This window comes from Stenella coeruleoalba (assembly GCF_951394435.1).
Source record: "Stenella coeruleoalba genome assembly, chromosome: 13".
Lineage (NCBI taxonomy): Eukaryota > Metazoa > Chordata > Mammalia > Artiodactyla > Delphinidae > Stenella > Stenella coeruleoalba.
The window spans coordinates 33,506,203-33,628,098 of record NC_137159.1 but is presented as its reverse complement, the minus strand read 5'-3'; the positions used below and the strand labels follow the sequence as shown (position 1 = coordinate 33,628,098).

Genomic DNA, 121,896 nt, shown 5'->3' with positions numbered 1-121,896 from the left:
TTTCATTTTTTTATCTGAAAAAATACTTGACACTTGCCCTAGATAAACTACACAACCAAGATGAAAGTATTTTTTAGAACAACTATCCAAGGAAATGTAAGGTTCTATCTAGAGAAGAGAGATGCTTACCCCAGGCTTTGGTGGGGCTACCAGACAATGGTCTTCTTCTTAGACTTTAAGATCCCTAAAGGGGGACTAAAAATCTATGTCATGTTAAATTCATAGGTGTGTATGTCTGTGTGTACACACGCATGTTATGCCACACTCACAAATGTACACGCACAGACCAAACACTGTAAGTTCCTTTCAATTTTCCTTATGAAGCCTCATTTGAAGTCAAACATTAAAAAAAAGAAAAAGGCAAGGTTGACCTCTATTTGTTGTAGTCTATGATATATTGACAAGCCCTCTCTGCTCTTTTCCATAATCCCCTAAATGTCATATCCTAAAACAGTAAGGTGCGTCATTCCATCCAGAATGTATTTATCGGGTTAACAGGCCTCTGTAAAATATATTGTCAATTGCATTGGAGGGAGTGGTGCAGGGAGGAGAGGAAATGACTTTCGCTTACCTCCCCTCCTATCTCTGTCTTCTTGGTTAGAGTCGTGTTGATGCATTTTTAATTCCAAGAGAGATTGTAGCATTTTTCCAGGCTGACTTTTTTCATTGGAAAAATAGAAACAGGCTTAGAGGGTGAAGGGTAAAAATCACCACGTTTATAATCACTTAGAAGTAAAAACTTCTGGGACAGAAGAGTCTTCTTTTAAACCCATGATGGAGTCCCTAACCAGTGACAAATCTTAATAAATGTTCATCAGTTCAGAGAAGACCAAGATTTAGAAGAATTGAATCTAATAAAGTTTTACACGTAACCAACACACACACAAAGTTCCTCATAGTTCCTCATGTTGTTTATGTGAACATTTTCCTTGCAAGACACATGTATGTGACAGTGGCAGGACACCCAGCCAGGGCCAGGAGGCCTAATCACTGCCACGAACCAGCTGTGAGATTCCAAGTGCCCGTTTCATTTGGGCTTTAGATGATTCACTTGTAAAATGAACGAATTGAGCTACATAACTTCAAGTTCTTTTCTACATATAATTATTTGATTTTCTGATTTGCATCGGAAAGTTGTATTTTCAGAAGGACCCACTTTGTTTTCAGAAAGGGGTCAGGGGTAGTTGGAAGCCAGTGTCAAATTTTGCCTCCCCAAATAAGAAAGGTTGTATCCTTTTTAATCACATGCAGTCAGTGTGGAGTGTGTAATATATTGTAAATATCACAGAAAGGACCCATTCCCCCCGAGTGCTTCCCACTGTCCCCAGTGGAACGACAATGCTGGATCCAGTACCCATTGCTTATGTAAATGCCTGAACTTGACATGCTTCACAGACCCACAGTTCAATCCTATCTTTAGGATAAGCTAAGCTGAAATTGTATGGATGGAAGTTAATATACAACAAAGAGTAAATTAATCCCGGGTCTGCTCTTTTTAAATACAAGCAACACCACCATTCTAATAATTTTAAAGTTTTTCAGTTGAACTGAAATTATTTCTTTCATGAGAAAGCTTGAATGAGAAAGAAAGAAAAATCCAGGAGCTTAAAGCTATGTTTTCCATTTGGTTCATACCATGGCACACACAGAAAATGGTTAGAAGCTAAAGTCTAGCCACTGAAAGAGACACCATTATTTTAGACACCACTAAAAATGAAAAAACAATCTCTCCCACCTGTCATTGTCTAGCTTGGCTTCTGATGGGCTACGTCTATTGGCGAGCATCTTCCTTTCCTCAGACTCAGAAAGCATTGATGGTTCATCGCTCCCATGACATATTTTGCTTCATCCACATTTACATCTACTTTTCTATTTCCATGCCTTTCTGTGCACACAACAGCTTTTTCACTCCCAGGCTGAATCAATGTATTTTATTGAAGACCCTTTAAGGGAAACCTCAACCCAGTGCAAGCGGTACAAAAATGTACATCGCTCAATGGAAATTAGGACAATATGAACAGCTGCTACCAGGTTTAGTCAGACCATGACAACTACCTCATCACAGTCATCGGGCCAAAAGCATTTGTGAAATATTGGTGTGGAAACACATTCAGATTTCAGCCATGTTAAATTGAGATGGAAAATGTCCATCACTGTATCTATGGAATAAGGATAAACGGATAAGCCTTCTCTTATCCAGGGCAATCAGTCTGAGGGTCTCAGCAACCCCAGCCCAACCAGGTCCCCCAAAGAAGAAGAAGAACAAAGCTTGAGCACATTTATAATTTATTCTCAGCCTGACACATTGATAAGAAGAGCCAACTTAGAGGTCTACGGAGAGAATTTCCAGACACTATTTCTCTAAATATGACTCTGTAGTATTGTGACTAGTTGATATGTAACAGATTAAAATCCATCTGACCAAAGTCACTGCTTGCCTTTGGCTTTACAGCCAAAGCTGAGGCAAGAACTGTCTTCTCATTCATTTTTACTCTTTCAGAGAATCTGGATCCTTTCTCTTTTATCTAGTATTTGTGTTTTTGTGTTTTGGTTTGGTTTTGCAGCAGAAAGCCATTGCGGATTCTCCAGGGAGCTGTGACATGATGAAAGTGGTGTTTGGGAAGGTTCCTTTGGTGGCAGAGTGCAGACACATGGCAGAGAGTGTGGCTTACGTAGGGAGGCAGGGTCTTAGCTGCAAGCTGGCCTGGGTATTTTGAATAGTTATAACTGGTTGAGGCTATCGCTAGGGGGTGGAATGTCACAACATTTCCTCACACCCATCTCCGCCTTTCCTTGTTTTGTCAATCTGCCTTTAGAGTAGTACCACCCCTTCTGTCCATCATCCTACGTCTAGGACAAAAGGGAAGAATTTACAGTCCTCTCCCGTTGTTCCCACTACGTAAGGTAATGACTTTGGTCAGCATCACAGCCGCCAACCACTTCCGGAGGAATGGAAACTGGCTTCCTCGGTTTTGCTGTTGACTTTGCGTGAGTGAACCAAATAACAGACTCTGGGGATAAGTCCCAGAGCTTGGCTTCTGTCAGCCTCCAAACCTCCCTATCTGATTGGTCTTTCTCCTGAAAGCTTATTGAAAGCCTCCTCCCAATTGTTTAGTCTTCTAGACCTTGACAGTCCATCCTAGTGAAACACAATCTGTTCCTAGAGTCACATCCAAATTTAATAAGCTATTTCTTAAAAAATAAATAAATAGGCATATGTAAAACCGAGTACCAGACAAACTTGGGCACTTTGCCTGCAGACACATCTTCACCTCCAGGACTCAGATTGTAAATGCACAATTCTGTTTGGTTTGGTTTTGTTTATTTTCCTGTGAAACATGCAGGCTGTGCTCAGGCCTCCATCTAACAGTCTGCCGGACTATAAATAGACTGGGCTGAACATTAGGCATGAGTGAGTACTCCTAATTCATCCATCCGTTCATTCATTTACCCATTCATTCACTCATTTAATAAGTGTCTGTTTTGTGTCAGGCATTATGTTCGGAATGAAAATACAAAAATAAATAAAACTTAAGCTTTGTTCTCTAGGAATTCACAGTCCAGTGGGGGACAAGTCACACACAAATAGATAATTATAGCATAATGTGATGAGCACACTGTCAAAACTAGGCTCTGAGAATTAGGGAAGCAGAAAGTCAGGCGTGCCCTGACTCCCTGAGGTTCAGAAGTTAGACTCCCCTCTAGCACATTTCCATCATCACGTGTGAGATCCTGGCTGAGTACTGAGAAGAGATGGTGTTCGAGCAGAAGAATAGGGAACTAGAGAACAGAAGGCTTTGTGTACATTCCAGGTAAGGAAATGGAGGGTTAAAAAAAGTAATCTCACCAACGCAAAAAGAGGAGGAAGATAGCAAAGTATCAGGAATGCAGCTGGATGAATAATTGATGAGCCGGTGGCCTAACAGAGAGTCTCATTAATATGATCCTGCAGGTTCATTAAGTACTGTTCCAGGCTTGTCTAGGAGGGGGCCTCCTGAGTCTTGATTAGGATGATGTGGCTTTCACTTTGACATCAGAATTTTGGATCTTGGGTGTTGAGGACTGCTTCCTAAGCTCCTACCCTTTTACCCCCCGGCACATTTGAGAAGTTCTTCTGGATCCCCCTCTCACTAATCACGGGCCCCTAACCATGACAGTCAGTCCTAGTAAATAATATATCAAGATAAATGATAATCGTTCTGTTTTAAGTGTCTCCTAATGAGCATCGTAAATTAAAAATTAATATTGCAAAGACTGTATGAATAGCATCAAATCCATAAACAAAGCAGCGGGTATCACGTTGGCAAATGAAAGCTAAACACCTCTCGTGTCCTCTTTTCCCTTCCCCACCTCTTTCTACCCTCCCCCGATTCCTTCCCCACCTCCAACCTCGTTCTATGGATCTGAGATTCAAGCTACCAAGAGTCACATCACAGATAACAATACCAGCATTTTTTCCCCCACAGATCACTTCTGGCCTGCTCGTGACTTAGCTGGCTTCGTGTTATTTGAAGACCTGATCCAGAGATTTTATTTCCCATTATTTCTTTTCAGGAGCCAGAGATGGAGAAGGCACAATTGAATTATGAATAACTTTTCTGTGGGGCAGACGAACTAGGTCAGGGTCCAAACAAAGGGTGAATATAGAGTCATTTTTACTGGCATCGAATTAGTTCCGCCCTTCCATTTTAAAGAATTATATTTCAAACGGAGCCACCTTTTAAGGAAGATGATATACCAGAATATCAACAAAAGGTTTTTTGTCTGTGTAGATTGTACTTACTATTTTAGCTTTTTTGCTGCATTCCAGAATTTTCTAAATTTCTATAATTTCTGCCAATTTCCACAGTCATTATTGTCACCTGTGTCATAGAAGAAAGAAAGAAAATATCATTCAAAAGGGAAGAAGAGTACTTAGACGCAAAAGCCCTGGCACAAAGGTTAAAATAACTATCATTTTATTAATGTTTTTATAAGGCACCAGATGCTGTGCTAGGTGTGTATAATCTCTGTCCTTCACAGCAACATTGAAAGATAGATGGTACTCTTCCCGCATCCAATTGCTGTTTAGAAGAAAGCAGGCTTAGCCAACAGGCTAGGAGCATTTCAATTCCTCTTTCTGAGGTGGACACACAGACTGCCTCCGGACCTATGGCATTAAATACTCCACTCATGTAACCTTGTTGGCATTCCAGCATCACCCAGCAACCTGCTAGCTATCATTTGGGTTCTCCTGCAGGCTGCTACTGGTGAGAGTACACACAGATCACGTTCACATAAATATTCCAGACCATATGGCACTGTAAATGAATACATTGGCTTTATTCTCTATAAAATCGATTTGACGAAAAACTTCAGTTCAGTTGCTTTTGGACTGAGAGGATAAAGATTTCCTAAACCCTCTCTGACTGCTGAACTCTCTATACCAAATCCATATGAGCTCCGTAAATGCTATCTCTCTGTTGATTCCCTTATTTTACTAATCTGAGCACTCATAGGTTCACAGAGCCATATATGGAGAAAATGTAAAAAGAGTTCACCTTTTTGGCAATTGAGCTACATAACCAATAAAGGTAGCTTCACTTCAGGCCATTACCCAGATCACTCTTACTAAACTTAGCTGAAATACCATCCCATGCCTCTAAAGAATGCATACAATATGCATCGAAGATGGCAAAACTGCCACTGCTACTCCATCGCACAACTAGAGACACGGTAGCCGTACCATGACAGTAAAAAACTGGACCTCTCTCTCCCTGGGATGCCCTAAAGCCAGCAATGTTTAAGCCTCCCCAAAACCAGAGTGCACGTAAGTACCCAGTGCTTTCACTAATTAAATCCACTGTAGAACCAGACGAATTCCAAGAACAGCAGTAACACATTTTTATTTTATAAAAATGCCCCCATTGAAACAACAGATCTGAATGCAAATGTAAAACTAAGCCTTCGATAATGCTCTCTTCACATCTGTCAACATTTTAGAGAAACTTCAACTGGAATGCATTTGTGGTTCTAGAAATTCTTACTTTATGCCTAGAATACATTTGAGGTGACTTTGTTTTCACTGGTATCCAGGTTTCAAATGAAAAATATCGTGGAATTACAGACCTTTGAAGTTGGAAGGGATCAGGAGAGTCATGTAGACCTACCCCCTCATTTAACATATGTGATGAAAGTTCAGAGAGGTTGAGGCAAGGCTCAAGGTTGCTCACAGGATTAGATTTCAGGAACTCTAAAAGCTAAAGAGAAATTGGGGGCAGATTTCCCACTGTACCCTTAGCATTTGAATGGCAAATGACTCCATCTGAGATCAAGGGCCGAGCCAGACAAAATTCACCAGCCACCTGACCTTTTCGTATTTTTAGAAGCAAAATTAAATTGGGAATTGAAACATTTGCCCAAATTGCTTTGGTTAATTTATTGAGCTTTGTTCAGCACTTTAAAAAATTTTTAAAAGAAAGAAAAAGAAATAGGGGAGAATAGGCTGTGTGACACGTCTTGTAGTATTTAAATATTAATAAAGTCACATTTGTTGTTTCTATTATGTCATGCATGGGTATTATTTCAAGAAACTTTTCACGTTTCAAATAGATATATATGTGTATATACAGATACACATATGCTAGGCTATAATGTATTTCTTACTGTGGGTCATACTAAAAAGATGGAAATTCACTTCAGTAGGAGTTTCACTTTGGGCCCCGCTCAACCTTCTTTAAAACAAACAAAACAACACCATGAAATACAAAATAGCACCTTCTCATAAAAATTTGGGGAACTTTTCATTACATATTCACTTTTTTAAATCACTGCAACCGAAAATGCTCTTTCTAGCCTAGGCTTAGAATCATGTTCTATAGATTACTAATGTGGAAAAATTCAACGTAAGAAGCCAGGGAAAAGAACAGATACGTTACAGGTGAAAAAGGAGAGAGAACTTCCTTTACAGTTTTAAGATACAGTTTTTTTCTTTCCTAAAATCAAAGTTTGAAGTAAATAACAAATTTAATTTACTCAGTTCCTGGTCCAGAGTAAATGTTTAATAATATGTGTTGAATGAATGCTGAAGAGAGAAGGGCAGGCTTTAATTCAGCTATTAACTTGCTGTGCAAAGCTAGACAAAGGTCTTAACTTCTCTGAGCTTCAACTTTCTCAACAGTAAAAAGAGACAACTGAGCAAGTGTAGTGTTTCCTTCAGGGACATCTGCAGTGCCCTTTCCATGGAATGTTAATAGCTGGCCCATGAAAATCATCTATAACTGACAGGTCAACGGGTGGTCCCTTTACCAGATTTCTATGTCCTCCATCCTCATCTATGTATCTATGATCATCCAACGAATCTTGCTTTCCTGGCTCTGAAACTCTAAAGAAGAAGAAAAAACAATTTCGAAGAAGAAAAAACAATTTCGAAGAAGATAAAATATCGCTCCTTATTTCCTTAATAGAAAAAATAATGTATGGCCAACTATATAGATTCCATTACGTCCCTCCAACTAAGGAACGATAGATTGGGCTGTGAATTTAGTGACCTCTCGTTTTATTCTCCATACGTCCTTTATTTTCATCCATCTGACTTTTCACAGAAAGAAGGCATTTTTTGGTTCAAATCAATATCTTGACCAAAAGACAGCACAGCAGCAGGCGTTGTGCATCCTTCCCTCAGGAGTGGTTCTGTAGCATCAGCATCTACTTAGAGGTCTGGAATTAGCACAAGCCCTACCCACCTGTGTCTGTGACTTTGGGATAAAAAGGGAGCCAGATGAGGGCCAGTTCTGGAGTTGTACCTGCCATCACCTACAGCTGCAACACTGGCCTGATAACACCAAAGTCGGAAAACAAAGCTGACCCTTTCTGTAAAGGGATTCTGAGTGTGGGTAGCCAGAGAGCATGGTTTATCTGGAGAAGTATAGCATAACAGTTAAACGTGTAAAGTTAAATTAACAAATCACTGGGAACTCTAAGTGTCAATTTCCTTAATGCAAAATGGGAATAAAACTGGAACTTGCTTCATGCGTTGCAGAAAGAATTAAATAAGACATATATTTGGATATATTTAGATATATATCAGGTATTGGACTTGACCCAATATCTGATGTATAATAACTGCTCAATAAATGGTATCTATTTTTATGATATAACTAAATTCAGACCATGATTAAGAGATCAAGGATAAGGAAATTTTAAATGATACATTAGCATAGACACATTTACACATGTAAAATGCATGAGAAAGACACTGGAGATGGACACACATTGAATTGGAAGCTTGTGCTGCCTTCATGGCCCACTATGTTCATTCTACTCTAGCAAATAGCTTGGAAGAGTTGGATAAAGCCAACTGGTCACCCCTAGATGATTAGCAGATCTTACACTTAATGGGTTAAATGGGTAGTGAGAGAATCATCCATTTTTCAGGAGGCATCCTCTTGCCATAGACTTCCATTCTTTGTTTAAAATTGCAACACACTTTGGACCACAGATCTCTGTATTTTGCAGCCCTTCTGTCATCCTGAGGCTTGTATTTGTCAACAAACACTCCTAGTTATCATTATTAAGCACTGATATTTCCCACTGTGGTCTCTTCTCATCTATATGTGGTCCAAGATGGCCTCCATTCCCCTGGTGGGTATTAGTGCCAGTCTTTTATCTCAGGGAAGTGGAGACAGAAACGTGGAGAGAAGCAGCAGCTTGTCCAAAGGGCCCACAGTTTGCAGAAGTTACTGGACCAGCAGAGCCTTAAATGTGATGATCAGCCAGATGGCCATGCCGGCCCCTCAACCGTCCCACCCAGCAAATAAATACAAATCAGGTTCACACTCACTCATCTTCCTGAGCCACTCTAGCCGTGAGTGCAAGCCTCAATTCTTGCAGGTGTCTGTACTGCAGAAATGGTTGACAGGCTGACGCAGGGTATATCTGGGGAGGAAAATAAGAGCAAAGACTTAATTAAAGGATATTCTGAAGAAGGCAAAAGAAATTACCCAACCTATCTGCAAACCACACACAGGAAATGAATGGGTTCTTTAGTGTTTGGGACATTTTAGTGTTATAAAAATGTAGACCATAGAGCTATTATATCAAGTAATTTATGGGATGAATATTGTAATTCATTGAATGTCACGACTTATCTTTTATTCATATAGTTACTATTCCATTACCAGCGAGGGAGGTTTGTCAAAGGTTAATTATTTTAAATTGCTCCGGCAAATTTATTTTGATTTGTACAATTTTTTTTGAATAATCATAAGTCTATATATTCATACATCTTTATGAGGCTTCTTTTTAAAAAATAATGTTCTTTGATGAGGTTGTTAAAGTTAGATAAATGCTTTAGTGATGTCTTTAAAATACATTCCCTTTAACTCTGGATGTAGATCTACAAAGAATTATTATATTATTATTATCAGTCTTTTTTAGAACTTTCTACTTTTCCAAGAAAAATTCCGACATAAAATGGCCAGGAAATTGAACTTTGACTTCCTCAAGGGGTTGGTCATGGTTCCTAGTACCTTTTAACTCGGGGTCATTCTTTGGAATGCCCTTCTGAATGGTGGATGAGGAAAGCTGTTGACATCTGTTCTCTGTTGTGTACCCAACTCTGTTTCACGTGAGGCTGCCCCGTGGCCAGGGGTACACCTCCTCAGGCATGAAAACTGGTCCTTGTGGAACAAAAAATGATAGAATGTAGGTATAAATTATCTTCCGAGTTGGAAAAATTATCTTGAATTATTAAATCTAAATCAGAAAGGGAGCCAGAAGCCAAAGGGGGTTAGGAAGGCTACAATGCACACAATATATACAATACATGCTTTAACCCAGTTCCATCTCCTTCAAAACTTATTGCCTCTCTCAGGAAGCCTTTCTGATTATGCTTGTTTTCTTTATTTTTCTCAGATGCTTATTATCAAGTCTATATTTCATTAATACAGTCTTCTTGCATAGCTTTTTATATTCATAAATCATTTGAGAGTCAGAGAGATACAGTGGGAAAATGTTCAATTTGGAGGCAGGAGACCTAGTCTCACTTTCAAGCTCTGCAGTATATGGTCTGTGTGGGTTTAGGTGGGTTGGCCTATTTCTCCGAGACTCAGTTTCCTTGATGTCAAAGAAGAATAGGAAAACCTACCTATGTGCTTGGTGGAGGTGGCAATATGTCACCTAATAATTGCACCCTACTTCAGGTTTACAAAATCTTGCATATGTATCTTGTTTAATCCCCAAACAACAGTATAGATGAGCACTATTACCAATCCTCTTTTATGTGAATTACAAGAAAATACTGTTTTTAACACCGTAAGTTATTATTATTTTCAGTTTGTAGATTTTATACCATCAAGTTAATATTAACAGCCCTAGGATCCAGCCCATATCTATCTTTTATTTCTTTTTTATTTTATTCTTCCCTCATATTCATTTCGTTTAAGTGACTTGATGAACAGATTCAGAAGATATATTTTTCCAGTACAGATAACAAAGTGCTTTGCAAAATAAATGCTTAGTAAGGTGCTGTCTGTATCTTGCCAGAGTAACTGATTAATTTCACTTGATGTCAAGAAGAAAATAATCATCTACCATCTGATCAATATTTTTACTTTGTAAACATTTGTACTCCTCTTGTGCATATGGTAAAATGTTCTCGGAGAGCATAGCAGCTCTGGAAGCACAGAAATAGAACATACATCTGTTCTATAATGCTGCTGCTAAAACAAAAGCCTCAGTACATGATTCTGGAAAGCATAAACGGTAGCTCATGTACAGAGACTGCAAGGTATTTCATAATTTACCTTACGAGAAGGCAGACTCCATCCAAGAGAGGCCCTTGTCTGTCTTATTCGCACTCAGTATTTTGGGTGCCTGGTTTGTAGTTGGTGCACAATAAGTATTAGCTAAGCATAAAGTCTCTCATTACAAATCAGACCTTTAGAAGACTATGAAATTTTGCAGTTAAAGAACTTGGAATTTTGAAACGGATTCAGAAAAGAGAAACATTGTTGGAGATGAGACTCATAAAAGAAAGTTAAAGAATCTTTAAAAATGATACAAATGAACATATTTACAAAACAGAAATAGACTCACAGACATAGAAAACAAACTTATGGTTACCAAAGGGGAAAGGTGGTGGGAGGAGGGATAAATTAGGAGTTTCAATTAGCAGATACACACTACTATGTACAGAATAGATAATCAACCTACTGTGTAGCACAGGGAACTATGTACACTTGTAATAATCTGTAATGGAAAAGAATCTGAAAAATACATGTATGTATAACTGAATCACTTTGCTGTACAGCTGAAACTAACACAACACTGTAAATCAACTATGCTTCAATTAAAAACAGAATTTACTACTCAAAAAGAAAGAAAAGGGGAGATTTTGAGCATCATATAAGGTATCTATAATGGAACAGAATATGTTGGCAAGGGGTTTCCAACCTCTGCTGTGAACAGAAGCAGGGGAAATATGTTCATCTGTGGTACAAAAGATGTGCGTTAGTAAAAGTAAATAAATATGCAGACACATACATGTGAACACACATAAAATAAATCCTCATTGAGAAGTGGTAGAAAGTGAATAGGAAAATTACAGCATTAGCTCGCCATTGCTGAGTTTTGCTGTTTCAGGACCGTATGCTGTGTGTCTAAGTACTGGACTTACATTATCTCATTAAACAAGTTCTCTGTGGTCAATGTTACCATAGATGAGGAAATAGAGTCTAGGAGTACCTAAATGACTTGTCCAAAGTCACATGCTAGTTGTCAGCAGAGCCTAGAATTAATGCACATCTGGGCCTTTTGGATCGAAGTGGTCATTTGAGACACCCACCACATTCAACCTCAACACTGACCAGCTCTACAGGTTTTTCCTCCATGGAGCCTAGAGGAGCCTACAACTGGCCTCCATGTTTACTTAATAGACTTCATGAGAGTGAAAGCTGATTGATGGCTGTGATCATGCAAAACCTATACTAATGCTGCTACAGAGCTATTTGTTTAAAAAAGATATAATACCTACGCCAATATTTTACTCTTACTAAATCTTCCTTACCCAGATTTCATAGTAAAATTAGATCTCGGTAGGATAGAATCACTGAATCCGCAAACAGAGAGATTTCACTCTCAAAGCAGAATCTGTGGCCCTAAACAATGTGATTTTCCTGTCATGTAGCTACACATCAAAAGAGGGCCTTTTCAAGGAATTATTCTGGACTGTTGTGTAAACGCAATCAATTAGGTACATAGTCATCAAACATCCGCTTACTTTTGAATTATCAAACCTATCGTCTCAGGTAGAATTTATGTGTGCGGAGATACTGGGCCATGGTATGAGTAGCACTGGCAGCAATTTTGTGACTGTAACTGCCCAAGGTATTGCTGGAAATCATCAAGATGGCAGAGTGAAAAGCAGGCCCCAGAGAATGTCATGGCAACACTGAGCCCACCTGCTTCCCAGTTCTATCAAGCACCATCCGAGAAAAGTGTTCTGCATCCAGTGCCTTATACCAGAACAATCTGATTCCTGTGGACTGGAATATTTCTATTTTTAATTCTCCTTAACAAAGGCCTCTAAGTCCAGAAGCTTCCCAACAGGACTGTGAAGCGCTATTCTGATCACCCCTTCATGTTTCCAAGCTGCTCTGGGATAATGTTTGGGAGGGAAGGCCCCCAGGGGAACAGCTGATTGGATTCTGGCAGGAAGGACCAAACATCTGCTTCAAACAAAAGACATCTGCATATTTCACATTTATTTTTCATAATTTACAGATGTGACCTGCCAAAATTCAGCAAGGGAGAATCCACTAGCACGTAATTAGCTTAAAGTCTGCTTGCTTTAGAAGTGTGAGCATGAAGCCCAGGAGCTCACCTGGGAGGACAAGGAACAGTGAAACTTCAATTTGATTTCTGGAAATTCAGTTTTAGACCTCCTACGCCAGGGCAGAAGACCCAGTCCCGCTAGGCTTGGAAGGGAGAAGTAAATGTGCCAGAGGTGACGCTAGGATGTTCTTTCGTCCTCACGTCAAATAAAAAGCCTTCCCACCAAAGGGGTGGCCTAAGGTGTCATCATTTATTAAATAAGATTTGATTAGGCAGAAGGTGTTTGCTTCTACCCCCTAGCACTGCAGGACCCAGCTTAGATAATGGTGCAATGCTCCATGACTTATAACTTAAAATGCATATAGAAAAATACACAAAATAGCATGGTGAGAAATCACGTGTGGGGTGTTACATTATTTTTCAAAGCATCTGAAAGTTGTTACTTACCAAAAAATAGTATGTTTGGAATATGTGATGAAAACATAAAGAGAACAAGATAATGGGTGATACGATCAGTCTTAATACATCTTGGTTGGAATGGATACAACAAATGATTTGCCTTCTATGAGCTACATCTTCCCAGTTGAATTTCAAACTTCACAAGGTTATTATTGTATAAAATAACTAAAAATTGCTTAATAGAGAATAGAAGTGGAAGAAGGATTTTTATGAGGAAGAGAGAGAAAGAAGATTTCTTTTCCTTTCCAGCAAAAGAATTTCAACCTCATGTCAAAAACACTAGTTCTGATACCCGGGGGTATTTCCCCTGCTCTTAACTCCAGGGAGAAAGAATACTTAAAGTTAAGTCTGCAAAGTATCAGGTGCTGTTGTTTTAAATATTTAAAACACAGGCCCCTGGTGGGAAGGCGGAGTAGTATTTTGGTTTTGCTGACTGTCTATTATCTTCCAGTCTTAGTCACTGCTTTATAGAAACAATTGTGTTCCTGATTTAGTTGTACAAATCTCTATACAAATCTCTACAGTAATAGCATAGCAGGTCCAAAGAATTTAGCATCTTAAGATATGTGTACACTGTAGAAGCAAGGTGTGCAATCCAGGCACAAATTCCTTGGTGACTCCTAGCTAGTTCTAAGGAGTGACTTGGTTGTGGTCATTCCAAGTATCACCCACTGTGCGGTTTTGATATCTGATTTAGCACTTTATGACATGTACATGCCAAACTCGTTTGAAACGTGAAATCTCAATTCAAAGAGCAGCACACTTGAAAACAATGATTTGTAATTATGTACCCACCTACTGTTCGAGATTTGCTAGTTATTTTTTTTTTTTTTTGCGGTACGCGGGCCTCTCACTGTTGCGGCCTCTCCCGTTGCGGAGCACAGGTTCCGGACGCGCAGGCTCAGCGGCCATGGCTCACGGGCCCAGCCGCTCCGCGGCATGTAGTATCTTCCCGGACCGGGGCACGAACCCGTGTCCCCGGCATCGGCAGGCGGACTCTCAACCACTGCGCCACCAGGGAAGCCCGCTAGTTATTCTTAAATACACACTTTTAAAAAAATTTCATTGTACTTAAATTTCAAACCAGTATGTTATACACATGAATCTTTCCTGTAATTATAAATTCTCTTCTCCCCTTTGCAGTGGGCTCACCACAGAGGAACAGCTTGTTATAAATAGACAGACGCTAGTCTTGATTTGAATTAGATCTAGATTTCAGTCCTGTTGCAACCATCTACAAGCTGGGTGACCTTGGGAAAATTATTTAAACTCACTGGGTCTCAATTTTCTTTCCTGTCTACTAGGGTTGGTATTTCCTGTACAAGTTAAATGAGGTAGCCTGTGTAATCTGCACCTAAACTGGCACTCTGATTTGCCAAAGATTTGAACTTGCTTGAACTTAGATGTCTTACCTACCATAGAGCTTGTTGAAAGGAAACTGTCATCCCAGAAGAAGAGGGGGTCAGGCAAGAAGAAAAATTTTGAAAACATACCTTGAAGTTAATTGAGAGGAATAATGCTAACATATCGGTGTTTGTCATTCTATGATCTTAAGTGAGAGCTACAAATAACTAAAAGTAAAAATCAAAGGGCTGTTTCTCTAAAATTTCTACAACATGCTGGGGCACAATTTGTACTTTTTGGAGATCTGTTTTCCTCAATTCCAGAGTGGCACTGTGGGGAAGTGTCAGTAGCAGTGGCCTTGCCTGGTGGAAGCCCTGGCTTATGGTGAGAGTTGTCAGCGGTCCCCGGAAGAAGCAGTGGTGTAGGAGAATGGGATGTCCCCAGTGGAGGTAGGGGCCATCCTCGGAGAAAGAGCATTCCCCCAAAAATACCCAGTGGGAGAAGCGGGAACCAGCAAATGTGCCCAGGAAACACCAACTTGGGCTGCACTGTCCAATATGGTACCGATAGCCGTGCGTGGCTATTTAAATCAAAATGAATTAAAATTGAAAATTTAGTTCCTCAGTCTCCGTAACAGATCCCTCATTGTAGACAATTCTGTTGAACAACACTTGACTAGCAGATCACCAGTTTTTTCCCAAAGCACATGTGAAAGATTTCCTAGAAATCTCCGAAGTACTTGAAGACTGAAGCAGTGGGGGAGGGGAAGGGATGAGGTCCTGAAACAGCGGTTAGGCATAAGAGTTGGCAACATAGGAGCTATTCTCCTTAACATGATTTCTTTTTACCCAAAGGCCAAAGGTGGGGAAATGCAATGTATGTACAAAAAAACACCCAGCACATTGCGTTGAACACAATAGGCTTCAGCAAGTATAAACCCCCTTCTGCTTAAGATCCTTGTGCTGGTGTTAGTAATTTCTAATATAGCTGTCATTCTGTTGCTAGAATGATCTTCCTACCACCTATACGAGATCATTAACCTCTTCAAAAGCTGCCAAAGACTCTACATCGAATAAAGACCATGGTACAAAGTCCCAAGACTCACATCTTGCCAGTGTGAGCACAGACACTGGAGCTGGAAAGCCTGAGTGTGAAGCCCAGCTCTGGCACTTGCTGGCTGTGGACCTCACCTCATGAGTTAACCTCTCTCTGAGCCTCAGATTTCTCATCTGTAAAATGAGGATCATATTAGCTCGGACTCCATTAAGTTGTTATGAGTGCCTGGCACGTCATCAGCCTGAGGAAAGTGTGTGTTAAGTGAATTTTGTATTCTTCAACAATCTGCTCCCTAATCACATTTCAAGTCGGTTTTCCACTATGACCCCTTCCCCTCTCTACATTTCAAATGTGCCATAGTCCCCCAACTTGACTTACATACCTTTCCCTCTTTTTATATATATTGAAATCCTACATATACGTCCTTCGAAATGCATCTTTCTAGAAGAAGTTTTCCTAGATTAGTCCTATGTCAACATGTCCATACCTTATTCAATAACTTTTATTTCATTCCATCCTGCCTTGTTCTTTATAGCTTGGCCTTTACTTGTCTGGACTCACCCTGGACCGTAAATTTCCCCCTCCCAAATTATTCATGCTTGGAGTCCCCCAAACACATGCCTAAATTAAGGGCTCAACAAACGCTCATAAGAGGGTGAGAGGAGGGGAGGGTGGGTGTGCCTTTCAGACCAATTCTGTGAAATACCCACTTTGAGTGCCGCATTTTAGAATCTGTGCATAAGTGGCTTTTCAAGTTGTCTAAACACAATATCAGACACGATATCCTTTGGATGATGAGTGCAAAAATTTGTAAATTTCCATTACGTGTTCTGTTTCATGCCAGATAGCTAGGTTTTTTAGAACATGGCAGCATGAAAGGACAACCACAACCTGAGAGGACTGAAGTCCGTGACACTAGATCCAAACACACAGTGAAGCCAGTCCATTTCGCTTCTTGATAGTTTCCTGTGCAAATTAATTCTGAAGCACCCTCTGGATGCATCCCAAGGACTGCCCACCAAGGAGAGTCAGCCCCAAGCCCAAATGCTCCTCTGTGGATACTGCACTAGCTGCAAAATGACAGACTCAGAGTAGCTCTGTTTGTGGCTAAGTGGACCTGTTTTTTTTTTTTTTTTTTGCGGTACGCGGGTCTCACACTGTTGTGGCCTCTCCCGCTGCGGAGCACAGGCTCCGGACGCGCAGGCTCAGCGGCCATGGCTCACGGGCCCAGCCGCTCCGCGGCATGTGGGTTCTTCCCGGACCGGGGCACGAACCCGTGTCCCCTGTATCGGCAGGCGGACTCTCAACCACTGCGTCACCAGGGAAGCCCGGACCTGTTTTTTTAATAGGCTGTTGAGTTCTAAGAATTAAAATTAAAATTGACTTTATTTATACAGAAATAATGGCATCACATAGGAAAATGATGAAATGCTTGATCGTGAACAGATATTTTCTAAACGGTCTCCCAAAGTAAATCTTTGACCAGAAAGGATGATGTGCAATACAACAGTACATCTTGGTTGTGTCCCAGGAAAACATATCACGGAACAAAAGAAGAACCAGTGAGATGCACAGAATGGGTACACCTGGACCATCCATACATTGGATATCACACCGTATGCATATATCTTGTCCAGGGCTGTTGGGGTCCGTGAGGTGAAATCCCTCCTCAGAGCCCCTCACTATCCTTATATTTATATATAACTCTTAATAAGCAAAAAAGACCCCACCTCTTCTTAGCCTCCAAACTTTCCCGGATAATTTTATTTCTTTGTTAGAAATATAAAATGTAGCTTTATGAGTCTTTAAAAGTCTAAAGAAAATAGCTTCTAATGTTATCTTTTTATTGCCCACAATTCATCCTGCTGAAAAAGGCAGTTATGTTCTTAGAGTTGATTACTGCTCAGTCTTAAATTTTCTAATTGTTTTAGATTTTTAACTTATTTTAGACATTTTCACTTTGCCCCCTAGAGTAAATTAAGATGAAAGGTAAATTAAAATAGAGGAATTCAACATAAAAAGAATAAATAAATAAAACACAGATTGCAAAGCAGGAATGAAAACAAGGTCTCCCAACCCAATCTGTTAAAGGAATGCTACAAATGTGAAGTGTTTACTATTTTAAACATTAATCATGTACTCACTCTGTTTATTTAGCTATCAATGTTTTTCCTGTAACTCTGACTTGAAAATGTGTAAGCTGTTTAGAATTAGGGCTCACACCGAAGCCAAATGATATTTTGATTATTTATATTGCATAGTTTGTCTTGAAACTTCAGAGCTGCAGCCTTTTCATTTCAATTCACACCTTTTTAAAAAGTCATTATTATTTTGTATAATGTGACATCTCGAATAACTTTTACTGCCACCCACTACCATACACCCAAGTCACAGCCATTAAAGAAAGGGAGCCTGAGTCCTCCATCAAAGGGCCTATTCAGAAGATCTCAGCCATCTTGCTTTTACCTAGAAACTATGCAGCAACCCAAAAACACTGCATTAGAGGACTGCTTAGTAATCAGAATTAGGAGTCCCAAAGAACTGTAAGTGTCTCAAGTTTCTGGCAGTGTTTTCTTGAGAGGTAGTCATTATTTTAATAAAATTTAACAATTTGGATCTGATAATGAGATATAGCCACGAAAGCTACCTTATACTCATCATGAACAAGAGCTTCTCATCTGATCTTATAAAATTACAACTCCTGAGGAAGACGGAACCTGATCACATTAGTTGGATTTATTATTTCTGCCCATTAAGAAGGGTAAGCTGGGATGAAGTGAGAGAGTGGCATGGACATATATACACTACCAAACGTAAAATAGATAGCTAGTGGGAAGCAGCCACATAGCCCAGGGAGATCAGCTCGGTGCTTTGTGACCACCTAGAGGGGTGGGATAGGGAGGGTGGGAGGGAGGGAGATGCAAGAGGGAGGAGATATGAGGATATATGTATATGTATAGCTGATTCACTTTGTTATACAGCAGAAACTAACACACCATTGTAAAGTGTACTTATACTCCAATAAGGATGTTAAATTAATTAATTATTTTTTTAATAAAAGAAAGATAGGAAAGCATAATAATTTTCTCCTAGAATAAAGATATGGAAAAATCCTCCCCATTAGAACCCCCAGACGAGGGCATGAACAAGCTCCCTCAAAATAGATATTTTCTTTGAAAATTGTTGTAGCGGTCGTAAAATTATTCAGGTGTTCTGGAAAATTGTAACATCTTTATTTTCTACAGCTGACCTAAACTTCCTCCACTGCCCCACCCCAGTTCTTCAAACGTGAACAGTTCAACCTCCTGTGACTGCTGTTTCTTCCCACGCCTATCCCCCTCCCTACCTGGTGTGGGAGTGTAGTCCCTCGTGGTGGCTCTCCATCTGGCCCTTGGTCTGCTGTCTGCTACAGGGTCTCGTTCGGCGCTTGGTGGGTGCTGGCTGATTCTAACATATTTCATATTCAATGTTCTAAGGATACCCATCCTCTCATGCTGGCAAGCCAGCTGGTGCCCTACCTGGCACTCTGCCCCAGCCTTCTTTAGGAAACTCAGACTAGCCCCTACCAACCTCTGTCCTCTCCACAGTCTCTGAGAACCAGAGGGGCTTCCCTCCTGCTCTATCTCATCATCCTTCCAAGAGTGCTATTTGCCTTCCCCTTTTCTCTATGGCTATGATAACAGACTAGCTGTTGAGGGTAGGACATACTTTATGTGAGGAAATATGAAAGCTTCATCAATTTCATAGTGTCTAATTTGCATCCCATTAGCGTCAGGTAGAGGGCCCACTTGGGGGATGGCAGGTCCTGCACGCTTTCAGTCTCTCCTTTTTGTGTCCTTTACCACCCACCATCCTTCGATGGTAATTCTACCCCTGCCCTCTAGGTGCCCGGTGCCCTCACAAGCTACTCACATCCTTCAAACAAAACATTTCTAACAAACTGGCTCACAGACACTCAATGTCTGATGTGACTTCAGATATCACCTCTCTTAGAAGAATTCCAGAGGACTAACACAAGCCAGATGCATCACCACAAATGGAATTCTGGGCATTAGCGGTTGAAGAAGACCATTAAAGGCAGAAAAGAAGTCTGCCAGATTCCACCGAAATAATACCTTGTAGATGAGATGACTTCTTGGTAATTTTCTACTTATATGTTCAACCAGAGACGTACACACATGCACATATGCACACACACACAAACACACTTCAAACTGAAATATCAAAACATGTCAACAGGAGATTGACAAATATGAAAGAACCTTGAAAACTAATAAATCTATTATAAATATATGGTGCTAATGTGTGTCAACGCATTGGACACAGACCTCGTTACATAAAGAAATAAAGCATCACAGAAAAAAGAATTACATAATGACGTAAACTAGCCCAGGTGAATCCCAAATAACTCAGTTGGCTCCAGAATCACCCAAAGAGCTTTTAACATAGTGGTTTTAACCTAACGACAGAAACGGCCACAGGCATCTTGCTGTGACCAATCATTGACAACGGTATGAACTGTCCTGTTTGGTAAAGCGTGTAATTTCAGGCAAACCTAAGCACGTTTACAAATGCTGATTCTTGGGTTTTTTTTAAATTTTGTTTTACATTCATAGGCAATAGGAGTCTGAATTAGTGGTGTTTTTAGTTACTGCAGCAAAATTAATTTCCAGTATTTTTAATACACAATGATTCTTAGAGACTATTTTCTTTTCTTTTATAATGGTATTTTTTTTTTATCATTTTGCTACTTTCCTGGAATTTCTGACAAGAGACAACTGTTTGCAACATTTGGCGACGTGCCTCACCTTGACTTGGCAGCTCTGTTTATGATAACATTTTGAAGAATAAATCTGAATTTGCCTGGGTATCTCTTCATGAGCTTTGTTTCTGGACACATCTAAACAAACTTCAGAGATGGTTTCATTACATTTGTTGCTTCCTGGAAGGACCAATTATCTTTTCAAAATTCGGTTTGAAACTTCAGCCAAATCCCTTGTCTCCATCGCTAAAATGTTCACAAGTGTCCATGAGAGAGTGTGGCAACCATGTTGCTCTGAAGTGAAAAAGCTTCCAGCCTTGGGTGGTGGTTGGCTTTCCTGGGGAGATTTTCACCTTTAGGAAGGATCATTACCACATTGCTACTCAACTTTCCTTTCTTCATAGCCCTAAGTGTACGTGTTCATTATGGCACTAACATTGCGGGAGGTTACTGCATATCAGGGATGCCTAAGGACGTGGCCATGTTTGCAGTGCATCTGCCCCCATGCTTTCAAGGCAATAGAGCATCTACACTTCACTTAAGTCTCTGGTTGAAAAAATAATGGCAATGTAGGAACCTACCTCCCACCGTGAGGAACAGCATCTCCTCCCACGGAAATGTGACTGTCTACTACTGCAGAAATCGTTTATTATTTCCTGAGTTCAATTTGGGTAGTCACTCAACAGCCAATACTTTAAAATTAAGTTCCTATATTATCATAATAGTTACTCCATTTGGGGTGCCTATTATCTGCTTGATTCTGCTGTTTTGTGTTTTAGTTAAATTATCTCCAAACTTCAATCATCCTTAGTTTTTGAGGAAACGTAAGCTCAGAGAAGGAATTTGTCCAAGTTCACGCAGTCAGTAATGGAGCAGAGTGGGATTACAAACCCAATAATTCTGAGTCTCTGCCTGGTGTTGGATTTTATACTTAACAATTTGGGGTACCACCCTCTACGCTTTCAGCATGTCCTTTACCTCAGCCACAGGGGTGGCAGCCACTCTTACACAGGGATAAAATGCAGTGTCTCCCTCAGCTGTGTGGCATATACCCTAGAGGTCCTCTGACACTGTGACACTAGGTTGACACACATGCAAATATCCTCTATGGGCCTTGGAAGTGTCAGAAATGGCTAAAGGCTTTCCCCTTTCATTCCTTGGGACAATCCTGGAACATGTCTGCACAGCTCCTTAGACTGTGCCAGCAGGATCAAACTTGTTAACTACGCTGGTGGCTTGCTCGGTCATGCACCCTTGAATTATTTTACCCTCACAGTCCTATTTCTTGTTCCTTGGAACCACTTCCAAAAACAAAAGTCTGTCTCAGGCTCTATTCTCCAGAAGAAACCCAGGGTAAAACAAGGACATTTTGGCACACTCTAAAAGTACCAGCAAAATACATCAAACAGGGGAATAATTTGCTTTTATCTGGGAAAACTCTTTAATGGGCTCTTTCGGTTTTCAAAGGCAAGGCTTAAAGCCTAGTCTAGAAGTAAAGCCATCAGCAATGGGACGTAGCAAACAGTGTAAAGGGAAAGTAGTCCAGGCTGTGGGGAGGAGCTAAGCGTATAGACAAGAAAAGAGAGAAAAGGGGAAAGGAGACTCTGGCACGGTGAGAGCATGAGTCCCAGATACGGGACAGAAGACCTAGGTCTAAGCAGAGAAACGGCCAACAGGAGATCATCTGTGATGGCTCGTGACCAGGACCAGCAGTGTTTGTTCCAGAGCTGTCTGTGTTGTGTGTCTCTTGTGACATCTCCAAATCGTCAGCAAAGTTGCTTAACCGTGGCAACCTAATGTGACTCTTCTGCAGTATGGGGACTAGAGATAGAGGCTGTGTCTACACTCAGGGAGGAGAGAGGAAGGACAAAGGCCATAGCCTCAACTGGCGCTGTCTGGGGAGCAAGTGGCAACAACAGAGCAGTTTTGGGGTAGCAGCCCAAGACGGGGAGTGACAGCCGATGAATGGGGACATCTAAGCACCTACCAAGAATTAGCAAAGTAATTCAGGGGCAGGGTTTCCTACAGTTACATGGAAAATAAGTTTGTTTTATTTAGTTTTATTTAGTTATTTAAGATAAAAACAGAACTTGGGAATGTTTGGGCAACATACACAAATATGGAGTTAAAGAAATATGTAAAAAGCACGTTGTTCATACATTTCATAGAAGACCCTGAATATTCATTGGTTCCTTGAATATTATATGCCAGGTACTGATCTAGACACAGTGGGGGAGGAAGGGGGGAGGTAGTGAACAAAATAAAAAAAAATAATTATATTCTACTGGAGTGGGATAGACAAAAATAGTAAAAATACAGTCTTTTGGACAAGAATACGTTCTATAAAGAAAATTTTAAAAGAAGGGGGAATGGAAATGTTTGGAAAGTAGAGCAATAGGAAATTTTGGCACTATTTTTATGTTTCTTGCAAAAGAGCAAGTTTTGGGGAGTAAGGCCTCCCAGGCCATGTATCTAGGCCTAATCAAGCACTTATTTAATGAATGTCCAATGTTTTTTGATCGCTTACTATGGGCAAGGTGCTGAGCTGGGAAACATGGTGAAGGCAAAGGTGAGCAAGAAATGTTTTCAAGGATCTTTCAGGCTTACAAAGCAGCCTCTCACCATCGAGTTCCCACAAGAGAATTAAGGCCTAATGCCTCATGCATCCATTTTAAGTAATAAATTCCCCTCTCCCCTTTGCATCCAGAATGTTATTAGCTATGAACCATCCTTGGGATAACTGAGAAAATAGTTACTCAAATCATTTTCTGTTTTCTACGGTAGAGATGAGGAGCCCCAGTTGAGAAAAGGCAGAGGGAGGATGGATAAAAAACAGATCCTCACTCTATTTTGCTTTGTTTTATTTTTGGTGGTAGCTGTTTACTTTTGAAGACATTCAAACCACCTATATTGGTGGCTGCTGTTATGAGATAAATATGCTAAGAAACGACAAGACAATTTGGCCTCTACAGTTTGTTTGGTTTTAACTAAATATTTACCCTCAAAGCATTATGTGTGCAACATTCATAAAAATAAATAGAGCAGTCGCCTTGTTACTTTCCTTGGAGTTTACTTGAGGTTTGAATGAGACTGAAACTACCAGGATATCAATAGAAGAAACAGGAAGAAGCGTAAAGATGAAGGCCATTCTGTACTTGAGCCTTTATTTTGACTTATTTTATTTTTTTATTTAGTTATTATTGAGGCTTTGGCTTACCCACCAGACTGGAGATTTTCTTATTGTTTAGCACTGGTAAACATGTTTGTAAAATATACTTGAGGATGTTGAAAATATTTTACAAGCTTGTCCATTTGAATTATTTTATTCAGTTGCTGTGTACTGTTCTACTGTCCCTGTCTGGGGCCCTCGGTTATTTCTCAGGGGTGGTGATCCACCTTACTTTCTCCTTTTAGCTGGAAAAGTCTCATTCAAAAAGATTTTTGTACTCCCTAAGGAAATAAAGGATCAAGGTTTGCCAAGCAGAAATAGAGACACAGATGTAGAGAAATATGTGTGGATACCAAGAGGGAAAGGGGTGGGGTGGGAGGAAATGGGAATTTGGGATTAACATATATACACTCTTGATACTATGTATAAAATAGACAACTGATGGGAACATACTGTATAGCACAAGGAACTCTACTTAATGCACTGTGGTGACCTGAATGGGAGGGAAATCCAAAAGGGAGGGGATATCTGTACAGGCATGGCTGATTCATTTTGCTGTGCAGTAGAAGCTAACACAACATTGTAAAGCAACTATACTCCAATAAAAATTTTAAACAAAACAACACGTAGCCTTCATCCATTGCTGCCAAAAGCATTTGGTAAAATGTTAATGGGAAATATTATAATGGATGGGTCAGGCTGATGTTACCTGGTAGACACTGATTGATCAACCAGATATTATATGCTTACGGATATGATGCAATAAGAATGACACAGCAATGCCTATGAATTCTTTCTGACCACAAATTTGATTCATAATCTAATCTAATGTCTAGATCTCATTAGTGTACAGGAAATACAAGTAATAGAGAAACCAGTTAAATGACACCATGAGGAAGCAATCAATCAAATCCATTCCTCTGAATAAAAAATAACTAGTTACTCAGGTTAAAAGTGGGGGAGGGGAGATATTATAGAATAAAAGAAAATTAAGACAAACAATCAAATACAATCGTGCTGCAGGTTCCACCCAAAGTGAACATGTCAGACATTGCAGTGGCCACAAATCTGTATGCCTTCCCAAGCAAAGCTTCTTAGCACATTTTCTTCACCAGGAGACATGTCTTATCTAGTTCTGTTTAGAATTCTTCTGCTTGTTCTCCTCTTGATTTCTCTTAGCTAAGACTCTGATTGTCATTGGCTGACGACTTAATCTTTGTTATTAAAACAGCTTCTTGTGACTAATAAAATAAGCATGGACAATAGCATATTTCAACGCTTCAAACCTGGAGAAAATGCTGTAGAACTTGCCTGATAACACAGTTTCCAAGAAAACCCCAAAATGCCTCAAAGCATTTTTAAACCTTGGCAACTAGATTAGGACTTTAGAGATTTTAATCACAGAACCCACATCCCAACTCATTCCAGCTCCCACGTCCAGAAGCTTAGCTTGGGGTTGGCATTGGAAACTTGACTTGCTGCCTAACCATGCCAAGATCGTCCACGTTAGGGAATAGTAATTAGCCACTGGACTTCGAGGGGCAGCATTTTGACTTTCTACATATGGATTTGATCATTCCCTTCCAAACCCAAGAAACTTGAAATATTAGTGGTATTTCACAAAAAATTATACTCTGGACATGGCTGCTTTCAGCCTACAATTTGTGCTAGGTTGTCTGGGACAGAAATGTATCAGCAAAGATACATTTATGCATAGATTAAAATGATTGATTCAAGACAAAATCAGAAACACTAATTTTTTGCAATGCTAGTTACATATGGTGACATTAATATTCCCTTTTCAGAAATCCAGCTGAGAATCATTATTTAATGAAAGGCTTACAAATTGCATTCTATTTAATGGCTTTCATTGCAGATTCCTTTGTAGAAATGCAGAAAACATGTAAGTGACCATGTAAATTCTATACAACATTTGCAATGAGTTGGGAAATTTTATTTATATGCAAATGAAATATATATGTACGTGTGTATGCATATAATACATGCATATAATACATATATTATAGATATATCTATACCTATATACAATAGGACATGGATATATAACATATTATATATATTATATATAATACGTAGTATATATGTAATACAATATATGATACATATACACAATATTTATATATAACATATATAAGTATTAAGATATAATTCTCATCTGTAATTTCTAAATTGATGAATTCCAATAATAGCTTGTGAAAGATACATTAGAATTTAAGTTTTCATATCCAACTGCCTTAGGTTTGAATACCAATTATATCATTTATTAAGTGTACATGCTTAATCAATTTTACTCCCTACTATTTAGTTTCCTCATCTTTAAAATAACAATGATATCTCCTCTCAAGACTTGTTAGAAAGATGAAAAAATTCAAGCAAACACTTTACACAGTATCTCACACGCATTAGCTCTCTTTCTAATGTAAAACTAACAACAGAAGGGATCATAGTTTATTACAGAATAAACTGCAGGGTTGGTGGATTTTTAGTTGCTGAAGAGTTGAACCTAAGTAGGAAGATGAAACAAAGATAGGTGGGTAGTCCAGAGATACACTGTAAAAGGAAAAAAGTTTGTGGAGAAATTTGTAGTTAAGCAATAATATTTCGGAGTTTTTCTCTCAGACTAAGAAAAGCCACCTAATTCTTATGTAATATGTATATATATTATAACATCATATCACATGTTATTCATACATATAGTAATATGTTTTTGCTACTTTGTTAACTAAATAAGACTAACTTTGTTGGTCTTAGTTAACTAAATAACAAGCTTTCAGGTACAACACTGTCATTTGAATAATTCCAGATTTGTTTCACTTGAAAGATTAACAGAAAAAAATTAAGGGATTATTTAGAGCCTCACCCACCCGGGTCTGTCAGCTTGGCTCTTCTCTCATTAGGAGACAGACACAAGGAATTCTGCACATGCAGGATCACAAACTTAACTGTTTGGGGGTAAATATTTTTCAAAGTAATCACAGAAAGGAAGAGTCCGAGACTAAACCAGTAAATCCCTCTGGACGTGTTGTCAGGAGGCAAAGCCCCCATGCACTCAGTCCAGAAAGTAATCACCCATTTCTCTGTAAGATTTCCAAATGGAACCACAGTCAGAGAAATTCCATGTAGTGGAATCCTTCTTAATATGAAAATTGTGGCTGTCTTGACACCTGGCTACTTCCTTAAATATTTTGACTCAATTAAAGCAGATTTTTTTTTTTTTTTTTGAGAAGAGAGTTGAGATGTCCCTACCCCAAAACCTCCTCTCTGTAGAATTGCCTGGGTGTTGTGAACATGCCTTCTTCATATGTTAGGTATTTTTAAAGCACAAGTGAGTCAATGGCAGGCTTTCTTTCTTCAAAAAGAAAAAAAGAGAGTGGTTGACAATATGCTAGATCCAGGGGAAGAATGATGCCCCACAGACATAGCCCAACTGTTTCGAATGCGTGCTCAGTGGACCCTAAATGAGCAGAATCCAGAGAAAGCGTCGAGCAACTGAAAGAAAGTTATGAGCTCCCCATCTAAACCAAGGCGTCTAGCGTCTACCTCTGCTGTCAGAAACCTGAAGAATCTTCACATTTTCCATGTGCTTTATCAATAGCTACTTCAGTATTTCTAAACTATCTGTCACCACAGTGCCTAGGTAATTATGTAGTGGTGCTCAGGCAGTGTATTAGTTGAACATCATTTCCATGGAACAAAAGCAGATTGTAACATTGGTCATTATTTTGATGGGCTTCTTACCACTTAAATAACTAAAGGGAAAAATTAAGATTTCCTCTAAATTCATTTATAGTTACTTTCACAGATAATTTTTGGCCACAGTCATCATATTGAACACTGGCTATGTGTCAAGTAAACCCTTAGAGATTATCTTAGCGTAATCGATGGCCCTAGTTAATTTCCCAAAGGCTGTTCTGAGACCTTTTTTCTTTTTACCAAATATTTCTTTTTAATGTTGGAAATATTTCCAAATACACTTATTCTGGTGGCTGTCGTTTGCTAAGAAACCAACTGACATTGTGTTATCTTTGATTGCATGATCTCTGATGTAAACCAAGAGAAAGAGACACTTAGGTGATCTTAAACCATTGTGATTAGGTTTTGGGATCTGGACTTTTGTCTAGCCACTAGATAAGGAAATATGGAGAACAATTTTGGTGTGTTTCATCTAGGGCAGGGGCTGGAAAATTACAAATCTAGGTCACCAAATGGTTTTATAAATAAAACTTCTCAGCATGCTCATTACATATTGTCTATGACCACTTTCGCCCTATAAAGGCAGAGTCAAGTAGTTGGGACAGAGATCGTATGGTCCACAAAGCTTAAATATGTACTAACTGGCCCTTTAAAAGAAAGTTTTCAGACTTCTGATCTAGAAGGAACTTTAGGTCCTGGCAATAGCTTAAAAAAATTAAAAATAAAAAGGCTTATTTGACATGATCTTTTTTTAGCCAGAAATCCAATATTTCCCCTCATCTCAGGACTCATGATAGATGGTCACAGTGATGTCCATGAAACACTGAAAAGCCTTACGGTACCTTCTGAATCAGCAAAGATTAACTCTTACTCGCTGTGGGTCTCTGTCGTCCAGATTCATAGTCTCAAAACTGTTAGGGAGTTTCAAGATTATCTTCCACGAAAAAGCAGACGCCTCTTCAGCTCTATGCTTTACATATGGTCTCTAGTATCTAATTACAAGAAAGGGGGCATACGACTTCACATGACACCCATACTATTTTGTGGTGGCTCTGACTCTTACTCTTGTAAAATTAGTTCTTTCCCCCCACCCTGAGTTGATCCCTATTTCCTTGCTACTTACTTGCCCTATTCTAATATTTGAACTGTGAGTAGATTATGAATGATATATCTGTAACATTTTATTAACCAGAAAACTGATTAAACAAAGCACTACATCTTTCTACTCTGCTATATCATAGTGATAAAGTAGGGTTATAGTAACAAGCCCAGGTTTTGAATTCAGATAGACCTGTGTTCTACTTCTGATCTCACCACTTAAAAATGGTGTGACTGCAGACAAATTAACTTCTCAGAGGATCCATTTCCTCACTTACAAAACATGAGAATTTGAAAGGAAGTATATAGAGAGTCCAGCGTGGTGCCTGACACAAAAGGAGTTGTTAGTAGTAGTAGAAAGTAGCAGGCATTTTATTCTTATTTATTTATTTTAATATCTTTATTGGAGTATAATTGCTTTACAACGGTGTGTTACTTTCTGCTTTATAACAAAGTGAATCAGCTATACATATACATATATCCCCATATCTCCTCTCCTCTTGAGTCTCTCCTCCCTAGGTGGTCACAATGCACCTAACTGATCTCCCTGTGAGATGCAGCTGCTTCCCATGAGCTATCTATTTTACATTTGGTAGTGTGTATATGTCCGTGCCACTCTCTCACTTCGTCCCAGCTTACCCTTCCCCCTCCCTATGTCCTCAAGTCCATTCTCTACATCTGTGTCTTTATTCCTGTCCTGCCCCAAGGTTCTTCAGAACCTTTTTTTTTTTTTTAGATTCCATTTATGTGTGTTTGCATACAGTATTTGTTTTTCTCTTTCTGACTTACTTCACTCTGTATGACAGACTCTAGGTCCATCCAACTACTACAAATAACTCAATTTAGTTTCTTTTTATGGCTGAGCAATATTCCATTGCATATATGTGCCACATCTTCTTTATCCATTCATCTGTCGATGGACACTTAGGTTGCTTCCATGTCCTGGCTATTGTAAATAGAGCTCCAATGAACATTGTGGTACATGACTCTTTTTGAATTATGGTTTTCTCAGGGTATATGCCCAGTAGTGGGATTGCTGGGTCATACCGTAGTTCTATTTGTAGTTTTTTAAGGAACCACCATACTGTTCTCCATAGTGGCTGTATCAATTTACATTCCCACCAACAGTGCAAGAGGGTTCCCTTTTCTCCACACCCTCTCCAGCATTTATTCTTTGTAAATTTTTTGATGATGGCCATTCTGACCAGTGTGAGATGATACCTCACTGTAGTTTTGATTTGCATTTCTCTAATGATTAGTGATGTTGAGCATTCTTTCATGTGTTTGTTGGAGATCTGTATATCTTCTTTGGAGAAATGTCTATTTAGGTCTTCTGCCCATTTTTGGATTGGGTTGTTTGTTTTTTTGTTATTGAGTTGCATGAGCTGCTTGTTAGTTTTGGAGATTAATCCTTTGTCAGTTGCTTCATTTGCAAATATTTTCTCCCATTCTGAGGGTTGTCTTTTGGTCTTGTTTATGGTTTCCTTTGCTGTGCAAAAGCTTTGAAGTTTCATTAGGTCCCATTTGTTTATTTTTGTTTTTATTTCCATTTCTCTAGGAGGTGGGTCAAAAAGGATCTTCCTGTGATTTATGTCACAGAGTGTTCTGCCTATGTTTTCCTCTAAGAGTTTGATAGTGTCTGGCCTTACATGTAGGTATTTAATCCATTTTGAGTTTATTTTTGTGTATGGTGTTAGGGAGTGTTCTAATTTCATTCTTTTACATGTAGCTGTCCAGTTTTCCCAGCACCACTTATTGAAGAGACTGTCTTTTCTCCATTGTATACTCTCGCCTCCTTTATCAAAAATAAGGTGACCATATGTGTGTGGGTTTATCTCTGAGCTTTCTATCTTGTTCCATTGATCTACATTTCTGTTTTTGTTCCAGTACCATACTGTCTTGAATACTGTTGCTTTGTAGTATAGTCTGAAGTCCAGGAGCCTGATTCCTCCAGCTCCATTTTTCTTTCTCAAGATTGCTTTGGCTATTTGGGTCTGTTGTGTTTCCATACAAACTGTGAAATTTTTTGTTCTAGTTCTGTGAAAAATGCCAGTGGTAGTTTGATAGGGATTGCACTGAATCTGTAGATTGCTTTGGGTAGTAGAGTCATTTTCACAATGTTGATTCTTCCAATCCAAGAACATGGTATATCTCTCCATCTGCTGGTATCATCTTTAATTTATTTCATCAGTGTCTTATAGTTCTCTGCATACAGGTCTTTTGTCTCCCTAGGTAAGTTTATTCCTAAGTGTTTTATTCTTTTTGTTGAAATGGTAAATGGGAGTGTTTCCTTAATTTCGCTTTCAGATTTTTCATCATTAGTGTATAGGAATGCAAGAGATTTCTGTGCATTAATTTTGTACCCTGCTACTTTACTAAATTCATTAATTAGCTCTAGTAGTTTTCTGGTAGCATCTTTAGGATTCTCTGTGTATAGTATCATGTCATCTGCAAACAGTGACAGCTTTACTTCTTTTCCTATTTGGATTTCTTTTTCTTCTCTGATTGCTGTGACTAAAACTTCCAAAACTATGTTGAATAATAATGGTGAGAGTGGACAACCTTGTCTTTTTCCTGATCTTAGAGGAAATGGTTTCAGTTTTTCACCTTTGAGAACGATGTTGGCTTTGGGTTTGTCATATATGGCCTTTATTATGTTAAGGTAAGTTCCCTCTATGCCTACTTTCTGCAGGGTTTTTATCATAAATGGGTGTTGAATTTTGTCAAAAGCTTTCTCTGCATCTATTGAGATGATCATATAGTTTTTCTCCTTCGATTTGTTAATATGGTTTATCACATTGATTGGTGTGTATTGAAGAATCCTTGCATTCCTGGGATAAACCCCACTTGAACATGGTGTATGATCCTTGTAATGTGCTGTTGGATTCTGTTTGCTAGTATTTTGTTGAGGACTTTTGCATCTATGTTCATCAGTGATATTGGCCTGTAGTTTTCTTTCTTTGTGACATCTTTGTCTGGTTTTGCTATCAGGGTGATGGTGGCCTCATAGAATAAGTTTGGGAGTGTTCCTCCCTCTGCTGCATTTGGGAAGAGTTTGAGAAGGATAGGTGTTAGCTCTTCTCTAAATGTTTGAGAGAATCCGCCTGTGAAGCCATATGGTCCTGGGCTTTTGTTTGTTGGAAGATTTTTAATCACAGTTTCAATTTCAGTGCTTGTGATTGGTCTGTTTATATTTTCTATTTCTTCCTGGCTCAGACTTGGAAGGTTGTGCTTTTCTAAGAATTTGTCCATTTCTTCCAGGTTGTCCATTTTATTGGCGTATAGTTGCTTGTTGTAATCTCTCATGATCCTTTGTATTTCAGCACTGTCAGTTGTTACTTCTCCTTTTTCATTTCTAATTCTACTGGTTTGAGTCTTCTCCCTTTTTTTCTTGATGAGTCTGGCTAATTTAAATGTGCTATGGGCAAATGTCAAGTTCCAGAGCATTCTGAGATTCCAAGCTGGAGGCAGCACTGGGAGCATCTCAGCAATGAAAGATCATCATATATTTATGACTTCCTTCAAAAAGGCTAACATTACCTCATGTATGTCATCAATATGCCAGGACAAGGATTAATCTGTCTAGTTCTTTACATGCCACTATGCAGAAATAGGGACTTAGTGCTTGATTTTAGCTCGTGAAGATCCCCAAAGAGTAAGTGGTGTAAACATCAGACATTCTAAATGTATTAAAAGGGATATTTGAAGAAGTATATTCAACTTTTCAATTCAAAAAAATAAATGATGCAAATGAAGGAAACTGCTATCCCCAAAAGGGCCCGATTATACGAGTGCTTTCCTCTCTTACTTGGAATTATTGTGAGAGCCAACCCCATGTGTAGTATCTGATTTTAATATGGCAATTCTCTCCTAGTCTTGGTTTTTTTTGTTTAAGACAACATATTGAATCTCTCGTGAGAAACTCATCCTGTATCTGCTTGATGTAAAACATAAGCATGTGCATTCTGAGCCACATATGCTCAGGTGCGAGTTTCCAAGGAAACAAGGGACTGCTCATCTATCTGTAAAGATGAACTGATGAATCACTCTCAGTCTGTTACAAACTTTGATTCAGAGTCAAATTCCAGTGTAGAGTCTAAAAAATGTCAATGTTTTGCATTTCTCCCTAGCAAGCCCTGATGCTGTGGAGGCTGGCAGTTGGGCAGATATTAGCTGACTTATCTCACTGTTGCTTTCCCCTGAACTGTTAGTGAAATACTGTCAGTGACGGCCAGCTCCACACTGCACCTGTGTGTGAATGGCCTTCCATCATTTCTGTCAGTATAACAAAAAGAGGGCCATAGGGGCTTCCCTGGTGGCGCAAAGGTTGAGAGTCCGCCTGCCGATGCAGGGGACACGGGTTCGTGCCCTGGTCCGGGAAGATCCCACATGCCGCAGAGCGGCTGGGCCCGTGAGCCATGGCCGCTGAGCCTGCGCGTCTGGAGCCTGTGCTCCGCAACGGGAGAGGCCACAACAGTGAGAAGCCCGCGTATGGAGAAAAAAAAAGAGGGCCATGAGCATTTAGTATGTGCTGGGCCACCATGTGGTTCTCCCAGCTCCACCTGTGACTGTTAGCTCTCAGGTTCACACGCACACTAGATCAAGCAAAGAGTAACGGGACACCCTACCTCCAAACTTTCATTGGCATTAGAATCCTAGTGGTTGATAGCATTTCTCAAATTCTTGAATATTGAGACTTCCTGACCATCCTTTAGCGTTTACTGATCGAAGTACTTTACATGTATTGCTTTGTTTAATAATCACAACAAACCTTGAGGTAGGTACCAGTATAACCTCCATTCTCTAGAAAGTGAGACACAGAGAGAGTAATTAATTTTCCCCAAGGTCACACATTTGTAACTGATAAAGCTGGGATTTGAACCCAAGATGTGTCTTCTCAAGTTCATATACTTAACATGTTATCCATCTTCTGAAAGACAAGCCATTCTGTTTTTCCTATGTTTCAAATGAACATGAGCATGCCCGTTCATTTGTTCATTCACTCCTGTATTCAGTAAATATGTCCCAGGCACTTATGCTAGGCCCTGTGGATGTAGTAGCAGACAAGAGAGATAAAGTTCCTCATGAAGCTCACATTTTGTGGAGAAGACAGACGAGAAATAAGTAGGCAAACGAACAAGATAAAGATGGTAATAGGATGGCAGCACAGAAAATCAACACTGAGGTTTGAGAAGGTGAACTGGAAAAGACCATGGTGTACTCAAGGTACAGAAAGGAGACAAGATAAAGCAGAGGTAGAGAAAAGCCACATCACCCTGGAACTTAGAGAGCAAATGGGATTTTATTTTAAGTGAAGTGATAAGTCACTGAAGAGTTTTCATCATATTTGAGGTAGAACTGTCCTTTGCTCCTATTGTGAAGGAACTACATAGGGAGCTGTGAAATACACCTGTATATCAGAAAGAGAAAAATGCATCCAACTCCCGGCCCCAATTATATTTTTTTAGAGTGGCTTTAATTACATACATTTATAGTATTTCAATTATCTTAAAAGACTAAAATTAGCTTATTTATTTATTTATTGTTAAGGACAAAGTACACTGAGTAAGAAAATATGGTAATATGCAGGAATGGCACTGCACGAAAGGGGGAAAAAATTAAAAAGGACCCGTCAAATAAGTGAGTACCCATGAGTGGATTAAGTATGACCCTTCAGCCTATCATCACACTCGGACCTCCTCCAAGGAAACTGACCCACCTCTATGGAAAATCCCTGGTGCCCAGACTCCATGGGATTGGGTCTTGCTTTTCTGTATGTACCTGGCACAATATCTTGTTTAGTGTAGGATCACCATGATATTTGTAGAAGATGGGACGTAAGGAAGAAAGGAAGAAGACAGGGAAAAAGAGAGGGAGGGAAGAAAGGAGGAAGGGAAGATGGGAACAGCACTCTTGGTGTGTGGCTGGTATTTTTACATCTTGATTTTGTATCTTCTTGTCTGTTTCTTTATTCTCAGCCTTCCCTAACCCATCTTCCTGGGATAAAGAAAACCCATCCAACAAGACACTTCCAAAAGATTAATATTTTCATTTCAACATTTCTGAAAGTATTTCAATGCAATTGCTTTCAAATGGTTTATTTTATATTAGATCATTGAGAGATAGATTAATGTCATAAACGTAGGTACCAGCAAGCAATATTTTTGTCTCCTATGTGCACATACTGTATATTTCATAACCTCTGATAACTTAAAGTCACTAATTTAAGTCAAATTAGGGAAAGGGCAGTATAATAATTGCTATATTTCTGCTCCTTCTTGATAACAAATGAGGCTTTTTTTCCTTCCACCAGTATATAATAGTGTGCTTTTTCTTTGGCTAAGATATAATAGCACTGCTCTACACGAACAAAAATATTTTTACTGGCTATGTTATTACTGAGAAATGCATTGGGAAAATGTAAAAATATTTCACCTTTATGTTGAAGAAAATAAACACAGTGGATTAAATAAAATTTTCACAGCTCTTGACATATGCCATATGTAACGCTTGGTAAACGTCAAAGAGGCTTTGCTTCTTCTGAGAATCATTGACTAAAACTGGAGGAGACCTTGAGTATTTATTGATCCACTACTCCCACCCTCAGCACACTGGACAAATGAAACCTGAAGATGTTGAAGGACAATCCAACAGGACTTGCAGGACTGAAAACCCTGTTATCCAAGACCCAACCCTACATTAATCCCACTACAAAGTGCTGCCTTCCTAATGCTTCATTGCATAGAATTGAAAATCAGCATTAGTAACAAGGAGCTGGGGCTCTGCAATCAGGCTGACTGGATTTCAGGTCCTGACTTGGACTCTGACTACCTCTGTGAGCCTGGACAACATATTCTAACCTATGCAAGCCTGAGCTTTTCCTATAAAAAGGAGATTTAATCGTGCCAACCTCGAACATGTGTTTGAATATCAAACAAAATAAAGTACTGGCACATCCTAAGTGCCACATAAATGTCACCTATTACAACTATTATTATGAGCTTTATTATTATTACTATTATTATTCAAACATGTAACACACACGAAACTCAATTTTGCTAACTTTTGAATACACGTATTAGCTAAAATGGAACTTCTAAGTTCTTATATACATACATATAAAACTCTGCTCAGAGAGCTTTTAAATGAATTGTCTGATGGAAGAAACAGCATTTGAGCTGAGCCTTGAAACGATGTGGAAATTACAGGAAATGACACGGACAGAGACACAAGCTGCAGATCCACTCTGTACTGGGAATCTCCAAGCTGTGTGTCCCAGGATTGTACAAAAGCCCATATTCCTCAGAAATACGGGGCATATTGGCAAAGAGCACCAAGTGGCTGAGTCACAGTGTGTGTCTGGGAGATAGAAAGACTGGAGGTGAGTGAAAGATGAGGCTGGAAAGGTAGGTTTGAGCCAGGAGAGCATCATAGTGAGACTTGTACTCTGGAATTGTGGGACCACATGAATCCCAGATCTACCTCTTTAGGGACATGTGGGCTTGGTAAATTACTTAATCTCTCAGTGCTTCAGTCTTCCTCATTCCTCATATGGGAATAATAGTAGTGCATACCTGATAGGGTGGTAGTGAGAATTTAATGAGTTACTACCTGTAAAGCACCTAAACAAGCATCTGGGATACAGTTAGAGTTTAGTCATTGTCAGCTATCATCATCACTGTCATCATCATCATCATGACCATTGGGGATATTTAGATACCATATTAGAGACTGAAGATCTACAGAGAAACAGTCATCTAAAGATGCCTATCGGCCAAAGCACTACTTTATGAAGATGACTTTGGCTACATACACTTAATGATTTGACATCAGAAATGTATATGACTCTTAATTGTTTTTAGAAGTATGGGAGATCTAGGTTATAGAAAAGAACAATCATTTTTCCTGGTAAATTAAAGACCTATGTTACAGTCCAGTACAAATTTTATTTGTATTTTTAATTTTTTAACCATATAAGCAGTAGATAAATGCATTTGGTCTGTAAAAGTACAACCATTACTGAAAACAAAGAAAGTATGCAGTTCCTCATAAACCCGTTGTCTCCTATCTCCCAGGATCACCCTTATCTCATTCATTAAGGATTTAGACTAATGTTCCAAGATTACTTCTATACATTTATCATTACGAATATGCATAACTTTTAAGCTTTTTAAAACTATACACTTTTTTGCAGCGAGCTTCAAAATCTGTAATTTTTTTAAATTTTTGAATAGTTCTTGAATAGCTAGAAGAGTAGAATTTATGTTTCTAATTCGAACAAAGGAATTAATTATCAGGATGTGCCTGAACTTAGTGCAGCCAACATTATTATATGAGATCACATATATCACAAGTTGTGTGTGTGTGTGTGTGTGTGTGTGTGTGTGTGTGTGTATATATATATATATATATATATATACATAAAATTGTAGAATATATTTGATTATTTAAATTGGCCTTGTCCAATTAAAGGATTTTTGTCACTTTTAATTCTACATTTTTATCTCTGACTCTTTTGTAGCTTTTCTTTCTTCTTCTACTTTCAACCTCTTGAACCTATAATGATTCCCTATCTCTCCATCTGCAACCCTTTATAACATTTTTCTAATTGACTTCTAAGGTCTCCAAATAACGTAACACAACTTCATTCCAAACCGATTTTCCATTGTTTCCAGCATACCACAGTCAAGGCTATCTTATCCATCCTTCTCAGCCTTCCAGCCCCTTTAGCACATAGGAGTTTTCTCTTGTCTTAACTCCCATTTCCCACTGACTCACACTCACACAGTTAGCTAATGCTTCATAGGCTTTCATTTTCCTGTTTGTTTTGCTTTTTTTGAGATTCAAATAATTCATCCTTTTAAAGTGTGCTATTAATGCTTTTTACTCTATTCACAAAGTTGTGCAACCATCTATCACTATTTGATTCCAGAACATTTCCATCATTCCAAAAACATTTCCATCATTCCAAAACTTCAGACCTATTAGCAGTCACTCCCCATTGCTCCCTCCTTCTAGCCCCTGAAAACCACTAAACTACTTTCTGCTTCTAGGGATTTGCCTATTCGGGACATTTCATGTGAAAGGAATGGTCCCCTCTTGTGTCTGCCTTCCTTTACTTGGCAGAATGGTTTCAAGGTTCATCTTTGTTATAATATGAATCAGTACTTCATTCCTTTTTTATGGCTGAATAATAGTCCATTGTAAAGAAATGACATATTTTGTTTATCCATTCGTCAGTGGGTTGTTTCCACTTTTTGTCTAATATGAATAATGCTGCTATGAACGTTCACATACAAGATTTTGTATGAACATATTTCAATTACTTATGGCATTTGCCTAGGGGTGGAATTGATGGATTATATGGTAACTCCGTGTTTAAGCGTCTCAGGAACTACCAAAACTGTTTTCCAAAGAGGTTGCACCATTTTACATTCCCACCAGCAATGTATGAAGGTTCCAATTTCTTCACATACTGCCAACACATATTCATGTCTTTCTTCTTAAACCTGTTTTACTGGGTATGAAGTAGTATTTCATTCTGGTTTTGATTTTCATCTCCTTAATGACTAATCCTGTTGAGCATCTTTCAATATGCTTATTTGGACATTTGCATAACACCTTGGAGAAATGTTTATTCAAATCCTTTGCCCATTTTTAAATTGGCTTAAATTTTTTTATTGTTCAGCTATAAGGGTTCTTTGTATTCAGTATACTAAACCCTTATCAGATATATGATTTACAAATATTTTCTCCCATTCTGTGGGTTGTATTTTCAATTTCTTGATAGTGTACTTTGAAAAGTTTTTAATTTGGTAAGTGCAATTTATCCATTTTTTCTTTGGTTGCTTGCGCTTTTAGTGTTTTGCCTAAGAAACAATGGCCTAATCCAGGGTCACAAATATTTATACCTATATTTTTCTAAGAGTTTTATAGTTTTAGCTGTTACATTTAGGTCTCGATTTATTTTGAACTTATTATTATATATGGTGTGAGGTTGGGGTCCAGGTTCATTTTTTTGCTTGTGGATACAGTTGTCCCAGTACCATTTGTTAAAAAGACTTTTTCTTTTTTTTTTCTTTTTTTTTTTTTTGCGGTACGTGAGCCTCTCACTGTTGTGGCCTCTCCCGCTGCGGAGTAAAAAGACTATTTTTCTCACATTAAATTGTCTTGTCATCCTTGGATCTATATGTTTGATTGATCTATATGTTCATTCTTATACCACACAGTCTTTATTATTGTAAGCTTTGCACTAGGTTTTTCAATTGCAAGTGTGAGTCCTCCAACTTTGTCTTTTTCAAGAGTTTTTTGGCTATCATGGGTTTCTTATATTTCCATATGAATTTTAAGATCAGTCCATCAATTTCTTCAAAAAAGCCAACTGGGATTTTGATAGGAATTGAATCTGTACATCAGTTTGGGGAGTATTGCTGTGTTATTACTAAGTCTTATAATCCATATACATGGATGCCTTCCCATTTACTCAGGTCCTCTTTAATTTCTTTCAACAATGTTTCATAGTTTTCAATATACAAGGCTTATACTTCTTTTTGTTTTTAAATTGCTATGGGCTTTAGTTTTGAACCTATAATTCAAATTTAAGCTTCACCACGGAGAGTACCATGTCTTATATCCCTTCTAAACCCACTGTGAAAACATTAGTTCCTACAATGATTTTTTAAAATTCAGAATAAATACATTCCATCAAAATTAGCTCTTCTTTCTAAAATATGGTTTCTCATACCCTGAACATCTTATTCATACCCTGTTTCCATGTATTTGCACGCTCTTTTTTCTATTTGAAATGACTTGTCTCCTCAACTCTGCTTGGCAGAATCCTTCAGATTTCTAACATCTAGTTAATAAAATGCTTCCAACATTTCTTCTCCCTCTCAATATTTTTTTCATTCTTCAAATACAGCTAATTGCATTAGACCTGTGATAGTTACTTGAGTGTGTCTACCATTGCTACTCCCAGATTATGAGCAAATTTTAGGGCTGTTTTTAGTCATCTTTTTAGTCCCATATATCTCAGTCTATTACTTACAAGTTAAAAGCATTCAACTTGTGTCTATTGCATAAATCTGAATACGATCTTAGTGTCTGCATCACTGAAATCAGTAAATCCGTTCAAAGAAAAGTCTTAACTTTCATTTTAATTTATGCAAGTTGTTCAAAAAATAGATTGAAAGCCTGCTAATGTTAAACTTGCTTTTTTTTGCCCAGAACAAGTCTATGCAGAGGATAGTTTATACCAGAGGTTGGCAAATTTTTTCTATAAATGGCCAGATAGTAAATCTTTTAGCCTTTGTGGGCTATACAATCGCTTTTGTATCTACTCAACTCTGTCATAGTTGTACAAAAGTAGACCTAGACAGTATGTAAGTGAATGTTTGTAGCTATGTTTCAACAAAACTTTATTTACAAAAGCAGGCAATAGGCCATATTTGGGACTAGTTTGTCAACCTCTGGGCTAGACCATGAAGAACTGTGCCCCAGCACATTTACTGACTTGTATTATGACTTTCATATAACTGTGTTATTAATGCATTATTTCCTCCTGTAGAGTGATGTGAATAATTATAAATCCTGCCATGGAAAACATATTCAAGTCAAATTTCATGTAGTTATTTTTATCTAAAAAAAAAAACAGGACAGAGACGTTACAGAACATAACAGCAAACTAAAATGCTTAAATTGCTTATTAGACCAAATGTGTTCCATTTGGGATATAAACCAGGAACATAGAAAGGAAGAATGAGAGCTCTAAGCTCTGTTTCCATTTGGCAAAACAATACAAATTCTTCAGCCAGTATGTCAGCAGTGTTGCAGCTTGCTTTACTAAGGTCTTTCCCCTTCTTTGGAAAGAAAAATTAATACCAAGAGTTCATTTTCATATCAATTTTTATAAATTGATATCAAAAATTATTCTAAGGTGTTGTGATGTTTTATTGCTTTGTTTTGTGTTTTTTAAGAGTGTGGGTTTTTTTGATTTGCAGGGGGTTTTGTTTGTTTGTTTTTCAAAATGGCACTTGCCAAGTCCCCAAATGATGAATGGCAGATAAGTTTTCACCAGTTCACAAGATTTAGTGGCTAAGGGTGAGAAAAACAAGCTGATTCCAGCAGGCATAGGACAATGGAGAGGAAATCTGTGAAATGACTGGCAGCCCCTAAACCAATGATTCTTATAGGTAAATGCTTCACAGCAAACTCAACAAGATTACATCCCTCAAGGGTGGGGCCCACAGCTAAGTCATTCGTGTCCCCACGACTAGCACAGCTCCTGTTACATAAGAAGCACCCATATCTGTTTGGTAAACTGGACCAAACCCCAGTTTTTTACATTTAGCATGTTAACACAAATTAAAGTTCTCCTACATGAAAAGCTCTATTCAAGACAAGGTGAAAAAATTAAAAAGGAAATGTCCCCAGTCAAAGGGAATTACAATCCAATGGTACAGAAAAGAACAACACAGGAGAACCCTTCTCACTGCTGGATAAATGTGTTAGTTTTCCTAACAACAATCAAAAACAGTGAATGATTGGACTTTCCTGGAAGTCCAATGGTTAAGACTTCGCCTTCCAATGCAAGGGATGTGGGTTTGATCCCTGGTCCAGGAGCTAAGATCCCACATGCCTCGTGGCCAAAAAACCAAAACATAAAACAGAAGCAATATTGTAACAAATTCAATGAAGACTTTAGAAGAAAAGAAACAGTGAGTGATTCTTCTGTAGATTTTAAGGCACTGGTGCATACAGTTCTTGTCTCTATTTCCAAGAAACAATAAAGAAGGTCTGATATTATTGAATACTTGGGACACATTAATTCCAGAACTAGGATAAGAATTTTCATGCTTTTTTTTCCTTCTATGTTGTTACTTCTTTTATGGTGGTTGATCTTTGGTTAACAACTGCAAGTTCTGCTCGTTTGAAATAGTCAAGACTTAAACTTTATCCACATGAACAAATGCTCTCTAATGTTGCCTGTGTTCTAGTTCAAATAATTATTCTATTCTTTGACACATCGTTTAGATCTAGGAGTAGGGGGTATACAGGAGAGATTGCAGGAATGTCTTCAGACTATCTTCTAGATGGTGTACCAGACTCCTTGCTCAGAAAGCCCTCCATTCTCCATCAAATTAAGTCACCTCACATTTACCTACTATCACAAATTCATCTAGACTAAAAGATAGACCTTGTTTTTCCATAGAATACATTTGAACCCTGGATCCTAATCAATAATAATAAATCATCAAATCTATTGTCTCCTGTTCTGCTTGCCTTCAAATTGCTACTTTGATAATATACATCTTGGATAATTTTTGATGCAACCAAAAGATGCTCATTAACTCCAAGATGTAGTACGGCATAACAGTTATAAACATGAATTCAGGAGCCAGACCAGCTGAGTTTGAATCCTGGTGCCAGCACTTACTAGCTATGTGACTGGTCAAGTTTCTTGAACTCTTGGCCTCAGAAGATAACAATAATACCAACCTCGCAGAAGTATGGTGAGCATTAAACAAGTTACTGTATGTAAAGTGCTTAAAATAATACATGGCATAGAATCAATTTGTTCTATATTTTTAGTATTATTGGTAATTCTATATTTGCTTGCCAGTCATGTTTGATGAGACCTCATCAAATTTTTGAGATGAATCAGTAACAAGTTCATCCTCACTACCTGTACCAAGAACCACAAGTAAGTTTAAGTTCTCACTAAGAAAATAACATATTCAAAATTTCATGCAAGGATTGAAATTCTAATATACAACTTTTGCTCTTAAATATAAGCATTCACAATATCTATAATTTTCCATTTCCCCTTCAGGTCCACACATCTGTCACATATATTTTAAGATTTAATTTTAAGTTCCTTAAAATACAATCATCAGGGAATACAACTGGAGAAGTGTGCTGAGCTATGTTGCTTCCACAATCATCCTTCCCTAATTTTTTTCCTTTTGCCTTTTTTCCTTTTTGCTCCTGGGAAGACCTTACATGAATATAGATTTGGGGAAATTAACTGAGTCCATCTCTATTTGCAATTCTTTTTCATTTCTGTTAGCTGAATTTATACAGCAATTTTTGTTAGTAAATATCTTCTTTCTTAATTTTTCCATTTACGCTCACTGTGTACTGGAAGCAGTAGCAATATTTTTCTTTAGAATCTTTTTCTTTTTTCAGGATTGAGCTGAATCACATGATGAAGGGAATGTAATAATGCCACAGAAAATACAGATGGCTTGCACCAGTTTGGCAGTATTTTAATTAGTACCTCTCCAATTACAAGACAATCTTTCATTTTCTTGTGAAGATGTTACTAGTTTAAAGGAACATTTGAGAAAAATCTCGGTTCCTTTATTAAAATTTTCACCCCACCCCTTTAGATGTGCACGGTAAAATTTTATATTATTTATAATAAAACACATGATATACTTTCTCTTCTAGACATGCTACTCAATCTGGTGTCAGCCAGCTTCAGCATGACTTAATTTTTGAAGTCAAAGCTTATGGGAAATACTAGCAATTTTCAGTGACCTGATAATACCAAAGAAAACAGTATAAATGCATGTCTCAGAGATAAGTGGATGCTGGTATAGGCCTTGTAAGTTAAAAGCAACATTTTATAATCTCAGTAAGATGTAATGGGTAGTCAAAGTAATGAAGCTAACCCAGGCGTAATGATTAATCTCTGTGTGAGTCACGACCCCGGCAGCTGCATTCTAAATGACCTGCAATCTATATAATGCATTCTCAGGAAGACCAGACAACAAGATGTTGCATTAGTCCACAGTGCAGATGGTCAGACTGCATGTAGAAACATACTCAGCTCTGGCCTAAAAGACCAGAGGGCTAGCTTCAGCAATATTCATAAAAGGATGCTGAGATACCATGGATATTTATCAAAACAGAGTGTAACATTAACCCTTACCTGCTTCGGCTAACTAGCTGCGAGCTGGGATATTTAATAAAGGCTCTATGGGAGAGATAAAACTGAGCAGGACCTGGTAAGATGGATGGGTAGGAGGAGAAAGGCCATTCCAGGTAAGAGACTCAACATGAACAAAGCTACCATGGTGGAAATAACAAGGTGTGTTTGAGGTCAAGTGACTATCCCTGACAGGTGGAAGAATAGAATTGATGTTGAGAATGATGGATGATAAACATGTGAGGTGTGGCCCATGAGCAACACATCTGAACAATCCTCTTTGAGAAAGGCCGGCAAGGCCTGTTGTAACTAACCAGTGGTATGATGACTGGCATTATCTCTTGGAGGGGACTGGTGCTGGCAAATGAACCCTACCATTTTGGCAGACAGTTTTCAGGATACACAGATGAATAATCTAGAGAATGGTTCAGGAGACTTAAAAGAAGGGATATTTTTCAGATGGAAAATCGTAAGAAGGGCCTCCTAATAACGGCTGGATTGAATCTGTTTTGTAATAAAGACTGAAAGTTAGCATGGTGTCACAGAATGCGCATGGCACAGGATGACAAGGGATGTGAAAGTTAGTCCTGGCGCTACCAATACTTGGCTACAGGACTCACTTTGCCAGGCTACAGTTGTCTATAAAAGGAAAACATTGAGCCAGGTGATCCCTCAGAATCCACCTTTGAAGACTATTTCTACACGATACTTTACTAAAAGGACTTAAATGATTTTGTGTGTTTGTTGTTGGCCAGGTCCTCACTGTGGTCAGGGACAATTATTCCAATAAACACACAGGTGAAAAATTGTCTCTCTACATTCATACACTTTCATTTTCTAACTATCTAAGACTGTAAAAATAACAAGCAGTCTCAGCATGAAGTCTCACAGCCTGCTAGAGAAGATGCACATGGTGGTCGTAACCAAGGACTTTATCCTTCCCATCTTACAGATGAAGAAGTAGAGGCACAGAGAGGTTCTATAATTTGCCTAAAGTTGCACAGCTAATTAATAACAGAGCTGGGATTCGAAGGTAGGCCGTGGGTTCTGCAGTCTGCCCCCTTATACCCCTCTGCATGGATGGCCTCTCCAAAGAGAAGTCCATCACTGTCACCTGATGTGGATGGCACACATGGCGGAGCTGTGCCTGGACAAGCATGAGAGCCCAGAGGGAAGGTGTTGGATGAGCCACTCTCTTCAAGGGAACTGGTGGTAAGAGGCTTTGGTCCCATGAGGTATCTTCTAGAAGTTGTTCAAGGCCATGTAGAAATGTGTTTTTCTATAAAAGGCCTCATTTTCATTTAGAACCATATCATCGCCAGGCCAACTAGTCTGTTTATATTTTCCCTTTTGGCCCCTCCAGGTATGAATGGCCCACATCGACAGACGCATCTATCTCTTTATTTCCCCCCTTCACCCCCTCCCTTAATATCTGCCCCAGCTCAGCTTGGGAAGGGAAGGGAATAAGTATATGCAGCTAGGCTGCCTGCTAAAATCAAACCTGACCCATCTGGGTTTTGCTTTCACTGAAAAGCCAAGAACTCCTTGGTGTCTTTCACCTTGAAGATCCAAGAAAGAAGAATCAAGAATGACTCATCAGGGATCATAATCTCAACAAAGGGCCCCTCCACCAAATATTAACTCATTCTCTCTAATGCTTGCATGACAGTCTAAATTCACTCCTAAAACACGTCAGTTGCTCCTCAAGCTGATTGAGGTCTGCGTCTTCAGAGACTCTGGTTAAAGCCCCAAGTACTTCTCTGGGCTTCCCTGGTGGCTCAGTGGTTGAGAGTCCGCCTGCCGATGCAGGGGACACGGGTTCGTGCCCCGGTCCGGGAAGATCCCACATGCCGCGGAGCGGCTGGGCCCGTGAACCATGGCCGCTGAGCCTGTGTGTCCGGAGCCTGTGCTCCGCAATGGGATAGGCCACAACAGTGAGAGGCCCGCGTACCGCAAAAAAAAAAAAAAAAAAGCCCCAAGTCCTTCTCACTCCGACCAGCGTGTCAAAGGTAAAAAGTCCTTGAGGGTTTTCTCTGCTGATACATCTAAGTCCCTCCACACCCAACACACCCTCCAGATGGCAAGTTGTCTGCCTTTAAGTCACTGTTAAAAGACGTTCGAATGCTTATTGCAAAGATGTCACACTTTCCTTGCAGCTCATTTTACTAAATTAAAAACATTAAGCATATGTGTCTCTTGAGGTGCTTTTTCCCCCTCAAAAATTATTTCCCTGATTTAAAATGTGTTTATAAAATTTCGGATCAGAATGAAGCAATCCCTTCCTTTTTTCACCTGCCAGTGGATGTGTGAGTACACAGAGCCTTTCTGAGAGCAGGAGGTCCCCAGGGTTACTAGTGTAATTCTTTTTACTCTGGGGTGCTCAAGCACAGAATTGCCTACAATCAATTTGCTTTCACATCCTGGCATTAAACTCACTGTATGTAAAAGTATCACAAGTATTTTCAATATAATTCTAAGTAGCAGTGATTTAAAAGGCTTTTTATTGTAATGAAAAAAATTACAAGGCATAGTAAAAGCTGCACAGCCTATTTGACGGAATCTAATCAAATACATGTAAAATTCCCCATAACGTCAAAATGGGTAAAAATGACTTAAAAATTAAGGACAATTGATAAGAGTCATTTTGATGTCTGAAAGATGAAGCAATATACCTGAACAATATTTTGACCTTCTGATTCTAAAAATATAGGATGAATCATAATTTAACTCAGTGCTATGGGAAAACAGTTTCTTTTCAAAGATGCAGCTATAGATATAAAAATATAGGTATTGATATAACATAATCTTCTAAGTATACAGCTATCTTTAAAGGTGAAATGAAAAGACTTCCAATAAAATATGCATCGTTAGTTACCACGAGTACTCTTGATGTCTATTATTGATGTTTGATTAGACGGAAAGAAGCATGATTTAGGCATCTACAGCCATTGCTATTCAAAATGATCGCCATTAAAATCCAGGTACACACAGTACCCTTGGACCTGAACTTAACTATAATATAAATATAGAAATATTCTTATAACTGTCACGCAGTTTCCGACACATAGTAGGCCTTCAATAAATATTTGTCAAATGAATGAAAGAATAAATAATGAATAAATGAATAACATATCCAAAGGTAGTCTGCTTTCCTATACTATTTTAATGAAGTCATTTTCACTTTTGCCTTTACACAAAATGAGTAAAGCAAATCAGAAAATTTTAATTACAGTCTGTGGCTTCATAGCCTAATATCCTTAGCCCTTCCAGATTACCAAAACCATCTCTTCTAACTTAGTTCTCAATCTCTGGTTCAAAGCTCTCCCAGTGTTTATTCAAAAGCAAACCCCCCTTCCACCACCACCAAATGGCATAGTATTGGGTCCCATAAGAGTTGATGGAAGGCGCGCTGAGTTTACTTTATTCACTAATGAGGTGGAAGAAATAGAGTTGTCAGATGAAATACAGGAAGTCCAATTAAATTGAATTTTGATAAACCATGAATAATCTTGTAGTATAAGTATGTCCCAAATATTGCACGAGACATCTTACCCTAAAAATTATTCATGGTTTATCTGAAGAAACTCAATGTAACTGGGTGCCATGTATTTTTCTTTGCAACCTCAGAAGGAAAGCAAATGTTCTGACTAAATACCGAGTGTTTCTATGTAGGCAGATTCTGGGAGAGCAGACAAACCTTTGGGTAAGAGGTCATAGCAGAATTATCTTGATGCAGTACTCAGTGACAGACAACTTTCCAGAGTTCACTGAAATGACATCTTCAAAGAGGCTTGATCTTACAGGCAAGCTGCATGTTGAATGCCTCTAAAGACAATGAGAATATTACTCGCAGACAAAGAAAGATCATGAAAAGTGAAGAAAGCAAAGACCCTGGATATATCGAGAGACAGAACAAACATTTTTTGACATTAACAGTCCCTTTTAAGAGGATACTGGCATGCATATATGTTTCTACAGACATATACTCAGATCAAAGATAAATATGACCCCTCGAAAAGTCTTAAATTTCGATAAAATGTCAGCTGTGTTTTTATACTGTGAAAAATTTAGTGCTTATGAAAGGTGTCATATTGATTGATTGAATAATTATTAATATTTATTGCATACCAGCAAGAAGCTAGAGGCTATTTGAACACGCAGGCCAGGTCCCCGTAGCCTCAGGAGGAAGTGGCTTGTCTTGGAGCAGTGGGTGACAAGGTCTCAAAGGGTAGGATGACATATGTGGTTGCCAAGGAGCAGGTTGAGATACTTGTTCAAATGAGATCTGACAATCCACAAAAGACAGCTAGAAAATTCTTAAAATCCACAGTATTCATAATCTAAAAACTGAAACTGTACCTTATTTCAAGTGTCCCCTTGATATCCAATGATCAAGAAAAGCTCTGACAAGGGTAAGTTTCTCCTTGTTCAGAGTCTGGGGCCCAGCGGGAGTGGTTAAAGGGCTTCCTGTGCTACAAACACTCGAGCTTGATCAGGACCTCAGAATTATTAGCTGATAAAGTGCCAGATTCTGAGAGCAGGACTTTCAAAGCCTTTCTAAGGGAGACTGGGGGACATTTTCAATCAAGTCTATTATAAATGCAATCAAAAGGAGGAGACAAGAGGGTAATATTTCTTTAGGTCACACCCTCTGCTAAGTGTTATATAAACGTTATTCGTTTTAGTTCTCATAGCAGCAATATATGATTGGCATTACTTTTTCTCATTTTACCAGTGATAATCAGCTGACCCTGAGTACTTAACTAGTTACTCAAGATTACAGAAGCATATATTGGTGAATCTAAGATTCTAATTCAGACCTATCTGACTGACATTGCAACAGAATACTTCCAAATCTGAAACAATCTCCTTCACCATTAGATAAAATACCAAAATCTTGCTCTAGTCTAAGGAAAAGCTGTATTTAAAGGGAAGGCAAACAAGATTATTGAATGTTTTTGCTTTCAATAATGACATTTTCTTGGATGAATTATGAAATGGTGATTCCAAGGCAAAAAAAGTTGTTTACTATCATGAAACTCTCTCAATTTGTTTTTGGTGTTTGGCATTTCTGAAAACAAAGTATGAGAAACAAAAAGCTTAAAGCTACGTTATTCACTTAGCACCAAAATTAAAAGCAGAAAGTTAATCAGGGGAAAAATAAAAAGAAACTTCTGTTTTAACTTTAATTTCAAATCCTAAAAGTTACTGCTAAATAAAAAGAAACTATAAAATAGAAACTTTAGGTCGCAACACACAATACACTTCAAATCAGATAGGCAGAGGCTATAAAAGCTTGGCTTCTGGAGTTATGTAGCCCAGATTAGAATCACAACCTTGCCTCTTACGAGCTGTGTGATTTTGGCAAATTACACAACAGCTCTGTGCCTTGGTCTCCTCGTCTGTAAAATAAATATATAATAGAACCCACCTCATAGGGTTGTCATGAAGACTAAATAAGACGTTCAGTGTGACCTGCTTAGCCTAGAGCCTAGCACATACAAGCAGTCTTATTTTTATCATTAAAATGTTTTCTTCAAAATGGAAATGCTGATATAAAACGAGGGATTTGTATTGATCTATGCATTTTTCAAAGCTAAGACTACTGGACACCAAACCCCCCCAAATGGTGTCCTCTAAATCAATATCAAAATGTTCCTGGCAAAAGCTGCCTTTTTTAAAAAAAACAACAAATATTCCCAACTCACTAGCTTTTCTTTTTTTTTTTTTAGATCTTTATCGGAGTATAATTGCTTCACAATACTTTTTAGTTTCTGTTGTACAACAAAGTGAGTCAGCTATATGTACACATATATCCCCATATCTCCTCCCTCTTGAGCCTCCCTCCCATCCTCCCTATCCCACGTCTCTAGGTCATCGCAAAGCACCGAGCTGATCTCCCTGTGCTATGCGGCTGCTTCCCACTAGCTATTTTGCATTCGGTAGTGTATATATGTCGATGCTACTCTCACTTCGCCCCAGCTCCCCCCTCCCCCGCCCCCTTGTCCTCAAGTTGCTGCCTTTTAAATAACTCATTTTCTGAAACTGAAGCACAGAACTCAAAATCCCAGGTTGAGCCCATTTACACTGCTCTGTTCGTGTGTCTCTGCACACAAAAGTCATTTGGCTTACACACAGCCGACTGGAGAAGGGAATCCTCAAATCCTTTGTCACCTGAAAGCCCCCATAGCCACAGAGTAGAGTTTAAACCACTCAGGGTTTATCGATGTTAATCTGAAATGGAATCTACTAGCATGATGTGTGTGTTGGGTGTGTGCGTGTGTTGTGTGTGTGTGTGTGTTTCAGGGAGACTGATACAATCTAGAGAGGTAGAGGAAACATTACAATGCCTAAGGCTGGATACGTCAACACCCATTTGCAGTTGGGTGAGTTGTGCTCTTGCCTCAAAGCACAGGTGCTGTTGTCACCTGGTACAGCTTCTACGGATCCCACAAAGTGGGCCTCAAAGAGCAAAAGCCAGGCACACTGCATTTTTTCCCCCTAAAGAAATTTACAGGCCATTTTCTCACCCTTCCTGCTGAGCTAGGATATTGAGATTAAAATGTACCTACAGAGTTTAGTAACATATTTGGTATTAAGGATCCATCATATGCGTATGTCTTCTGAGCATAACAGTTCCTTTGGAGCTATTATAGATACACCGTGAATAGATATTAGGAATAATACACAAGGAGTGGTTGAAGGAGATCCCATATTAACTACTGTCAGACTTTTAACAGTATTTGAAACTAGGCTTTTTTTTTTTTTTTTAATTCCTGGGGTTTAATACCTCTATACTTTGTAAACTGAGCGCTTTTCAAAGAGAGCTCCAAATTCCTACAGAGCTGTCTTTAGGTGAGCTTTGATCTTTGCAGAGCACCTATCTTGTGTTTCTATAATTGCTCTGGTTTAACAAGGCTCCCTAGCACGTGAAAGGGGAAAATCCTTTTATTAAGGCTATAAACCTAACTGGCCACAGTGATGGAATGTGCAGCTTGGGGGTAGCCCTTAGCTCCCCAGGAAAGAAAAAAATGGGGAACCGAGGAAAGCCTTCATGTTCAAACAAAATGAAATATTTATTAAACATGTTTCTGGTGTCCCAGGTGGTAAGAGGCTGCCCTGTGGTCCGCTGAAAGGTTTGATCTTTGTTAAGTATTGTGAACGCTGATTTCAATAATGGGGTGAAAGCTGAGGAAGTTATGGCTGAAATTTTGGCTAAAGATGACAGCTCTGGGTTTCAAGTTGCCCAAGGCAGTCTGAGGGATTAAACCAACAAAGCCTGCTCCAAAGTATCGAGTTTCCAAAAGTGTAATCTTCGTATCAGTGATTCACACTCCTAGGACGGGGAGGACTCCTCATTTATTTTGACTTTGCCATATTAATCTTACTTTACAAATACACGCGGTGATTTAGATCATGTTTAATTAACTGATTGAGGGCTCCAGTGGTAAAAATGGCATCGCATTAAGCTCTATCCGTATGGCAAATTCGAATCACATCTTTAGCCTTGCAAGAACAAAATATCCCGAGAGTCACTGATGACAGGATGTAGGAATTGAAATCAGGTCCCTCCTGTTGTTTGAGAATCCAGGGAGGGTGCCTGCCATATGCCCGTCACTTCCAGGGGGGGAAATGACAGGATAAAAGAAAGGAAGGCTCTAGTTCTTCCAATATGTTCAAATCTCAGATGAAAATGATTGTGCAGCAGTGCTGTACAAAGGCCAAGATTCACACGAAAGTACATCCTGAACTTTGCAGAGAGCTTCATGAGAGAGTTGTGTAGTGTTGGGATATGTGTTATTTTGTTTTGTTTTTTTCTGAAATGGCTGCTCAGGGTTTTTGAGAACTGATAGATGAAAATGCTGTGGTCTGGAGCTGAATTTAATGAGCAGGGAAATAAAAAAAATAATAAAAGAGGGAATTCTTATCTACCAAAATATATGTGCGCTCTGATTCAGTAAAAAGCAAATTAGGTTTGACTGCTAAAAACCACACGCTGGATACGAGTTTCAAAGTTTGCATTTTTGGAAGTGGGAGTTGTCTAATTTTTCTCCTCAAAAATCTGTGGTGATTATTTGTGACATCTCAAGAAAAAAATATGTAAATTGACTACTGATTTCTTTTAAATAATTTCTTTGAAATTTTAAAATGCATTTTAAATTATCCTTAGTAAGAGAGCATAGCAGAATTTTGAAAAGAGGGCAAAAAAATCAGTTTCACTCCTTAACGTGATGATTAACATTATTGTGCATCCTCTTTTAGTGTTTTATTATTTCCACGTCTGAAAATCATTATAATCGTATTATACCGTAATCTTGTATCCTGACTTTTTTCACTTAATATTTTATTACACTTTTCCTGTACTACTATATGCCCAAACTTTTATTGATTGCATAATATTTTATCAAATGAATGTTATCATTTGTCTAACCACACTTTCATTGTTAGATATTAAAACACCTTCCAATGTTTGTTATCATAAATAACATTATAAAGACAACTTTTATGCATATAGCTTTTTCCACATTTTGAATTTTTTCCTTAAGATAGACTCCTTTACCTTAAATGGTGTACAAGTACAGAAATTTTTCTTCCAAGGGCCAGTGGAAAGTAAAACATTCTGTGAGGTAACCCTACATAGAAAAACTGACCTCTATGTGCAATATTTTAAAAAGTCAAACTCATAGAAACAGAGAGTTGAAAAGTGGTTGCCAGGGTCTAGGGGCAGTGGGGGGATGGAGGAAATAGGGAGAGATTGGTAAAAGGTTACAAACTTTCTGCTATAAGATGAATACGGTCCATGGATCTCATGTAAAACATGGTGACCATAGTTGATAATACTACATGTTTAACTCAAATTTGCTAAGCAAGTAGAACTTAAATGTTCTTACACACAGACATACACAGACACACACACACACACAAAGACAAATATGTGAGGTGATAGACATGTTAATTAACTGGATGGGGGAATCCTTTCACCATATATACATATATCAAATCTCCATGATGTGCACTTTAAATACCTTACAATTTTATTTGTCAAGTATACTTTAATAAAGCTGAAATTTAAAAAAGAAGAAATGAAATTCTTACCTGAATTATATGTTACTTAACATATAAGCCAAGGGTGATGGCTTCACTCTTCTAGTAAAGTACTGGCAACATGAGAAAAGTATTGTGTTTTCATTGTTGTGGCCTTCCCTGCTCTCTTTAAATGAAGCATACCATAACAATGAAATAAAATCAGAATTTCCTACTTCATTTTACTCATCATTTGTCATTTCTCTCCAGAAAAGGAAAAAAAAAGGTGTCCCTTTAAGTATAATTAAAGTTTCAAAAATGTATAACAGTTTCCTAGACAGTATTACACACAGTTCACTTTCTAAAGTGACCGTGATTTTAGTTATCCCTGAAGTGTGGTCCTAATAATTAATAAACCAGATGTTTTCATGGCATTAATTCAGAATATGATAAATTGGGTAAGTTAGGCAATATATTTTAACTAAAACCACTTTGGATTTGACAAGGAATTCAAACTTTTCAACTGTGGTCTGTAACTGCACAGGCAGCTTGTAAAAAGAATAATCACTTCAACTTTTTCAACTTCCTGAAATCACTCAAAATAGAGTGGTTCAGGATTGTTTCATTTGGAAGAAATAAGTCCTAAAACACAGTGTGCTGCAGTATATTTTAATTATTGGTTTCAATTCCCAAAGTTCTAGGTTTTCTTAACCATTCTTTATGCATTTATTGTCAAAATATGCATGATCTTAAAATTGTTATTTGCAACTTTTATCAAGAAATTATCTGATTTATTTATGTTGGTCTGTGATTTCACGCAACACCCTCAAATTCAGTTCAAGTCTGTATTAGGGTTCAAATGACATGTTTTTAACAATTTTGGAGGCCAGAAGTGCATTTCTCTTTAGATGGTTTTTTCCAGTCGATGTTATTATTGGTCTGAGATAACATAACATCTTTTGTTTTCCGAGTCTGTTCCTTTCAGTGAAATCTATTTCTTTTGCACGGTTTTAAAACAAAAGATAAACATCCCCTATGAGACACTGGAAGGAGAGGCAATTAATGTGAATTTGATGAAACATAATGTACTGGACAGATAGTAAAAAGGCTATGCTTGTTGACTAGTTTTGTATTTAAATAATGGTCTTCTTTTGGCACTTAATGTATATTTGTTCACAATAAACATAATTTATGAATATTTTAACACATGTGTACTCAGTGGGGTGGATTATCATACTGATATAAATAGAATTAATGAGCAGTCAACCTGCCACATGTCATGACATATGACTGGGCAGCTAGCACAGAAATCATTCTCGCAGTTTCATAATAAAGCTTTTTTCTCAGTTTAACTTTTTTAAACTACTAACGGTCTTTATTTTCCCTTTATTTTGGAGTATGGTTCACCAAACGGGACACAGAATTCAGATTTTCCTACAAGAGTCTCCTTTTTGACATTCAAAAACTATTTTCTTGCCTTCTTTAAGAATAAATAAATGTATTTGAACAAAAAACCCCATTAGACCAAATTTCAGAGAATTGGTCATAGATAATAATTTTACTTATTTCTGCCAGAAAAAAAGCGGTAGATTTCTTCTTTTCATTTTGTGGCGAGAGTATGATCATGCCCAATGGCTGCTAGCGAACAAAAACTTTCTAAATGCCTCTAAATTCTAAAACAAATCTCCTGACCATATCGCCCAGATAAAATTATCCTGAAGTAAACATCTTCTTAGCCGGTCATTTGCTTTTCTTGCACACTAAACAACAATCTGTTAAGCGTGCCTAATAAGATTTTTATTTTTAAGGAATACACCCAGGGGGCTAAAGCCACCTCTTCAAACAGGAGATACGGGGATGAACACGGGCATGCAAAATCTCCAGTTCGGCCAGACTTCACTTGACTAAGAATTATGTTCATGAGAATGCAAATTGAAATGTAAGACTCACCTTTGTTTCCTTTTATTATTTTTATAGCTTGATTATGGGTCAAAAATGGAAAAAAATTAAACTAACACATAGACTGCATTGCCCGGATGATCTGGCGGGAGGGAAACCTTGGCAAAGATATTATACCATGACTCCTTAGAGACACAGATGGCAGGGTTGCCGCCTTTATTCATTCCTCTTATCTTTCATTTTCCAAGGGAATATTCCAAGCTTTTTGCTACCACCAACCCTCCACTCCTACCTTCACACTTAAAAACACTGTCTCCCCAAACCAAAGCTGTGTCCTAAAACAGGCAAGCCCCAGGATGCTTTAGGAAAATGACAGAATGTGACACCATGCTCCTGGTCATCTGTTAGAGGAGGGGAAGGCACTAGATGGGGATGGGGGCTGATGAACTTTCTTGGAGTGACTCCCTAGGGGAAATCCAGCACTTTCACCGGCAAAGAAAATGGGCACCACCTAGTGCTTTTTTGATGCAAAGGCTGTCTGTGCTGGTGTGGTGTACGTTGGGTGGCTGACCTTTACAAATGCAAAAGAAAGGAGTCAGTTGGCTTCAACCTCTAGGCCAAAACAAATAAGTAAAAGAAAGGAAAAAGAAAAAAGTAAAAAAGCAAGCAATAATCTTAAGACAAATTAATTCAGTGCTTTCAAATCATGCATTTCTTTGGGGTTATTTTCTTTTTCCTTTTTTTTTTTTTTAAACAACTGTTGGTCTGTTCATGAGAAATAACACTTTTACTTACTAAGATGCTAATGCTAATTTTCCCTGTATCATTTTTTGCCTCTTCATTTGGTCCACAACTGACTTGTAAAAATTTCTACGAATTTTCAGTTCATCCCAAGTGACAAAGCAGAGCAAGCCGTTTCCCCCTCCCCAAACCTATTCTAAGAAGGAGCCTGTCTGGAGTTCTCCTAACACAACAAATAGCATTTATGAAAAATGGTTTGTAGCACAAAATCTTTTGCAATGCAATAAGATCAAGTGAACCCTCATGCCTCTAGGAAAAAGCCTAGGAAGTTTTATCTGATTGGCAAAATGGGCCCAGATATGAGTTCAAGGATTGAGTACACTTTGATGAAATTTCACAGCAATGAAGTCTGATTATGTGAATGATTGCTTAAGCCCTTTAAAAAATAACTCAGAGAAACACTAGATTTTTTTTGTTCGGAAAACAGATGGTCCTGTAAGGAACAGGAGAATACCTATTCCATACTGTTTGCTTTTTCTATAATACTTTACTTAGAATTACTCTTACCACTGTTGGCTTTAAGAAATAACAATAATGATTTCTCTGTTGCTAAAAGGTGGAATGTTCTGCCTTTCTGATAAAATTAGAAACCTAAGTGTAGGTAGGGTGGAGGGTAGGAACAGGGAAAATGAGTAACCTGTGACACATAACCAGATTAACAAGGGCCTGCTACACATCCAGGAACTAACTAGCTGACTTTGAACTCATTAGGGACCTGCTTATTCAATATGCTGTCCAACAGAATCCAGACATAAAACAGACTTCAAAGAAACAGATAAAAATGATTATAACTCCTCTCAGTTAACAGCTCAGTGTCTGTGCTAAGCAACCTGGATAGAAAGAAGTGAAGAATGCAAACCCCAAGATACTGAACTTTTCTCCTTTGCCTACAGCAAAATTCTCCCCTTAGAAGATGCTGATAGCACTACTTAGATCCAGCACTTGACAACTGTATTGTGAACTAAGTTAAAAAGTCTAAAGCACACTCATATCTTTAGCCATTTTGTTGCTGTAGTTTAGGTTATTAGATGTTATTTACCGAAACAAATTTAAAAATGTATACTAAAGAGGGGGAAAAGAGTCTTAAAATGGGTTTCTTCTACAAGCAGCAAGAAAAAATAAAATGAACTGATCTATTTAGGATTTCACTGGCACAAAATATACATCCTATAACTAAATAGGAGATCTTGTCTTGACAAGTTTAAGATGCACATGAATTGATTAACTTAAGCCGTGGGGTGTGTCTGAGCCTGTGCTTTGCCAAATATGTACCCACAGGATAATGGAAGGAAGTGGCTGTCTTAATCACCTTTTAAATGAAAGCAGTACTAGGTTCTACATTCAAAATGAATTCTTCAACCCAATATCACCACCATTCTTGTCAGCCTCTTAAAAAAAAAAAAACTTGCTTTTTTTCCCTCCCTCCTTCACCATCTGTCCCAGCCCCCCGCCTCCTTTTCCCTCTTGCCTGCGTTCCCTGAATGCTATCGTTCACAGTGAAACCCTCTGGTAATGACAGCCCTGAAGTGATAATGTACTTTCCTGCCTTCCCGTTAACAGTAGCACTTGATCCCGCCATGGGTGCCAGCTCAGAGGCAGAAGGATCCTTTCATATTTCCAAGAGGTAAAAGGGACCAGTTCGATTTACTGACTTGACTAACTCAGCAGTTTCACTAAGTTCTGGCACAAAAATTGATGTTTTATTAAAGAAGAAGAAAAGTAGGAGGAAGAGAAAAAGAAAAGAAGGGGAAGGGAAGAGAATCAGTCTCTGTTTTTGCTCAATATTGTGTCAGTGAAACCAAATAATAGTGTTTTTTTCCTTCTCCCTGGGATTCACGGGAACACCCCACACAGCAAATAAGGAGTTAAGGTGAGTAATAGCAAACAAAACCATGAGGGAAGACAAAGGATGTCTTCCTGCGGTGATGTGGGCTCTCTGTGGAACAAGGGATGGTCACTGTGTGATAATACATGATCCTCTCACTCCCCTCTGATAGGAGGGGGCTGTGGACCCAAGAGTGGCCTTGGCGCACGTGGCCCAGTGGCATCTGAGCGCTGCGTCAGTCCAACTGCTCAGCGCACCAGGGTGGCCCACTGTCCTCGCTCCCATTTCTAATGGATGGCGCATCATTGTGCTGAGGTAACCAAACTGAAAACAGTCAACAGTTCTAACCAAATACCTGTTATTTGAAGAATAAGAGCAGAGTGATTTCTTAACTGTGAAGAACACAGGAGACACTATTTGTGGCAGTTTAAATAAAACTGATCTTCCTTGCCTCAGGACCCAGATCACTCAATGTGCTCCTAGTGTGTCTAGCTTGGGTAAATGTACAATACAGAAAACAGTCATATCTGTTCATCTGAAGACACTTTGTTTGCTAATGTCAGTTCCGTAAGTTCAAGCCCACTGGGGAAAGGGAGGAGGGAGCCTGTGGACAGAGGCAGGAAAGAAGGGACATTGTTTTGAGTGCCTATTATGTCGTAGGCATAGTTCCATGCTCTTTTCCATATAACAAGCCAATGATTTAGGTATTTGAAGCCAAGTTCGTCTTGCCTACGTTTCTCCATTGTACCAATCACCAAAACTCGGTGAGAAATACATTTTGTAATATAACCCGATATACACATACATTACTAAAACAAAGTTTCATGAAACAATATTTACCTTTATACACGCAATATACTCTGATTTTATTCATCCTGTTCTATTATAGTTCAATTCTTGAAAATTCTGTGGCAACTCCACTCAATTGGTCTCACCAACTAGTAGTGTTGCATGAGCTACTATGTGATAAATGCCGCACTATACCGTGCTGTCCTTCGAAAATTTTTATTTTGAAATGTTTGAATTGATATGAGTATGGTGACCAAACATGTACTTGCAGGTAATGTATAGAAAGTTCCATCAATATGATTCAAGCTTTCAAGTTTTTCATCTAAAAACTGAGTTATAATATTTATCCCCTAAAACTCTTATGAAGTTTAATTTGTTGGTAGTGTTCATTTGCTTCTCAAAGAGTCTATTACTTAGTATAAAAACAATTCAAAATTGAGATGGTAAGTTTTTTTGGCAAGAAAATCCATAAAAAGGAATTATTATTATTATCATTGCTATGGTTAATAATCAGTGTAAATTCACTACCTGCCAACCACTGCTTCATGGGCTTTAAAGATGGCAACTCATTTAATTCTATCACTTTTATGAAGTAAATACTATTACTTCCACTTTATAGCCAGAATTCCTTTATCTTCTTTGTCACAAATTTGTCTTTCTAAAATGTTATTATATACCTCAGAGGATGAATGAGATTGTAACTATGACTCAAGGAACCTTCATTTCTATGCTTTGTTTAGATGAAATATAAAAGCCTATATCATCTGGCTGGCTTGATGAATGATTGGCCTTTTGCTTGTTTTTCTTTTTTTAATTGGCTTTTTAATAATAAATCGTGGAAATAAAAAAAATTTGCAGAAAACTTCCAGACTATATGATAATTGATTAGAATGTATTTGCCTTTAAGTAACACAGAGTCTCTGTCATAAGGGTCTGCAATATCTGAAAGTCCAAGGGCAATTCCATAGGGCTGCTTGGTTCAGCAGCTCATCACCGCCAATGAGGATGCAGAGTCTTCCCATCTCCCCACCCTCCCATCCCTCACCAGATTTGCCTTTACATAGCTGCACAGTTCCAGGTGTCATATCCAGACTCCACAGTCATGAAATGAAAGGTCTCTTTCTCAGGAGTGAATTAAATGCTCTTTATATCCTAATCATCACTTTTCTTTAGTGCTAAAGCTAAAAATAAGCTTCACGTGGATTCCTAAACCAGTCACTGGCAAGGGAAATGGGACCACCATGATGGGATTAGGAAAGCTCTACTCTCTGGAAGTAGAGGTGAGGTTGCCTGCCCTGAACCACATGGGTCTGTGGACAAGGAAGGTGGTATCTTGTGAAAAATATATACTGATATATACTTCAGTATATATATATATATACTGAAGTAGTTCTGATGTAATGATAAAAAATGTTTAGAAAGAAAGATTTGGCAAAAAATAAAGTAGAACCATTCCCCATTATCTAACAAATTTAATGTTTCATAAAAATGAGCAAATTTAAGAACAAGGAAACATATTTATAAAGAATCCAGTATATATTTCTGTTTGCTCTTAAATTAACAGAACCTGATGTTTTCACTACCAGGAAGAAGAAAACTAGGTAGGCTAATAAAACAAACATCTGAAAAATATTAGTGCTCATGAAAATAAATGAATATCCTCTTATTTAGTACAATGAGGGCAAGTTGGCATTTGCCAACAACTACAAGGTAAAATGTTACTACTTTCTGGCTGGATCTGTTCTAATTATTTAATATCATTTCCTAAGTGAAAATTTAGTTTTGTTTTTTTTTTAAAGGTTATACTTCATTTATAGGTATTGTAAAATATTGGCTATACTCCCTGTGTTGTACAATATATCCGTGCAGATTATTTTATACATAATAGTTTGTACCTCTTTACCCCCACCTTCATACTGCCCCTCCCCCCTTCCCTCTCCCCACTGGTAACCACTAGTTTGTTCTCCATATCTGTGAGTCTGCTTCTTTTTGTGTTATATTCACTAGTTTGTTGTATTTTTTAGATTCCACATATAAGTGATACCATGGGCAGAAGAACTGAATAGACATTTTTCCAAGGAAAAATGCAGATGGCCAACAAGCACATGAAAAGATGTTCAACATTGCTAACCATCAGGGAAATGCAAGTCAAAACCACACTGAGATGTCACCTCACACCATCCAGAATGGCTCTCATCAAAAAGAACACAAATAACAAACGTTGGCAAAGATGTGGAGAAAAGGGTGCCCTTGTATACTGTTGGTGGGAATGTAAATTGGTGCAGTCACTATGGAAAACAATATGGAGGTTGCTCAAAAAACTAAAAATAGAACTACCATATGATCCAGCAATTCCACTCCTGGGTATGTAACCAAAAAAAACAAAAACACTAATTCGAAAAGATACATGCACTCCAATATTCATAGCAGCCCTATTTATAACAGCCAAGATATGGAAGCAACCCAAGTGTCCATCAACAGATGAATGGTTAAAGATGATGTGGCACATATATACACACACACACACACTGGAATACTACTCAGCCATAGAAAAGGATGAAATTTTGCCGTTTGCAGCAACATGGATGGACTTGGAGGGTATTACGCTAAGTGAAATAAGTCAGACAGAGTTGGTTGTGGTTTTAAAAACCATTCGTGTGAAAATATATAGACTAATAATGTTTTACTAAGTTTTAACAGGACCTGCAGTTTCCCATGTTTAGGTTGAGTTTTTCTTGCTATCTTTTTGCTTCTGGGCAATCTGTTCCCCTGTCAAAAACAAATTGTTTTTTATTCTTTTAACTTTTTATTTTGACATAATTTCAGACTCACAGAAAAAAACTGCAAGATTGGCTCGAAGAATTCTTGTATAACGTTCATCCACATTCCCCAAATGTTAGTGTTTTACCACATTTGCTTTATCTCTGTTGTGGGTGCATACAGACACATGTCCAGGTACACACACATATGTATATGCCTTATGTGTACATATATGTGATGTGTGTGTATGCACACAAATGTTTTCTGAATCATTTGAGAATAAGTTACATATGTGATCCTCCTTGAACCCTAAATACCATATGTGTATACATAATAAAGGACATCTTCCCACAAAACTGTATGCAATTATCAAAATCAGAAAATTAACATTAATACTATTATCTAATTTATAGATTGGATTCAGATTTTACTAAGTATCCCCATAATGTTTTTATGACCAAAAAAATCATAGATCATGCACTGCATCCAGGTGTCTTCTCCTTTATTCTGAAAGAGCTCCTTAGTCTTTCCTTGGCAAATTGCCTTTACTATTGGTCTTTAGCAAAATATAATTAAGAAAGCAAACATAATTCTGAAGCCAATGGATGTGTATGGATGGTCGCTTGGGATCTGTGCTGCCTTTGCAGCCTTCCTTTAGCAGGGGTGGTTAGTGCGAGTATATTTTCACTGTTCTCTTAGAAATCTGGATCTGCACCATAGAATCTAAAGGACAAACTAGCGAACCACGTGATCCATTACCTTGTAACTAATCAATTCACCTGTTGCCCCAGAATAGCTACAAGAGTATCCCAAAACACCTAAAACTTTCCTAATTTTTTAAAAAGAAAAAAAAAAGGAAGACATTATAGGAAAAAAACAAAAAAACAAAAAAACAAAAAAAAACTTACAAAAACATTCATTTCAATAACTGCGTGCCTGGGTGCGATCCACAGAAGTTCTTCAGTCTAAATAATTACAATAGAGGTGTTTATAATTGGTTAAAAGTTCATTATTTCTGAGCTAATGTGCAGAATTTGGTTTATGAGTATAAGAATAAAGACATTCAGATCAGTTCTCGTATCTTTTTCTTAACATTTGAATTAGCATACAAAAAATTCATATATTTAGAAGTCCACTAAAGCCTAAGCAGCTCATTTGCTTACACAGTGCACTTCGATGGTTTAAAATGTTCAGTCTCCGAGGCTGTATCTACATAGCAGCAAGCAGATACTTTAGGAATAATTGGTTCCGAAACAGCATGGGCAAGAGCGTCTTTTACGTATTTCTTTTTTTCTGGAAGGCTCCAGTGAAATAGTTCCTGAAATATTTTCAAACCAAAGTATTCTATTACACGAAAGAGAAGTTACTTGCCAACATGACTATTTGCCATCATGTTTTAGCCAAATTTCTAACTGATCCTCTTCTTTCCTGTCTTATGAAAAAGAAGGACGAAGTCACAGTGAGGAAGAGAATATTCCCAAACAGGCTGGGTGAGGGCATCTTAATCTCCAGCTGGGGCTACAAAGCACTTTGCTTCATTCAAAAACCACTTACTCCAGTTGATTTTTTTATATCTATCTTAAAAATAGGGCAGTGCCCCTGAAGTAGGATTAGTAGCAACAAACTCTTACCCTGTTCTCAGCAGTGAAAACAAATTATAAGCCTTTTTTTTTTTTCCCCCACTACAGAGTTGTGATACAACAGCAGGGAGGGATCATTTGTTCACTTGAGTTCAAGATTATACTCAAGTCTGATCGCAAAAGCCCATTCATATGGAAGAAGAGACAAAAGCCTTAGTACTCTCTGGGTAGAGTGTCAGAGGCTCAACGTTTACAAGAAGAAATTGAAGGGAAGATTAGAGAATAATTTTCTCCTAGGGATGATGATAGCTTAGGGGTCTTTTGTAGGGAAAGTCCTTTGCTAGGATTTAAGACAGGATTATTGGCAGGGAGTTGAGAAAATGAAATGGAGAGCCTCTTAAAATGGCAATTTAGTAAGAATATCCAGGGAGTTTGTGAAATGTGAATTCTAAGGAAATGGGTAGTACTTAAGAAGAAAAGAATAAACTCAGACTCACTTTTTCAAGTGATGATACTATAAGTGGGTCACAAAATGATGGAACTGCCAATGCCTGCTGAGGAAAAACAAGACACCAATAGTATGGTTACTGGGGTCAGCTTTTAAGCAGAGGCACATACATGTTCAAGAAAATCCTAATGAGGAAAAAATCAATCTAAACTACAGATTAAGTTATGACTATATCAGAGCTAAAGAACAATAGTAATTAGAAACTGTACTAATGTTATGTTACTCTTTTTTCACAGAAAAAAATCATTTATTTATTTTTTAAAAAATGTTATTTCATATTGAAGCAGAGTTGATTCACAATATTGTGTTCGTTTTAGGTGTACAGCAAAGTGATTCAGTCATACATATACATTTATCTATTCTTTTTCAGATTCTCTTCCCATATAGGTCATAACAGAATATCGAGTAGGGTTCCCTGTGCTATACAGTCAGTCCTTGTTGATTATTTTATGTATAGTAGTGTGTATATGTTAATCCCAAACTCCTAATTTATCTCTCCCTCCCCCACCTTTCCCCTTTGGTAACCATAAGTTTGTTTTCTAACAAACTTTTCTATTACTCTTTTAATCTAATTTCAAAAATTTGATGTTAGCGTATGTCATACTTTTAGCAGTACTGTTATGTATAAAAATGTTTGAGCTTGGCACCTTATGCTAAATCCAGTACTTGTAAATTTAAAGTATACAAAATGAAAAGTTTCATTTGGAAGCAATAACTATTGAGTAATTCTGAACTTGACACTCACTATTCCTAAGATTACATTGGTTTCCCAATTACCTACAAAATAAAAATCAAATTTCTTATCTTGATATATCAACTAGAGTTTTAGCAGGAAAGAGCTGGGAACTTAAAGATAATTCATTAAAGGGACTATTTATGGAGGTGTGAGCAATTAGGGAACTCTGAGTGATGCTGAAACACTCAGTAACTACCAACAACTAGAAGCCTGAAGGGGCTTTTAGACCTGAAGGGGCAAGTAGTGGGGGAAATAAGGTTATCATAACCTTTGAAGAGTTGTAGCCACGGAAGAGGATCTAGGCAAAGATCCATCCATTGTTCCCAACTGTGGATGCACATTGGAGTTTTAAGAATTACTGACACCTGGGTCCCATCCCCAGAGATTGTGATTTAATGTACCTGGATGTAGCCAGGGCATTAGGTTTTCAAAAACCTCATAGGTAATTCTAATGTATAACCAAAGTAGAGAACCACTGTCAAAGAGGGGTGGATGCAGCCAGTGCCAGAATGGAGGGACCTGGAAAGAGAGAGAGTAAGAAAAAATACCCTAAACCCTGCCACTTACAGAGAGAGTGGTCTTCATAGCATCAGTAGAAATCACCCAGGAGTTTGGTAGGAATGCAGAATTATAGACTCCACCTCAGATCTAGTGAATCAGAATTTGCATTTCAAAAAGATCCCCAGGTAATTTGTATGCATATTAAAGTCTGACAAGCTCTGCTCTAACCTATTTCTTTTTTTGTTTTTCATTATCCTACTGGTGCCTTCCATTAACCTAACCCCAACGGAAGCCAGAGGGCCAGGGAGCCTACGTGATTCAATCATATGGGTTAGTCTCCCAAGGACACAGAACAGGGCAAAAAAGTGCAGAGAGACTGAATCTGGGGAAAAAAACAGAATTTGATCTGGCCAAAATAACATTTTTTTCTTTATCCCACAGCTTACCCCACGTTTTCTTATAGGAGTTTTATGATTTCAGGTTTTATGTTCAAATCTTTAATCCATTTTGAGTTGATTTTTGTGTATGGTGTAAGATAGGCGCCCAGTTTCATTCTATTGCATGAGAATATACTGTTTTCCCAGCACCGTTTATTAAAGAGAATATCTTTTCCCCAGTGTATATTTTTTCCTCCTTTTCCATAACTTAATTAAATATGCATGGGTTTATTTCTGGGCTCTCTATTCTGTTCCATTGAACTATGTGTCTGTTTTTATGCCAATACCATACTGGTTTGACTACTATAGCTTTGCAATATAGTTTGAAATCAAGAAGTATGGTGCCTTCAGCTTTGTTTTCTTTCTCAAAAGTTCTATATGTTGATTGTGGTAGTGATTACATGAGTCTATACACTTGTCAAAATTCATAGAACTATACACCAAAAACAGTGAATTTTACTCTACGTAAATATAAAAATAAACGAAGAAAAATGTTGGAAATAAAATACCAGACCACAATAACATCATCTTCATTTCCTATAGCTGTTGTAGCAAATTAGCACAAAGTTGGTGACTTAAAACAACACAGATGTACTCTCTTATAGTTCTGGAAGCCATAAGTCCAAAATCAGTCTTACAGGGCTAAAATCAAGGCATAGGCAGAACCACACTCCCTCTGGAGATTAGAGGAGAACCTGTTCCTTGCCTCTTCCCACTACTGGCACTGCTTGTTTCCTTGACGTGTGGCTGCATCACTCCAATCTCTACCTCCATGGTCACACTGCCTTCTCCTCTTCTGTCTGTGTGAAGTCTCCCTTTGTCTCACTTTATCATAACACTTGTTTTATTTAATTTTTATTGAAGTATAGTTGTGATTGCATTTGGGCCCACATAAATAATCTGAAATAATCTCCCTATCTCAAGTTCCTTAATCTTATCTGCAAAATCTTTGCCATATAAAGTAATATTCACTCATTCCAGGGATTAGGATGTTGACATTTTGGAGAGGGGAGCCATTATGCAGCTTCCACAACCATATGGAATGGGAGTGGTCTACAAAGGAAACTTTTAGTGTATTTATAGTGTTCAGTTTCTTAAGATAAGTGATCAAAACATTGGTGTTTAGCTTTTGAGTGGCAGAAAAGAAGAAGAAATGAGGCCACTTCCGGCTTAGTGAGTAGTTTGGAGAAGTAGGAAAGTATATGGCAAATTCAGATTGTGGTGAATAGACCCAAATGGTTAGAATATGGATTGGTTGGAGCATACTGTGATAAAGCTTTAAAAGATAGGTTGTAGCTGAATAAGAGAGCACCTTTAATCCCTTACATCATTTTTAAGGTCTTAGGGAGCCAATGAATGTCTTTGAGCCCATGGGAACCAAACCAGTGTATTTATTACAAAAACATACAAAGTATGATAACATTTATTATGTGTCAAGAATGATTTAAGTACTTTAAATATTTGAAACATTTTATCCTTATAACAACGCTATGTGATGGATACCTCTATTATTACTATTTTACAAATGAGAAAACTGAGGCACAGAAATGTCAAGTAATTTCCCAAGGTAATCTAGCTAGTGAGTCACAGAATCAGGACTTGAAGCCAGGAAGACAGCCTCCAGAGTCTTTACTTTAACTATTTACTCTTACTAAGGGAGACAAAGTGTGTGTGTGAGAAAGAGAGAATTCAGGCAGACAAGCAAACCAACATAAAGAATGAAGAACAGAAAGCTAGAAGCAATACTCTGAAGTATTGGTGGATTAAACATGGTGGAATAAAGGAGCTCATGGTGTCAAACGAAGCCACAAATGCCCCATGCACTCCCTTCCCTTAGACTCTGTGCATGAGGCAGAGAGTAAATCCTGATGCCATCACTCAGAGTAGATCTACTGATGCCTTGGGTTCTAAAAATCCCCATCTTTCTTGGCAAAATATCTATGCTTCAAATTATTCCACAGGCCAAAGAACAATGTCACGTTAGGCTCTCCCATAAATGCATGAACAAACACTTCCATTTCACATAGACCCTGTAACATTTCTGAGAACTGTAGACTTTCTTTAGAGCTGCAATAAAGTAATGTAATAAATTCATTGCTTGATTTTTCTTTTACTTTTTTATGTATGACTCCTGAGATTAGAATTATGGCCCTTTCCTATAAAATTAGGCGTTTTTCACCATTTCAAATATATTATTTTATATCACTGTGGTATCAAATGTTTATTTTTACTATTTGAGAGTAAAAGCAATGAGCTAAATTGGGAAACAAAAATGTATGATTCTTTATGCCTTCCAAACTGCAAACCTAGATGACTTCTTTGGATGGCAGTATTGACTGGAACTTTCCCCAGGATACTGCATTTCGGTTCCAGCTCACTGCTAATTACATACTCAGAGTGAAAGTGTCACACAGCTCTCCTTTCAGCACTTTGTTGGCCAAGTGTCTCTGGCAATAATCTCTCAACACATAAGCACCGTTTCCTTTCATCACATTATTTAATCAATAAAGTAATGCCCTCACACTGGCCAGGCCCAGAGCCATCTTGTCACAAGTGCTAAATAAATGAAACAAACACCAGTCCTATTTCCACAGCCTCACCATTAATAAACATGAATGAAGATGGCTTTAATACAAAATCCATTCTCTCGAACATTTAAAACTGCACACATATGCACGTTAGTGAGACTGGAAGAGGAATCATTTATATGATGGTGAAATTAAGCCAAGTCCCACTCACAACTGGGTGGAGTTATTTTGATTCAAACTGGGAAAGATGCCCATTCCATGCTCTCTCAGGCCTGTTTGTTCGCCAGGGGACATGGAATCTATTTCCTTATCTACTTCCTATCTGCATGAAGCAAGCCCACCTTGGCAGGGTCTTCCTCCCTGAGGAGAATGAAGGGTTCCCTCTGCAGCAAGGTCTACAAGGGACTGATAGGTGGACTTTGAGATGCTCCATTCCCATCTTTCTCTACCAGGGTCCCTGCTCTTTGGAAGAATGGGCTTCCAAGTAAAAAGTATGGATCCCAGTTCATCTTCTCCTGGCTATTTCTCATTGCTTAGAAAGTCACAGAAAAGAAGGGTGAGCATTCTCAGCCTTAGGTTCTTGAAGTCTTAGAGGAAAGTGGTAGTGTTTCCTTTTCATATCTCCACAGACTAACAGAACCTGGCACATGCTAGCCATGCCACAGATGTTAAGTGGATGGATGACTTCTTTGTATGGCATCAAGAATCCCCTCCTATGGAAGCTAGCCATTTATTAAGCACTTGTCATGTGTCAGGCACTCTTCTAAATAGGTAACTTATTTAATCCTCTTATTTTATAGTAAAGATACTGAGGCACAGGAAGGATGATTCATTTATCCTGAGTCACAGAAAGTGAAAGACAGAGCCAGGATATTAACCCACCCAGTTTGACTCCAGAGTCTGTGCTATTAACCTCTTCGCTATTCTGCTATTCTCCCCTCAAGCTTTATCTGACACACCATGACATCTACAAGCTTTCACTTGTAGAGTGACATGGATTACTGCAACATGACATACCCAAGAAAAGTACAAAATAAAAATAATTTGCATTGGAAGCCATTATTAATATGTTCAGCCAATGGTAACCCCAATAACTGAGGTTACATTCTGCACAGAACCCTTTGTTGAAAGCTATTGAGAATGCAAAGCAAATGCTAAGATATAGTCTGATCTTTTGGCCACAAGCCACTAAAGTTCTCAAAAGAATGCAACTATTCTTACTGCATAGAATATGATTTGACCTAATAAGTTTTCCTACAGCTGAATACGGCTTGAAAAAGAAGTGCCAATTAGACAGGAAAATGTTGATACTGGAATGACATTTATGTTGGAATACAATGTGTTCATTTCCCTTTTTGGAAAGTCTGTTATTTCCAACTCAAATCCTAGAAGTTTCAAGGTCTTTTTTTTCCTGGGCTTCCTGCAGTGAATAGATTCTCATGACTAGGTGACATTGCTATCAGTGTTTCAGGTATAAGTTCCCTGGCATTCAGCAATCAGAAACCATGTTTTTATAAATAAAATCACTCTGTCACCATTTTGCTTTCTGTGAGGAGACTAGCTCCTCCACAGTACTTCCACAGGTTCCCCGAGGACTTCCTCTATTCAGGTCCTTCTGAAATCGAAATCACCCTTTGCCATCTCACTTCCGGGTGAAATCTTCCCCCACCCCCACTCATCACAAGCACAGGAGAGAGTTTGTATGGTCAGACCATCCAAGATGGCTGTTCTCTTGCTCTCTGTACATCCCCTGCTCAACCAGTGCCTGATTTACCTATACCCTACTCACTTGACTGACATTCCTACATACTTGCCCCAGGTCCCAGCTAATGACTGGTCTAGCTTTAGATTAGAACATCTCTGCTATGTTTGTCAAAGGGGTGGTGAGGGGCGTGCCCCTCTGCTGGTTTCCCTGGTAACCGATGAGCCAACCTGATGTCAATTTCCCCTATGACTGGTAACCTCCCCCTGTCCGCAGCAGCAAAGACTGCCACGATGTCCTGCTCTACCATCCACCACACGTAGTGGGGTGTCCCTCCAGGACCTTGCTTCAGACGTGTAAGATCCCCCATCCATTAAACCACTGATGTCTCTGTTGCTGACTCTGGACTCTTTCTTGGTCTTGAAGCTGGGCAAGCAAAGGCCTTGTAGGCCTGTGAGGTGCAAATCAACAGACCTCCTCTTCCTTCTTTACCAAAAGCATCATTAAATAAGAGCTGTTGTGTAAAACTGGCTTTTGTTGAGGATTATAAAAGGAAATTAGAACCGCCTTCAAGTGGAATCTTTTATATCATAAAAATATTCAGCCATCTGCCAACCCTCTTACCAACCCTCTTTCCCCCTTCAGTCCTAAACTTGGGCCATGTTATCTTCCTACTAAAAGACCCTTTAATTCCATCCCTCCTCATCTCTGAATACTGCTCAAACCCTAAAACAACTTCTTGAGTAACCAGGAGACAATTGCCAAATTCTCTTTGCTTCATTATGTAAAGCACTTTCCCCAATCTAGATTAGTTTGGGGTGTCACTCACTTTTCGTAACCAAAGAGCCTAAAAAAGGATTTTCTTTACAAAAAGAAATCCTCTTGTTTGAAATTAGTTACCTTAAAGGGCAGCCACCTTTTAACATGATGTTTTACTCAATATCCAATTTTTAGAGTTCTAGGAGGGGAGGAGACGAAGAGCTTTGCCTAAGCAGTTACAGCTCTCAGCAGTGTGGATAACTATTCTTACCTTAAAACAGTGCTTTACTTAAGAAGCCTAGAGGAAGTACATCCTAGTTAAGTATTATTTTTCTCAATAAAACGTAAATAGCTCTGCCTAAATGATTTGATAAGCTCGTGTCATTTAGGATGAGTGTTGCACTCTTACCATTGTTCAATAAATATTTGCTAAATAAATTGGTAATTGCAGTCACTTCCCAAAGGAAAGGAAACAAAAGGTGTAGGTAAAGTAAAATTACTTTATTTTCACTTTGAGAGCAAAAACTTTAATAATTGCCCTGAGTCTGTTTTAGTAGAAATTAGGCACTTGGTTTTCATTAGGAAAGGCATTCAGAGATATTTCTCCTAATGAAAATCTAAAACCAGCCCTTTAAAATGGCTTAGTGATAGTGATGATTCTTCAGAGAGCTCACTGGTTTCACAGCCCAGTGGGACATGTTGATCATTCATTTTATAGGTCAAGCGCAAGTGCATTTATTAATGTATGCTCTGACCTAACCCACACTGCAGGATTAACTTCACAGTGCTTGATCAATGGTACCCAAATTAATGGATTCAACAGTGCTGCCTATTGAGACACCCTCGTCATTTTTATTGCATTTCTTCCAACTCATAATTAGGCATGTAATCTGTGCAGTCTCTAAGTGGACTCTTGAAAAGAAACCTACAGCAAGAGAAAATGCAGAGATTTTTATTATCTTGAAGACTTTGATTCATCAGTTACCTCTGGTCTATTGCATCACTGCTCCTACATCTTGACGGGCATCTTCTCCCATGCCAAATTTGTCCCTATCCTTATAAATCTTTTACTCTAAAATTATATTCTATATCGCACTTTTTCTTTGCCCACAAAATTTCTGTTCCTACTACTCCATTGAAACAAGTGTTTTAAAGTCTTCAACAGTCTTCTAACCACCAAATTTAATTGCCTTTCACAGAACCTGTAGCATCTGATATCACTGACCATGCATTCCTACTGGAAAATTTTTCAGATACTGGACCCTGAGACATTGCCTTTCCAGATCCTCTTCCTGTTGCTCTGGTCAGAACTTCTCTGTATCTTTGTGAAGCTCTTTCCACATGCTTGTTAAACCTTCTTCTAAATACTGTTCTCATTTCTCAGCTTTTTTTCTCTGATTCCTGTCAATCTACTCCACTGGCTTCTATGATCACATCTATGTCCATAATTTCCATACCTAAGCTCTAACCTAACCCTTAAAGCCCTAAAGAGAAAATCATGAGAAGTATAAAATAATGTGGAAGAAATAAATCCCCAAATGCCATTTATAAAAGCAAATATAAAAGAAGTGTATTCTTCAATTATTCATTTACAATGGAATATTATTTAGCTATAAAAAAGAAGGAAATCTTGCCATTTACGACAACATGAATGGACATTGAGGGCATTATGCTAAGTGAAATAAGTCAAGTCAGAGAAAGACAAATACCACATGATCTATCTTGTGGTGGAATCTAAATAAACAATACAAAACAAAACAAACTCATAGATACAGACAACAGATCAGTGGTTGCTGGGGAATGGTGGTGGGGGGACTGGGTGAAGGAAGTCAAACAGTCCAAACTTCAGTTACAAAATAAATCAATCCTTGAGTTGTAATGTATAGTATGATAACTACAGTTAATAATACTGTATTGTATATTTGAAAGTTGCTAAGAGAATAAACTTTAAAAGTTCTCATCCCAGGAAAACAAAATATGTAACAATGTGTGGTAAATGGTGAATGGTGATGTCAACTAGACTTATTGTGGTGACCATTTTGTAATATATACAAATAGTAAATCACTATTTCGTACACCTGAAACTAATATAATATTATACATAAATTATATCTCAATTAAGAGAAAGATTTTCAGTGACAGTAAGAACAAATTGATTATAAAACCAAAGACTGAATAAACAAAGAAATTCACCTAGGTTTAAAACAGAAACACTCAAAATACAAAGAAACAGTATAGTTGAAAGTAAAGGGAAAAAAGATACCTGCCCCACCCTCCCCCAAAAAAACAAAGCAAAACTTTAGTAATTATATTAATAGCAGGCAAAATGCAACTAAGTCCAAAATGTGTTTTGAAATAAATACAGAAGGTCATTATATATTGAAAATGTTAACAATTTACCAAGAAGATATAAAAATTACAACCTTGTATGGACCTAACAAAATAGCCTCAACATATATAAAGTAAGAATCAATTGAAAGGCAAGAATAAATTGATAATGCCATAATAATAGTGAGAGATTTTAATAACCTTTCCTTACTAATGGATAAATCAAAGACAAAATATCTATATGTGTTGTATCAGATTTTGCATATAAGACTGTATGTACCAATTAAAGAATAAACACTTTTCTCAAGCCCATATAGAAGATTTACAAAATTTGACCATTTGCTAGAAAACAAAGCAGATCTCAACAAATATCAGAGAATCTCTATCATTCATATCAGTCTCTGGATAAATGCAATAAGACTAGTAGTCAAAGACAAAAATATGACCTTATATCTTTGGAAATAAAAAAAACACAAGCTAAATAATTCATGGATTCTAATTCTAATGGTGGTTTCAAAACATTTATAATATTTATATTTATATATTTTATAATTTATTTTATAAATGCTTAATTTTATTTATGTATATATTTTATAAGATTTACAATTAAACATTAATGAAAATTTTACATATCAAAAGTTGTGGGATACAGCTAAAGCAATACCCAGAAGAAAATTTATACTCTTAACTGTATACACTTTTTTTAGAAAAAGAGTGAAAATCAATAACTAAACTATCCAACTCAAGAAATTAGAAGGAGAGTAACAAGAAGAAATACAAATTATAAGAAATAAAATAATAAAAATAAAAGCAGATATTAATATGTTTAACAACAAATGCAAAGAGAATCAATAAAAGCAAAAGCTGGTTTGAAAACAAAATCTAATTAGACAAATCACTAGTCAAAATGATAAAGAAGACAAAAAGTGAAGGTAAATAAATAATAAAGTGGGGAAAAACGATATAACTACAGAAATAGTAGAATTTTTTTTAATCAAACAGAATACTAAGGCCAAACATGCTATTAAGTTTGAATCCTAAAATAAAAAGGATAACATCTTTGAAATATATACCTTATCAGGTCCATCTCAAAAATAAAATAAAAAAATAAAAATCCTAAATACATGTATCACCTTTAGATTAGAGATAATTAACCTCTAGTTAAAATTTACGCACCTCACTCTCCCAAAACAAAACAAAGTTAATTTCTTCAGTCCTTTCATACAGAGAGAACCATATCTAGAATCATGGACTGTTTAGAACTGGATGGATTGTAGAAAGCATCTGGTCCAACCCTTTCTTGCAGGTAAGGGAACTGAACTTCAGAGAGGTGAAAATAACAACAGCCACTCATGTTAACGGAGTCCGCATTATAAGTCAGTTACTATGTTAAACACTTGGCGTGCATTATTCCATCTAATATCAGTAAGCCTGTATGAGCACAGGCTTACTGGTATTACTTTACTTTGCATATGAGCACATTACAGCTTATAAAATTTAAACACCTCGCCCAAGGTCACTTAGCTAACAAGGGAAGTTGGGATTCAAACCCAAGTTTGTCTGCATCCCCCACTGTGCTCCTAGCCACAGCAGTTGGGATCGGGGTACATGCAGCAAAAGCATGGTCCATGCTCATTCCCCATACCTTCCTCCCAAGAATGCCTTTCCCTACCACACTCTCTCATCAAGGGCAAGTTGTTGAGAAATACTGGGGATTGTAATACTAACATACTTTAAAGAAGTTGCTGCCCTTGAATTCTACAATAAAAAGAAAACAAAAAACTATTTTACTGGCAAAAAAGAAATCTCATCTTTACAAGGCAGCACTGATGACAAAACAAGGCTGGTGAAAGTTATGTCAGTGTTATCAAATTCTTCCCCACGGAGAACATAGATACAGTAAAGTCAGAGTATTCAACTCCCAGCTAGCAGCTTCTACTTCCCTTTATGCAGCCTCCTGTGGTAAGCAGAATAATGGCTCCCACAAAGACGTCCACATCCCAGTCCCCAGGACCTGTGTCTACTTTATGTCACATAGCAAAGGGAAAATAAGGTTGCAGATTGAATTAAGGTTGTTTGCTGAACCTAAAATCATTCTGGATTGTATGGATAGGCTAAATGTAATCTCAAGCGTCCTTATAATTGGAAAAGGGAGGCCGAGGAGGGAGATCCAGAGATACAGTACAGCAGCATGAGACAGATTTGGCTTAAAGTTGTTGGCTTTGAAGATGGAGGAATGGGCCCATGAGCCAGGGAACACAGGCAGCCTCTAGAAGCTGGAAAAAGCATGGGAACAGATTCTCCCCTAGAGCCTCCAGAGGGAACACAGCCCTGCAAACCCTTTGATTTTAGAGCAGTTAGACCTGTGTAGGACTTCTGACCTCCCAAACTGGAAGATAATAAATTTGTTTATTTATTTTAAACCACTAATTTTTGGTAATTTATGGGAGCAATGGGAATCTAATATACCTCCAAATAAAACAATACAAAGTATCCTGATCAGAGGCATGGCCTATGATGACCCAGCTCTGCCTATATGAGGGTCATGCAGAAGGGAGGTGTCCAGAGATCTGGCTCTTCAGATTACTCAAATATAAAAATTCCAAAAGGTAAACTGAGCAATACTTACATATTTTTTAAATGGCAGTCTTCATAAAAATAGTCAAAAAGTGATCAAATGAGGTATTTCATGTAAAGTAATAAACAGTAGTATATATCAATAAATATTAGCTGGGTTGTGTTTGTTTTTATCACTAGTCACTATTTCTTGATTACCTGCAGTGCTTATATATTCTCTCTAACCTTATAACAACCTTGCAGGGTCAATATTTTCTTCATTTTACAGATGAGAAAATGAAAGTTTAGAAAGACTGAGAAATTTGTCCAAGGCTACCCAGCACAAAAATCAGTTTTGGAATTAATGTAAAATTTCTTAACATGATTCTATGAAGTGATAAAACTCATCTGAATGTGTAAATTGTAGCTCTTTTTTAAAAAAAATATCAATCACATATGTTTAAAAGAAACATCAATCACATATGTTCCATATGTTCTAAACATCAATCACATATGTTCTGGAATTCAAACTACCAAGTGAACATATTTTCTGAATCATCAAAGAGAGATTGCAGAAGTAAAAACAAAAAAATCTGCCTCCTGGACTCTGCTTTAACCCTGCCTCATTGTGAGGTCTTGGACAAGTCTGTGGATTTCAATTTCCTTGTCTAGAAAAATGAATGAGGGAATGAAAAACTCACATGGTCTCTTGCAGCTCTTATATTCATGGTTTTAAAATAAGTACATTCCTCCAGATACTAATGCCAGACCATCAGTAATTTACTTATTAATGTTACCAAGGCTGTTGCCCCAGAATCATACCCCAGCCCCTCACTAGAATAGAAATCAATTACTCTTACCTAAGTTTCAGGAAGAAGCCGTAAAGGGAAAAAAACAAGAACTGGTTAGAACCAACTTGGCCCAAGATGGTGGAAGATTTGACTTCCAGTAGACACTGAGCTTCATTATACGCTCATTGTAATATATTAGCATTCTAAATGACACATCCATCAGCACCATGACAGTGAATGATTGTCATGACAACAACCAGAAAAGCCTATACAAATACTGAAAAGGAGAGTTGTGTCAGTTCCAGGTACAAACCACACCCCTGTTCTCGGATAACTCATGAGTATTCATTCCTCCCACTCTTTCCAAATCCCTCCCTTTCGCCTAGACCCTCCTATATATTTGATGTCTCTGACCAAATTGGGTTGAGAAGCTGGTTTGCAAACAAAGGTTCCCACTTCTCCATTCTTTGGCCATTGAATAAAGCTTGTGATGTTCCAGTCTCAGCATCAGTTTCATTATTGATTGTGCAAATCCGACTGGAAAAAGAACCTCCCTGGCCAAGACAAGGAGTCTCAGGCCAGGCTAGGATCCCAGCCCAGGTCCAATTGTTCAATTAGGTAACATGATGGCATTAGGCATCCCCTTCTCCACTCCATTCTTCTTCTCTGCTCCATCTTGCCAACACTTTTCATCCTTGAGTCCCAGAAAAGCAAACTCTCTGATTCTCCTTCCCCAACTTTTTCTCTTTTTATTTTGCATATGTCGTTTCCCTGCTCAGTTCTTTAACTGATCAGGAGTCCTACACTCCCTCTTTGTGGAAAAAATTTAAGAAGAAATTAAAAATAGGTACTCATATATGTTGATGACTTATTGTGCCGGGAATTAAAAGATCTAGTAAATATTTTGCAACTTTATAGAAATTTTTGAAAACCAAATTTTAAAAAAAGATTGAGCCTCATACCTTTTGAAGCCCTTGTTCTTTTTTTTTAATATTACTAACTTGTGAATATTAACTAAAACACACACACACACACACATATGCACACACACACACACATGCACACACACTATGATCCAAAGTCCTTCTTTGTTAAACCCCAGCACCTCCAGGAAAGAATGTTCTATGTGATAGGAATCACTGGCACTCTCAGAGTCCCTTCACTGTCCTTTCCTGTCTATCATCAATATATGATATAACAAAAATGGATTTTCTTCTTCATCTATAAAAATTCCCCAAGTTTTACAGCCATAGAGCAAAAATTCAAAATGTTCAGAGAAAAAAATTCTGACTGGTATACCAAGAAGACTCTTTGTCACCCAGGGATGTTTCCAGTCCCATGAGCTGTCAATCCCACACTACACATGAGTCTTACAAAGACGCATTTTCACACAAACGTGTATAAGGTTAAAATAAAAATACATATCTGCAGATGAGATAATCATATTTTACCTTACGGGCTGTAATTTTAATTAAAGTTGGCATATTTCTGCTGCTATGGTTTACAAGATTAACTAAGGTGGACAAGGTCTCAGATCTTGAACCACACCCAACCTGTTTGTGATTTTTGGCACTCTGCATTTTAGGTGTGTTATGAAGATGACAATGTGCCAGTCATCCAAGCTGTCAAACGCCTGCTTAAATCTGTTCAGAACCAAACTCATTTGCACTGGGATGAACACCTGCAAGAAGCAATCACTTATAAATACCTACAGATTCAGGTGCCACTCATGGCTAGTCAAACAAATTTTACAAGCACCCCAGGATGATTTTTTCAAAAGAGCTGAAATAACTCCATAGAATAAACCAGGGTAAAGAATTATGGGAGTGATTAGGACTGTAATTACAGTATATCAAACATTCACAGAATAAAGCATTGAGGTTGGACTTGTATGCAAGTTTATAGTTTAAACATTCTTCTGAAAATTTGGTTAACAGTATTTTGAAATACAATATTAAAAATGTATCCTTCATTGGGCAGGAAGAACACTTTTGCACACTGTTAGTGGGAATGTAAGTCAATACAAACTTCTGACAAATAATTCAAGGATATACATCAAAATGTTTTAATGTTTGTATGCTTTGATCCATTAATCCCAGAAGTCAAGCCGACTCATATAAAGAAAGGTAGTGAGGATAGCTGAAGAGTCTTTAGGCAGGGAGAACCTCATATGCAAAGTCTAAAGATCTTTTCCAGAACTGTTAATACAGAAATTCTCTGGCACTCAGGAGCCAGTCTTCACAGTTTGGGCTCTTCCAAACAGCCACAAACATGACACGGAATAGTCTGGAATGTTGCTGAGAGGTGACTGTATCTGAATGGCTGGAAGGCTTGAGAACCTCTCTTTGCCAGTGAGTGTGCCAATGGTTGTGTCTCATGCAGTATCCCTCAATAGGAATTTGTGGAGTTATTTATATTTTTGGTTATACTTTGCTATATTTCTGTGGGGAAATATTCTATGCTATCATGGTGTAAAGGAGCAGGACTCTATGGGACCTTCCCAGGACAGACCTCCCCGTGTCTTCCTCCTGCCTCTTGTCTGTAGAAAAACTTTAGCCAAAGGATAAATTTAATCAGAAAAATGAGAAAATGCAGAAACAAAGTAAAACGATCAAACAAGAAAAAATAATGATAGCTTACCCATTAAGCAAAATCAAGGACCTTTAGTTTCTCCTTAAGGGCTATAGATAATATTCTGAGCCACATTCTTTGAGGTGTTTTGCAGATACTGAAACCCCCCACCAGTAGAAGTTAGCTACATGATGACCAGACTGTAGCCATGACATAAGCTGCCACAGTTTCAAGAACTGGCCTTAAGGAAATGGGAACAAACTGGCCCTGGAAGATCAACTGTACTGAAAACAATCAAGATGATGCTACTCAGATCACTGAATGACTGATTTCAAGATGACTGTCAGAGCTAACTGGGCTGTTCTGCATGTAGCACCCTCCCCAGCCTGTGCACCCCTGAAAATCTCTTGCCCCCTGATCAGCAAAAGGGAGTTTGTTTTTTGGGACATGAGTCCACCTTCTCCACAGGATTGCCAGCTTCCTCAATAAAGCTATCTTTCCTTTTACCCAACACCTGTCTCTCAGAATTGGATTCTTGAGTGACGAGTAGCTGAACCTAAGCTCAGTAACAGTGATATTTGAAACCTGAGGTCCATGGTGGACTTCAGGAGTGGGAAGGGTCTGGATTACTTTGATATGACAGTAGCCATAGAGGCGTGTGAGGAGGTGATGAGAAAAACAGGCAGAAGCCAGGTCATGAACAGCATGGTAACTTCTGCTAGGGAGCTGAAACAGAGGCGAGGCTGTGTAGGGACCTTTCAAGTCAGAGTTAAGAGAAGCTGTTGTGGAGAATGGGAGCAGATGGAGGTTCTTGACAAGAACTGCTAAGCGCTGCCGTGGGTCAATCTGAGGTAAGAGTGGGGGTTAGCTCCTAATTCCAGTTATTGGCCTGTTTTTATAAACTCCCAAGCTAAGAATTGTACATTTGTAAAGTATCATGCAAAAAAGAAAACAATAACATAAAAGAAAATGGTGTGTGGCCCCATAAGTCTAAAATATTTACTACATGACCCTTTAAGGAAAATGGGTCAGAAAATAGGAATATACAGTGCTGCTTCTCTGTGGTTACTTGAACTTCTCCAGCTGTGTTCAACAGCCTGCAGCCCACAAGTTACAGGGATTGATTAACCCACATGGGAGCTAAAGGTTTAAGAGGCAAGGAAAAATTAATTGTTGTGTTGGATTGTGGGGTCAGAAAAAGAAGCACAGACAGAAAAGAGCTGGTATATTTATTTGAGGAAGTGGCGGAATAAGTGTATTAGAGCTTTGAAATATTGGTATGATGAGAGGAAGAGAGAAATGAGCTGAGAATATTGTAGTTTGAACTCAGGGTAGGGGATTTAGGTCTAATATTTCAGAGACAAATTGGTTCCAAATTACGTCAAAGAGAGTATGATCTTGGGAGTGAACAGCAGAAATGGAATGCAAGAAGATGGCTGGAACTGGAGAGGTTAAGGAGGTTTAGGTGAAAATTCTGGATGAAAATTATCCATATGATTATATATATGGGTATGAAATTTTAAACATAATAAGCTAGTGTGCTTTATTCCCTCTGCAAAGCAGCCACCATGGCTGAAGTCACTGAAGCTGGGAAGAAATACATCATCTCTTCTCAGGAGGCAGTGAGAGCAGCCAACAATACACCCCTGAGAGAGAGAGAGAGAATAATATCTCAAGAATAAAGAGGATGTGATGTTCAAGAGGGTTAACCAAACAGAAAAAATAATATCCTTCTAGTTCTGGGACCATAAAAACAAGAAATGGAAACTAAAGTAGAGGTCAGAATCTATGTTATATACCAAACATTAGCCCTTATTCAGAAAGACTCTTAAATGATGATGTATAGGCCAAGGAGCTCTTTTGGATAGTGGATACTTCTTCATTTTCTTAGGAAGATATGGAATTGATCAGTATTATCAGGATTGTTTCTGAAGCTTGGAGCTGGTACTTTAATTTCCAAACCAAGTATGAGAAGACTCTGACCATTCCAGAAATGGTTTAATATTTTTTTAGAGGAAACCTCCTTCTCAGTCCCTGAAATAACAACAAGTCCTCTTGGGAAAGGACTAGAAATAGCAGATGACCCAAGAGGCTGGCATTTAGGGCACAGCTAAGGCCAACTGAAAAAAGGTATAATGGGATGGCATCATTGTTAATTTTTTTGTTTCAATAAGGTTCCCATTTGAGGCAGGTAATAGAAAACCGTAGCTACAAAAGGAAAACTCTTCTCTTTGTATGCTCCTTTACCTTGAAGAACTTAAATGGGCTTGGATGTTCAAAAATTGGGAAACATACACACAAACACAAACTCACCAGCTTAGACCATTGTGGAGAAAAAATAAAGGACCTTACAGATAAAATGTGTTGTTTGAGGGGCACTGGGCTGGGGAGGAGGGTAATCTCTGTTTCTTAATACATCCATCAGTACATGCTAAATTGTGCTGAGAGAATCAACAACCAGAAAATATAAGCTGCTTAAAACCATAGTCTATTGCCCATTTCCATCATATCTCCGCAACCACAGAAGCAGGAAAAACGTAGTGAGCCACTCGTTGGTTTTTAAAGCTTTTGAATGGAATTAACACGATTGGTCCATTCATGTCTCATTGGCCAAGAAACTTTCTCAATTCAAAGAAGTGGAGTGGTTCATTCTCCTGCAGGGCCTGAATATTTGTAAAAAAAAATTATATAGACTACCATTTTTAGGATGTTGAAAATTTTATTTCACTGCTTTTTAAAAAGTCAGTGCATTTTGGCCTAACATGGTTATATCTCCCGATGGTTCAACGGGACTCCAAAGTAGACCTGAAAGACCAAAAGTAGTTGTGAGACTTAGGGGGAAAAAATGACTGAGCCGGGGTCAGTATTATTGGTGAAGGTGGATATAGGGACCAGAGGTTCAGTTAATGACAAAGACCAGTAGGGTAGATTGGTTAGCATCTGAAGAGAGTAAGGCTTAAAACAGGACTATTTGTTACAGTAAGGTAAGACTGAGTAGGCACTGGAGTTAGGTTCATTCCACCTTTCCCCCTGCTGTTCCCCTGATCATGTGAGGAGTGCTAGTGGAAGCAACAGCACATTTGGGGGAGATGTGATTTTATTTCAGAGGTGAGGGAGTCTATGGCGAGTTGAAGACTAAGGGGAGAGCTTGCTTACTATGGAGCAGGGGCTTCAGTGAGTATGCAGAGTGCACCGTGCTGGGAAGAAGCAATAACAGAAGGATGGGCAGAGAGAACACGCAGAGTCTAGGGAGAGGACTAGAAATAGCAGATGACCCAAGACGCCGGCATTTAGGGCACAGCTAAGGCCAATTGAAAAGAGCAGTTTGCAGCAATTAGTTGGTCCCAGGGGTCCAAGTGAAATCCCTGGGACAAAGTGGTTCCTAGTCCTGCATAGACTGAGATTGCAGGTGATCTCATAAGTCTGGGGGTGCTGGGAGCTGCTAAGCCCAACACAGACTAGACTTCAAGACTGATGTGGGTCACGTGATGTTTTCCTACTCATGGCACAAACTGGGGTTTCAGCCCAGCACTCACTAAACAACTGGGCAAAGCAAAGCCCTCACCAAACAAAACTGTTCCTCAATATTTTACTTTCCTTTGCCCTTTCATACTAACTCAAAGATGTACATAATCTCTGCAAAAGAATATTCTAAAAGCTCCTAAGAGATTCCTAGTAAAAGAGAATATAAGCCAAGAATTGGGCAAAAAGAAAAAGCTAGTTTGAAAAAGAAAAGCAATTTCAATGTCAGGGACCATGGCAGAGGAAGGGATAGAAATAAAGTAAGAAACAAAAATATAAAAAGGAATAGATTCGTAAGTCTGGTCAAAGAGTTAAATAGAGGAGGGAGAAAATTTTTAAAATTGTGATAATAGTCAAAACAGTTGCAGAAACTTCAAGGAAAGGAACAGTGTGACTCATTGAAGATAAAACTGAAAATTGCTATCAAGAGCTACTTTATTTCTCTTTTTTATAATCAATGGAGCATTAAGGATATTATTCTGTGGATTGTTCCCCTTTTTCATTTAGTTTTTAAACTATGATTTCTTTGAACAAAACATCTCCCTCCCAATTGCATTGGCTGGTGAAATGCAACTAGACATTTCCTTTAGCACACTGATGAATGATATCCCTTGAATAACTCCATGGCTCTCAGTGCCATAAACCAGCAGCCCAAACAAACACCCCTTCATACCACTCCTCACCAGGATCAGTCACACTTTCCCAGAAGAAAGAAACTCTCTTTGTAATACAGAAAACTATACTGGTGCTTGATCTCTGACTGCTAAGTCAGTTGATAGAAATTCAGGCATCTGATTACAGTAATATAACATTAAGGAAGTAGCCTCCAAATGATAATACTGTATAAATAGCATCTATGGGTCAAGAAGTCCTTCCTAGTTGATTAAAATTCCAGAATCTAGGGGTTTTTTTTAATTCTGGTTTAATTTTCTTTAGTTACATGATTTTTGGCAAGGCATGAAATAGAGAATTAAAAGAATTTCTGAACTACACAAATAAATTAAGCGCCATTCATAAAATAGTAAAAATGTACAAACAGGATGTTTTTCTTCTGATACATTAGCAAAAAGTGAAAAAACAAAACTACATAATGCTTGTTAAGATGCAGCAAAATGGGTACTTTCACACACACACAGCTAGATTGTTCTAATTCTTTTCAAAAGCAATTTTGTAGCATCAAATATAATATATTTATAAAATGTAAAGTAAAAATAAGTATTTATAAATGCAAATATATACTCTAACTCAATAGTTATGTTTTTGGGAATTTATCACCAAAGCCTATACATAAGATATTCCACACAACATTATTTATAATAGTGAAAATTTGAAGGTTTGAGAGGACCTAAATGTTTCCAGAGAGGGAAGTGTGTAACTTAATTATATTATAATCAGCCACTATGCAAAACATATTTGTTCACATATGTGATTTCTGTCTCTGAGAGTGCATGCAGACACAAGCTCACACAGACACATGCAAACACACATAACTCTTTTTATCATTTTGGCTGGAGGAAACAGAAAACCCAATGAAAACTGGCTGGTAAACAATAAAGACATTGTATAAGTCAAGATTCTATGAATTAAAATCAAAAATAGTTTTAATTTGATGAGGGCTTATTGAGAAAGGAATTGATTACATAAGTGTGAATGGGGTATAAAAGAACAACAGGGGTAAAGAAAATAATAGACAACTGGCCAGGACACGTGATTTGAGGTTATGATAAGCAAATGTCCCAACTGAGCCCTACTTACAAAGACCTTGTGGACAATTTTTCAGTACCCAGTAGGATAGGAGTAGCAAACCAAAAGAGAATAGAAAAAGAATCCATCACGGGTTCGCTACACCAATAAAAGCTGATGTGATATAGTGCTTGAGGGGGACAGTACCATGACATCATAATAACAAAAGCTCATCATAATTTGTGGGAACAAATGGCTCTGTGAACATTCAAAACCACGCATCACAAATCTTTGAACCCTAAAGGACTTCTCTAACTTTACCAGACCAAAAATAGTAACCCTAAAAACTGAGATAGATGTGTTATATCTGAGAGGTCTCAGAGTAACTTTTGATCTACTGCTTTAAATCCACAAGGAAGAAACAGTGTGATATAACTATTGTCAGGATGCAAGAAGCTTCGTTTGAAGCAAAATTTGTAAAATAAGAACAAAAGGCAACAGTGACATAGTCTGCCTTTGAAAGCAGATTAAATTATAGCTATAATACTGGTCAGGATGGTAGCAGTTACCAACATGTACAGTTTTAGGAATGCTGTGTCTAGAAGTAAATGTATAATTTCCTAGTTTTTATCATTATACTGAGGTTATCTAAGAATATGTCCTTGTTTGGGGAAATACACAGAAATATTTAGGGCTAAAGGGGCATATGTCTGCAACTACCTTTCAAATGGTTTGGGAAAAATAATATTTGTGTATATACATATAGAATGGAAGAATGATAAAAACAAGGGTAAAATGTTAACATTTAGGGAATCTGGGTGATGGATATATGGGAATTCTTTGTACTATTTTTACTTTCCTGTAAGTTTGAAATTATTTCAAAGTAAATGTTAATGTATAACATATAAAATTTCAAGGAATACGTTCCTAGAAATTGAATACCTCTCCTCGGCCAAAAAATTAGAGCTATAGAAATGATTATTGAAAATAGCAGTGTTGAGGCAAGAGTAGATGATGGAGACTTACTTGTTTATGACCAAGTATTTATTAAATATTCTGTACCCTACCAAAAACAGACATATTTTCAGTCCACTAAAAATTCATCACCATTTTATATTGTTTATTGATTGACTGACTTTTTTTATTAAAATATAGTTGATTTACAATATTATATGAATTTTAGGTATATAACATAGTAATTCAATATTTTATAGATTATACTCCATTTAAAGTTATTATAAAATATTGGCTGTATTCCCTGTGCTGTATAGTATATCCTTGTAGCTTATTTATATTATACATAGTAGCTTGTACCTCTTAATCCCCTACTCGTCTCTTGCCCCTCCCCCTTCCTCTCCCCACTGGTAACCACTAGTTTGTTCTCTATGTCTGTGAGTCTGTTACTGTTTTGTCATATTCATTCATTTGTTGAATTTTTCGGATTCCACATATAAGTGATAACATACAGTATATGTCTTTCTCTGTCTGACTTATTTCACTAAACATAATGCCCTCCAGGTTCATCCACCATTTTATATTGTTAAAGACACTCTCAGTACAGAATATGACACACTTTAATATAGAGCCTAAACCATCTGATGAACTGAGGCATTGAAATCAGTGATGGAAGAATAGAATTCAAATTATAATACCAGATTTGTAACTGGATGGACTCGGGTAGAACTGGCATCACATACACAAACAAGATTAAAAGTGAACTAAATGATTATATACTTGATATTGAAAGCAAAGCTATATTTAGTTGTTTTTATCTTCTGGTAAAACTTAATATTCAGGCAAGAAACTATACATTTATTTGTCAAATAGCATAAAGTAATTCCTTTATGATGCAGAAACAATTTTATATCTGAAAAATGTTAAAAAACTGTAGGCTTTCAATCATGTAGTCAATATTAACAGACACTTAGAAACCACCTACTATGTGTCAGACACTGTTGTGGGCACTGGAAATACAAGGTAGAGAACAAAACCCCCAACTTCTTTGTGCTTACATTATAGTGAGGGTAACAAAAAATAAACAAGATAAAAAAGTAAAATATATAGTGTTACAGATACTAGCTAAAGTAAAATTATGTTTTTACCTTAGCATCAGTAACACTATATATTTTCTTTATTTATTTAGAAAGAAAGAAGGAAAGAGAGATGAGAAATGTTCAGTGAGGGGGTGAAATTTTAGATAGCGTTCCCTGGGAAGATATCATGGAGAAGATCTTTTGAATAAAGCCCTGAAGGAAATAAAAGAATAAGCCATGTCCATGTCCAAAGAAAAAGCATGCCAGAGAGGGAATAGAGAATGCAAAGCTTCTGAGTCAGGCGCTTACCTGGTGGGTTGATAAGCAGCCTCTTTGGCTGGAACAGAGACAAACGAGGGAGAGAATAGAAGATGAGGCCAGAAAAGTACCTGGGACTTAGATCTCATGAGGTCTTATAAAAGTAAGCACTGTGTCTTCTACTCTGAGTGAGATGGGAGACAATTAGCAGAAGCACACACTATCTGTCTCATGTTTTTCGGGCTCTCTCTTGAGTTTTGTATTGAGAATAATCTGCAGGAGAACAAAGCCAAAAGCAAAAAACAAAAAACCCCCCAAAAACATTTAAGGGATTATAGCCATAATCTAGCAAGAGAGGATGGTGGTTCAGATCAGAGTGGCTGCAATGGTAGGGGTTGAATGATTTTATATCCAAACAGTCCTTGCTTTGAATAAACTGCAGAACTGTAAATATGTCTATGCAAAGTGAAACCATGCATCTTAGTAATCAAAAGGAAAAATTACAATTATCCCAGCAAACTTTAGAAACTTTTCTCAAAAAACATTAAAAACTCTCCACTGTCAGTTATAAACATATAAAAAATGTTTAATGATAAGCTATTATTTATTTAGGACACTATAATTAAAAAGTAAAACATGTTTTACATTGAAATTTAGTATTTTATTTCTGTGTAAAAAACTTATCAAGAGTAATTGAAACAGAACTTGCTTTCTAATTCTTGTCGTATGATGAGTAAGCATATTTCCTATGCCTGGTGAATCATTATACTCCTTTCTAAGTCTGGGTCAGCTTGCAGCATTTTATCCTGTGCACTTTCAAAGTCTTGGAATATCTCTGAGAGTTCCTTTAATGTGAAGTTATTTGTTGCATTATGTCCTCTAGGGCATCTTCATCCTTTTCGTCACAACCATTTTCTTCACTTATGTTGATAAGTCTACCTTTAAGTCCCTCTGGCTACAAATCCAGAGTCTCTTGAAGTATGGCTGTGCCAACATTCCTATGGACACGTATGTCTTCTATAATTCCACTTATGTTCAATATGACTTTCACTTCCAGCCTTGTCATTTTTTCACTTTACTGTATTTTCACCTTTGTGGGTCAATTAATTCTTTTGATTATCTATTTTTGAACAAGGTCGTGTGGGTTTACCGCTAAAAGACAAGGAGGCAAACACACACTTTGCTGTCTGTGCCTGAACCAAATAACAGATGCACAGTGACCAATCACTGGCAGCCTTTAAAAGCAGCAACATAATTGACCATTGATTAGGATATGTATTTGTTATTTAGATAGGGATTTATGAACTGAAGAACTAGTTGGTACTTTATGTAATTATTCATAGTTAATATACTGTGGTAACTGAAATTTGAACCATGTTGTTGGTGAACTGTTATTAAACTAAATCATGGTAACTGAAACTTATGCCTATCAGAACCACAAAGTGGTTTTGAAGGCAGAGACAATAGGATACTTTTAGAAGATGGAATGTGGGCTACTAAAAAGAGTTTCTCCTTCTCAGCACCTGTCACAGGGGCAATTTTATATTTGTTAGTGATATTGATTATCTGATTACTGACTATCCCTCTTGACATCCAGCTCCACACAGGCAAGGAACACACATGTCTTTGTTTACCATTATACAGTTGATGTTGCATTTTCTCAAATAGTATCTCTTTAAGTCTTACAACAACCCCACGAGGTAGGTATCGCATTCTGCAGATGAGGAAACTAAAGCTCAGAGAAGTTAAGTAGTAATTTACTCTAGCTTCACACAGCTAGTAACTGACAAACCAGGACTCAAATTCATGTCTTCTGAATTCAAGTCCAGTACTATCTCCTTTGAACCATCTTATCCTAACCGAACAGAAGTAGAACAGAGTCCTATATAGCCTTGCTTTGGAAACTATAGCACCATGTTTTCTATGCCATAATGAATTACCATATGGATCTATAGAATGTAAGGGAGAGAAGAAATAAAACAAGAATATAAGGAAGAGAAGAAATAAAACAAGTGTGGTATGTTTGAATCTCCTGTCTGTATAAACATCCTACAAGTTTCCATTTAAATTCTGGTCTTAACCTCCATGACAAGGCTTTATAAAATATTTAAGGACTTCTTTGTTATCACAGCAATAAGACTAGTAGTGCCTAATTCACCTTTTCCAGACTTCTAATTACTTATGAAAATCCATAAAAAGAAAACTGGCAATTACACTGACTAAAGGCAGAAGAACATATCCTAGACTTAAGAGGAATTTCCACTATCTCTGTAAACAGCAAGGGTGAATTAAGAAATGCATTCCTGAATTGCTCAAATTCTAATCTGTGAATCAGAACATTAAGGAAAGGTACCTAGAAGATAGAAGAGGCTTCAACTCATATCGCTGACCACACCTAACTCAAAGGTAGGTTTCCAGTTGCATTTACCAGAAACCCACCTCTCTTCCCCAAAGGAATTATCTTCTAATCCAGCAACACCTTTCCCCTCCTTCACCACTTGCCAAATGTGCTCTTTTTCCATTTGCATTCAGATACCCTTCTTCTCAGGATGCAACAGGATGGGGCAATTTAAGGCAGATTTGTTGATCCCAATATAATCACCAATAAGACTACTGTCCTGGCTGTTTTGACATCTGAAGTAGTCTGTCAGAATGTAAATATTTTTTTCTTCCTTGCATATTATTATTTTAGCAAGTAAGATGTAAGTAAGTAAGTAAGATGCTTAGCAGACATAACTCAACCATTCCAGTTAAGAGAGACTTTCACCTTCTACTTTTTCATTTTTGATATGACATGAATTTCTTACAAGAATGTATTACTTTTAGAACAGTGATAATTTTTAAGTGTTACAACTGAGTTAGCCTCTAAGGATGTGTCAATAGCCCCTAAATCATTATTATACAAGAGCTTAAAGTTTCCAATTAAATGTACGTATAATATTGAATACTAAAAGAACTGATGAAAAAAATACTTGAGAATATCCTGCATAATCTGAAGCTGATAAAAGGACTACATAACGTAACATAAATACCCCTTCTCTTATAACCATTTGATAATAAATATTAAATCAAAATTAAAACTGTATGTGAAAAGAAACAAACCGATTGACTTTTGTCTTCACCATTGACTGAAGACAAAAGAAGATACTTTCCACTTGAGGAACACTTCCCTATTTATATCAACAGTAGCGATAAACTAAGAAATGCATTCCCGAATGGCTCAAACTCTGCATTGGGAATCAAAATCAAGAAAGCCATCGAAAGCAGAGAGTTCCTTTACATTTTCCAATGGAAAAATATGAACCATCACTAAGCTGACAAATGTATGTACATATTATTTAAAATTAAATGAGTGTGACTATAGTTATTTTGAGAGAGAAAAATGAGAGAATTTGATATGCATATCATGCAAGATACAAGTGATTTCTCAGAGAATGAGCATACATTTTGCTTAGAATAGTTCTGAAGAAAGCCTGTGATAGAGGAGACATATGGTCCTAGGTTCCATGAAGTTTTCTTCTGGACAACAGCTAACACCCATTCTTATCTTCAACATGTGTACCAAGCCCAGCTCACCCCAAACCTCCCTCATCCTCAGACTTAACCTCTCCACACCTCATGACTTCCCTAGGAGTTGGCATGATCTGGTCTAGGGTAAGGATGTCTGTTCCAAACATCACTTAGCAATTTTGCTTATAAACTGGAAATGTCGTTGTTTCTTTGTTTATGCAACATTAAAAATTTTGGCAGGCAAAATATTTATGTGACTTATGTAGGTAAAAGAGTCAGATCCAATATATGCCTCTCATTTTTCTCCCTTCCATTAAAATATCAATAAAGGAATTTTGCTTTATTTAAATGGAAGTATAGTTGATTTACAAATTCGTGTTAGTTTCAGATGTACAGCATAGTGACTCAGTATTTTTGCAGATATATCAATTATAGGTTATTAGAAGATAATGGGTATAATTCCCTGTGCTATTACAGTATAACATTGCTGCTTATCTCTTTTATATTAATACAGAGTAGTTTGTATCTGTTAACTCCCTACCCCTAATTTGTCCCTCCCCTCTTTCCCCTCCCATTTGGAAATCCCAAGTAGGGATAGAACAGGAGAGGATACAATTTCCACAACATTTAGAAAAGGGAAAGCAGATGGAGGAGTGTTAACTAACTTAGAAGACAAGGAGGAGTTTCAAGATGGCGGAAGAGTAGGACGCGGAGATCACCTTCCTCCCCACAAATACATCTACACGTGGAACATCTCCTACAGAACACCTACTGAACGCTGGCAGAAGACCTCAGGCCTCCCAAAAGGCAAGAAACCCCCCACGTACCTGGGTAGGGCAAAAGAAAGAAGAAAAAACAGAGACAAAAGAATAGGAATGGGACCTGCAGGTGGTAGGCAGCTGTGAAGGAGGAAAGGCTTCCATACACTAGGAAGCCCCTTCGCGAGCGGAGACAGGGTGGCGGAAGGGGGAGCTTCAGAGCGACGGAGGCGAGTGCAGCAACAGGGGTGCAGAGGGTAAAACACAGAGATTCTCGCACAGAGGGCCGGTGCCGGCCAGCACTCACCAGACCGAGAGGCTTGTCTGCTCACTCGCCGGGGCGGACGGGGCTGGGAGCTGAGGCTCGGGCTTCGGAGGTGGATGCAGGGAGAGGGCTGGGGTTGGCGGCGTGAACACAGCCTGCAGGGGGTTACTGCACCACGGCTAGCCGGAAGGGAGTCCGGGAAAAACTCCGGAGCTGCCGAAAACGCGAGAGACGTTTTCTTGCTTCTTTGTTTCCTAGTGCGTGAGGAGAGGGGGTTAAGAGCGCCGCTTAAATGAGCTCTAGAGACAGGCGCGAGCCGCAGCTAAAACCGCGGGCCCCAGAGAGGGGCATGAGACGCTAAGGCTGCTGCTGCTGCCACCAAGAAGCCGAGCACAGGCCACTATCCACACCCACCTTCCGGGGAGCCTGTGCAGCCCGCTACTGCCAGGGCCCCGTGATCCAGGGACTTCCCCGAGAGAACGCACAGCGCGCCTCAGGCTCGTGCAACGTCACGCCGGCCTCTGCTGCCGCAGGCCCGCCCCGCCCTCCGTGCCCCTCCCTCTCCCCCGCCCCCGCCCTGAATGAGCCACTGCCCCCGAATCAGCTGCTCCTTTAACCCTGTCCGGTCTGAGCGAAGAACAGACGCCCTCAGGCAACCTACACGCACCTGCAGGGCCAAATCCAAAGCTGAACACCTGGGGGCTGTGAGAACAAAGAAGAGAGGGAAATCTCTCCCAGCTGCCTAAGGAGCAGCGGATTAAATCTCCACAATCAACTAGAGGTACCCTGCATCTGTGGAATACCTGAATGGACAACCCATCATCCCAAATTGAGGAGGTGAACTTTGGGAGCAACGATATATTTTTTTTTTTCCGCTTTTTCTCTTTTTGTGAGTGTGCATGTGTAAGCTTCTGTGTGTGATTTTGTCTGTATAGCTTTGCTTTTACCATTTGTCATAGGGTTCTGTCTGTCCATGTTTTGATTTTGGGGTTTTTTTTAGTGTACTTTTTAGCACTTGTTATCATTGGTGGATTTGTTTTTTGGTTTGGTTGCTCTCTTCTTTCTTTCATTCCTTCTTTTTCTTAATTAAAAAAATTTTTAATACTAATTTTTTATATTTAATACATTTTTATTGTATTTTATTTATCTTCTCCTTTCTTTCTTTTTTTTTTTTTTTTTTTTTTTCCTTTTATTCCGAGCCATGTGGATAACAGGCTCTTGGTGCTCCAGCCAGGCATCAGGGCTGTGCCTCTGAGGTGGGAGAGCCCAGTTCAGGACATTGGTCCACAAGAGACCTCCCAGCTCCAGGTAATATCAAATGGCGAAAATCTCCCAGAGATCTCCATCTCAATGCCAAGACCCAGCTCCCCTCAATGACCAGCAAGTTACAGTGCTGGACACTCTATGCCAAACAACTAGCAAGACAGGAACACAAACCCACCCATTAGCACAGAGGCTGCATAAAATCATAATAAGGCCACATATACCCCAAAACACGCCACCAGACAAGAGACCACTTCACACCTAGGGACACATACAGAATGAAAGTGAGGGGATGGAAAAACATATTCCATGCAAATGGAAATCAAAAGAAAGCTGGGGTAGCAATTCTCATATCAGACAAAATAGACTTTAAAACAAAGACTATTACAAGGGACAAAGAAGTACACTATGTAATGATCAAGGGATCAATCCAAGAAGAAGATATAACAATTGTAAATATTTATGTACCCAACATAGGAACACCTCAATACATAAGGCAAATACTAACAGCCATAAAAGGGGAAATCGACAGTAACACAATCATAGTAAGGGATTTTAACACCACACATTCACCAATGGACAGATCATCCAAAATGAAAATAATTAAGGAAACACAAGCTTTAACTGATACATTAAACAAGATGGACTTAATTGATATTTATAGGACATTCCATCCAAAAACAACAGAATACACACTCTTCTCAAGTGCTCATGGAACATTCTCCAGGATAGATCATATCTTGGGTCACAAATCAAGCCTTGGTAAATTTAAGAAAATTGAAATTGTATCAAGTATCATTTCTGATCACAACGCTATGAGACTAGATATCAATTACAGGAAAAAATCAGTAAAAAATACAAACACATGGAGGCTAAACAATACACTACTTAATAACCAAGAGATCACTGAAGAAATCAAAGAGGAAATCAAAAAATATCTAGAAACAAATGACAGTGAAAACACGACGACCCCAAGCCTAAGGGATGCAGCAAAAGCAGTTTTAAGATGGAAGTTTATAGCAATACAATCCTACCTTAAAAAACAAGAAACATCTCAGATAAACAACCTAACCTTAAACCTAAAGCAATTAGAGAAAGAAGAACAAAAATACCCCAAAGTTAGCAGAAGGAAAAAAATCGTAAAGATCAGATCAGAAATAAATGAAAAAGAAATGAAGGAAAAGATAGCAAAGAAAAATAAAACTAAAAGCTGGTTCTTTGAGAAGATAAACAAAATTGATAAACCATTAGCCAGACTCATCAAGAAAAAAAGGGAGAAGACTCAAGTCAGTAGAATTAGAAATGAAAAAGAGGAGTAACGACTGACACTGCAGAAATACAAAGGATCATGAGAGATTACTGCAAGCAACTATATGGCAATAAATGGACAACCTGGAAGAAATGGACAAATTCTTAGAAATGCACAACCTTCCGAGCCTGAACCAGGAAGCAATAGAAAATATGAACAGACCAATCACAAGCACTGAAATTGAAACTGTGATTAAAAGTCTTCCAACAAGCAAAAGCCCAGGACCAGATGGCTTCACAGGTGGTTCCAATCAAACATTTAGTGAAGAGCTAACACCTATCCTTCTGAAACTCTTCCAAAATATAGCAGAGGAAGGAACACTCCCAAACTCATTCTACGAGGCCACCATCACCCTGATACCACACCCAGACAAAGATATCACAAAGAAAGAAAACCACAGGCCAATGACACTGATGAACAAAGATACAAAATTCCTCAACAGAATACTAGCAAAAGAATCCAACAGCACATTAAAAGGATCATACACCATGATCAAGTGGGGTTTATCCCAGGAATGCAAGGAGTCTTCAATATATGCAAATCAATCAATGTGATACACCATATTAACAAATTGAAGGAGAAAAACCATGTAATTATCTCAATAGATGCAGAGAAAGCTTTCCACAAAACTCGACACCCATTTATGATAAAAACCCTCCAGAAAGTAGGCATACAGGGAATTAACCTCAACATAATAAAGGCCATATATGACAAACCCACAGCCAACATCGTCCTCAGTGCTGAAAAACTGAAACCACTTCCACTAAGATCAGGAACAAGACAAGTTTGCCCACTCTCACCACTATTATTCAACATAGTTTTGGAATTTTTAGCCACAGCAATCAGAGAAGGAAAAGAAATAAAAGGAGTCCAAATCAGAAAAGAAGAAGTAAAGCTGTCACAGTTTGTAGATGACATGATACTATACATAGAGCATCCTAAAGATGCTACCAGAAAACTACTAGAGCTAATCAATGAATTTGGTAAAGTAGCAGGATACAAAATTAATGCACAAAAATCTCTTGCATTCCTATACACTAATGATGAAAAATCTCAGTGAAATTAAGGAAACACTCGCGTTTACCACTGCAACCAAAAGGATAAAATACCTAGGAATAAACCTACCTAAGGAGACAAAATACCTGTATGCAGAAAATTATGACACTGATGAAAGAAATTAAAGATGATACAGATGGAGAGATAAACCATGTTCTTGGATTTGAAAAATCAACATTGTGAAAACGACTCTACTACCCAAAGCAATCTATAGATTCAATGCAATCCCTATCAAACTACCACTGGCATTTTTCACAGAACTAGAACAAAAAATTTTGCAATTTGTATGGAAACACAAAAGACCCCGAATAGCCAAAGCAATCTTGAGAAAGAAAAACGGATCTGAAAAATCAGGCTCCCTGACTTCAGACTATACTACAAAGCTACAGTAATCAAGGCAGTATGGTACTGGCATGAAAACAGAAATATAGATCAATGGAACAGGACAGAAAGCCCAGAGATAAACCCACGGACATATGGTCACCTTATCTTTGATAAAGGAAACAAGAATATACATTGGAGAAAAGACAGCCTCTTCAGTAAGTGGTGATGGGAAAACTGGACAGATATCTGTAAAAGAATGAAATTAACACCATACACAAAAATAAACTCAAGAGGGATTTAAGACCTAAATGTAAGGCTTGACACTATCAAACTTTTGAGTAAAACATAGGCAAAACACTCTATGACATAAATACAGCAAGATCGTTTTTGACCCCCCTCCTAGAGAAACGGAAATAAAAAGAAAAATAAACAAATGGGACCTAATGAAACTTAAAAGTTTTTCACAGCAAAGGAAACCATGAACAAGACGAAAAGACAACCCTCAGAATGGGAGAAAATATTTGCAAACGAAACAACTGACCAAGGATTAATCTCCAAAATTTACAAACAGCTCATGCAGCTCAATATCAAAAACACAAACAACCCAATCCAAAAATAGGCAGAAGACCTAAATAGACATTTCTCCAAAGAAGATATACAGATTGCCAACAAACACATGAAAGAGTGTTCAACATCATTAATCATTAGAGAAATGCAAATCAAAACTACAATGAGATATCATCTCACACCAGTCAGAATGGCCATCATCAAAAAATGTACAAACAATAAATGCTGGAGAGGGTGTGGAGTAAAGGGAACTCTCTTGCACTGTTGGTGGGAATGTAAATTGGTACAGCCACGATGGAGAACAGTATAGAGGTTGCTTAAAAAACTAAAAATAGAACTACCATATGACCCAGCAATCCCACTACTGAGCATATACCCTGAGAAAACCATAATTCAAAAACAGTCATGTACCACAATGTTCATTGGAGCTCTATTTACAATAGCCAGGTAATGGAAGCAACCTAAGTGTCCATCGACAGATGAATGGATGAAGAAGATGTGGCACATATATACAATGGAATATTACTCAGCCATAAAAAGAAACGAAGGTGAGTTATTTGTAGTGAGGTGGATGGACCTAGAGTCGGTCATACAGAGTGAAATATGTCAGAAGGAGAAAAACAAATACCGTACTTTGACACATATATATATATGGAATCTAAGAAAAAAAAAAAAGGTCATGAAGAACCTAGGGGTAAGACGGGAGTAAAGACACAGACCTACTAGAGCATGGACTTGAGGATATGGGGAGGGCAAAGGGTAAGCTGTAACAAAGTGAGAGAGTGGCATGGACAAATGTACACTACCAAACGTAAAATAGATAGCTAGTGGGAAGCAGCCGCATAGCACAGGGAGATCAGCTAGGTGGTTTGTAACCACCTAGAGGGGTGGGATAGGGAGAGTGGGAGGGAGGGAGATGCAAGAGGGAAGAGATATGGGAACATATGTACATGTATAACTGATTCACTTTGTTGTAAAGGAGAAACTAACACCCCATTGTAAAGCAATTATTCTCCAATAAATATGTTAAAATAATAAAAGAAGAGACTAGAAGAAGATGAATCCAAATCTGTCAAATGAGGAAAGCCTGAATGTATACATCAACTCCTCCAAAGTCTCAGGTATTAGAAGGGCTAAGTACTTCCAGAAATGGGGTGTTAATATAATGAAACTTGGTGAAGAGCAGCTTAAGAAGCAGGGCAAATTCTCCCCAATCACCAGACGGAAGACCAGCGATTTATTCTCTGCAGATATATCTTAGTCTTATACTCTTCAACATAAATGGGCTAAGAAGATTCCCAGACAGTTGAGGAAACCTTACAATAAGAATAACTGAGATCAAGCAAACGGAAATAAAGCACTTGGAGGAAACCTTCTATAGGGAAAAGAAAGCTTGAGAAAAACTCAATAATCCTAGAGAGAGAAGAGCAGTTAGTAACACACTATAAAAAGAAACTTTCAAGTAACAAAAGAAAGGTCATGAAATTTAAAATATGAGAGTATAATTTTTTTAAAAAACTAAATAGATTTATTAGGAAGTTAAATTTAGGAGAACTTTAGGAAATCTCCCAGAAAGAGGAGGAAAAATAAAATAGAAAGGAGGAAAAAAATAAGAAAGCTTGTGTGTTTGGTTTAAATATTGTCTTGTTTTCATCAATAAATAAATGCACAGGTTTTAAAAAGTCAAATTGTACTAAAAGGTTTATACCAACAACAAAAAAATGTATCAGTTCCCTTATCCACTTTTTCCTCCTCCCTACTGGTGATTTCACTTTGACTCTTTCAGCTGTTTCTTGTTGGCATTTACCTAACTTTCTATGCTTAAATAATATGCATATTTTGCTGTGTTTAGATACATCAATTTGGGTCATAATCTAATTACTTTCTTATTATGGTAGTGGGGCATTTTATTCTCTTAATTCCCATCCTCTCTGCTTCTCCTGCTCCATGATTCCAATGTAATTGTATTCATTTTTTAGATTAAATCGATATCCAGTTATGTCTATGTAAATATTACTCACAGCTGAGCACTGTACAATGAATATATTTCCTTTCTTATATTTTTCTGAAGTTAATTATCACCATATTTTTTTTATTGAGGTACAATTTACACACCATAATATGCATCCATCATTACAATTCAATGTACAACTCAATGAATTTTAGTAAATTTATAGGGTTGTGCAACTATCACCACAATCTAGCTTTGGAACATTTCCATCACCCCAGAAAACTCTTTCGTGTCTGTTTACAGTCAGCCCCTGCTCCCACTCTCAGCCCCAGGCATCCACTCATCTGTTTTCTGTCTCTATAAATTTGCCTTTTTTGGAAACTTCATATAAATGAAATCATGCAACATGTAGTCTTTTGTATCTGGCTTCTTTCACTTAGCGTAATATTTTGAGATTCATTATGTTGTAGCCTGTATCTGTAGTTCATTCCTTTTTATTGATGAATAGTATTCTATTTTATGCATATACAACACTTTGTTAATCCACTCACAAGCTGATGGATATTTGGATTGTTTCCACTTTTTGGCTACTATAAATAATGCTGCTGTTAACATGTGCGTGCAAGCCTTGTATGGCTTGTGTTTTCATTTCCCTTGGATAAATACCTACGCATGGATTTCTGAATTATATAGTAAGGTTACATTTAATGTTTTAAGAAACCGCCAATCTGTTTTCCGAAGTAACTGTCTCGTTTTACATTCACACAAGCAACGTTCCAGTTACTCCATATACTCACCTACACTCGAAATTGTCAGTCTTTTTGTTTAAAGCCATTTTAGTGGGTGTATACCAGTATCTCATTTTAATTCATATTTCTCTAATGACTCATTATTTTGAGCCTCTTTTCCTGGGCTTATGAGCTCATGATCTTTTTGATGAAATGTCTATGCAAATCTGTTGCCTACTGCATTCATTTTTTATTGCTGCCATAATAAATTACTGCAAATGTGGCTGCTTAAAATACTACATTTATTATCTCAATCTCTGTAGATGAGAAGTCCATTCGGGCTCAGCTAGGTCTTCTGCTTAGGGTCTCACAAGGCTGTAATTAAATTATCAATAGGACAACAGGATGTGTCCCTTACTGCATGCTCTAGGAAAGAATCCTCTTTCAAGCTCACTCAGCTTGCTGGCCAAATTCAATTCTTAGTGGTTGTAAGACCAAGGTCTCTGTTTCCTTGCTAGCTGTCATCCACGGACCAGTCTTTGCTTCTAAATGCTACCTGAATTCCTTTATTCTTTCTCTGTGGCCCCTACCAGCAACAAGGAGTTCCTTTCCCCTCACACTTCACATCTCTCTGCCTCTATCTTTCCTTTCTAGCTCATCTTTTTTTTTTTTTTTTTTGGAATATACCAAATGCATAAACTTTTATTCGCTAAACAATTTCAGTGCCTGAATTTTTGTCATAGTTATATTTTTTAACACCTTTATTGGAGTATAATTGCTTTACAGTGGTGTTAGTTTCTGCTTTATGACAGAGTGAATCAGTTATACATATAAATGTGTCCCCATATCTCTACCCTCTTGCATCTCCCTCCCTCCCACCCTCCCTATCTCACCCATCTAGGTGGTCACAAAACACCGAGCTGATCTCCCTGTGCTATGCAGCTGCTTTCCACTAGCTAGCTATATTACGTTTGATAGTATATATATGTCCATGCGACTCTCTCACTTTCTCCAGGCTTACCCTTCCCCCTCCCCATATCCTCAACCCCATTCTCTAGTAGGTCTGTGACTTTATTCCCGTCTTGCCTCTAGGTTCTTCATGACCTTTTTTTTTTTTTTTTAGATTCCATATATATGTGTTAGCATACAGTATTTGTTTTTCCCTTTCTGACTTACTTCACTTTGTATGACAGATTCTAGGTCCATCCACGTCACTACAAATAACTCAATATTGTTTCTTTTTATGGCTGAGTAATATTCCATTGTATATATGTGCCACATCTTCTTTATCCATTCATCTGTCGATGGACACTTAGGTTGCTTCCATTACCTGGCTATTGTAAATAGAGCTCCAATGAACATTGTGGTACATGACTGTTTTTGAATTATGGTTTTCTCAGGGTATATGCTCAGTAGTGGGATTGCTGGATTCTATGATAGTTGTATTTCTAGTTTTTTAAGGAACCTGCATACTGTTCTCCATAGTGGCTGTATCAATTTACATTCCTACCAATAGTGCAAGAGAGTTCCCTTTTCTCCACACCCTATCCAGCATTTATTTTTCGTAGATTTTTTGATGATGGCCATTCTGACTGGTGTGAGATGATATCTCACTGTAGTTTTGATTTGCATTTCTCTAAGGATTAGTGCTGTTGAGCACTCTTTCACATGTTTGTTGGCAATCTGTGTATCTTCTTTGGAGAAATGTCTATTTAGGGCTTCTGCCTATTTTTGGATTGGGTTGTTTGTTTTTCTGATATTGAGCTGCATGAGCTGCTTATATATTCTGGAGATTAATCCTTTGTATGTTGCTTCATTTACAAATATTTTCTCCCATTCTGAGGGTTGTCTTTTCATCTTGTTTATAGTTTCTTTTGCTGCGCAAAAGCTTTTAAGTTACATTATGTCCCATTTGTTTATTTTTTTTATTTCCATTTCTCTGGGGGGGGGTCAAAAAGGATCTTGCTGTGATTTATAATCACTCTTACTGTCATAGAGTGTTCTGCCTATGTTTTCCTCTAAGAGTTTGATAGTCTCTGGCCTTACATTTATGTCTTTAATCCATTTTGAGTTTATTTTTGTGTATGGTGTTAGGGAGTGTCTAATTTCATTCTTTTACATGTAGCTGTCCAGTTATCCCAGCACCACTTATTGAAGATGCTGTCTTTCCTCCACTGTATATTCCTGCCCCCTTTATCAAAGATAAGGTGACCATATGTGTGTGGGTTTATCTCTGGTCTTTCTGTCCTGTTCCATTGATCTATATTTCTGTTTTCGTGCCAGTACCATACTGTCATGATTACTGTAGCTTTGTAGTATAGTCTGAAATCAGGGAGCCTGATTCTTCCAGCTCCGTTTTTCTTTCACAAGATTGCTTTGGCTATTCGGGGTCTTTTGTGTTTCCATACAAATTGTGCAATTTTTTGTTCTAGTTCTGTGAAAAATGCCAGTGGTAGTTTGATAGGGATTGCATTGAATCTGTAGATTGCTTTGGGTAATAGAGTCATTTTCACAATGTTGATTCTTTCAATCCAAGAACATGGTATATCTCTCCATCTATTTTGTATCATCTTTAAGTTGTTTCATCAGTGTCTTATAATTTTCTGCATACAGGTATTTTGTCTCCTTAGGTAGGTTTATTCCTATGTATTTTATTCTTTTTGTTGCAATGGTAAATGAGAGTGTTTTCTTAATTTCTCTTTCAGATTTTTCATCATTAGTGTAAAGGAATGCAAGAGATTTCTGTGCATTAATTTTGTATCCTGCTACTTTACCAAATTCATTGATTAGCTCTAGTAGTTTTCTGGTAGCATCTTTAGGATTCTCTATGTATAGTATGATGTCATCTGCAAACAGTGACAGCTTTACTTCTTCTTTTCTGATTTGGATTCCTTTTATTTCTTTTTCTCCTCTAATTGCTGTGACTAAAACTTACAAAACTATGTTGAATAATAGTGGTGAGAGTGGGCAAACTTGTCTTGTTCCTGATCTTAGTGGAAGTGGTTTCAGTTTTTCAGCACTGAGGACGATGTTGGCTGTGGGTTTGTCATATATGGCCTTTATTTTGTTGAGGTTAATTCCCTGTATGCCTACTTTCTGAAGGGTTTTTATGATAAATACGTGTTGAATTTTGTCAAAAGCTTTTTCTGCATCTATTGAGATGATCATATGGTTTTCCTCCTTCAGTTTCTTAATGTGGTGTATCACATTCTTTGATTTGCGTATATTGAAGACTCCTTGCATTCCTGGGATAAACCCCACTTGATCATGGTATATGATCCTTCTTATGTGCTGTTGGATTCTATTTGCTAGTATTTTGTTGAGGACTTTTGCATCTATGTTCATCAGTGATATTGGCCTGTAGTTTTCTTTCTTTGTGACATCTTTGTCTGGGTGTGGTATCAGGGTGATGGTGGCCTTGTAGAATGAGTTTGGGAGTGTTCCTTCCTCTGCTATATTTTGGAAGAGTCTGAGAAAGATAGGTGTCAGCTCCTCTATAAATGTTTGATAGAATTTGCCTGTGAAGCTATCTGGTCCTGGGCTTTTGTTTGTAGGAAGATTTTTAATCACAGTTTCAATTTCAGTGCTTGTGATTGGTCTGTTCATATTTTCTATTGCTTCCTGGTTCAGGCTTGGAAGGTTGTGCTTTTCTAAGAATTTGTCCATTTCTTCCAGGTTGTCCATTTATTGCCATATTGTTGCTTGTAGTAATCTCTCATGATCCTTTGTATTTCTGCAGTGTCAGTTGTTACTTCTTTTTCATTTCTAAATCTATTGGTTTGAGTCTTCTCCCTTTTTTTCTTGATGAGTCTGGCTAATGGTTTATCAATTTTGTTTATCTTCTCAAAGAACCATCTTTTAGTTTTATTGATCTTTGCTATTGTTTCCTTCATTTCTTTTTCATTTATTTCTGCCCTGATCTTTACGATTTCTTTCCTTCTGCTAACTTTGAGGTATTTTGGTTCTTCTTTCTCTAATTGCTTTAGGCGTAAGGTTAGGTTGTTTATTTGAGATGTTTCTTGTTTCTTAATGTAGGATTGTATTGCTATAAACTTCCATCTTAGAACTGCTTTTGCTACATCCCATAGGTTTTGGTTCGTCCTCTTTTCACTGTCATTTGTTTCTAAGTATTTTTTGATTTCCTCTTTGATTTCTTCAGTGATCTCTTGGTTATTAAGTAGTGTATTGTTTAGCCTCCATGTGTTTGTATTTTTTACTGATTTTTTCCTGTAATTGATATCTAGTCTCATAGCGTTGTGGTCAGAAATGATACTTGATACAATTTCAATTTTGTTAAATTTACCAAGGCTTGATTTGTGACCCAAGATATGATCTATCCTGGAGAATGTTCCATGAGCACTTGAGAAGAGTGTGTATTCTGTTGTTTTTGGATGGAATGTCCTATAAATATCAATTAAGTCCATCTTGTTTAATGTATCAGTTAAAGCTTGTGTTTCCTTATTTGTTTTCATTTTGGATGATCTGCTCATTGGTGAATGTGGGGTGTTAAAATCCCCTACTATGATTGTGTTACTGTCGATTTCCCCTTTTATGGCTGTTAGTATTTGCCTTATGTATTGAGGTGTTCCTATGTTGGGTGCATAAATATTTACAATTGTTATATCTTCTTCTTGGATTCATCCCTTGATCATTATGTAGTGTCTATCTTTGTCTCTTGTAACAGTCTTTGTTTTAAAGTCTATTTTGTCTGATAAGAGAATTGCTACTCTGGCTTTCTTTTGATTTCCATTTGCATGGAATATGTTTTTCCACCCTCTTACTTACATTCAGTATGTGTCCCTAGGTCTGAAGTGTGTCTATTGTAGACAGCATATATATGGGTATTAGTTTTGTATTCATACAGGCAGTCTATGTCTTTTGGTTGGAGCATTTAATCCATTTACAATTAAGGTAATTATCGATATGCATGTTCCTATTAGCATTTTGTTAATTGTTTTTGGTTTGTTATTGTATGTCTTTTCATTCTCTTGTGTTTCCTGCCTAGAGAAGTTCCTTTAGAGTTTGTTGTAAAGCTGGTTTGGTGGTATTGAATTCTCTTAGCTTTTGCTTGTCTATAAACGTTTTAATTTCTCCATCAAATCTGAATGAAATCCTTGCCGGGTAGAGTAATCTTGGGTGTAGGTTTTTCTCCTTCATCACTTTAAATATGTCCTGCCACTCCCTTCTGGCTTACAGAGTTTCTGCTGAAAGATCAGCTATTAACTTTATGGGGATTCCCTTGTGTGTTGTTGTTTTTCCCTTGCTGCTTTTAATATTTTTTCTTTGTATTTAATTTTTGATAGTTTGACTAATATGTGTCTTGGCATGTTTCTCCTTGGATTTATCCTGTATGGGACTCTCTGTGCTTCCTGGACTTTATTAACTATTTCCCTTCCCATATTAAGGGGGTGTTCAACTATAATCTCTTCAAATATTTTCTCAGTCCCTTTCTTTTTCTCTTCTTCTGGGACCCATATAATTCGAATATTGGTGTGTTTAATGTTGTCCCAGAGGTCTCCGAGACTGTCCTCAATTCTCTTCATTCATTTTTCTTTATTCTGCTCTGCATTAGTTATTTCCACTATTTTATCTTCCAGGTCACTCATCCGTTTTTCTGCCTCAATTATTCTGCTATTGATCCCTTCTAGAGAATTTTAAATTTCATTTATTGTGTTGTTCTTCACTGTTTGTTTGCTCTTTAGTTCTTCTGTGTCCTTGTTAAACGTTTTTTTTTTTTAATTTTCTCCATTCTATTTCCAAGATTTTGGATCATCTTTACTATAATAACTCTGAATTCCTTTTCCAGGTAGACTGCCTATTTCCTTTTCATTTGTTAGGTCTGGTGGGTTTTCATCTTGCTCCTTCATCTGCTGTGTGTTTCTCTGTCTTCTCATTTTGCTTAACTTACTGTGTTTGGTGGCTCCTTTTCGCAGGCTGCAGGTTCGTAGTTCCCATTGTTTTTGGTGTCTGTCCCCAGTGGCTAAGGTTGCTTCAGTGGGTTGTGTAGGCTTCCTGGTGGAGGAGACTAGTGCCTGTGTTCTGGTAGATGAGGCTGGATGTTGTCTTTCTGGTGGGCAGGTCCACGTCTGGTGGTGTGTTTTGCGGTATCTGTGGCCTTATTATGATTTTATGTAGCCTCTCTGCTAACGGGTGGATTTGTGTTCCTGTCTTGCTGGTTGTTTGGCATAGGGTCTCCAGCACTGTAACTTGTGGTCGTTGAGTGGAGCTGGGTCTTGGCGTTGCAATGGAGATTTCTGGGAGATCTGCACCGTTTGATATTCTGTGGAGCTGAGAGGTCTCTTTTGGACCAGTGTCCTGAACTTGGCTCTCCCACTTCAGAGCACAGCCCTCACGCCTGGCTGGTGCACCAAGAGCCTGTCATCCACATGGCTCAGAATAAAAGAAAAAAAAGAAAGAAAGAAAGAAAGAAAGAAAGAGGATAAAATAAAATAGTTATTTAAAAAACTAAAAAATAATTATTAAAAAATTTTTAAGTAATAAAAAAAGAAAGAAATAAAGAAGAGAGCAACCAAACCAAAAAAGAAATCCACCAATGATAACAAGTGCTAAAAACTATACTAAAAAAGCAAAAAACAACAACAAAAAAAACGGACAGATAGAACCCTAGGACAAATTGTAAAAGCAAAGCTATACAGACAAAACCACACACAGAAGCATACACATACACACTCACAAAAAGAGAAAAAGGGGGAAATATATATATATATCTTTGCTCCCAAAGTCCACCTAGTAAGTTTGGAATGATTCGTTGCCTATTCAGGTATTCCACAGATGCACGGTACATCAGGTTGATTGTGGAGATTTAATCTTCTGCTCCTGAGGCTGCTGGGATAGATTTCCCTTTCTCTTCTTTGTTCGCACAGCTCCTGGGGCTCAGCTTTGGATTTGGACCTGCCTCTTCGTGTAGGTCGCCTGAGGGTGTCTGCTTTTCACTCAGACAGGTTGGGGTTAAAGGAGCAGCTGATTCGGGTGCTCTGGCTCACTCAGGCGGAGGGTAGGGAGGGGTACGGAATGCGGGGCGAGCCTGCAGCAACAGAGGCCAGTGTGACATTGCACCAGCCTGAGGTGCGCTGTGTGTTCTTCCGGGGAAGTTGTCCCTGGATCACGGGACCCTGACAGTGGCGGGCTGCACAGGCTCCTGGGAGGGGAGGTGTGGAGAGTTATCTGTGCTCGCACACAGGCTTCTTGGTAGTGGCAGCAGCAGCCTTAGCGTCTCATGCCCATCTCTGTGGTCCGTGCTGATAGCCGCAGCTCACGCCTGTCTCTGGAGCTCCTTTAAGCAGCGCTCTTAATCCCCTCTCCTCGTGTACCAGGAAACAGAGGCAGGAAAAAATCTCTTGCCTTTTCGGCAGGTCCAGACTTTTTCCCGGACCTCCTCCTGGCTAGCTGTGGCACACTAACCCCCTGAAGGCTGTGTTCACGCAGCCACCCCCAGTCTTCTCCCTGGGATCCGACCTCCGAAGCCCAAGCCTCAGCTCCCAGCCCTGGCCGACCCCAGCCGGTGAGCAGACAAGCCTCTCAGGCTGGTGAGTGCTGGTCAGCACCGGGCATCTCTCCACTTTGCCCTCCGCACCCCTGTTGCTGCACTCGCCTCCATGGCTCTGAAGCTCCCCCTTCCGCCACCCTGTCTCTGCTCGCGAAGGGGCTTCCTAGTGTATGGAAGCCTTTCCTCCTTCACAGCTGCCTCCCACCTGCAGGTCCCATTCCTATTCTTTTGTCTCTGTTTTTTCTTCTTTCTTTTGTCCTACCCAGGTACGTGGGGGAGTTTCTTGCCTTTTGGGAGGCCTGAGGTCTTCCACCAGCCTTCAGTAAGTGTTCTGTAGGAGTTGTTCCACATGTAGATGTATTTGTAATGTATTTGTGGGGAGGAAGGTGATCTCCACTTCTTACTCTTCTGCCATCTTGAAGCTCCCCTAGCTCGTCTTTTCGATGCTAGCTTTTATGGGCTAGTATGATTAGATTGGGACCACCCAGGTAATCTAACATAATATCCCTGTATTATAGTCTGTAACCTTAATTACATCAGCAAAGTCCCTTATACCAAGTACTATAACATATTCACAAATTTCAGGGATTAGAGCATGGATATTGTGGGGAGGGGGTGTTGCCTAAAACATCCACTTTTAAACGGCTTGTTAGTCTTATTAATGAGTTGTAAAAGTGCTTACATATTCTGGATTCAAGTCTGTTAGCAGAAATTCACAAACTTTTTTTGTACATGGAAAGATAGTAAATATTTTATGTTTTGTATGTCATATAGGATCGCTTTTGCATATTCTTCTTTTTTAAACAACCCTTTAAATATATAAAAACCATTCTTAGTTCATGGGTCTTACCAAAACAGGCTGCAGGCCATAGTTTGCCAACCCCCGAGATGTGATTTGCAAATATTTGCAAATATTTTCTCCAAGTTGGTGGCTTGTCTTTTTAAATTTTCGTACTGTTGTCTTTGGAAGAGTGTGGTAGACAGACTTAAAATGGCCCTCATAACCCCTGCCTCCTGTTATTGGTGCTTTGGTTAAATCCCTCCCCTTGAATATGGTGGGACCTGTGACTTGCTTCTCACCGATGAGATGTGGCAAAGGTGGTTCCATGTACACAATTGAAGAGTATAGCACCTATTTTGCCAGACCTTTCTTTCTCCTGCTAGAGCCCCCACCCCTCGTTCTCTCTTTCCTTCCTGGCTTTGAAAGAGCAATATGCCATGAATGCTTTAGTCCTCAGGTACTGCATACTGTCAACAGCCCTCCAAGCTGGGAAAGAGACCTTCCCTAGTTGACTCTCAGATGCAACCTCAGCCTTGGCTGACACCTTGATCACAGTCTTGTAAGACCCTAAGCAAAAGACCCAACTGAACTATGTCCTGATTTCTGACTTAGAGAAGTTGTGGGCTAATAAGTATATGTTTTAAGCCACTAATGTTGCAGTAATTTGTTACACAGTATGGAATACTAATACAAAATCAAATGTCCTTAAGTCTACTGTATTGCTTTTTTTTCTCTTGATAGCATACCTAAGAGATCTTTGCCTAACTCAAAGTCACAAAAATTTCTTACAGTGTTTTCTTCTAGATGTTTTAGAGTTTTAGTTCCTACATTTAGATGCATCAACTATTTAGAGTTAACTTATATGTATGCTGTGAGATAAGGGTCTAAGATCATTTTTTTAAACATGTGGGTAACTAGTTCTCCAAGCATCATTTGTTGCAAAGAATCTCCTTTCCTTCGTTAAACTGCTTTGGAACCTTTGCTGAAAGTCAATTAATTATAAATGTAAGGGTTTATTTCTGAACTCTCATTCTGTTTTGTTGATCCATATGTTTATCCTTACCCAAATACTCCATTGTCTTAATTACCATAGATTTATAGTAGTTTCATAATCACTATATGGAATTGGTATTCCAACTCCTCCAAATCTAGTTTTCCTTTTCAAAATTTCATTGGTTAGTTCTTTGTGTTTCCATATAATTTTAGAAGCACCTTGTCAATTTCTACAAAATAAATAAATAAATAAAGCCTCATGGATTTTGATAAAGATTTTCTTGAATCTAAGAATTGCCATTTTAACAATATTGAGTCATTCAGTCTAGAACATAAAATGTCTCTCAATTTTCGTTTCTGTCAGCATTTATTTCAATTTTCATTTCTGTCAGCAGCACCTTGTGATTTCCTGTGAATAAGACTTGTTCTTTTGTTGCATTTATTCTAAATGTTTTATTCTTTTTGATGCTATCAGGAATGAAATTTCATGTTCCAATTCTTCATTGCCAGAATATAAAAAAAAATTCATCTTTGCATATTTATCTTGTATCCTGTGACCTTGAACTCATTTACTAGTCCTAATATTTAATTTTAATATTCCTTAGGAGTTCCTACGTTCAGGATCATGTTGTCTTCAAAAAAGGCAGTTTTTCTTCTTCCTTTTGCTTTTCTATATGCTTTTAATTTCTTTGTCTTGTCTTATTTTACTGGCTAGAGTCTGCAGCACAATGTTGAATAGAACAGGTGAGAGTGGATATCTTTGCCTAATCTTAGAGACAAAGCACTAAGTCTTTCACAATTTAGTATAATTTTAGCCAAAGTTTTTTGTACATATCCTTTTTCACATTGAGAATGTTCCCTGCTATTCCCAGTTTGTTGAATATAGATGAAAATTTCTCAAAAAACCCCACAAAAACCTAGCAAATGAAATCCAACAACATATAAAAAAAGGATACCATGACTAACTGGGATTTATTTACCACGGAAATAACCTTATATTTTCATCTATATTCAAGTTAGATATTGATCTGTAGTTTTCTTTTCCTGAGATATCTTTATGTGGCTTTGGTATAAGGATAAAACTAGCCTCATAGCATTGGGAAGTATCCCCTTTTCCTCTACTTTCTGAATATGTATTTTCTGGCAGAATTTGTGAAGTGTTGGTATTATTTCTTATTTAAATGTTTAACACATTTCACCAGAGAAGATATCTGGGCCTGGGCTTTTCTTTGTGGATTTTTGATTACTAATTCAATTTATTTACCTGTTGTTCTGTTTAGGTTTTCTACAGCTTCTTAAGTTTGTTTCAGTAGTTTGTGTCTTTCTAGGAAATTTTCTGCTTCATCTAAGTTTCTGACTTTTTGACATAATAATGTTGATAGTATTTCCTTACAATTCTTCTAATTTGTGTCATCTCTCTTTATCTTGGTCAAACTGGATCAGGGGTCAACATAGTATTCATAGCTTAGTGGTCAGCCAATGATTGGCCTGATGTTTCACTCAAACACCTTGAGTCAGTCAGGTTCACACCCTGCTCAGTGACCTGTTTTTGGGTTAGGAGCAAATCCACATTTCAGGCAGTTGGAATCTTTGATCATAACATTACACTCTGTCATTCACTTTCAGGTCTTCTCTGTATAAGCACATGGCCTCAGAGTCAGCCAGTGATGTCTGAGGACATTCGCTAGCTCTTTTAGAGCTGTCTAATTTTTGGAACCCACCTGCTAAATTTCTGGTTAGATTATAGGCCTGCCACTCACTCCAACCAGGATTACAACCTCAGGCTTACATTTTAGGGTTTTGGCCTACATCATTCTCTTCCTATCAAGGTTACTACTATTACTGGCAATACTACTTTGTGTGAGTTTTTTTGCCCTCCCCTCCAAATCAAGTCAGCCCCTTTAGCAGTCCCTTCTGGTTTTATAGCTAGCCTCACCCTGTACAAATACCATGCCAAATGAGCTGAAGGACTGGATGGGAATAGCTCCAGGAAAGGATGGCACAGACTTCTACTGCTCTTACCTGAAATTCAGCAATTATTTTTTTACTAATAAATATTATAGTTCTCAATTTATTGTTTGCCTTTGTTTGATTCCCAGAGGCCTGAATTTTTTTTTTTTTGAAAAAAACATTGTAAGTTTTATACTTATTTTGGGGAAGACAGGATTTACCAACCTTACTATTTTGCTATAATTGGAAATTCCTGCCCAGGCCACCTGGCATCCCAGATACCTCTCTGTTTTCATTTCTTTAGTTTTTCCTTATATGTATTGCTAATTGTCCATACATTGCCAATAGTTGGAATAATTTTTCACCAGAAAGAAATCTCTCTCTTTCAATGTTTTATTTTTGAAGTCTTCCATTCTGAGAATTTCCATTCTACTTTTATCTACAGAAAAAATTTATTGTACCATTAATATCACTTTTTAATTATCTTAGGAATTCCCTATACTCATCTCCTGATTTAGATTGCTTCTGAATCTTAAGACTTTCTCTTTTTTGGTTTATTCTCTTGTTTTGGTGGAGCACAATGTCCAGTAGAGGTTTTTTTTTTTTTTCCCTGTTAAAAATAATGCTCTTTCAGAAAGAATGGTGATGGCAATCCTCAACATGCCATCTTTTGTAAACAATCTGCTCTAAGCTATGACTTCCTCAGACTGTTGTTTGGCTGGGTGGAATTTTTGTTGCTGTTTTGCTAAGTGGGCAATGCAATTTGAAACAAATAGCCTAACTGTTAGTGAAAATAGAGTGAGGAGAGAGAAGAAAAAGACCCAGAAATAAAGTCTTTCTTTGTCAGTGATTTTTAAAATTAGAGTTGCATTCTTTTGTATATATATATTTAAAAACTTGCTGATTCCGGCCTCGAGTGGTTTCAAGACCAAAGCACAGAGTACCCAAGGAAGCACATACATTCTCATTAGAGAAACGTGAGAATTATAAGATTGAAGCAAAAATTTACAGCAGTCCATCATAACAACACATCAGCATAGATATTTGCCTTAAAAGGAAGTTCAAGATACCAAGAGTAGAACTTTACCAAGACTTAGATTAGTTCTAACACACCATGCTTGTCAGCAGCATTCTCCAAATTTGCCTAACTCAAATCCAGATGAAGGAAAAGAAGATTCTCATAGCTATGGAGGCCATAAGTAGAGCCATGTGCCCTGAAAATGATGGGACTGGTTATGTCTTGGAGAAGGGGGAAAAGATGAGGCAGTGTCTTTGGCAAATAATTTTATCCACTCCCGAACTGCTGGAGAATGCTTCAGAATTGCTTCTAACATTTCAAAGCTGGACAGGGATGAATTGACAGTTATTCTCTTTATATTCAGGATGTAATTTGAAGCTGAAATGTCTCGGCAGCCATCTCCTGGTTTTTATCCAGAATATCCACACTGATGTCACTCAAGAAAAATTCCTAGTTTATGAACATCTTTTGAAAACTCTAACAGCTACCAGCAGCTTTGAAATGGTAAAAAAGTTTATTTGCTGAACAAAACTTCAATTGGATGGACCATCTGGGTACCTAAGGTGCAGATGGAGTTCCTGCAATGATTAACCACACATTTATTTTGACTTCTACAGTGAAGATGGAAGCTGTGCACAAAGTACTGAGGCTTATTATGCGCTCCACTGGACTACATGGGCACCAAGGTGCTGTCTACATCCTATATGAAGATTGTCATCTGCAATGAAAATCATTTTATCAATGCCAGAGATAAATTTACTACCATTTCAAGAGGTTTTGTCAAGAACTGAAGGTATAATATTAAGTTCTTAATTACACAAAAGTTCATTAGATTTCACAGAAGAGTCTTAAAATGCTTTTTTTGAAGGCTGGACACATTTTTGTTGTTAATAATGGAGTATCTGTTTGCCTTTGTTTACATTTTAAAGCAAAGAACACTCTCAGAACCATCTAAAGGGAGATTTATTTTGGCCTGGCTCACTTCAAAGATAACTTGGGTCCATATAAATGAGGTAAACCATTCCCTTTAAGACAGTAGTCAGCATGTTCAGCTATGAAGTCTTAACCAACCTGCAAAGTCGACAGGGCCCATAACACCCAAATGTTTACAAAGTTTTGGACTAAGCAACAAGATAGACAATGAAGGGGCCAAGGCCTACTTGGCTTCCATGTGTAAGTCAACTTTTTCCATCTTATTCACTCTTTTAATACTATGTACCTCTTCTTCATAATACTTGCCATGATTGTAACTTTACATTTTTAATGGTCCTTTTGATGGGCCAACTTAGCTATCGTCTCCAGTTATTCAATGTCAGTGCTGTTGTGGATATATTTTGTAGATGTGATTCAAATTCATAATCAGTTGACTTGAAGTAGGAAGATTATCCTAGATGATCTGGGTGGATCTGATTCACGGAGCTGAAAGGCCCGAAAAGCAAAGCTGAGGTTTCCCTAAACAAGAAGAAATTTCGGGCTTCCCTGGTGGCGCAGTGGTTGAGAGTCCGCCTGCCGATGCAGGGGACATGGGTTCGTGCCCCGGTCCGGGAAGATCCCACATGCCGTGGAGCGGCTAGGCCCGTGAGCCATGGCCGCTGAGCCTGCGCGTCCGGAGCCTGTGCTCCATAACAGGAGAGACCACAGCAGTGAGAGGCCCACGTACCGCAAAAAAAAAAAAAGAAGAAGAACTTTCTGTGTGTGGATAGCAGCTTCAGCCCATGCCTGAGACAGTCCAGCCTGTCCTTTCTGATAGGCTGCCATACAAATCTCAGACTCGCCTAACTAGTCCACACAATCAAGTAAGCCAACTCATTGCAAGGAACTTCTTAATACATATCTTCTACTGGTTCTATCTCTCTGGTCAAACCCTGACTCTTATAACACTTGTGTAATTCTTTGGTAAATACATGTTTTAATTTCTGGACTGTAAAATTGAAGAAGGTAGAGACAGTACTATTTTTATTTATGTATTTATTATTTGCCAGCTATGGTATTCCATGGTATGGAATAATGCCCAAGTTACAAAGCTCACTCAAAAAAAAAAATGTTTGCTGAATGAGTAATTACAGATCGATAGATTTCTGTATTTTTAACTAAACTATAACCCCTAAATAGAACTGAAAACAGGATTATATCTTTCAAATCTCTGGAGCAAATACAAATGAAAAAGTACATAGTTCATCCAGTAAATGGTAGATAATAAGAAAAAGAACAAGAAGCATAACCTTAGAAAAATATAAAAATTTCAAGAGTAGATAAAAAAAGATTAATTCTAACAATTAATGGATATTGATTTTAAAATCCTTATTAAGAAAAAGAAAATGCTGGGACTTCCCTGGTGGCACAGTGGTTAAGAATCCTCCTGCCAATGCAGGTGACACAGGTTTGATCCCTGGTCTGGGAAGATCCCACATGCCACAGAGCAACTAAGCCCGCGAGCCACAACTACTGAGCCTGCATGCCACAACTACTGAAGTCTGCGTGCCTAGAGCCCGTGCTCCACAACAAGAGAAGCCACCGCAATGAGAAGCCTGCACAATGCAACAAAGAGTAGCCCTCACTTGCTGCAGCTAGAGAAAGCCTGTGCGCAGCAACAAAGACCAAACACACCCAAAAATAAATAAATTTTTAATAAAAAGAAAAAAATGCTTAGATTTAGTTTTATAAAAAATCCAACTGTTGCTTGTAAGAAAAATATGTAAAACAAAAATTTTAAGAGTTTTAAGAGAATGAGATGGTCAACAATATTTCCAAAAAATGTTAAAAGAGCAGAAGCAGTGATATTAATATTGACAAGGAAATACCCAGAAAGAAAAAGAAAAGCATGTATGTATGGGATAAAGAGGATGCATTTATAAGATATAAAAGATATATAAGAATTAGGAATTATGTGTCAGTTTATAAAAATATTAAAAGTTCATATTGATAAAAATAGAAGACAGGGACAGAAATATGACTTTAGTTGAGATCTTTATAAACCATTATTATAAGTTTATAAAACATCAAATAAATTTAATGATGAAAAATTAATTAAGAAAGATAGATTATATGACATATATTTTGATCTATGACAAACATCCAATACTTTCTTTAAAGTGTCTGAAAAATATAATTACTTCATTTTCTAGAAATAAAGAATATCTCAGTAAACTTCAAAAAATGGATATTTTACTGGCCACTTTCTTTGATCATAATGAAATAAAATAAAGCATAACAAAAAACCCCCACTAAAAATTAATAGTAAAAAATCAGACAAATATTTCTAATCCTTTGGGAATTAAAATAATTTCTCCCAAATAACCACTGGCTAAACATAAAGTCAAATGCAAAATGAAATAGCATATAAAAAGGTAAGGCATTCAACCAAAATCTATATTTAAAAATAGATAGAATCAAAAGTTTGCATTAATTTTTTCAATTAGCAAAATAAATAGAGAAAATGCACTAATCATTTACCTTAAGATATTAGAAAAGGAACAACTACAATAATAGTCTAAGGAAAATAGGGGGTAGAAAGTAATGATGGCTATGTTAAGATAGTAAATTAGAAAACAGGAAAAACAAGATAGATAAAGCCATGGTCTACTTCTCTGAGAAAAACCTAATGCAATTATAATTCTTTAATAAATCTAATAAAAAGAGATTGTGTCGAATATGGAGATAATTATCATCTGTGTAATTGTGTTCAATTCTACATAAATAAAAATTAACAATCTTGGGACTTCCCTGGTGGTCCAGTGGTTAAGACTCTGCACTTCCAATGCAGGGGGCCTGGGTTCAATCCCTGGTTCAATTCCTGGTTGGGGAACTAGATCTCACATGCCGCAACTAAGATTTCATATGCTGCAACTAAAGATCCCGCATGCCGCAATGAAGATCCTGCGTGCCACCGCAACTAAGACCCGATGCAGCCAAATAAATAAATAAATATATTTTTTAAAATAAATAAATAAATAAAATTAACAACCTCGATGACAAGGAAGAAATTGAAAATCTAAGCTTTAAGGAAAATGTTAAGTTAGCATTAAATAACTTCCCCCAAAGACTATAGACTCAGATAATGGAAATCTCAGTTTACTTTATGGATAAATTATTTTAATCTTCTAAGAAATTAATAATTCTCACACAATGTAAGTTATTCTACAACATAACAAAATATGGATGGATTTCCCGTGTACCAAATAAATTAAGAATTAGTCTGGGGAATAAGAGGCTTAGAATTTCCTAGATAGGTGACATTTGATGACCCTCTCAAACCCAGGTTCCTATAAAATGAGAACAGTAACAGTACAAATTTCATAAAATGTCTGTGAAATTTAAATTGGATAATGCTTATAAACTACAACTTAGTAGATTCTCAGGGACACAGTATAAACTCTATAATGTTTTTTCAGCTAGAATAACCCTGATATAAAAACTTGTTAAATATAATGCTGAAGTCAACAACACACCAATTTAGTTAATGAGAAGTGATGGACAAATCTAAATAAAATACACGCAATCAAATTTAATAGCCTATTAGAGAATAATCAAGCATAAATGCAATGACAATTTAGTATTAGGCCATGTGATCATGCAATGAGTTTGGCTACATTGATGTACCAAATAAGGAAAACATTATCACATAAAGAGGCTATGCCTGATAGCGTCTTATAAGTGAGGAAGGAAAGTAAGATATCTCTCTAATATGATAAGTCAACAACTTCTTAATGATGAAACACTAGAAACATGGCCACTGAAATTACAAGGAACACACAAATGGCTGCCATATCTAGTTTCGTTCAGGATAAAAATGTAGCGAGTCAAAAAAAATCTACATGTCCAAATTGCTATTACAGGTAAGGGTGGCCATGTGACACAGTTCTAGCTGGTAACCTGTAAACAGAAATCCCTACGTGAAGCTTGAGGGAAGGGGGTGAAGAGGGAGTAGTGGAGGGGAGATATAGGTGGAGCCTATTCCTCCTCCTCCCAGGCAACATGGAACAGTCACAGGAATATGAAGCCCCAATCTAAGGACTGAGGAGAAAAAATTCAAGGAGCCTGAGTTCCCAAGGTATTACACAACCAAGGTGCCAGGCCTGGGTGGCTTAGCTCTAGACAGGCCTTCATTTCCTTATCCATCAATATTCATCAAACATTTACTCCTTTAAATCAGTCATTCTGAGTGTGCTTCCTAGACCAGCAGCATCAGTATCATCTGTGAACTTGTTAGAAATTCAAATTCTTGGACACTATCCCAGACCTACTGAATCAAAAACTCTGGAGGAGAAGCCCAACAATCTAGGTTTTAACAAGCCCTCCAGGGGATTTAAGCCACTATCCTTCAGGGCTCTCCAAAAGCCAAATTCAATTCTACCTAAAAATATATTCTGCTGATGAACATGCTGAGAAAATTCACTAGTCTCTCAGGAAAAAAAAATTAAGTTAGATATTTACTTTATACAGAAAATTGAATTTCACATGGATTCAAGTTTATATACATATGCAGATATGTGTATATACACATTATATATATATACCTGAAGGGTAATTTTTGTGGTTCTTTTTGTCTTTGAGTTGTGGAAAGATATTATAAGCATAAAGGAAAGAAAGCAAGTCTGAATAAAAATATCAATAAATTTAACTATCTAAACTTTTAGAATAAACTTTAAAGCAAGAACACACATTCATACACAGCTTTTGGCAGGAAAGAGCTCTCTGCAGGAGGCCCTTTTGTCTAGACACTAACCTTAAATCAGGCACCCCCATGCTCAACTCTTCTCTGCCCCAAGCACACCTTTCAAATCTTCCAATCACGCAATACCTTGCCTAATGTATTGGTTCTTTCCATAGATCAAAGTAGTAGAAATGAAGAGTAAGTAATTAACAGACGACCAGATCTCTTCCCTAGCTTCCCCTTCAGTAATTTCCTGAACAAACTGTGTGAACAAGATAACATCTAAAGAAAAACCAGAAGTCCACAAGCCTGCACATAGTGGCAGATGGCGACAACTCTGACCCCCCATCTCAGTGATTAACTGAGATTACTTCCCTTTTTCCCTTTAAAAGCTTTCATGGCTGAGCAGAATCTTCAGAGATGGTTTTGGGGGAACCCTGAGCCCACTATCTCCCCAGATTGCTGGCATTCTGATGAAAAGCAACTTTCCTCAACATTTCTCTCTCTCTCTCATTTATTTTTGAGCAGAAAGCAGTGGGACCTAAGTTCAGTAACACAAACACAGTCATCTTTAAAAGGCAACTGACACACATAATTTTTTTAGAAAATACAACAAAGGACTGCCATTCTTTCTATACAAACAATAACATAAACAAGTAAAAATTTTAAGAATAAATGAAAAGGCCCATAACATACTGTAGTATCAAATGAAAGCAATCCATATATGCTAATATATACTATGCATATATGTGAGTATATGTATTTATATCAGTATATATATTACACATACATACACCTATATCCACAAGGAAATAGTCCAATACTAACAGTAGTTATCTCTGAATTATGACATTAACTAAATTTTTAATTTTTCTATAACTTCCAAATTTTCTACAATGAACATGAATTGCCTTTAAAATCAGAAAAATATATGCATGAAACATTGTATGTCATGAATGTGAACAACAGGCTTGAGAATAGATAGCATGTTAGGATTGAAGGGCCTAATCACTAAGAATGGGTCTCCAAGACATATTACATAAAGTTGCAGAATGGAATTTGCTATGTTTTTAATAATTACTGTACTTAAAAAATTACACCCTGAAATGGCAATTTTTTCTCCCCAATTTCCTCGAGTTGGAAGCTTACCTAACCAAATTTCACTCTTGACCTTGACCTCACCAAAGCTCCTAAACTCACAGGCTCCTCCTCCACTGTGTAGCTTGGTACCTCTAGGAATGTATCCAGAACAATGAGTAGTCTGGGGTCTCCTTTTCTGAGTGAAATCAGAAACAATCTCATTCCTTATCTCATTCTCTTCTGGCTGTCGAGTTTCCCATCCTGCCTTGTTCTCTGTCCCTTTTCATGTGTCTGCCTCCTGTTTAAGTCACTGTTCACTCTACCCTCTTGTCTTTCAGTCTTCAAACTTCACTTCTCTGGCTTTAATCCCTACTGATTTGGCATTTCCATGGACTTACAGTGCAACAGTGGCCAAGCCCTGAACTTTCCATGCAAGTGGTGTTCTGGTAAATGGTTAAAAACTAGCTCCCTCTGAAAAATTACTACTGATATGAAGGATACTTCATATCACATAATTTCCAAATAATAATAAAATATACAATACTCTTTATCATGAATTCAATATAGTTAATTAAATCTCACAGAATGCTTTTGTAGATTTTTGTTAAACTCTTGTATTCATAGCCAGCCTAAGGCTTTGATTGAGGAGCAAGAGGTAGTTCCGACATGAATGATGGTTGATATATTCCTTTAAGTTAATGAGAAAATAGAACACTGAAGATCTATGTAGCAAGTTCAATAGTTTCTCAATGATCTGAGTGACTTATTTACTCAATCAGAGAATTTTCTTTGAATTCTGGGAGAATATTCCCTCAATTTTTTGTGCTATTCACACCTTACTTGTTATTGTCAAAGCATTCTTTGAAGTGTAATCTGCGTTTTTCTCCATCACTTTCTAAGATCTTCACAATCAGTAAACGGTAAATCAAGCCTTGATCTGCAGTGTTTTATCAGTTTCTATGGGGTGAGTTTTCCCATCATGGCTGACTTCATGCTGCTGAGGTAGCATCACTGAATGTGGAGTTGAAAAGAGAGGAGTAATCACAGTAATGACCATGGTGTTTCCACCGTAGAGACACAATGGGTACAGATAAGCTCAAAAGCATATATTATAGCTAAATAATTACCGATGGTGAGTTCTGAATATTTATTAACTCTGTTTTTAATATAATTTAGTAGATGTTTACATAAATTAATTTTTAATAATGGCTTTCAAAATTCCTGAAATGTTGTTTTCAACATTTCAGGGCCCCAGCTCTCCTGTGTTTCCCCAGAAAAGTGCTTTCCATCATTTGTATATTAATAAAGGGGACTGTGGAATATATACATTCATAAGTAGCCTGAATATCTTCCATCTTGCTAACGTGTTCTTCCAAGAAGACAAATACTGCAGAGCATCAGGGAAATGTATTGGAAATTTGGATCATTGGCTGCATAAGCCCTAATCTATTCAAGCAGTAGGCTCACTTGAGAAGCTCAGGCCCTAGCCCTCATATTCAGTCTACACACTTTGCAAGAGGACAGTGCTCAGGAAGGGGGTCCATGGCAGGAGGTTACTGAAGGGTCATTGAAATTCAGGCTGGGTTGTCTTGGAAGCCCAATGGGTGTGTGAAGTAGGAAGCCAAAAAGACTCTTTTCTACTTTGACTGTGGCTGTACTGCTATTCTTACACATAGGTTTAGATTCTGGTCAAGTAGGGACAATAACAAAGAATAATAATTATTTAGAGAGTCCTTGTTCTGTGCTAAACACCGTGCTAAATGTTATACATACATCATTTTTATAGTTCTTAAAATGACCTTGGGTTGTAAGGATTATTATTCCCACTTACAGCCAGAAAACTGAGAGAGCAATTAGGGGATTTGCCCAGGATCACCCATAGAGCAAGCAATAAACTAGGATGTGAAACTGCTGGGTACCTCCAAAACCAGTGCTTTGCTATACCACCTCCTTCTCAGTCTGGAGATGTAGGGCTTTTGAGACCCATTAATAAAAACGTGGATGGTGTCCATTCATTCTTCAACATTCGTCATTAATCCATTAACCAAATATCCTTAGTATACTCCTGTTTTCAGCTGAAATTGTTCATAGTATCCCTTTTCACTATGAGAGGTGTCCTAGTTTGAGTGTTAAATTAAATGGTCCCTCTACATTTAGAAGGACATGTTCTGTGTGTAAGCAGAAACAGAGGCAAGTTGTGTCTCTGCCCTGACTACAGTGGGTCCAAGATGGCAGCAGCACAAAACCAGCCTCTACTCTGTTCTTCTCCACCTTCCTAGATCAAGTCTGCACAGCCATCTCTCCAGGGGCCCTACACTTTCATGTGCATGGGTAAAGGGGAAGAACGAAATTTTCCAAACACAATTTCAGTAGTAATTAGAATGTGTGGGTATGACCTTTGACGTCTGAGATTACCTTCACTGAATCCCACTACCTACTACTACATCATCCTACTACGTCATCCTACTACTACTTCCTCAACTTGAATGAGTGATTCCCCCCCACCCCACCTGACACCCTGTGGAGATCTAGTCCTAACAGTCACGAGCAACTTTCTCCATGTCACACTGGAAAAGCACAAGTTTTCCCTCCTACAAAACCCAGGGGATACCTGTAAAAGGGGAAGCCCCTCAAAAAGATCAAGATTATCTAATGCTTCTGAGATGTGAAGTCAACCATCCTCGTTTTTTTTTTTTTTTTTTTTTTTTTTTTTTTTGGCGGTACGCGGGCCTCTCACTGTTGTGGCCTCTCCCGTTGTGAAGCACAGGCTCCGGACGTGCAGGCCCAGCGGCCACGGCTCACAGGTCCAGCCGCTCCACAGCATGTGGGATCTTCATGGACCGGGGAACGAACCTGTGTCCCCTGCATCGGCAGACGGACTCTCAACCACTGCACCACCAGGGAAGCCCAACCATGCTCATTTTCCAGTGGTATTCTTAGATTATTAAATATAACTCCAGAGAAGAGAAAAGATAAAGTAAAATTTGGAAAACTTTCCATGGAAACATTAAAAAAATATATTGTGGAGAACTAGACAAAAATAAAGGTGTCTTAATTGATTATTTGTAGATTAGCTGTTAACTATTCTTAAAGCATGTGTAAATTGAAGGCTTTCTTCTTGTGATTGTATCAAGTGAACCCTAAGCTTAAAAAGATATCAACACAAATAATCCACTTTTAAATCTTGAAAATTATACAATCTCTTTCTCTGTAAATGAACATTATATTAAGAAAAATTATTTATCATATTAATAGCAAATGTTTTCACAACTTTAAATATGTTCTGTGTAGTCTTAATTAAATTAAGATCTTCAAACACAGGCTAGTTCTTTTGATTTGAATGAAAGAAACAATCTACGGGCTATATAACAGTAATTTTTTTGGCCTTTACCACCAGGAAAACATCTGATTTTCTGGTCTTAAAATAAACTTATTACTGGTTTTCTTACAAGGGTCAAAAAAAAAAAATCCAGAAAACATCAGCCTAAACAGAAAAACCATCTCTCCCGACATTGCCTGGAGCAGTAACACAAGTAGGCATGCGTGTGCACGCGCGTGTGTGTAGTATATGTGCGATGTTACTGCTTTTCCTGGAATGTTTTCTCATTCCTCTCTTGCTGATACAGTTTTAATTCTTAAATATTAATGCAGTCAAGGAACTAATCCCTATGGATTATACCTTAAACACAAGGGATGGCTCATAGTGATATTAAGTTGAAATCTACCACTTAGAGACTAAAGAATAATACTGTGGTCAAGTCTAACTACCATGGCATATTACATTTACTCTTTTCTGCTATTGATAGCTGCTTGTATTGGGCTGGATAGTAAAAGAAGGAAGTATTCTACATCCTTTTTATAATGTGGCCATGTCATTGATACCAATGTATAAAATAGATGTCACATACAAAAGAAAGAAAACCAATGTCTTTAAAAAAATCCCGAACAAAATATTAGCACATAGAATCTGTCAGCACATTCCAAGAACAGTACAAGGATATGACTGAGTGGGTTGGATTATTCTAGTACTGCAAGGATGGCTTAGTATGAGGAAACCTAACAATATAAATATAAAATTGAAACCAGAAAAACAAGAGACAAAACTCACATAGTCATTTTCTTAATTAGGCAACAAGCTTACTTGCTGTAAAAACACTCCAAGTAACAGTAGCTTAAACAAAATAAAATTTTACTTCTCTCTACTGAAATAGATTGAGTGTAAACAGTGCAGAAACGATATAGTGGCACCCTAGTGTTGAGAAGTTTATGGACCCCAATTTTGTAACTAAAATTAGAAATTTTATTAATAAACAAAGAAAGGGAGAATAGATATTGGAGGATATCAAGTAGTGTCCACCATAGTCATCTCCATTAATGATGATAATAAAACATTCTTTAAAATCCCAGAAATCCTTGATTTTTTAAAAAATGAGGTAAATAATAGGATAAATATAATAAAAACTATTAGCAGGATATGTAGCTCATTCTAAAGCCCTGAGACATATTCAGCAAAAAACACAAGATAGGATACCCACAATGACCACAGTTATTCAACAGTTCTCTTGCAGTTACTAGACATTACAAATAAAAATACATAAATGAGAGAAATCAAATTTGTAAAGAATGAAAAGAACTTACCAATTGTTTTGGTTATCTATTGATGTATACAACACACACCTAAAAATTATGGACTTAAAATAAAAACATTTATCATCTCTCATGACTATATGGGTTGATTAGGCAGCTTTTTACTCTCTAGAGTAATTAAAAGTCTATTTTAAATCACTTAGTTAACAATTCTAATAAGATTCTAATATTAAATAATCTTTAATTATTTGGAGAAACATTTTCAATATTGGGTAAACCTTATCTGTAGGTCTTTGGAGAATTTTGCTCACAAATTCCCTCTTTAACATGGTTACCTAAAGAAGAACAATATTTAGTTTGTCCTCTTTACCTAATTGATGGATATGTTTCAAACCCATGATTTCTGTGGTTAAGCTTTTAGATTGACTTTTTCAACTTGTTTCACAAAGTAGTATTATGACTCATGCATTTATAGTTCCAGACACAGTGCAGGAGTAGAAGCTTGATCAGGAGCCCAGCATCAGAGAAATGAAAGGTATATAGATGGATAACCAAGGTTGACATGGCAGGAAAAATTTATATGTTCTATATGTAAACATTCATTGGGAAATTTGTGGGCACATTTAAATATTTTCTGTATGTCATATGATACCATTTGAATTGATTATTTGTTGTTATTTTAAGCTTAACTCATCAATTTTAGAGCTTTTTCCAGACACATATTACTGTTCCTATGTTATATCCCATAACTTGCTTAAAGTATTTGGCTCTCTTTGATGTGGAATATACCCAACTTGGAATAAAAAATATGAGAGTTATGTGAGATCTCAATAGTACTTTCCTAAAGTAATCCACCCCTTTCATCAGCAGTATTCTGTCTTCTCTCAAATATAAATACTACATCCAACATTTTAAAAAGAGGCAAATGTGTTTGCAACATTATATAGTTGCCTAGTGTTGAAAGGAACTGTATTATTTCTTGCTATCTCACAAAACAAAGGACAGTAAGTCTACAATAATGATAAACAACATTTTAGGGGGATGGACAAGGGCCAACTCAAGAAAAAATTACTTTCCTGTCTGCCCCACATTTCTCCGTTTTGGAAATTGTCCCTCTTGTATGTCACATGATTCTGGTAGGGTTGTCAATAAGGGGCCACTTCCCTACCCCAAAGTTTGCATGTGACCAAGCAGGGATAACCAGAGCTCCTGTTCTGTGATTGAGATGGAAATTGTGTTGGGGGGGGGGGGGTCTCCTCCTAGAGGTTGAGATGAAAAGGCATGTAAAAGTAGAAATGTTAGGATCCATTTTTCTTACTATGTAGAGAGAGCTTGGCTGAAGGTGAAGTCAACAGATAGGAACACAGAGAGGAACACAGAGATAGAGATAGAGTGACAGACTGACCACAAGACATCATTTAAGCACTTGGATCAAGCTATACCTAAAGCATGAAAAGACTAAGAGAGTTTACATAATAGGGTAAAATGGTTAATTTCATTAAACTATTTTCAACTATTTTGGAAACAAACCTACTTGCAGAATACAGCTATAAACCTAAAATTTGAAAGACCACATATCAATAGTCCTTATACCGCTTTTTGTATGCCACATTCATTAGAATTAAATTTATGCACCTTATAAAAGCCTACTGTACTGT

General features: G+C 37.8%; 1 long non-coding RNA gene across 1 annotated transcript; it reads right to left on the bottom strand.

Annotated features, from left to right (window-relative positions):
* Window positions 1–4,403: 4,403 nt before the first annotated feature.
* LOC307196571 lies at window positions 4,404–90,006 on the bottom strand. The gene is made up of 5 exons (XR_013831169.1): window positions 89,886–90,006; window positions 89,514–89,725; window positions 9,510–9,659; window positions 8,822–8,916; window positions 4,404–4,862 (listed from the first exon to the last, which is right to left on the bottom strand). It is a non-coding gene; the product is annotated as an uncharacterized lncRNA (long non-coding RNA).
* Window positions 90,007–121,896: the final 31,890 nt, after the last annotated feature.